Source organism: Aotus nancymaae, unplaced genomic scaffold, assembly GCF_030222135.1.
Source record: "Aotus nancymaae isolate 86718 unplaced genomic scaffold, 86718_ANA_hifiasm-v0.15.2.pri h1tg000040l, whole genome shotgun sequence".
Classification (NCBI taxonomy): Eukaryota; Metazoa; Chordata; class Mammalia; order Primates; family Aotidae; genus Aotus; species Aotus nancymaae.
The window spans coordinates 76030548-76174726 of NW_026988454.1; the positions used below are offsets into that span (position 1 = coordinate 76030548).

The 144179-nt window shown below is 36.7% G+C and overlaps 1 protein-coding gene across 2 annotated transcripts; it reads left to right on the forward strand.

Annotated features, from left to right (window-relative positions):
• The first annotated feature begins 40556 nt into the window (after window positions 1-40556).
• Window positions 40557-113510, forward strand: MAP3K7 (mitogen-activated protein kinase kinase kinase 7). 2 transcript variants are annotated; one of them, XM_012444274.3, is made up of 17 exons: window positions 40557-40694; window positions 55450-55560; window positions 58564-58629; window positions 59129-59174; window positions 60498-60636; window positions 63909-64033; window positions 66538-66666; window positions 67934-68064; window positions 69567-69648; window positions 71933-72063; window positions 72712-72841; window positions 75470-75550; window positions 90688-90752; window positions 105483-105588; window positions 109926-109987; window positions 110689-110804; window positions 112522-113510. In XM_012444274.3, the coding sequence occupies exons 1-17, from the start codon at window positions 40575-40577 to the stop codon at window positions 112700-112702; spliced, it is 1821 nt and encodes a 606-aa protein (XP_012299697.1). In that variant the 5' UTR covers window positions 40557-40574; the 3' UTR covers window positions 112703-113510. The 2 variants fall into 2 exon arrangements, with proteins under 2 accessions (XP_012299697.1, XP_012299698.1); XM_012444275.3 differs by lacking the exon at window positions 75470-75550 and having other exon boundaries at window positions 40558-40694.
• The last annotated feature ends 30669 nt before the right edge of the window (window positions 113511-144179 follow it).

Here is a 144179-nt window from a genome sequence, read left to right on the forward strand (position 1 = left end):
GTATCCTAATGCTATCCCTCCTCTAGCCCCCCAACCCCCAACAGGCCCTGGTGTCTGATGATCCCCTCCCTGTGTCCGTGTGTTCTCATTGTTCAACTCCCACGTATGAATGAGAACATGCGGTGTTTGATTTTCTGTTCTTGTGTTAGTTTGCTGAGATGATGATTTCCAGTTTCATTCATGTCCCTGACAAAGGACATGAACTCATCCTTCTTTACGGCCGCATAGTATTCTACGGTGTATATGTGCCACATTTTCTTTATCCAGTCTATTATTGATGAGATTTGGGTTGGTTCCATTGTGAATGTTTGGAATGTTTTTCCATTTGTTTGTGTCCTCTCTTATTTCTTTGAGCAGTGGCTTGTAGTTCTCCTTGAAGAGGTTCTTCATATCTCTTGTAAGCTGTGTTCCTAGGTATTTTATTCTCTTTATAGCAATTGTGAATTGAAGTTTGCTCATGACTTGGCTCTCTATTATTGGTGTATAGGAATGCTTGTGATTTTTGCTCATTGATTTTGTATCCTGAGATTTTGCTGCAGTTGCTTATCAGCTTAAGGAGATTTGGGGCTGAGAAGGTGGGGTTTTCTAAATATACAATCAAGTCATCTGCAAACAGAGACAATTTGACTTTCTCTTTTCCTATTTAAATATCCTTTATTTCTTTCTCTTGCCTGATTGCCCTGGCCAAAACTTCCAATACTATGTTGAATAGGAGTAGTGAGAGAGAGCATCCTTGTCTTGTGCCAGTTTTCAAAGGGAATGCTTCCATCTTTTGCACATTAAGTGTGATATTGGCTGTGGGTTTGTCATAAATAGCTCTTATTTTTTTGAGATATGTTCCATCAACACCTAGTTTATTGAGAGTTTTTAGCATGAAGGGGTGTTGAATTTTATCAAAGACCTTTTCTGCATCTGTTGAGATAATCATGTTGTTTTTGTCATTGGTTCTGTTCATGTGATGGATTTTGTTTATTGATTTGCATCTGTTGAACCAGCCTTGAATCCCAGGGATGAAGCTGACTTGATGATGGTGGATAAGCTTTTTGATGTGCTGCTGGATTCCATTTCCCAGTATTTTATTGAGGATTTTCACATCACTATTCATCAGGGATATTGTCCTAAAATTTTCTTTTCTTGTTGTGTCTTTGCCAGGTTTTGGTATCAGCATGATGCTGGCCTCATAAAATGAGTTAAGGAGAAATCCCTCTGTTTTTTTGTTTCGAATATTTCAGAAGGAATGATACCAGCTCCTCTTTGTACCTGTGGTAGAATTTGGCTGTGAATTCGTCTAGTCCTGGGCTTTTTTAGGTTAATAGGCTATTAGTTACTGCCTCAATTTCAGAACTTGTTATTGTTCTATTCAGGGATTCAACTTCTTCCTGGTTTAGTCTTGGGAGGGTGTATGTGTCCAGGAATTTATCTATTTCTTCTAGATTTCCTAGTGTTTATTTGTGCAGAGGTGTTTATAGTACCATCAGAGATTATGGTAGTTTGTATCTCTGTGGGATCAGTGGTGATAGCCCTTTTATCATTTTTTATTGTATCTATTTGATTCTTCCCTCTTTTCTTCTTTATTAGTCTGGCTAGTGGTCTATCTATTTTGTTAATCTTTTCAAAATACCAGCTCCTGGGTTCATCGACTTTTTGAAGGGTTTTTTGTTCTCTGTCTCCTTCAGTTCTGCTCTGATCTTAGTTATTTCTTGTCTTCTGCTAGCTTTTCAATTTGTTTGCTTTTGCTTCTCTAGTTCTTTCAATTTTGATGTGAGGATGTCCACTTTCTCCTGTGGGCATTTAGTGCTATAAATTTCCCTCTAGACACTGCTTTAACTATGTTCCTACAGATTCTGGTACATTGTGTTTTTGTTCTCATTTATTTCAAAGAACTTATTTATTTCTGCCTTAATTTTGTTATTTACTCAGTAGTCATTCAGGAGCAGGTTGATCAGTTTCCATATAATTGTGCAGTTTTGAGTGAGTTTCTTGATCCTGAGTTCTAATTCAATTGCATTGTGGTCCAAAAGACTGTTTGTTATGATTTCCATTCTTTTGCATTTGCTGAGGAATGTTTTACTTCCAATTATGTGGTTGGTTTTAGAATAAGTGTAATGTGGTGCTGAGAAGAATGTATATTCCGTTGATTTGGGGTGGAGAGTTCTGCAGATGTCTATTAGGTCAGCTTGGTCCAGATCTGAGTTCAAGTCCTGAATATCTTTGTTAATTTTCAGCTTCATTGATCTGTCCAATATTGACAGTGGGGTGTTAAAGTTTCCCACTATTATTGTGTGGGAGTCTAAGTCTCTTTGCAGGTCTCTAAGAACTTGCTTTATGAATCTGGGTGCTCCTGTGTTGGGTGTATATATATTTAGGATAGTTAGCTCTTCTTGTTACATTGATCCCTTTACAATTATGTAATTTTTTTTTTTTGTCTTTTTTTTAATCTTTGTTGGTTTAAATTCTGTTTCAGAATTTAAAGATTGCAATTCCTGCTTTTTTTTTTTTTTTTTTTTTTTTTTTTGCTTTCCATTTGCTTGGTAAATATTCCTCCATCTTTTTATTTTGAACCTATGTGTGTCTTTGCACATGAGATGGATCTCCTGAATACAGCACACTGATGGGTCTTGACTATTTATCCAATTTGCCAGTCTGTGTCTTTCACTTGGGGCATTTAGCCTCTTTACATTTAAGGTTAATATTGTTATGTGTGAATTTGATCCTGTCATTACGATGCTAGCTGCTTATTTTGCCTGTTAGTTGATGCAGTTTTTTTATAGTGTTGATGGTCTTTACAATTTGGTATGTTTTTGCAGTGTCTGGTACCAGTTTTTCCTTTCCATAGTTAGTGCTTCCTTCAAAAGCTCTCGTAAGACAGGCCTTGTGGTGACAAAATCTCTCAGCATTTGCTTGTCTGTAAAGGATTTTATTTATCCTTTGCTTATGAAGCTTAGTTTGGCTGGATATGAACTTACGGGTTGAAAATTCTTTTCTTAAGAATGTTGAATATTGGTCCCCACTCTCTTCTGGCTTGTAGGGTTTCGGCAGAGAGATCTGTTGTTATTTGATGGGCCTTTTTGAGTGACCTGACCTTTCTCTCTGGTTGCCCTTAACATTTTTTTCCTTCATTTCAACCGTGGTGAATCTGACGATTATGCTTCTTGGCGTTGCTCTTCTCAAGGAGTATCTTTGTGGTGTTCTCTGTGTTTCCTGAATTTGAATGTTGGCCTGTCTTGCAAGGTTGGTGAAGTTCTCCTGGATAATACCCTGAAGAATGTTTTCCAATTTGGTTCCATTCTCTCTGTCACTTCCAGGTACACCTATCAAACATAGGTTTGGTCTTTTCACATAGTCCCATATTTCTTGGAGGCTTTGTTCATTCCATTTCATTCTTCTTTCTCTAATCTTGTCTTCATGCTTTATTTCATTAAGTTGATCTTCAGTCTTTGATACCCATTCTTCCACTTAATCAATTCAGCTATTGATAATTGTGTCTGCTTCACCAAGTTCTCATGCTGTGTTTCTCAGCTCCATCAGGTCATTTTTATTCTTCTCTATGCTGGTTATTCTAGTTAGCAATTCATCTGACCTTTTTTTCAAAGTTCTTAGCTTCCTTGCATTGGGTTAGAACATGCTCCTTTAACCCGGAGGAGTTTGTTATTGCTCACCTCCTGAAGCCTGCTTCTGTCAATTTGTCAAACTCATTCTCCATCCAGTTTTGTTTCCTTGCTGGTGAGGAGCTGTGATCCTTTGGAGGAGAAGAGGCATTCTGGTTTTTGGAATTTTCAATTTTTTTGCACTGGTTTTTCCTCATCTTCATGGATTTATCTACCTTTGGACTTTGACATTGGTGACTTTCGGATGGGGTTTCTATGTGGACGTCCTTCTTGTTGATGTCGATGCTATTCCTTTCTGTTTGTTATTTTTCCTTCTAACAGTCAGCCCCCCACCCCCGCTGCAGGTCTACTGGAGTTTACTGGAGGTCCACTCTAGACCCTGTTTGCCTGTGTATCACCAGCAGAGGCTGCCGAACAGCAAACATTGTTGCCTGTTTCTTCCTCTGGAAACTTTACCCCAGAGGGGCACCCACCAGATGCCAGCCAGAGCACTCCTATATGAGGTGTTGACCCCTGCTGGGCGGGGTCTCCCAGTCAGGAGGCACAGGGCTCAGGGACCCACTTGAGGAGGCAGTCTGTCCCTTAGCAAAGCTTGAGCACTGTGCTGGGAGATCTGCTGCTCTCTTCAGAGCTGGCAGGCAGGAATGTTTAAGTCTGCTGAAACTGCACCCATAGCCACCCCTTCTCCCAAGTGTTCTGTCCCAGGGAGATGGGAATTTTATCTATAAGCCCCTAACTGGGGCTGCTGCCTTTCTTTCAGAGAAGCCCTGCCCAGAGAGGAGGAATCTAGAGAGGTAATCTGGCTACAGCAGCTTTGCTGAGCTGTGGTGCGCTCCGCCCAGTCCAGGTGGCTTTGTTTACACTGTGAGGAGAAAACCAAATACTCAAGCCTCAGTAATGGCAGACACCCTTCCCCACACCAAGCTCAAGGATCCCAGGTCAACTTCAGACTGCTGTGCTAGCAGTGAGAATTTCAAGCCAGTGGATCTTAGCTTGCTGGGCTCCATGGGGGTGGGATCTGCTGAGCTAGACCACTTGGCTCCCTGGCTTCATCCCCCTTTCCAGGGAGTGAACAGCTCTGTCTTACTGGTGTTCCAGGTGCCACTGGAGTATATATAAAAAAACTCCTGGAGCAAAAAAAAAAAACTCCTGCCCAAACATCTGCCCAGTTTCACACTTGAAACCCTGGTGGTGTAGGCACCAAGGGAATCTCCTGGTCTGAGGATTGCAAAGACCATGGGAAAAGCATAGTATCTGGGCCAGAATGCACCATTCTTCATGGCACAGTTCCTCATGACTTCTCTTGACTAGGGGAAGGAGTTTCCTGACCCCTTGAACTTCACAGGTGAGGCAACACCCCACCCTGCATTGGCTCACCCTCCATGGGCTGCACCCACAGTCTAACCAATCTCAATGAGATAAGCCAGGTACCTCAGTTGGAAATGCAGAAATCACCCACCTTTTGTGTTGATCTTGCTGGGAGCTGCACTCCAGAGCTGTTCCTATTCAGCCATCTTACCAGCTCTTAGCTTTTTTAAATAATATTTTTTTCTTTTCAATTTCATCATTGTATTTAATCATTTTGCAAAAAATACATAATAGTCAAACAAATTAGGATAAAATATCTAGTGAAAGTACTTTTCAGCTATTATCACTGAGAATCAATGTAAGTAATTCCCACTATTATTTGCCCTGTTGATCAATCAAAATGATTGATTTTGATTAAATCATTTAGCTTTTGTTTTGTTTTGCTTTCTGGTATATGTTCCTACCTCTATATTTTGGAGACAGGAATTATTTTCTCCATACCAGCTCCCCATGATACCACTATTCAATAAAGGGGTCCTCAATAAGATTGGCCAACATAATCAAGATTGACTATGCCAGTTTAATTAATAGAATACAACTGGGATCAAGTGAGTGAATTATCAGTAAAAGAGGTAAATGAATATCTTCTCATGTTCTTTACGGAGAACTTAGGCACAATATATCAAAGGGTTTAAAATAATGATAAATGATTGGAACTAGAGATGTTTTGGTGATAAAAGAGGAAATACCCAAAAAAATCAACACAACTCACATTATGCAAATTTAGAACTGGCAGTATACCACCCCTAGTTCTTGAATCTCATAATGTCCCACTATGAAGACAGCTGGGAATCAAGGAATAATCAGTCCAGTGGTTCCTTCCTCTGTGATTTCTCAGCACAGTGTCAGCCTGGTGGAGCCTCTGTTGAGGTCACCAGCAGTGTGGAGGTAGCCAGGATTGGCATGTAGGCCAAGGAGCCTTGGAGCATTGACTAAAAAACCTCCCTTTGTCCTTGTTCTCCCCAGCTCTCTTTCATACTTTTATTCTCTGGAGGCAAGAGGAAGTCTTTTCCTTCTATCAAGAAAAACTGAAACCTAGGTTGTGTGTATAGTCCAGGTATAGATAGAATTAATGGCCAGGAACCTGCATTCCCTACATTTACTCCTCACTTCAGTCAAATGCTCCTTTTCTTTGCCTCTGCCTGCTCACCTGGGCTCACCGCATGGTTATTACTTCTGCTTCCTTAACACCATATGTCACACCCACATGTGAGAAAGCACACTGAAGGTCATCCATAACTGTAGCCTGATTCTTTAATTTCTGATCTCAGATACCAGATGTTTTATCCTGGTTTCTAATTATTTACTTCATGACCTCCTACCCTGGCCCCTAGAATTACAAACCTCTGAAGTCTGCTCAGCCCTTCAAACATTACTGCAATTGGAGACCTCCCTCTAGAATCATCAGTGCTAGAGGCATGAGAGGCAGAATAAGGTGGCAGTTATGACATGGACTCTGCGGGCAAAATACTTGGGTTTTAATCCCAAATCTTTTACTCACTAGCTTTGTGACCAGAGGCAATTAACTTAATCTCCCTAGATGTCAGTTTCCTCTTCTATAAAATAGAGACAAGTGTAGCAACCTTATAGAGTTATCATGAGGATTCATCCTGTTTCTAAAATAAAATGTTCAGAATAATGTCTGGCACATAATAAGTGATCAAAAATGTTAGCTGTTATTAGAGTGGCCAATTACACTTTTTCTCTCAGTCATAATGGCAGAACACTAAAAAAGCAATTAAATTAATTTTAATGACTCAACCATCTGGTAATCTTAGTTTCTATTTTTTTAAATCAAGGTGCTCATAAATCCTAGTTTTCCAATTTATACCTGTTGTCCTGGGGTAATTATTAATAGCAACTCCTTTTATACTCAGAAGTGTCCAGATTTGGACAATAACATATGTAATCACCCTAATTATAATATACAGTACTCAGTTGTTCTCCTGTACAATTAGAAGAATGAATTAGATGGCCTCTGAAATCATGTAAAACATGAGAGTTTTGTGAAAACATGTTATATATATGGACAGAAATATTAGGGTGTTTTGTAAATAAATTCTAAAATCTCAAAAAGGGCTATTAGCTTCAGTGAAGATGACAATTTCATGGCTTTTTAAATTTTTAAAATATATAAAACATGAACTTACACGTATGTGGAGAGTTTATTTCACATGTTCAAAATGCATAAGAACATCTCTGGAACTGTTCCCTCACTCTCCTTCAGTTCTTCCTCTCCTCTTCCCTACTTGCTTTCACTCTCTCTTCTCTTCATTAGATCTGAGGTAGAGTAGGGAGTGGGCAAGGAAAGAGAGAGCATTATCCCTCTCCTAAAACTCAACCTATACTCAGTTAATTCAGGGTTCCCAAAAAAGCTTCATTTGGTTCATTGCTAAACATTTCAAAACACTTAAAGCCAGAAACAGCTTTTGGAGGATGACATAATTTTTTAAGGTTAAATTAAATACACCACATGATAATTGTTTTTATTTCTTATCTCTTTTCTATCATACAGATATGTTTTTCCAATTCAAATACTGTACTATTTATGTCCATCTTAAAATTACTTTTAATCACTCTGCTTTAAGTCATTGATAAAACTTGTAAAATTTAAGCCAAATAAATAACACTTATAGAGCATATATTGCAATCAATACTACTTATTTTAAAAGTTGATTGATGTATAAACATAGTTCACAATTATGAAAATAGAGATTTTATATACTTCAGTAGACATGCAAAATTTAATCTTAAATATGAATCACACTATAATTGTGTGATTGTTGCAATGAGCTGAAAGAAAAAAAAAAAAAAACAAGGATCCTGCAGAGAACAAGAAATTGTGAAAGCAATCATAGTGGGAAATAATTGTTACATTTATGATTCTTTCAATTATGGATTATGGAGACGATTGCACGGCAACCTCTTCAGTTTCAAGACAGCATGGTGTTTTATATAATAAGCCTCTGAATAAAGCAACTGTTATCAATAGTGTTTGCAACTTAATTGGCTACCTTTGAAGCTAAGGAAATCTTTTTTGCTTTCCAGCTTTGATTCCCAGCTATATTTTAAAACATTGGCATTCTGTCCAGCTGTTTAACCTCCATTTATGTTCACAGTTGCTCTGGAGGGTAGTGCACATACATTTTACTAGAGCTGAGCAACATTTTCACAAGGGAGAAATAAACCTTACGATAAGCCCAGGATCTGTTAAGCATTCATAAGTTTATGTGTTTATACAACAACATGCCTACACTGCACCTCTGCCCTATTATAATTACATTTAACATAAAAGGAACATCACCTCAAACCACAAGTAGAATTTATTAAGTCCTTAAACAAAGCTGGCCGCTCATGCTTAGCCCATTTACCAGAAATAGTATTAACAAGGAAGGCATTCCTGTTTAAAGGTTTGTCTAGAAGAAGATTTGCCTCCAACAGGCTTTGGTCTCTGGAAGGCCAATGTTCTGAAAGGCATCTGCCCCAACTGAAATGCCAGCCAGTGAAGATAGCAGCTTGAGAAATGACAGTTTCATGGCCCTGGTTTGTTGCAACCAAGAAGAGGGAGGCTTAGTAATACCAGAAAGAGGGGGGAGAAAAGAAAGTACAAATGTACAACTTGTGATTAAAAAAGGGAGATCAGGAAGTCTAATGACCCAAATATCTTGGAAGGTAAAATCTGGGGGAGGTGAACACTCATCTCAAGCTCATTTCAATGATCCATCCCATTTGCTTTTCCTACAGTGAGGTTTCAACTATAATATAACAATATCCTCTTTATGTCATCGAAAAAAAAACGTGTTCATTTGATGTCTGTTGGCATTCAATCAGTAATACCAAAATAGAAAGTATATGAGTAGATTATTAGAGACACCAATATTTTAAAACAATACACTGATTCGGAGTGAAGTTTCACACAGTGATATTATCTCAAATAACTCAGCATTTTGATTGGTTTTACCAAGACTGTTTCTGGTTTTCCTGGATAATCAGTGCTTATCTAAAACTATTTGGAAGGAAGTAAATGCAGTTCTGGGCAGTAAGGTCCCAGTCATGGTTTTCACTCAATCAGCTCCTGCAGAGGAGTCCTTCTGTCCCTCAGACAGTTCCTTCTGTTGCTGCCCCTACACCCTGCTGTCCCTAAACAAAGATATGTAATCACTTCAGAGATGTTGAAAGACTCCCAAAATGCCTCCGCATGAAATTCATTACTGACGATTCCTCACTTTTATGGCTTTTCCTGTACCTCAAATGATTGGTTCCAGAAAGCCCTTATTAAAATACAAATATGTTACTGGAAGTCTTAACACTTTGTCATCCACTGTGATAGCAAAACCAACCTTGCAGTTTCATGGCTGTTTGTTAGAAAAGGCATTGAAAAAAATATGATTTGTTTTCATTCATCCAAACATATATTGTCAACCAACCACAGCTAAACTAATTGCTGGAAATCTCAAAATAAATCTTATAAAATGTCTCTATCCTCAAAGGATTTACTGTCTGTTAAAGAAGATGGAATACTATATACAAATCATTGAATTGCATGTAATAGATGATTCTTAATAAGGAATTATTTGATTAAAAAAAACAATTCATTTTGGCCAGTTAAATAAAGTAAATATTAACATAAAGAGTTAAGAGTATCTAATGAGCAATTGCAGTCTCAAGAGGAACTCAAATAGGAATCAATAAGCCAACAGGAACCAAAATGGTATCCCACTCCTCTCTCTTTCTTAGGCCTCCAAATATCTCTCATAGACACTTTTTCTTGCAATCTGCTTCATTTTCCTACTCTTTTCCACAGATCAGCTTTCTTGGCTTGCACGTGTGACTATGAGACCTTTAAGACCATGAATAAGACATTCATCCAACACTCATAACCAACTAATTCACTCACTCCATATCTCCGTATCAATTCCTTAGAAAGAGAATCTGATATAATGTATACCAGGTCTAAGGACACATTCTCTTAAAAGAAAGTGTGGTGATGAGAAGGAAATACTTGCCCTCTCCAGGACAGCAAGATAATTTCAAGCTGAGCCTTGAAAGAAAGGTAGGCATCTTTCAGAGAAACAAAGGGGAAAAGGCAGTCTAAGCAGGCAGAATGACATGCTCAAAGGTATGGATGGAGAAAACAACCCATAAATAGCCCATAAAGACCCATGTATAAAGGTGCATGGCCAAGAGGCAATTTATGAAGCTGTGAAGATAGCCAGGGATCAGATGAAGAAGTACTTTTTATGCTCTGCTAATGAGTATGATTTTTACCCTACAGTTGATGGAGGCAGGGTGTCAAAATATTTAAGCAGAGGAGAGACAAAAGTAGACCTGTGTTTTAGAAAGAAAACTCTAACAGCTGGGTGAAGGATGGATTAAACACAGCACTTGAAAAGCTATTTCAGTAATTCAGACAAAAGATGGTGCAGACTCAAAATAAGACCATGGTAAAGAGGAAGGTTTCAAAAATATTAAGAAAGTACAATCTAAAATGGAATGGGGTCAGTTCAGAAAACCAAAGAATCATAAGCTTTGATATGGAGAAGAGAAGCAAAGTTTAAACCAAACCCAAGGCAGGTGGTAAGGGGTGTGACAGACATGGGAAAAAAGAACACACTGAAAGAAATGATGAGCATGTAAGACACATTGTACTTTCTTTCCAATCTTTTTGTGGGCTAGTCTATTCCACGGTCTCTGAGTATTTTAACCAAATAAATAAATACAGACCCCAAATTTTCAGGATGTGATCATAAGGGGCTGAAAAATAATTGGTAATTAAGCCTTAATCAAAGGCATACTCCAGTTATCCAGTCATTTTATTAAAATGTCTTTCAATTCAACCTATCACACAAAAGGACAAGAATTCATTTTCAGTGAAGCCTTAACTTGTAAATGCTGGGCCTTGTTTCATTATGTATTTAATTAGAAGTTTTTGTGGTGGTGTTTTCCTTTCAATTCTATAAGGAAAAAGTAAAAAATGAGGAATGTGAACTTCTCAGATGGATCCTATGACTTTGAAGCCACGTATCTAAATATATAATCTCTTGCTTTTGCATTTAGAAGCCCTGGGGAGCTACATTATCTGACTGATTATGAATGTGTTTATTTTCATAAGAATATGCAATCTTAACCAGCTCAGCACAGGACACTGAAGTGACTAAGTATCAAATTAAAGATTATTCTTTTTTGTGTAGAATTCGCTCCACCAAGAAATTGAACAAGGGGATTTAAAATCCAAAAACAGTGGGACCACCTCCCGAGACGTTATTAATTATTAGTGGGTCCCAGTCTTCCAGTTTCTTATCTCCCTGTACACCCAATGCTCCCATTGCTTTAAATTATTATCATTATTTGCTAAACGCCTTTGGTATGCTTGGTACCCTGTCAAGCACAGAAAAAAAGTGCCATACCTGCCCAGGGGCTTTCTACCTAAATTACACAGATATAATTTAAGTTTGAAAATGAGTTGTAGTTGTCAGTTACAGTCTTTTCAATGAGCTTAGAAGCAATATGACAAAACTAAAAGAATATAGATTCGCATACCTCTTTCCCCCCTCCTTGGATCTTCTTTCTATTCCACAGCCCAGTTCACTAACCCAGACAACAGCATCACAGAAATATGCCACAGGTCAGTAGTGAGAGGTCATTGATAGCTCAGCAAAAATCATTTGCACTTAGAAACAACCCTGTGTACGTGTCCCACTTCTTACCTGCCCCGCAGAGATAGGGGAGGCTCTATTCAAAAGCAGTGGCAAGTGAAGAAAGCTGAGTGAAAGGGGAAGTCCTAAAACTGCCTTCCTTTTCCCTAACCCTACACCACCCAGTCCAAGGCTCTATATTGTTGGCAACACTCACATCCCTGTCCAAATCATTCCCATCTTCAGAGGCCTTGTTCACCCTAGACCTTTCCTCCATCTCCTGTGACAACTGTCCAGAGAAATAAGGACTGAAACTTCAGTGCCTCTGATTTCAGTCCTTTACATACCCTGAGAAACACGTCTATCTCATCAATATATATTGTATTTGTGTTTCCATATGAGACCAAGTGTATAAAAGAAAGAGAAAATGGGAGGTGCTCTTTCACCTGCATTTCTTGCCTTCACTCCCATTATTTCCAACAAAAACAATCCTTTTTCAAAATCAAAAATGCTGTGTTTTCCTCAAGGTCAGATGGGTGATAGGGCAAAGGCAGTGAATCTGGGCTGTATTCCACAGGATGGAGAAAACCGTAGACAAAAATCACAGCAACAGATGTGGAAAAGGAAAGCAGGATAACCATCCCTTGAGCCAGTGGAAAAAAGAACAGTAGGGGGCTTGGTGCAAGGGATGGGGTAAAAGAAAATGGCCTGAGACTTCAGAGAATTACTGCAGGTTTACTTATACTAGAAAGTTCTTCCACACCCCCAACCCCACTGTCATCACAGCCACCACTAAACGGACCACACCCCAAACTCCACCCCAGACCCTGACAGTAGTTTGTCTGCCAGTGGTGTCTCCACCACCGATGCTTTGTCGTTAGGGCATTTCTTGTTTCCTCTGCCTAACAGGAAGGAGAAGAGTAATAATCAATCCCTCCAGGTTGCATAAAGGAGAACCATGCAGTACACTCAGGAGTTCAATCACTGAAAGTCATTTCCTAGCACAGCATCATTCCACGGTGACACAAGTTCCGCTGCCTTTGAGGGCTAAGCCAAGAACCTCCACATACACACTTTTCTGTGGGAGGATGTTTGAGTTATCTAAATTTGAAGACATTTCTCCTTTGAAATGTATGTTCCTTGAAGACAAAGCTCATGTCTCACCATGAATACAGCGAACAGTGCATATGAATACTTTTCTAAAAAATAAGTACCTACATACCCATTGCATCACTGCTTGCTGGCTTTATCCTCTACCAATTCACAGAGCCAGCTCCTCAGTCATTTCAATCCAGCCAAGTACCACCAACTACATCCACTTCTACAATGCACAATGCCAACTCTGCCACCTGCTCTGGCCATCTCTTTTGTTTCCTACCTGGATCATTCCACCATGTATTTCCTCTCCAATGCATGCTTAACACACATATTCATTATTGCATTAAGGCTATTCACTGAATGCCTATTATGTACAACACATTGTGCCAAGTACAGGGTATTGTTAAGTTCAGAGTTCTTCAAGTTTTAACATTCCATGCATGTCTGCTCTAACCTAATAATTTTTAAAATGTCAACCAGGTTTTAGTCCACTGATGCAATATGAACCTAACTTTTTATTCCTCATACTCCTGGCATTTGTCTGGAGGGTCTTGAATGTATGCATAGTTCTTTTTTTACTGATCCTTTATAATCTTGTTGTTTGGACCACCAAAACCTTAGTCCATTTTCACACAGATAAATAAAATAGCCTTCAATAGATAGCTCAATGAAACTGTGTTTTGCAAAGACTGTGTAAGTGTAATTTCAAAAGTAGTTATGTTCTTATGGGGCTTGAGATATGCTACCCCAAAACATGGAAACTTGGCATATGTTGAGCTGAAGGAATAATTTAAGCTAAAATAATTTGAGAAAGTGGCAAAAGCAGAAAGGTCTCCCTGACCTGTTCCCACCCTTCTCCCCTGAAGCAGGTCATAAACCTAGGAAGGATTTTCTGACCTGCCCCCAAAAGAAGTCTAAGACCCTCAAGTGAGAAGCGTCCTTCTTATACTCAGAGAAAAGAGCATCTTTATCTATGTAGAAAGAGAGAGAAATCAGAATCAAAAGGCTTTGCTAAACTTCCCTGAGTTTATCACATTTAGCTCATACCCTATTTGTCCTATCATATTTTTCCACAAATGTCCACTCTTCACCAAAAATACCAGAAAAAAGGTTCAGGTTTAACTGTTTCTTGAGGTCTTCATTTCCTCATGAAATGACATTTTCCCAAGTCACATAAAACTTATATTTAATAAATTTGTATGTTTATCTCTTGTTAATCTGTCTTTTATTATAGGAGTGTCAGTCATGAACCTAGGATAGTAGAAGAAAATATATTTTCCCAAAACAATGTACCCTATTCTGTATCAGCTAAAAAAAGAAAGAAGGAAAATTTTTCACCCCTACAGATCAGAGATGATGCTCAGGAGACAAAGAAAGCAAAAGGAAAAATATATATATCCCAAATGTAAAATAAATTGAAATTAGAATTAAAATAGAAAAACCCCTGAGAGTAAGAAGTACTGCTACACCATGTTTGCCTGAAAATAGAGATTTTCAGGAGAAAACAATGAGGCAAAGGTGAGTTTTTGCTTGACAAAAGATTTACAGTATCACTTTGCAATATGAATAAAGCATGGTTCAATCAGTAAAACCAGAATACACATATATATAACTCTTTTCTGGTATGCAAAAATATAGCAAATCTGTATATAGTATTTGTACAGTAATTATTCAATACAAGTTTGTTCAATAATGGATGGTCACATCAATTTTTAGCTCCCATTCTGTCTTCTAAACCTTGCCAAATATCTATAAAAATAAGAATAATCAAGTGGGAAGTATATTTTAAGAACAGGTCAAATGATTTAAGATTGGATCAGTCCTCTCCTTTCTCTTCACTGCCCAGACAAAGGCTAATATATGATTCTCAGATCTGGAATCCATAAATGTCATAAGTACAAAGCTAGATAATCCACATCATTGGAAGGAGGGGTGCAGAGGTAGAAAAGAGGAAAGAAACAGACTGCATTTAAAGAAAACCATTTTATTATCATACTTTCAAAATGTTGGTTAAATAAATATTTTGATATTATTGTAATATATTTTTCCTAGTTTCTGTGCTGCCTAAATTTTTCTGATCCAAATTACTGCCTGGATCTGCCAGTAAATTTCTTTTTTCTCTCTACTTTTTCTATAGATCTTTTAATCTTATCTGTCTCCAGGTTCTTTTATCCCTGCCTCTCCCCCAACCCTTCTTTCATTAGTCTATGTAATCTATTTTCCTCTCAATAATTTTATTTTTATCTTTTTTAATCTTAAATTTGGTTTGCACACAATCAGCTATATAGACAATAGTAGTGACTAATACAGGATGCTAAAAATAAGTATAAGAATAGCAGCATCGTTTTACTTTTAATTTTTTTAATCAGGATTTTTCTTTCCTCAGGGAGGATTCCACCTTACTTACTTTTTATTGTCATAAGCAACTTTACTCCGTTAAAGGCATAAGTGCGAATCAACATTTCCAACAAGAGCTCAAATCCTAAACTAGAAGTCCAAAGAATTCACGGTATGTAAAAACTTGTGGGTGCCCTGACTTTTTAATGGGAATAGATTTGGGTCTGGATGAAGTCACCGATGTTGCTCAGAAGAAACAAATGTCAGCGCGACCTATTAAAGTCAACCCTGAGCTAGGTAGCAACAATGAGCTGGGGATTAGCATTGACAGCTCCCTTAATGTGATTCTTTTGGACAGGGATTAATTTAATGTGTTGCTGTCAAATGAAACAAAAAAAGAGATGGATTTACTAATGACTCTATTCTATACCACACACTTTTCCACTCCTGATCTATGTCAGAATGAATCTGACAGCAAGAGAAAATAATTTTTTAACTGAAAAGGAAGAAGACATTGCCTTCTTCACAAACTTTCAAGAAAGGAGTTTTCACTGGGCTCCCGAGAGGAAGGATGAGCGTGGGGTGCGAGGCCACGTGGAGGGAAGCACTGGGAGCCGCCGCTCCAACGAACCAGCAGAGCACCAGGCCCGCAGCTTTGGCACAAACTGGCAAACAGCCTTAACTTCTGCAGGTCTCAGTTGCCTCCGAGGTGAATGTTAACGGTATTACGAGGCTTCTAAATTTCCCCTAAGCTCTAAATTGCTCACCTCTGGAAGAGGGAGCCCCCAAACCCACCAGGAGCTCTAGCCTTGTTTCAAAGACAACTCGGCTGAGAGGCTGTGACAGAGAGGGGGCGAGCGACAGAGCGAAGGGTTGATCTTTAGCAAAAACGGTGTGCCAAGTCAAACGCTAAAGCCTCCTTAAAATAATTTGGATTCTTCTTTGTTCTCCCTAACAAAGAAACTTTAATTCGCAGTTCTCTGCGAAGAAAGACAATGCAGACAAGCCATTTTCAGGTGAAAGGTGTCGCGTCAATTAATAATCATTGAATAATCACTGAGGACTGGCAGGAGCTATTCATCGAATAGGGTGCTCATAACATGCAGCTGCATCGATTTACAATATAGAATGGGCATGATTGGTCCTTGTGACTGTTTTGATTTGGCCCCTGAGGTACACACGTTGCTAGTCTTGTGTATGTGTGTATATTCCTGTAAGTTGCCGTGAGGTAGTAATAGCCCAGGCCTCCTCGTGTCTGTGAGTCTGGTCTCACCAACAGGGATGCCCCCGGCAGTGTCCGAGCCCGGGCGGCGCCTGAGCCCTGGGACGTGTGGCCCCCACCTGCAGCCCTCCGGGCGCGCCAGTGGGACTGGCGGGGAAAGAGGTGTGGGCCGGGCCGGGGACGCCCCGCGATGGCGAGTCTGGGAGACCCGCGCGTGGCGCGGGAAGAGCCAGAGCGAGAAAGGGAGCGGAGGGAAGGAGCGTGCTTCTTCCCTCGCGGGAGCTCGGACGCCTCGCGGCCCTCTCCCCCGCTTCCCAGACTCCGGCTGGGGTTGGGACGCCGAGAGAGGCTTCCCGGTGGCGCCCCTGAAAAGCGCCGTTGCTTGGGAAGGAAATGGCTCCCCGCCCGGCCGCCTCCTCCGTTCGCGCCTGGGGCCGGCTCCGTACCGGCCCCCAGCCGCTCCCCGCCTGCCCCGCGCGTCCTCTCCCCCCGCGGCCGGCGCGGTCTGGCCGGAGCCCGGATCCGGGGCGAGGAGCGTTGAGAATCCCGGCGCTGGCACTTAGCTCGGTGACCTTGAGCAGTGACCTAACCTCTCAAGGTCGCTGCCTTCCCACCCGTAAAGCCGGACTGAAGCCGCCGTCTCTGCGGGCTCCCGGGAGGATGAAAGCAAGGATGGAGACCCAGCCTGGTGCTCCCAGCGCCCTGCCCCGTCTCGGTCCGCTTCCTCCTCTTCTCTATTTTCTGCCAACTCTTCTCTAGTGTTTGCTGTCGTTTTTGATCTGGGTTTTTCCTCTTGGTTTTGTCTCCCCAGCCTCTCGCAGAATCCTTTTTCTTTCGATTAATTCTTTTTCTCCCGTTCGTTATTGTGACCAAATTCATCAAAGATCAGTTTCCACTCCCGAGACCCTGGCCACCCCAAGAAATCGCCCCCCATCCATCATCTCCAGCGCCCCCTCGCTGGGCTACCCCAAATAAACAGACAGTCAAAAAAGAACTTGGTTTACTACGAAAACCCGGTCTTAAGACACAAGCCCCCTTCGCCCCATTTCCAACCATTAAATTTCTGCTATGTGGGACCTCTGAGACCACCGCTGCCCTGAGGGCAGGAGCCACCGTGGCTTGTTTGTCACCGTGTCCCCGACACCAGGCCCAGAAATCCACGCGAGGGCTGGAGGAACGTCGGCCCATGACCTACAAGCTGAGTGGGGAGCCGAGACTGGAGCCCAGACTTCCAACTACTCCTCTTGGTCCTCGGTACAGGGAAAACCGAGTTCGTATATGATGCTCCATAGTCAAATATGAACATATTATTTAATAGCACAATGTTGACTCGTGATTTTTTAAAAAAACATGTTCCATAACTTTTAGCTATAGAACTGAGGTTTGGATCAAGTTCTTAATTATGAAAGTTTGGTTAAGAGAGAAAATTAAAACACCACTAGGTTGAATTGCCTAAAGACGAGCTGCATTTATACTCATTTATTGAAACATTTTAAAGATGCTTAAAAATACATGTTATTTCTTTACAACTAAAAACTACACTATATACACTATCATAGTATATATAATGCAAAGATTATAAACAAAATGTTGTAAACTATAACCAAAGTATGTGCAAGAACTTTTTTAAAATAAGAGCTAAGAAAAAAACTCTTGTAAAGAAAGCTAAACAGATAATTTTTCGTTGCTTGCAAGTTACTTCAAACCTAAAAGTTACAGATTTCCTTTGAAATTATTTCTCATTTTTATTAGAATCTAATTGAAGATCACCTGTAAAAGGTGGGGGAAGGAAGATAAGTGGAGAAATATGAGTTCTATGCACAGATTTTTGAAAAAGTAAAAGAACCACAGTACCACCTTGTGGGGAAAAGAGATTTTTTTTTTCTCTTTCAATATTATCGTTGTTTTATTTCCCTATACTACAGTCACACACACATACACACACACACACACACACACACACACAAATTAAATGTAAAAACAAAGCCATTTGAGGCACAATGCAAAAATTTAGTTGTAATAATATGCTTTCTATATTATTTTAAACACACTGGCATGTTTATATTAAAACTTTTAAGATTATACTAGCAAGTTAAACATAATAATATGTGGTATTAAGACTTTTTACTCTTAATGCTGCAAATAATCCCATAAATCAAATGTTAGGCATGAAATAATAAATATAAAATTGGATACACATCCTAACAGAATAATAATGCTTTTAAAACTGGCTTCGATTCCACTATTAAATGCAATTTATACATTTTAAAATGTATTTATGTTTTCAATTGCTTGGACTTGGGGAAAAAACATATTTTTAGACAAATAAAAAGCAATTTTTATATGTTAAAATTGTTTGTCCCATTATATCTAAGAAAAGTGGAGCAACCAGACATTTACAGAACTCACAATTGTTACCTTAACAAAACTGTTCTAGCCACTTTCAGGATATAAAGAGGACACAGATCATAAAGCTTAGATTTTAAAAAGTAAAATAGTAAGACTCCAAAACCAAGAAATGCAAAACAAAAACTGTTCCTCATCTATTGTACATCTGGAAATATCTTAAATGATATGAATGTTTCCTGCTCTGAAAGTGTTTTCTGTAAGGCAAGAGGGAATTCAGGGGTTACCTGTAGGCATTCTTTATTCTTTGCACTTTAGAATCACAGGGCTGGTATATCCCTCTGACCTTCAGGAAGGACTAAATCAAAAGCATCCCGGGAAGAGACCAGTGTATTTCAAACTGTGTTCAGCAGAGCCCTAGGGGCTGTCAAAAGATTACGAGCAGAGGGAAACATTGAGAGAGGCCCCTCACTCCCAGCTTCCATGAAGCAAGTCTGCTTTCATCGTTTTCACATATAGGAATTCTGCCTAGGATTCAGTGTAAACAACAGGATCTGTGGCTTTAAAAATATTAGAAAACTACTAATCTAACTTATTTTGTATAAGTCTAATAAATAAATGTTGTAAGAAACGTCCTGATGCTTCCTGCAAGTTTATTAACAAATGCACTTCAAGAGTAGCCCACCATGCTTCCACATACTGCATTCTTTTTTTCTTTAAAAAGACTTATTAATTACAAAAGGTACATAAGTTGGGAAAAATTTTCAATTAAAACAGAATTACATTAAACTAAAAATCTCCTTCTCACAACCCCAACCCATTCACCCCCCAGAAGTAACACAGTTAACATTCTGATTTGTATCTTCCTAGGCACTGATTCTCTCTGTGCACAGGCACATGCCTGTGTGGGTACATACACATGCCCACCCCCAACAGAGAGTGTGTGTGTGTGTGTATTTGTTTGTCTTAAGAAAACAGGATCATATACGTGTGTTTTTTCTTCTCAATAACATAAGAACATCTTTCTGTGTCAGTAGCTACAGAACTACCTCATTCCTTGCAGTGACTCCATGGCATTCAAGGTATGGATGTGTATAATTTATTTGATCTCATCCTTATTGTTGAATATTTGGCTTCTTCCTCTATTTAAAATATATTTCCTATATTTTTCACCTGTCCAACATCCACACATACAAGTTTTGGATTTTTTAAATGTTTCTTCATCAGAGTAACCACAAGACACCATCAACTTATAAGAAGTAACAACTGCAAAATTTTAAAACATAATTTCTCAATACAATATACTTTTTCTGAAAGAGCATTTTAAATACAACAGAATAGGATTTTTGTAAGCATAGTTTCATATTAATTTATTTACTGGGAAAAAAAATAAACCTAAGTGTTTTTAAGATTTTTTTTTCAATACCACATGTATGAGATGTATGCTTTTTTGGAGAGCTATTTGGCTGCATCTATCAATATTTAAAATATTCATGTCTTTTAACCCAACATCAAGGTAGTTTTTCCATAGGAATATTCATACAAGTTCATTAATTCTTTCAACACATTTATTGATCCAAGTGCTAGTCATTTTGCTAATTTCTCATGGAAGAGTGGTTAAAAGAAAAAAATACTCAGGGGTATTAAGTATAGTGAGAGAAATCTATACTGGATAAATAATCATATGGTACATATGCCATTATAAATTGTGAAAAATGGTAATAGGAAAATTAAATTATAATAAATGATTTTAATAGTGGGTTTTCTTCCCAAAGATCTACAAAATGTTACACTATAATCTCTCTTGTACTTCATCTTTTAAACCCAATGTTTTATATATTTCTAAAGCATCCCACATACATTTTTCTTTTTTTTTAATATACCTCAACACACGGAAAAGCCACTTAAGTCTAATGAAGCCTCGAGAATGACAAGTCACTGCTTTCAGCTTATTTTAATCTTTGTCCCAAATTTATTATTAAGATACTTAGGCATTTGTATTTTACCAGCCCTTTCATTGTGAATTCATTTTTCAAATAATGAGAAATAAGGAGAAAATATATTAGAATATTCAAATATATAAATAAATACTGTAGTTAGGATAAAGTCAAGAACATAGGTGAAGCTAATTTTTTGACTGGCAATCAACACCAACCCAGTACAATTACAAAATCATTACAGATAAGATGGTTTAGAAGAGTCCAAATTTAGTACACAGAAGATAGTTTGGGCACGCTAATCTCAAAGTCTGTACAGACTTTCATAGCTGAAAAGATAAGTATGAAAGCTAAAGGCTAACGAAGTTTTTTATTGTAGTGGAGGAATAAGAGCTAGAAAAAAAGGTGTGGCAATGGTTTTGTTTTCAAGGATGTCAGTTGTGGTAGTAGTAGGAGATACCAAGACTAAGCTGAGCTGTGAACCCACAGAAAATTTAGACATGTCTGAGCATATCTAGAGAACAAGTTAGATTTGGCTACCAAAGGTCTATTTGTTAAAGTTTCTCCCAGAAAACAACTCATCTTTAGGCTAACAGAGACTTTCAGAGTACCAGTTTGACTCAACCAAAGGTAATGAGCTAGTCTCATTAGAGGAAAATGGTTTTGGCTGTGCTAGCAAGCTTGGGTGACGTATATGGAGACTTCCTGAAAGCACTGGTAAGAATTTAAGAGGCCAGAGTAATTTTAGGGTAGATGGGGGACAAAAAGGTGATAACCAGAGAAATGCTGTTTCGTTTTTGTTAGTGTGAAACTGTAACCCTATGACCTCATTTTTATCCTATATCTGGTGCAACCCAAGGAAATGTGAGTCTGAAAACCTAACAGTAGGCCCAACTGGAGAAAGTCATTTTATGAAGCTGACACTGGCTTTGTTGTGCTAAGTTCTTAAGCTTTGGCTGAGTTTGAATTTTGGAAGCAGAGTTCTTTCTACCTGAATCATGAGAAGAACAGATCACTATCAAAGAGAGATTATTTGAGAACTCATTAATGACACCAACTGGTATTAAAACAACGTCTTGAAACTATAGTAGAATAAACCCTAACTCTCCTCCCCACCACTCCCGAAAAAAATAAAAACCAGAACAGCCCTAGTCTCTAGCATTTGGGGCAGGGTTTGACTGGGAAGGGGTATAAGGAAACTTTCTGGGATAACAGAAATGTTTTATAATATGATAGGCTTTCATTTATTCATTTGTTGAGACTCAGAGAATGTATACTAAAGATGTGTGCATTTATTATATGTAACATTTTCCCCAGAAGAAAAATATGTTTAAAACATTGAATTCTCGTTAATGTTATCAGTGCTGAAGTACTTAGGGGGAAATGTACCAATGGCTGCAATTTACTTTCACCAGGAAATACATCAAAAATTAAGATGTAGTAATGGATGGATAAAGAGCTAAACAGACGGGCAGAGATGCATAAAACAAGCAGAGAAAATTTTTAATGATAGAATCTAGGTGGCAGACATTTGGGTATTCACAGTAAACTTACTTTAATGTTGACGTATGTTTGAAATTTTTAATAATAGAATATTGGGTTTTATTAGGTTTGAAGTCTAAAAGGGACAAGAGTAGGCTAAGAATCTGTTTACACATCATCTAAAACGACAAAGGATGAGAACAATGGGAACAGGCGTGTTCAGTATGTCAGCTCATCTCATTTTCCCTGCCTCTGACTCCTCCAGATCCCCACAGTTGGTTATACTGGTTTCCCACCTTGAAGTCAGTCTTTTCCTGGTTATCCAGCCATTTTGAGTGTTAGGTAGTCAGTATGTAAGCAGATACAGCTGTTCATTTTTCAACCACCCCTCATTTACAAACACACATCACACTTGAAACAAACAAGCTTAGAAGCAGACACTTGCCCATTTCTCAGTCTCATCACTGGCTTCTATGTTGATGCCTGAGTCTCTTCTGCCCACAATCAGGCTTGGGGTTCAGTGCCCCAGTGATAATAAGTAGAATTCTGGAATTATCCTGCCCCTTTCAATCCCAGCTCTGGGAAGCTTTAGTTGTAAGGGTGGAGTTTCTGGTTTGGTTCCTGTTATCTCAACAGGTCTCTGTGGTCACTCTCCCACTTTGGTGCCTGAGACCCAGCCTGTCACATAAATAGGTGATGACTGCTATACCAGAAATGACCCCTAGGATAAAGAAGAGAACTGGAAAGGGTCCTAGACTTGGAAGCATGAGACTCAAATAAGGGTTGAGAGAGTTGAGGCTACCACTAAAGAGCCTGAGGTCAAGCCACATAATTATTCAACAAATATATTTAAGTTTCTATAGTGTACTAGGCACTATGCCAGGCACTGACCAATTTGGTGGCAAACAAAATAGATATAGCCTCTGACTTCACAGAGCTGACAATGGTGGCATAGTTAGTAAATAAACACCAAAATATATATACATATAAATAGATATATATGAATATATAACAATTTATTATAAATACTATGAAAAAACAGAGTTCTCTGAGATGATATTAAGGTAACTCACTTTAGATGGGTTAAGTAGAGAAAAATCTCTCCAAAGAAATGCCATTTAAGCTGAGACCATGTGAAGTGAAGTACAGGGGAGAGAGGGGAAGATAGTCAAGACTGAAGGAAGAAAATGTGGAAGTTTCTGAGACAAATTAATGTTAGAGGAAAGGGAAGAAATCTGGTGTGACTGGTGTAAACTGGTATAAACCAGGGAAAGTATCAGTCCTCGGATAAGGTTTCAGACAAGTGAGCATGGGCCAGATTTTATCATGCAAGCCTGAAAAGTATGTTAAGGCCTTTGGGTTTTTATTTGAGAACAATGGGAAATAAATTTAAGAATTTTGGGAAGAAAAACAAAGTCTTCCTGAGTGCCACCTGACCCAGAAATAACTCCAGTTCTAGGTACCAAGCCTTCTGAAATAATACAAGAATGTCAGCTTCAAGAAGTCAAGGGATTTTTATTTGTATCACTCATTGCTCTTTCCCTAATGTCTAAAATAGTAGGAGCTCAGTAAACATTTGTTGAATAAACAGTATGTCTTCTTTACAATTATACATTTAGGTCATACTCAGTTTAATGGCTCTACATTTAACTGTGAATTCAATACCACAGGGCACTTCTTTTGGCTCCATAGCAAAAAGAACCCTAAGTCTCCCACACATTGGACAAAAAGCCCAATTTGATATTTTGATCACAAAATTCCTGTGGAGGGAAGAATAACAATGTGTTCATATAGACTTACATAGTAAATATTAGGAAAAAAGTGAGAGAAAAACACAATCTGTGAAAGATGGGAGAGTGTTGGTGGAGCAGTTGGAAATTAATGGTTCAAGTAAGAGTGGAGAGGTGGATCTCCAGGCATTACTGAATCCAGACACTCAGGCTTTGTCAATAGGTTTCCATTTCTTTCCATCTATGCTCCAATTCCTTTTAAAGGCCTTGTTTTCAAAGAAAGCTGTTCCCAAACAGTTACAAAGATAGCTACTGTTAGCACCAGGCATGCAGACTACCAGCCTAGCAACCCTAGAAGAAAGAGAATGCCTGTTTTCCTATAGTTCTAGCCAAAGTTTATTGGTTCTGATTGGTCTGACTTGGTTTACATACCTACTCCTGAACCAATCACCAAAGACATGTTGCAAAAGAGAAATACTACTCTCTTTGGTCATTCATAGATGATGTTTCCCCCACTGAAGAGAAGAGCAATCAACCTCACCTGAAACCCAAGTATTAGGAGAGGTAATTCTCCAAAGGAAAGCCAAGATGTTAACACCAAAACAAATGTCAATGACAGACATAGAAAGCATCATTTCTGTGTGTAAAGAATGTTAATGGCAAAGAATGACTAATAAACCATTGTTTTCTTTAAATAATATGCATATATGAATCCAAAGCTTTAGATAATGTACTGTATTGTATATAATCTTTCTGCTGTGTTTTCTCAAGTCTGGCTAGTTGCAAATTTCAGGTGAACACTATAGTCAATGAATGCACAGGAATACAGTGACCATGAGAAAACCATAGTTCTTAATTTATATATGTTTACACTGACATATGACAGTAAAAAATAACCGTTTTAAGATTTTTATGTATTTCTAAGAAAGTTTAACTTAATATTTTTTAAATAAGCTTTAAAAATTACTGCAATGTCTAAACTAAATATGGCATTTGTTTCAAACTTCTGCATGCTCTAAAGAATTATTTGTGCTTCAGACCACTTAATAAAAAATTGTATTCAGTTTTGAGCATTTTTGTACTTAATAAAAAGCTTAAACATTTTTTAGCTTTTACATTTTTAGCTTTTACAATGTTTTAGCTAAAACATTTTAACACAAAAACTTTGAGAAATGCTCATCTCCGTGAGACATTACTGGAGTAATAAAATAAACCCTGAAACAAATAAAATTTGACAATAATGAAAACTCATTCTCAAAAGAATGACAAGATAAAGAAAAAAAGAGAACTAGTTAGGTTGACGTACGAGATATGCAAAATTAGTAAGCTGCAATCAATATAGAAGAACATAGTAGAGAAAAATGTATTTCCACTGAGTATTGCAATGCAAGTACTAGGGAAAATAATTAGACACATTGAGTAAAACCAATAAACTCTTATTAACAGCTATTAAGAGTTTCAAGAACAGCATGTAAATATAGCTGGAAACAACAAAATAAGCTCAACTTTAAAATTCCATGAAGGCAGAGAGTTAAGACTAAGCAATCATTAGTCTTGGTCATTGTTATATAACTACCTAGTGTAGTACCTAGCACATAACAGATGTTCAGTAAGTTTTGTTCAATCAAAAAATTACTTATAAAATTGCTCCACCCAGTGATTTCTATTATTTAAAGCTAATAATTTGGTAGGTCATTTGGTCATCTCAAAGTGAAACTAGTTAACTCAATGCAGAATTTTTATGTACATGAATTATGTGAATGTGAATTTATATATTCCAGCATTTATGTGACTGTTAATATGTAATCAAATATACCCAGTAAGATTCTTCCAGGTATATGTTAAGGTATATACAATTTCTGACCTGAAAAAGAAATAAAATTCTACCCACTATCTATATTTAGTAGGCCTGCACTGCTACAACCAAGGTTCCACCTGGATTGTTTGGACAATACCAAGTTGTTAGTTGAGTTTCCCCTAGAAGCAAACTCCAAGAAAACAATTATTGAGTGCACGTGGGACAGTGCACTCAGTGGACTTACAGAAAAAGCCCATGGAACAGTGATCCTTACAGAAAAGGGGCAAGGTGATAGAGAAAAGGAAAAGCAGGCAATAAAGGGTACATTATTAAGCCAACTGCCCAAGTAGACACCACAATGAAGCTCTGGAATTATTCCATAAAAACAGGTGAAGAGCCTGGGTTATACCTCTGCACCACAAGTCACTGAGTTAAGGGCCATCACCTGGGGGAAAGTAATTTCCATCCCATTCTAGCCTGCCCACATGTGTGGGCAAAGTGGGTTTTGGCAACTCAAAGGTAGCCATCCAAGAAAGATGTAGTTGCTGGCCGTGGGAAGTCAAGCTCACATGTATGGAAACAGTAAAAAGAATCTGGGGGGATATGGGTGGGACACTCGGAATGTCTGCTACACCTGGCAATTATTGGCAATTCTCATGTAAGCAAAAAAGACCCTAGAGTAAAGGAGAGGATATGAAAACAAAATATAACTGTAACTTCTTTTTAACTCCAAGCTAAACAGGCTTTACAATAGTGACTACTACTGCTTATACTCAGTAAATCACTGTTGCCTGATAAAGGAATCAATAAATGGTTTATAAATTAACCAGAAACAGATATACCAGAATACAGCCATTCAAACCCCACGTGCACTGGGCTCTGAGTTTTAATTCACTTTTTAAACTTTACTTTTAGGTAAGAAGGGAGAGCTTTGATGCAGGACTTTTTCTTCCCTAAAAGGTAGTCACATACTCCATTTTTAGCCATAAAGAACCAAGAATAAAAATAATAGATTTAACTCTAACAATTTCTCCTAATATAAACACAGTTATATAGCCAATTAAAAACCCTAAGTAAAAAAAAAAGCATCTTGATGTAAGAAGCAAATTCATCTTACTTCTTGTTCTCTACATATTCTGAATCTCTCACATTCTTTCTCAGGATCCAATGGCAACTCAAGGCTAAATTTGTAATGCAGATTTTACATCTAATCATAGTCCTGCAGCTAATTTTGTTGCTTTCAGAAATCATTTTTATGCCAGTTCAATATGCTTCAATCAGAGGTGAATTATCAATTCTGATAATGCCTATTTTTTATAAATTAAGCTAGAAACAGGATATAATGTATTCTTTGTTTTCCAAAGGAGATCAATCCCAAGCTTATTAAAGTTGTTAATGAGTGAGGGGCTGGAGACTGGGTAAGCTGAAGAAAAAGGTAAAAATCAATTCTGAGCAGAGGAGTTAAAGTAAGCAATATATGAAATTCAAACCAAAGACAATTCAATTTTTGTTAGTTTAATAAATACCATATGTCAATTAGAATATGCTATTGTTTTTCTTTTAATGAAGATGGCTTATATTGATTAATAAACTTTTGAATTGTCTGAATGTATGAGGAGGTGTAGAACTTACTCTCATTTATATTGATCAAGAATTGCTTAATGTGATCTCACAATGAAATTTCCCTTTAGGCTGTGAATTCATCAAGTTTGGATCAAGATAATGACATACTAACCTTAAACAATTGTCATTTATCAAGGAAACCAGAAGTATTTATTTAAAAAATTTAAGAAATTTAGAGATTTAAAACCCTAACATAAACTGAATAATATTTGCTATTTTTCATCCTCTCAAAATTACCTATTTATACTTAATGCCATGCAGTATAATATTACATTCAATGCACTCATTATAGTACAGATTGCATTCCTAAATGTCCCTGAGGATTCATTTCTAGGGATTAATTGACCTTGCATTCTTTAAAATGTTTTACACTGCATAAATTTCAACTTTAATTTCTTCTCCCTAAAATCAAAGAATCTTTCTACCCTACTCAAGTTTTGTTGGTATCAGATAAGAAAAGCCATAGTGATGCAACCTTAAAATAAAATTATCTCATCAAATAAGCTAATAGGAAAACCTCTTCTTTTCCCAGGAAAGTCTATATTCGAAACACATTCTTCAGACAAGGAAGATTACAATTAATCATTTGTCTTAAGGAACTCCAATATGCCCCAAAGGAATTTGATCATCTGATAGCTTCGGTAGAGGCTTAGAGCTGGAAATCCAGCTCTAAGCTTTCAGGCAAGTGGGCTTTGGTGACTTTACATACAAGGAACCTTTAGAGATCATTAAAATGAAATGTTTTCCTGTGGTTACAAGGCTAGCTGTTTTCTTTTCAACAGTAACCTGACCAAGTTGGTAACACAATTTTCTAGGACATTAAGAAGTTCACCCACAGCTACACCAGTATCTTTTGTCAGTAGACTGCCCTTATCCAAGGGGAAAACATTCCAAGACCCCTGGTGGATGCCTGAAACCATACATAGTACCAAACTCTATATATACTGTTTTTCCAACTTGATAACCAAGGTGGCTACTAAGTGACTAATGGGTAGGTAGTTTCTGCAGCATGTATATCCTAGACAAAGGGACAGGATAGAATGTGACAGCACAAGATTTCATCATGCTACTTAAAACGGTGCACAATTTTAAATGTATGAATTATTTCTGGCATTTTCATTGAATATTTGCAGACTGAATATGGTAACTGAAACTGCAGAAAGTGAAACCATGGATAAGAGAGAGTTACTGTATATACCAGTCTTTTCAAGCCTCCTTTTATTCATGAGCCTATTATAATTGTCTTCAGTTTAACCAGTCTCCAGCCCCTGACTCAGGATTAGTATATTACTTTGTCTCTTTAGTTCATATGGTCACCAGCGGTTCTGGCAAGCAGGAATCAAAAGCCTAATTATCCTTTGAATGAACTGATAAAATTGAGTTATTAAACTTACAGAAACAAAGATTACAGCCACAATCAAGGTATCCTCACCAATGTGTACTTGCCCCATGAAACCTACTGGAAATAGTCTTCAACTTTAGTCAAAATAAAATGTATTACAAATCAAAACATAATCACTACCACCAACTTAATTGATTGATTGAATAATTGATTGAAGCAAGCAGAAGTGCAGTGGCATGATCACATTTCATTGTAGCCTCAACCTCCTGGGCTCAAGCAATCCTCCTGACTCAGTTTTTTTAATTTGGTAATTTTGTAGAGACAAGGTCTTACTATGTTGCCCAGGCTGCAACTTTCTTCATTTAAACAATAGGAAAATGTGCTCAAGATTAAAATACAATCACTAACTTTTAATTCTTCAAAATGAATGATTCAAATTATTTATTATAATAAATGCTGCTGCCTATATGTGACCTCAAGGGCTCTCAACTTTGATTGGCCTGTGACATAGAAACTAATGCTGCCATATCAGAGACTCACTGATCAGAATCTACAAGAGTAATACTATTAATAACTGATCTATAGAATGGCAACTAACTTTTGCTGTTACATCACATTATTTCTGTTCCTCTATATTTCATTCATATTAACATTTTTGAAAAACACATATTTTCCAGGCTCTGTACTATATATTTTTGCATACTGTTTCATACATGTTAATATATTTAGAGATGGATTGACATTTTAATATTTAACAAAACTGATATGATTCAAAATCCTATTAACAACTAAAACAAAATATTTTAATATTGATAGGAATATAATGTAGTTCATGTAGCTCAATACTTACAGTTAGCATTTTTAGGCTTCAAATATTAAAAGTTTATCAGATTATTTCTTCATTTAACAATTCAAGCTAAAGCATGGGTTTAATAATCTGTGCTTAGATTGTCTTCTGCACTTCAGATAAAAAAATTTCATTAAGAAATAGTTGTCAGAATTCCACTTCCTGAATTTCTTCTGATATTTTGAATGTTTCTTCAGATATATGAGCACTAAATATTGATTTCCCAAACTTATCAGGTGTAATACAACAACTGAATATTTTAGATCAAACTAAAACACCATTTGGGGACACTTTTCCCATTAGACTATTTCCCTTAACTTTCTGAATGCTTCTGGGCATAATTAAAAGACTCTGTTACTTTTCCTGTACTGTGTGTTAAAGTTTAAGTGTGTTACATCATTGAATTGATTAACAATTTTTAGAAGATTAATTAGCATCCCAACAGAAATTTAACAGAACTTTTCATTAATACTTTAATCTTGATAGTACCAATTTCCCTCTCAGAGCACTTTGAATTCCCAGAGATGGCTTCTAAATATGGAGCCTCTATTTACTTAATGGAGCTTTGCGCCATTGAGAGTAGCTCTGTGGGGTGCTGGGGAACTCGGAAGAAGATGTGAAATGGGTTGCTAACGAAGAAGAATGCAAAGAAGACCCTCTCAGCCTCACAGTTTTCGAGCACTACAATATCCCTTACTCTGATCACAGCTTCAGCAGAGTGGAGTGTTTTGTTTGTTGAAATAATGAATAGTAGATGGCATCCATTTTAGTGGAAAGTTTTAATTTGTGATTCCCTGAGGCTGTGTGAAATTAAATACCCCTATTTATTCCCGCAAATGAATCCAAATTGCTTCTACAATTTCTTCTGAGAAAGATCATCTAAGAACATCGATATGACATATTAGTCTATGATATAAAACATTTAGTGAATGCACTTTTGTAGTGAAGAGCACTATTTCCATGAAGATTATTATTATTTCTGACTCATATTCTTATCTGATTGAGTTTCTGCTATGAAAAACCGATGCTGAAGTATATCATGATGATTAAGCTTACCTCAGAAACTCAGAAAATAGAAATCTGTCTACTCTCTCAATTTTTACATAAATTTTGGTTAAAATATCAGTTACTTCTGAACGTAATCATTAGTGCCATAATAATACCTTATTAACTTTCAACAAGCAAACTATTCAAATGAATTAAATAGGTGTTTAGAAAGAAGAAATAAAGTTTACCCTTGGAAAATCTAGGGGGAAAAAAGTATCCTAAAACTTAGTAACATTAAGATTGGAGAGATATTTAAACTGACCAGGAGAACGAAGCATTTTCAAAACCCTCAAATACTTGAGAAATCTTCATTACAAATAGTTGGAATGCCAATTATATATCAATTTACCTATTTATCAAATCTTCGCCCAGTTATAGAAAATATTTGGGTACCTCAATCCTTACACCTAAAATAAATAAATTAACAGCATTTACTTAGAAATGTGAATACTCATTTACTTTCTAAAAAGTTATTAAGTGTCTACTAAACACAATTCTCACCCCAGTTCAGCTAACATCCAATGGGCAGGGTCCGGGAAGGGGTAGGAGGATGGAAAACAAATGACAGAAAATAACCAAATAAGATGACATTGATAGGTAGAGGGCTAGAAATAAAACTTAGTAATAGATAGAAGTGAAGGGGCAGGGAGCCAAAGAGAGGACAATATCACTATCTCTGAGGTACTGTTTGAGCTGAGACCTAAGTGATAAGATAGAGACATCTGTGGAAAATTTAGGAAATAGCAAATCCAAGCTGGGAACATCTTACCTGTAAATCACTAGTAGCACACAGGAATAGAAATCTAGCACATACAAAAGCAGACATTCTCCTAACATTTGTGGGACTCAGGGTAAGAGTACAAATGGAGGCTCACATATTATATGCCTAAATATTTAAAGCAGTAAATCGAGGTAAACTGGTAAATAAAATATATTCCATCCTCCTACCTTGACAATTTTCCCTTTCACCAGAATGTAGTGGTGTGAGCAAACCTAGCCTCCAAATCCTGATTTATACCCCTGTCCTCCTACTCTGGGCTCAATCTACACTGTAAGGAGCCTTTACACACACACATGTGGGCTCCCCAACCTGCCTATCTGAGCCCATTCACACACACATGCATATACAGATATTCTTTGACTAGCCCTCCAGAGGACAGATCCAGAGAAGAAAGTTGTACACATAGCTTTGGGGCTGTTTGGAGCTATTTCAGGGTCCTGAGTCCCTACAGCTCCCATCCCATGAGAAACATGCTATAGAAGGGCATTTTAAAGTGTGAGGCTCAGAGCAGAAATCCCTTTGACTAGGGCTAGTGGAGAGCGTACACAAAAAAATCACCAGCACGCTTCTTCCCCGCTCAACAAATCTCCCCAATCCAGCTTCCTTTCTTTCCAAGTTTATACCAGTTAGAAACTAAACTATGATGGGACAATAGTCTCCTAGTATCTGTGATAGAGAACTGTTTTCTCCATTATCACCACACCAAGAAAGAAAAAAGGAAAACTAACAATTATTTCACATTTAATTTCTATGAACCAGTCACTTTTAATCTGCACCAAAACCTTTGATGTAAGTATCAGGTAGAAAACTAAAGTTGAAACTTTAAGTAATTTATTCAAGATATGTGGCAGAATCAAGATAAGAACTCTATCAGAATTCTAAAATACTGTGCTTTGAAGATAAAGCACAGAAATCCTAACTGCAATTAGTTTACCACCACTCTCTAAAGCATAAGCAAATTTGAAGCATTTTAAGATTACCAAAGAAAGAGAATAGCTTTTGCATGAAGATACCCCAAAAAACACTAAATTTAAATACAAGGATGTTCATCTCAGTGATATTTAAAGTGGGCAGAAAGTGTTGAAAACAACCTCAATGTCCAGCAGCAGATGGTTGGATGAATGACCCACAGACATCCTGACGTCTCAGTTCCTGCCCTTCTCAGTTCCAAAAATCTACCCCTCATTTTCTTCCAGTCATATCTCAGATCAGTTGTTGCCCTTACCTGAAACTGCACCACCTTTGAAATCAAAATTCGAATGTCATACTCTCTAACCACAACCCCAGATCCACCAGTTCGGCCAGGAAGCTTTCACCACACCTGTTCTTCAATCACATGGCAAACCTCCACCCTATTGACCCTTCTACCTTCTCCCAAACTATCATACTCTCCCATTATCTCTTTATCCTTTCTTCAGGTTAACGCCCATGGCCCATGATTCATCTATACTCTTGCCAAAGCCCTAAACTCCCTCACCCCAATGTGGTTTTAATTTACACTGTATATTAAATATCACATTAATATTACACATTATATTTTGCCTTCTCTTAACAATCAAATTTCTCGAAAGGTTGTACATATTACTGTCCTCATTTCCCTCACGTCTCACTCAGTCCAACTCATCTAGTTTCTGTTCCCATCTTGGAAACGGCCCTAGACAAGGCTGTGGATGACCTCTGAGTCCCTAGATCCAACAGACCCTTTTGAAGATTTTCTCATGTTTAACTTCTTACAAGTATTCAACACAAACATCCTTTTCATCTTGGTTTCTACAACATCATAGGTTTTTTATTTTCCACAGATTTCTTTGGCAATTCCTCCAACTCCACCCACCCCTTAACCATTTTACTTCTTACGGCTCTTTCTTAAGTCCTAGTATTTCTCACTTTACACATCTTTCAATTTCCATGACTTTAATTATTAATATCATCAGTAGGTCAGCATGTTTCTCTAGCTTTGTCTTTTCCCTTAAGATCAACTGCCTACCTGTTCATAATACTCTCTGGTACCCCCAGCTCAACATGAAACTGATTTCTTCATTCTCCTCCCCCCTAACTTTGTTCCTGTTCTTTTTCTTGCCTCCTGTAAAAGGCACCCTTTCTAAAATGAATTGCACAAATGAAAAATCTAGGAATCCTCCTCTACATTGCCCTTTCCTTTACCTCCTTCCCCACTTCCAGTGTCAGTCACCAACTTCCACCAATCACTAACTCTACCAATTCTATTTCTTCAATGTCTCTCATTTATCCATTTATCTATAATATGAAGGGCCATTATTCATGTTATTCAAACCACTATTATGTCTTGCCTTGAATACTGCAACAGCCTCCTAACTCAGTGCTTCCCAAACTTTTTCATGTCATGGCACACATAGAAGATAATACTGGCTGGGCACAGTGGCTCATGCCCGTAATCCCAGCACCCTGGGAGGCCAAGGTGGGTGGATCATCCGAGGTCAGAAGTTTGAGACCAGTCTGGCCAACATGGTGAAACCCTGTCTCTATTAAAAATACAAAAATTAGCTGGGCATGGTGGTGCATGCCTGTAATCCCAGCTAATCAAAAGGCTGAGGCAGGAGAATCGCTTGAACCAGGAGGTGGAGGTGGAAGTGAGCCGAGATCGCACCACTGCCCTCCAGCCTGGGTGACAGAGTGAGACTCCATCTCAAAAAAAAAAAAAAAAAAAAAAAGAGAAAAAAATGATAATATTATAAGATACTCTAGGATAAGCTAAAAGGGATTGAAGTCATCTATTTGGGGCTTAATTTTAAAAACCATTGCTTTTTTCTACACTATATAATTTTGAAAAATAAAATACAATCTATTAGAGACAAAGTTGAACACTAAATTTGTATAAAACATCAAATATACTCTTTGAAATTTTGTAAAAATGTTTAATAAGTTTTCCTTCATGAATGTAAGTTTTTAACATAAAATGTTATATTTGAAATTACTACCATTAATTCCTGATCCAGACTTAAGGATGATCTCTTGAAACTCTTGATAGTCATAATCAAAGAAAAACTTTCTTCATACAAGTAAATGAAAAAAGCATTTTTATAACCATTCTACAATTTACAACAGTTGAAATTAAACAGCTCTCCTTTAGTTGTCAAATAAAATGTTCAAATTTCTCGTGATAATATGAACAAATTTTGAGACAAGTTGTATTTTCTCATATCAAGTATTTAGAAAATAACGGACATTTTATTTGCAGAACACACAGACATCATCAAAACAGTCATCTGTAACTAGCTTGGATGGGGGTCGGGTTAAAGGAGAGAATGTTACCTGCAAACAGATATGTCAGCTAACTGTAATGTCAGACAATGTCTTAGAGCTGCACTTGCCAGAAGCCTCTACTCCACCTTTGCAATGATCACCTTTAAAAGCTACATTGTGGGTAACTGGAACACAGACCCTTCCTGCAGCTCCATGAGTTGGCTAAATTCCAGTTTAGTTTCTCTTGGGATGCCAAAGACCTGGGATGAAGATACGGAGGGTGGAAAATACATAACAAATGCATATATTAAAGAAATGCATGAGTTTGGGAACTACCCTCTAGCAGTGTCACTAAAATGCTAAGGGACTGGCTATCCACTGCATACTCCGGTTCTGAATACAGTGCAGCAGAATACTATTTCTGAACTTCCTGGAAATAATATTTAATTGGGTTGGGTGTGTTTGGTTCTCAGGCAGTAAAAATAGCACTTTCTAGGTATAGAGCTCGTGTTAGAACTTTCCAAAGAATCAAAACCAATAGGATATACATGAGGAGATTTATTATGTGAATTGGCTCATGTAATTATGGAGGCCATGAAGTTACGCTATCTGCCTTCTGCAAGCTAGAGAACCAGGAAAGGCAGTGATGTAATCCAGTCCAAGACCTGAGAACCAAGGAAGCCAAGAGTATAACTCTCAGTCCAGCTCTAAAGGCCTCAGAGGAAGACCAGTTTAAGTCTTCAAGTCCAAAGGCCCAAGACCCAGAAGCTCTGATGTCTAAGTGCAGGAGGAAATAGACGTCCCAGCTCAAGAAGAGAGTGTGAACTCATCCTTCCTTTACCTTTTTGTCCTATTGGGCTCTCAATAATGGGATCATGACCACCTATGCTGGTGAGGAAAGATCTTCTTTACTCAACCTACTTAATCAAATGCTAATCTTTTCCAAATACACCCTCGCTGACACACCCAGATATAATGTTTTGCCAGGTAACTAGGTATCCCTTAGCCAAATCAAGTTGACACAGAATTAACCATCACAGAGCTCAATCTGAATAAACATATGAATAATGAGTATTTGCTGGTTGCATACCCACCAACCATTCCCTGCTTTGCTGTTCCTAAAAGTATTAAGATTTTCCTTCTGGTTAGCATCTCCTCCTCCTCCTCCTTAAAGCCTATGTTTCCAGGAGCCTCAATCTAAGTTAAACAAGGTACAGTCATGCATTGCTTAACAACAGGGATAAGTTCTGAGAAGTATGTTGATAGGCAATTCCATCATTGTGTGAACATCATAGAGTGTACTTACATAAACATAGTTGATATAGCCTCCTATACACACCTAGGCTATATGGTATACCTGTTGTTCCTAGGCTACAAACCTGTACAAACCATGTTACTATATTGAATACTGCAGGTAAATGGAACACAATTGTATTTGTTTATCTAAACCTAGAAAAAGTACAGTAACAATACAGTATAAAATATCTTTTTAAAAAAGTCATATGCCTATATAGGGCACTCACCATAAATGGAGTTTGCAAGACTGGAAGTTACTCTGGGTGAGCCAGTGAGTGTGAGTGAATGTGAAGGCCTAGAACATTACTGTACACTACCATAGACTGTATAAACACTGTACACTTGGGGTACACTAAATTTATTTTTTAAAAGTTTTCTCCAACAATGAATTAAGCTTAGCTTACTGTAACTCTTTTACTTCATAAACTTCTAAATTTTTTTAAACTTTTTGACTCTTGTAATAACACTTTGCTTAAAACACAAACACACTGAACAGCTGCACAAAAGTATTTTCTTTGTATCCTTATTCTACACACTTTATTCTGTTTATTTTTATTTTTACTTTTTAAACTTTTTGGCTAAAAACTAAGACAAATACACATTGGCCTGGGCCTACACAGGGTCAGGATAATCAACATCACTATCTTCCACCTCCACATCTTGTCCCACCAGAAAGTCTTCAGGGGCAATAACATGCACAGAGCAGTCATCTCTTATGATAAAAATGCCTTCTTCTGGAATACCTTCTGAAGGACCTGCCTGAGACAGTTTTATAGTTTCTTTTATGGAAATAGGAGTACACTCTAAAATAACAATAAAAAGTATAGTATATTACAGTATAGTAAACATATAAACCAGTAACATAGTTATCATGATCAATATTATGTACTGCACATAATTGTATGTATTATACTTTTATATGACCAGCAGCACAATGTTTGTTTATGCCAGCATGACCACAAACGCAAGTAATGCACTATAAGTAATGTGTCATGCTATGACATTACTATGGCTACAATATCACTATCAATACGAATTTTCAGCCTCATTACAATCATTTAGGACCACTGTCACATATGAGGTCCATTGACCAAAAAATCATTATGCAATGCATGACTGTGAATGTATCCTCAAGCATCTTGTCCCCCATCCTTCAAGGGTACACTTACCAAGGGCTTTTGAAAAAGAATGTTTACCTGCTCTTCTGAGATGGCTCCCAAGAGATGCTCTCTGTTGTACTTTGTGATATGTGAAAAATGAAACTGCTAGTACATGCATTCTTAATGTAGGCAATAACACCTCCAAAGGGGGCAAAAACTGAGGAGAGATAAAATCTTATCCTTTTTCATATAAAGCACAAGTATCCATACAATACATAAATAAATATACAGTGTATCTGTGGTATTAAAACTTTTTGAGGAGGAGCATTAAGATGTCTAAAAAGTCTCCTTGAAATAATAATGGAAAAAAAAAAGATTGAGAAACACTATTCTAGAATATAGCAAATACCACTAAAGGCAGAAGAGAATAATGGAAACTCAATTATTGATGTTATCATCAAACCTATGAATTAGATCAAACCCGAAGCCTGTCCTAGCTCTTCACTTTCCACTTAAGCCAATAAACCCCCCTTATTAGGCCATTTTGTGTTTGATTTCTTGTTACTTATAACAAAAGTCACATTAACTGATAAAATATGGAACATTTGTCTGACATATATATGTCCCAGAACATTAAAGTGGAAATACTTTAGTCCCAGTTTCTGCTAAGCCTCCATGAAAATAGGTCCCAGATATCCCTACATCCAAAATGAGCCAAATAGAATCTCATTTAGAACAAGCAAAGAGGTGGTGGGAAATGTATTTTGAAACTCTTGTCCTCTCATCCCCTGGAGAGTATAAAAGGGCCAAATCGAAGGCAGAGTTGAAAGTTAGAGAAGTAGAGTAGTTATTAGTGTGCTGACATGAGGGAGAGTGGTGGAGGATGCTCAAACTCAGAGGGACTTCAAGGAATTTACCTAATTAGTTTTGATATGTATTTGGAAATTTGTAGAGGCACATGGACTGGTGACTGAAGTTGACATGAAATTGTGAAGTCAAGTTTCTATCCTTAATTCATGAAAGTTAAAGGAAATGCAAAGTCAAAATTGAGGTGAACTGAGATAGGTTCAGCTCCCCTCTATTATTCCTCTGGATTTAAACTTCATTACTTAGGAGTATTTGGTTGCAAGTGACAAAAATACAACTTGGACCAGCTTACATAAAATGGCAATTTACTGGCTCACACATAACCCAATCACAGAATGTAAGACATGGATTAGAACTTCGGAATGACTAAACCCAGAGACGTAAACACTGCTGAAATTTTCCATCTATTATCAGAAGCTAGGGAAAAGGCATCAGGCAGACAAAAAAATAATAATCTGCAAGCAAGTTGGACAAAAATTGATTTTAGACTAGCATGAACATCAGAAGTCTAAATCAGTGGATAAAACATAGAAGCAGAAGTATGGGGTACAAGATATTCAAAATGATGTAATCAATTCACTTTGAAATGCATCTAGCAAAATGGTAGATGGATGTAAGTGTGGATGGATGGACAGATGCGCATATGCCTATTACCATAAAGCAAGTATAGTAAATCTTGGTGGTGGGTATATAGGTGTTCATTATAACATTTTTTCAACCTTTCTGTATATTTGACATTTTTGTAACAAAATTTCGGAAAAAAGCAGGAGAACTGCATCATGGCTGTAGTAATTAGCCCTTTATCAAGATTCTAATCCAAAACTGAAAGTACAGGAAACATATCTTACGTTCCAGGGAAAGGACTGACAAAACCTATTCATTTGTACAGAATATATGTGTTTATTGAGTTCCCACTTGGCAGCAACCACTGTACTAAGATTAAGATGTTAAAGGGAAATCAGATATGGACCTGCAGAGTTACAGCAGAAGGTAAGAAGTGACCATCTTGGTTTGGAAATGCAAAAGGAATGACAGGTGAAAATGACTGTCCCACTCATTAAATCTGCTTCTATTGGGTATCAGTGCACCACACATCATTTTACATGCCCCGATTTCTCCTTTGGACAACCAACTGGGTGATGGATTCCTTAACTGATATAGAAAAGCACTCAGGAATATATTTGTGGTGAGTGACAATTTTTGAATTTGCTGTGGTATTTTGAAGTTTAGGTGTTATATCTAAATAGAGGTGTCCAATAGGTCCAGAAATCAGGAAAAATCTTGAGTATTGGGAGATTAGGAGTCATCATTATAAAAATGGTATGAGAAACAAAGACCGTGAGTAAGATCATGCAAAAAGAGTATGTACAGTGAAAAGAAATTATTCTTTCATTTTTTAATCCACTCATCAAACTGTCATTGCGTGTCACTAGAACTATGACAAAAAGTGACAGAATGTTTCCCAGGAGTTGGCAACTTCCTGATGGTCAAATCCAATGACCTATTTGCAATCCCAACTGTGTTTAACACAATTCTTCTTTATACAGCATATACTTGGTTGGCTACTTCTTCACTGGAGAGCTTTCCTCTGGTGACATTCCAATTACTATTTTCCTCACTTCCCTCTTTCAGTCTCTTACTGAAACTTAGAATTTGACTTTAGCATGAATCCATCCTTGGTCTTTAAATCTTCATTTCTAACTCCAATTTTCCACAGTTAGGCTTTATGTCAAACGGACTAAATAAAGTTCAACAGTTACTTTAAAACTAAAACTTGTGCTGATAGTACAACATGGGCAATGCTGCCCGTTTGGGGGACAAGATTGATCTAGTTTCAGAGGACCATGATTGCTTTAAAGTCTGAGCCTATTTTCTCAAGTCCTGAAAATGGCGATGTAAAAATTTGATTTTCAAGACGATTGTTGATGATTCATTTACCAATCTAAAGCAACAGTGCCCCGCACTCCTAATCCATAACTTGAGATGAATACGCCAAATTATAAGTATCTTATCCACCTCCTCCATATAAAGTTTGTAACACCAAAATATTAACTTCTGTTCGTGAGCACTCAACCTCCACAGTTATTCATGTTGCATAAGCTGATTCGCTCTTTTAGAATCTCTCATAGTGTCAGGGAGGAGCTCAAAGTAACAGGAGCAACTGCTTCCTTCCATATCCCACACTGCGGGAAAATACATTTCGTAAGCCGTCTTAAAGAAGCAGGTCAATTTAGTTTAGTGCTGAAACTTAAAGGTAAGCTTCGTCACAAAAACACAGTTCAACACCATCTTGCCTGTTTGCAGGCCGCTAAAAGGAGAGGAAGTGAGGCCAAAACATATTTCACGCAGCAGAGACGAAACCCCAGGTTTTATCTTTCCCGCTGGTCCTTAAAGGACCAACCGTACTAATTCTCCGTCATGTTCCGCGCCACTTCCGCTCGCGCACTTTAATTACGTTGCGCGTCAGCTCTCGCGTTATCATCCGGTTGCTGAGGCCCTGTAATAAAGGTCTCGCGAAATTTGTTCTAGAGGGCCAAGCTTGCTTCTTAGCTTACTCTACCCCACCCCCTCAACGTGTCCCTCCTTTTCTTTACAAGTCACAAAATTTTCCCCTCCCCTCTCCTCCCCCAGAGTTTACGGCCCGCCTCCTGTTTCCGATTTCAGCCCGGAACCGGAAGTGTAGTGGGCGGGGCCCGGCAGCGGAAAACGCAGCGGAGCCAGAGCCGGGACACGGCTGTGGCCGCTGCCCCTACACCCGCCACGGACCGACGGGTGGTAGGAGTGCGCGGCTCCAGGCTGAAGGTCGGTCCGGAGGCGGGTGGGCGCGGGTCTCACCCGGACTGTCCGGGCGGTACCGTTCCCGGGCCCCCCGGGCGCCGCGAGAGATCATGTCTACAGCCTCAGCCGCCTCCTCCTCCTCCTCGTCTTCGGCCGGTGAGATGATCGAAGCCCCTTCTCAGGTCCTCAACTTTGAAGAGATAGACTACAAGGAGATCGAGGTGGAAGAGGTGAGCGAAGCCCGTCATGTATACGCCTGTCCCGGCCCGCCCCTACCCCGCCTCTGCCTGTGCCTTAGAGGTCCTGGCTCTGAAGGTGCCTCCGCCACCCCTCTAATTCGCGGACCCTGCGGGGTCCACCCGGGAGACCCCACATCCCTCAGTGACGCGGGAGTGGGAGTTACTCTCTGAGCTCAACTGTTCGGGAGTAGCTTTTTTTTTTTCTTCACTTGGGCACTCTTGATTTTGGATTTGATATCCCGGTGATAAACAGGAGAATGAACTGGTGAGATATTGTGGTCCACCAGTTCTCGTATCTGTAAGTAGTAGTTTCAGCGAAGATCGTAGCCGTTCTGGAGTTTCAGTTCGCTGGCCGTAATGTTCTTAATGGTCAAAGAGTGTATGATGTTCGACTTCTACCTCAGTGCCTGGCATGTAGGGGATGCTCAATACATGCTTGTTAAATTAATAGATCATCAAGTCTAATAAAGTGTTTCCCTTGGCACCGAATGGTTCTCAATTTCCCCGATTTAAATGCTCAGATTTCAGTTGGGTTAATGTAGATAAATTTCACCATAAGTAGCATAGACTGGTCTACAATCAAAATATGTTTCAAGTAACATACTCTGAAGAGATAACGAATGATTATGGTGACAGTCAGAGTATTGACATTAGAAATCGTTATCAGAAAACCCATATCCTCTCTTTATTCTGCAGTAATTTATTTTAGAACCAGTTATTTCAATGTGACTTTAAAGCGTTGCTTCTTTTCAAATTAACAGAGAGGTAAATTGGGTTCTAATGACTATAAAATTTAGAAAAGTAAAAACGGCGTATATATATTTTAAAGACACTTTAGAATTTGTTAAAAACTTTGGTTTAAAATACCAGCTCTTACCTTTTATTTGCCCTTTTTTTTTTAGTTTTTAAGCACTTTGCGTTTTATATACCATGAAAAACCTAGTGAAATATTATAGATTGTCAACAAGTTGTGTCTACTTTAAAATTGTAAAATTATTTTTAAGTATCAGCAAGTTCAAAGTAGTGAGGTAGCATTCAACAAATAAATTTTTTTTCCTGTGCATGTTTTGGAAGAGTAGTGGATTACTGGATTACATGTATTTTTATCACATAAAGTAACTTTAGAGATCATTGAGAACATCCTTATTTTACAAGACAATATGATGGGAAGAGCAAGGTCTTTCAAGTTAGAGGAAAGTTCAGTGTATCAGATATGCCATTTATTAGCTGTGTGATTTGGGGCAAGTTTCCCAACCCCTTTAAATTTTAGTTTACTGTAAGAAAGAGATAATAAATTGTTTGATTTTATCTGCATAACAGATCGTAGTAGACATTATATGCAAAACACCTACCACAGGGCCTGACACATATTAGGAAATCTAGTTCCAGAGAGGAAATGTGACCTGCTTTAAGGTCAGATGGCTAAAAGAAGACCTGAAAAGAGGGAGAAATGTTTTTAGTGTATTTTTTTTTTACGTTAAGGCTATGATAAATTCCTTTTCCAGAAGTGGATAGTTGATCCAGCTTTCATGGCTAATATTCTTTTTTAAGAATACAAATTCAGTGAGTCAGTATACAAGAATTGCAGTTTTTAAATAAGTGTTTGCGTCTGCTCTGTGGTGAATTACTATGCTTGTAGACTACAAATTGTTATATAATAATAACTTGTGCTTTATGGTCTACTAAATGCTTTCACAAACTTACTTCATTTGGTTCTTAAAACCTTATTTTCTGTTTGCTTCTTTCTAAGGCTTTTTACATTCTTGATTCATGGAAAAACAAGTTACTAAGGAGGTAGTTACCATTTTGATGCTCTTCCCCTACAGCTGTTTCACTTCTTGTTAGGTTTGTGTGTTTCCAAGACCCTTCTCTCAGTTTAGATAATGTTTCAACCTTTGTGTATATGTGGGTGTGTGTGTGTATGTAGGACATTTCTGAGGAGTAGGTTTTTGTTTATAGATGAAAATTTTTTTCTAATGGTAGGCAGTTATTTGGGTTTTTTGTTTTATTCCTTTTCATTTTTAATACTCCGTTCATTTTTGCATATAAGGTTGAATTTGGACCTTTCTGATATTGAAAGCATTACATAATTTCTATCATCTTCATTTGCACACATTAAAACAATGTTATACAATCCAGGGTGAACCATGGACACCTATTAGCTCTTTGTCAACTTAGATTACACTTCCAGTAAAATTGTGAGTAAAATAACAGAGGAAGGTAGCCAGAAACAAAAACTATTTTATGTTGCTTTCAGTATTTTATATTGTATGAGAATATTACCTTCTAAATTAAGAAAATAGTATTTTGTATTTCTCAATATAATTGAATTGTATTATGTCAATATAACTAGAAAGTTAAAAAAAAAAAAAAACTCAACCACAGGCTAAATATGCAGTCCTTTGGTTGATACATTTTTTTTTTTTTTTTTTTTTTTGAGAGGGAGTTTTGCTCTTGTTACCCAGGCTGGAGTGCAATGGCGCGATCTCGGCTCACCGCAACCTCCGCCTCCTGGGTTCAGGCAATTCTCCTGCCTCAGCCTCATGAGTAGCTGGGATTACAGACACACGCCACCATGCCCAGCTAATTTTTTTGTATTTTTAGTAGAGACGGGGTTTCACCATGTTGACCAGGATGGTCTCGATCTCTTGACCTCGTGATCCACCCGCCTCGGCCTCCCAAAGTGCTGGGATTACAGGCGTGAGCCACCGCGCCCGGCCGGTTGATACATATTTCTAAGACATCAGCTGATCTTGGATTTCTAATATTGTAACTCAGTAGTATTAGTTGGCACTTCTTAGATTCAATTCTGCTATCAAATTAGGTAAGGTCTCAGCCTCAGAAATCTGCCTAGGTACTTTTTTAAAGTCATCTAGTTTTTACCATCTAGATCTGGCTATAGAGAGTGTTGGAATAAAAGAATGTGTACATCAGGGATGCAAGAAGTATTATACAGGGTGGTATAATGGAAAGTGTTCTGGACTGAAATATGGATTCTGCCATAATATATTTTTGTAACTTTGATCAAGTCACCACATTTTTCTGGGCCTGTGGTTACCTATGTAAAATGAGGGATTGAACAAGATCATTTAAGGTCTTTTCCAGTTCTAAAATGAAAACACATTCATTGTTTCCAGTATTTAACTGTTTTCTAAAGTAAGCTTAGAAGTTCTTTAAAGACAGTTATGGTCTCCTATAGCATTTAGTTGGTGACCAACTAATCCTGGGTTGACAGGACAAATGATATCCCAGTTTACAGATACTGACAAGGAGTCATCGAGTTTGACTTGCCAGAAGCCACATGCCTAAGTAAATGGTAAAGCTGAGAACTGAATTTGAGATTTCTCACTTGTGAGTCAGTTGCCCTTTCCACTGGATTTACAATGTCACTGCAGTTCTGTCTGAAGTACTCTATAACCAAACCTAATATGGGAAAGGGGAAACAAAATACTGATTTCCTTTTTAGTGTAGTTGGTCTTGAGCATTTAATGAACATTCTCATCTGTACCTAATACTCTGAGGTACTATAAAAGATGAATAGGGCCTGACATGGTGGCTCACACCAGTAATCCCCGCACTTTGGAGGGCCAATGTGGGCAGATCACTTGATGCCAGGAGTTCAAGATCAGCCTGGCCAACACGGAGAAACCCCGTCACTGCTAAAAATGCAAAAATTAGCTGGGTGTGGTGGCACACGCCTGTAATCCCAGCTACTCTGGTGGCTGAGGCATGAGAATCATTTGAACCCAGGAGCTAAAGATTGCAGTGAGCTGAGATCATGCCACTGCACTCTAGCCTAGACAACAGAGTGAGACTGTCTCAAAAAAAAAAAAAAAAAGACAAATCCTAGGATTAATCTCCTTAAAATATCTTAGTATGAGACTGGAGTAACACAGAACAGTTAACTATAGACCACACATTTAAAACTGTGAATATAGTGTAAATTGAACACTTAAGCCATAATTTGAAAATAGAGTTAATCACAGAAGGTTCCATTGAGTAAGGACAAGTTTTAAACTAGGTTTTGAATAAAGTGACCATCATGGGTTGGGAAAGTCACTAAGATGAATTTTGTTTGCAGTTGTTCCTCTGTCTAAAGTGCTGTTTCCCTAGAACATCAGATGACTGACTCCTCACCAATCAAGTCCCACCTCAAATGTTATTAATTAGAGAAGCATTCCCTGAGCAACCTAGATCTTTGTCGTTTCTATTATCTTTCATGGTACTTACCAGTAACTGAAATTGTGTCTCTCCTTCAGCAAAATATAAGGTGCCTTATTCACTTTTGTAACCTTAATGCCTAGAACCTAGAAGGTTCTCTCTATTTGTTCAATGAGTACATGAAATTATCATAGCATAATCATGAGAATTAAATGCCCATTTTGTTCTCTTATATTACATGTGATTAAACAGGAGCTAAGTTATGTGATTTGGCTAAGGCAGCACATTAGAAATGAGATCTGAGTCTTATTTTAATGTTGATTCCATTATAATTAGCAGATACTTTTGTTTAGCAGGGATAAAAGATGCTGTAAAGGGCCAGATGCTGTGAGTAAGCCATGTATGGTAGGTCTTTACTACAGAGTGCTAAAAAGACCCTATTTACAATGGTTGCTTTTGAACAGGGAGACTCATGAGACTGACCTCAACTATAGTATAGGAACAAGGCTACAGTATTGGACACATACAATTACTGCAGCATTTATATATATTCTTCAGCTTTGTTAAGGAAATGCACAAAGATTTTCTTTTAGAAGCTAAAATATACTACAGTAGAACTTCAACAGTTATTTTGTAGGATTAGGTTATAAATATATGGGAAATTGGTATTAGAGAAAAACCTAATTTATAGTGGTCTAAACAAACTGAGTACCTAGATTTGTTAGTCACTATTTAATTATGGATACCCAAAATAATCAATACATTCTTTCATGTGAAACTTAGTGACCACTGATTTCAGTAGAAATCTGGAATTTCTATAGTTAAGAGGTAGCTACAGAGATAATTTTTGTATTATGCGTGTGTAGCTTAAAGGATAACATGAGCATATTATTTGAAATAAAAGCCTAGTAAATGGGTGAGATGTATTGTGGCAGGTATTAAAAGACTGCATGAAAAATTCAGAAAAAAATTTGAATAATCAAAGCTTTACTTTCATGTTATCAAATCCATCTCGTCAGCAGATGGCAGTTCTACTCTGCCACAGTTTATTAATAGATATTGAAGTTCTGACATCGTTGGAGGCTCCAAGTCCTAACTAATAAATGTATGATCTATGCTTGTTCTGTCATCTTCCGCATTTCTAGCCAGACAATGGCTGCATCACCAGGGGTCCATTCAGATAGTTCATAAAACAGGGCCAAACGAAACTGACAGCTATAGTCACTGAACTAAAAATAATGTGAATTGGGAACAATTAAAAGAGTTATTTAATAATAAATTAAAAGCACAAAGGCATCCATCCTTTTTCATTTAGTTAAGTTGGGTGTGTGTTTGGTTGTTTTCTTTAACATGACACGTCTGAAGGAATGGAGTAATCTTACATTATAAAGAAGTTAATTTTTAAAGGAATTACTTTCTTTAAAAATAACACACATGCACACAAAACCTGATTTTGGTTTTTGTGCCTTTCAATAGTAATTGCATGGAAATATTCTATATACCATCTCATATTCTTCTATATTTTTTATTAAGAAATTAAATTTAAATCTGCTTAATTGTGTGAGACTAAAATTGTAGACTCAAAACAAAGAGGATTCAACCATAGGGGGAGAAATGTTTATCATAAAGTAATTAATCAAAAACATTTTGATTTAGAAAACATTCATAAATTTAGAAGGAATTATTTCCAAATTCACCTCCCTTTTAAGACCGAAGTCCTTTTTAGCATTCCTCTGTTTTTTACAGATAAAGGATTATGAAGAATATCTAAAATATTGATTTGGGGGTCACCATCTTAGTTGGATGTGTATAATTGGGGAGTTATTTGTAACTTGATATGTTCTCTTTTTTACTCTTTTGATGAAAGTTCAGCTTTGGGGAAAAAACAGTCAATTAAAACAATGTTGGGCCAGGTGCAGTGGCTCACGCCTGTAATCCCAACACTTTGAGAGGCCAAGATGAGAGATTGTATGAGGCCAGGAGTTTGAGACCAGTCTGGGCAACATAGTGAGACCCTTTCTCTATAAAAAATTTTAAAAAATGAAAAACCTTAATGTTAATTACAGTGTGTCAAATAAACTATATTATTCAGAAAAAAATATAATCCAAAAAGCATGTTTGATTTGTGAGTAGTGTGGACTAGAAATTTGATAGTAGATAAAAAGTGGCTTTCTTTCTTTGTTTTATAACTTGAATATTAAGTTTTTTCATTGTTTACCTCAGTTGCCAGTATGTGTCAAGAGTAGTCATCTATGCCACTTTTTTCTATTGATCTACCATATGTCAAGAAAAACATCAAATTTGCTTTCTGTAGTTTGTAACATTGGCTCACTCCTTATCTAATAATGTACATCATCTCCTTATGTGTTTTTAGGCTTGGTCTTTGAAGTCCAGTCATATTATTACACATCTATCTGATCTTCACTATTTTATGTTCCTGATGAATACAATAAGTAAATTTGTTACCAAGATATTTGTATTTGAAACATCTTCTTAAGTATATATGATAGATTTTTTAAATCTATACATATGTAAGATTTTCCCCAGTCAGTGGAGTGCTGTTTTACATAGTCTGAGAGAGCTAAATTGCAGACAGTAATGAACTTTCTTAAGCAGCGTGTCCTGTTAGAGCTGGTATCCACATTTTTTTGTTTTGTTTTGTCTGTCTCCCACTGGTAAAACAAAACATTCTCTATTTTGTATACTCACAGTTTTCAGTGTGTATGTATAAAATAGATGTTTTTCAATAATGGGAGATGAAAGAGTGATTAGCAAAGCTTAAGTTGTGGTTCCATACAGTCAATTGATAATGGCTCGAGTTGCAGTAAGTACTTTCTAAATAAAACCTTTCTAAAATGTGAGGATTGACTTTAGTAAAATGAGATAATATCTGTAAATCTACTTAACTAAGGTCGGGTAAACTACAGTATGCACAAGTGAGGGACAGATAATGGAGTCAGTATTTGACATATTGAACTTAAGAAGCTTGTAGGACCCTTGATTCTCGAAGGCAGTTTTAAATATATCCTGAGCTTGGGCAAAAGACCTGGATGGGAGAGATTTGAGAATATGGAGCCATAAGATTAGAGAACGGATTCGGAAAGAAAAGGGCCAAGGACAGAACCCTGGAAAGTATCAGCATCTAAGGTTTGGACAGAGGAAGGAACAATCAGTGAAAGAATCTAAAATATAACTCTTTCTTAAGCAGAGACAGGCAGAGAAGGGATTGTTGACAGCCATCTTTGGAGACTACCATACACAAGCCTTCTATCAACCCAACTTCACTCTTTTTTCTTAAAGAAGATTAGGGCTTTTTAAAACCCCCTTCTAAACAGCTAAAAATCTGGTTTGAATATAATCTTTTGAAAAGTTGATTGTTGTTAGTTGTATCATACTTGCTTCCTTTGAGTAGCATTTTTCTCTGTACCAGGCACTGGACCAAGTCCTGTGTGTATCTGGCAGGCCTCTGTTTTGTTGGCACCATGAAACATATCCAAAAGCTGACTCTGATTTACTAATTCCATGATCCTTGAATAGGTAACTTCAGTTCTTGGAGCTTTGGTTTTCTTCTCTCTAAGGTGGGAATTAAAACTCCTATATATTCATGGGTTTATGGTGAAACTCAAACTCCATCATATTTGTAAGAAAGAGCTTTACAAGTTGTAATATATTGTTAAATATAAGGTTGCATTATCGTTATACAGATAATAAAATTGCATTTCTTTAAAACGTTATTTCTTGAAGAAAGGGATGAGAAGTAAGTTGGAATGCCCTGGGAAGCTTTTTTTCAAGCTACATAGCACCTCTGCCACCTCTAATTCCCGTTCAGACTTGCTCCCTTAGAGAGCTGATATCAGAGTGGGGGATGGAGAGCAAAATATAACATGAAACAACTTTACCAGTTGTATATATCATCTAATTATTCTATCTTCTACTCTTATGGATATATGCTTCTGCTCTTTTTTTCGTTTAAAGCTCAAAACTCCTGTCTCTGGCCAGGAGCAGTGGCTCACGCCTGTAATCCCAGTACTTTGGGAGGCCAATGTGGGCAGATCTCTTGAGCTCAGGAGTTCAAGACCAGCCTGGGCAACATGGCAAAATCCTGTCTCTACTAAAAATACAAAAATTAGCTGGGTATGGTGGTGCATGCCTGTAATCCCAGCTACTTTTGCGTGAACTAAGGCAGGAGAATTGCTTGAAACAGAGAGGCGGAGGCTACAGTGAGCCGAGATCACGCCACTGCACTCCAGCGTGGGCGACAGACTGAGACCCTGTCTCAAAAAAAAAAACCTCCTGTCTCTATTTCTTACTTGTTTTTGAAAAGTTCAGAAATGTAACTTATTCTATAACTGCAATTATAAGTCATTCCTCTTTTCAACTCAGTAGAGAAAAGCATTTAATCTTGCCACAAGGATAATTTCAATGTAAAACTTATCTAAATATCTTTTTACTCAGAAAATTCAAGATTAATTCAGTTATTTCAAATTCAGTTATTTCAAAATTCAGTCTTCCCTCATAAGGATTTTCCTTTTTTCTTTCTCCTGCCCAAGATGACATCTGGGTGCTGTAGAAAGCTTCCATAAATAGTATCAACAGCAAGGGAGGGCTCTCTGGTCTGTGTGATGGCTTCCACTGAAATATCTTGCCTTATTATATTGTTAATGGATTGGCCTAATGCAGTGGTTTTCAAACATCGAAACTACCTGCAGGGCTTGGTAAAACATGGATTGTTTGGCCCTACCATCAGACTCAGTAATTCTGGGTTGCAGCCTGAGAATTTATATCTTATAAATTTCCAGGTGATGTTGATGCTTCTGAATCAGAGACCACACTTTTAGAGCCACTGGCATATGCTTTCACTCTCCTTATATCTGCTTTCCTCCTGGAACATTGTTTCCTTTTGGCTTCTCTGACGCTCTCCTACTTTCCTGCTACAATATTGACCGTTACTTCCTATTTCTTGCCCATTCCTTCTCTTTTCTTGTGATCGAAATGTTGAACTACTTCAAAGCTCAGTTCCTAGACCCCAGTATCTCCATATTATTTTTGATTACCTCTTCCAACTGATTGACTAGAAAAACTGACTACATGCTACTGACTCCCAAATTTGTATATCTTTGCCTGATTTGTTCATAGATCCTCTCACTCAAGTTTCTACCTTCTTACCAGATATCTCCTCTTGGATATCCAGTAGGCTTCTTAAACTTCATTTGACTAAAACCAAACTGAGTTATGGAAAAAAAAAAAAATCCGTCATTCTTATCCCTCAGTAAACTGTTGTCCGGTCTAGGTGTTTTTCTTGATTCATTTCTTTTCCTCTCCACCTGTCCTGCCTGCATGCAGACCATCAGCAAACCCTATTGACTCTACCTCTAAAACATGTTCCGGATCTGCCCAGTTTCTGCACTACCATTGACCTTGCCCTTGCAGCTATTATTGCTTCTTTGGGCTGCTGTAGTGGCTTCCTAATGGGTCTCTATTTATATATTCTAGCTTTCCTACAGTTCTTTCTTTAAGAGCTGTAGTGATTTTTTTTAATGTAAATCACATAACATCCTTACTTCCTTGAATCGTTCTAGTTCCTTCATGTTACACATAGACTGAATTTCAAACTCCTTTTCATGGTAGGAGAACAAGGATTTTGATTTGGTTTGTTCACTCCTGTATCTTCAGTGCCTAGAATAGCGCATAGCCCTTAGATGGGGCTCACATATTAGAGTGAATAAGAGAGTGAGATTTTCCTTTTCCCTTAAGCAAAGTTTTATATTAGTTGTTTCTTCTCCCTGATCTTTTGGTTGGTACCTTGTGTCATCCGAATATCAGATTAGTAACCTCTTTATATGGCCTTTTCAAACTGCCCAGCCTGGAGCTGTCGCTAGTCTCTTGGTCTTAGCATCCTATTTTGTTGGTGTTCTATGTGGCTTTTTTTTTTTTTTGACAGAGTCTCGCTCTATCCTCCAGGCTGGAGTGCAGTGGTGCAATCTCGGCTCACTGCAACCTTCACCTCCCAGATTCAAGTGATTCTCTGCATCAGCCTCCCGAGTAGCTAGGACTACACACACCCGCCACCACATGCAGCTAATTTTTGTATTTTTGGTAGAAACGGGATTTCACCATATTGGCCAGGTTGGTCTCAAAACTCCTGACCTTGTGATCCGCCTGCCTCGGCCTCCCAAAAGGCTGGGATTACAGGCATGAGCCACCATGCCCGGTTGACTTTTTTTTAAAGTCTGATTTTTTTCTTACTCATCTTTTGTTTGTATAGCAATTGTCTTTTCTCCTTCTACCCTCCCTCCACATATACTAGAAAGTACATTTGTGCAGATCAGAGCCTTTGTCTTATTTCTTTCTGTATTTCTGATGTCCCAAACGGTAGCTGGACATAGTAGGCGCTAAAGAAATACTGGTTTAAGGAGTAAAGAAATAAAGTTCATCATTCTTTCAGCATCACACCTCACTTGCATCCCTTGAAGGCAGAAGACCTGACCCGTTTCTCCCTGCTTGCTGACTAGACCTTCCCCTTGGCTTTCATTAATCCTCTGAAACCCAGCTGTGTCCTTCATTAAGTGTTTAAGCTAGCTACCATTCCATAACCTCTGATGTAGGTCCCAACACTGCCCTATAGCAGCCTCCTTCCTGCAGTCAGAAGACTCCTTCATTCTCAGTTACCTTGCTTTTTGCTTCACTACAGAGTTTTTCTGTATCCCTTACATGTTCTACTGGGGCTGAGGGAACCCAGGATAGGGCCTTCCTTGGTCTGTCTTCCTTCCCACAATCCTTACTCCTTTGAAGTTTCTGGTGTTTGCAGAGCACATTTTGTGACAATGCCTGCTCTTAGGGATCTACGTGAGGAGTGAGGGGGATGAGTCTTTTTGCTCTTGAATCCCTACCCTAACCCTGTCCTGAAAAGGGGGAGGGAGGAGTTCATTAGCCTTCATCATAGACTCTTACCTTTGGCTCTCTTCAGCTGGTAAATGTTTAAAAGTTTTTACCTACTATTATTTAATCTTAAATTTCTTCTCTACCTCACTTTCATTCCATGGAGGCAGGGGTCCATTCTTTATACTTTTTCTTCTCATCCCCAGTATATTTACCTTTATGCTATTTTTAAAAATGTGAAGTCATTTTTGATACACAGAAACTTAATTCCTTAAGTATTGACTGTGCTTATAAGCTCATTCCTTTGAATTCACAGCAGTTACTATTTCTATCATATATTTCAGTTCAGTACAACCTTGGATACCTTAACCTTCATTATAATTTTAGATCCTGTTCTTGTACTGTGCATGTGAAATATCTTATGGCCCTAATAACAGTGGAGGCTTCTTGAGCCCATGTGCTCATCTTACAGGAATGAGCCTGCTTTATATTTCAGAGTGTTCTAGAAAATTGCTTTCTTGAGCAAACAGGAGAAAGTTTATCATGTCCTCATTTGGTCCCATTTTGTTCCGATGGTTTTAAGTTGAAAGCTCAGAATCATCTCTACTCTCATCACTAGGTGGCACTTGTGAATCACAAATAGTCGAATTTTTATGACAAACATGATTCACAAATATAGATAATGTTTGGAATCCCTGCATGGACTTTCCTCAGAACAGAAAAATGAAACAAGGGGATTCCTAATAAGTATCAGTTGCTGTGATGTATTTATATAATACATGGTTGAAGAATAAATTATTTCATGATTATTTATTATTTAATAGTAATATCAATAGATAGTCTGGTCTCTATGCATATCTTTTTAGACTAATGTTGACACTAAGTTGAAATTTTTTTAGGACCTGCTTGCTATTCATCTTAGTTTATTGTGAGAGAAATAAGTACTACAGGTCAGGTTCAGTGGCTCATGCCTGTAATCCCAGTACTTTGGAAGGCTGAGGCAGGGGGATTACTTGAGTCCAGGGATTCAGGACCAGCCTGGGCAACATAGTGGGGTCCCATCTCTACCCTCCCCCCACAAAAAAAAAGAAAGACTAAGAAATGAGTACTACAGCCCTTTTTACTGATTCATACTCAATTCCAAGCACTTACTGTTCTTTGAAGTATTTGAGGAAATATCTGATTTTAACTTATGAACCCTATAGATATTCAAAACGGAAAATGTCAGCACCTCCATTTTACTATTGAGAAAACAGAAACTCAAACTTGTCTACCATTAAGAGCTAATAGGTAGACAGCCCTACATTCCAACTCAAGTCTATTGGATTTCAGAGCCTGGGTGTGCTCTTTCATTTATTCTAATGGTACCAGGTAGCCAGTATCTTCTATTCACAATAAAGTAACTGAATGGCAAGTACAAAATGTCTGATGAGAGTTGTTAAGGAGAACAAGAAGCTAAATCACAGAACACTGAGTGCCCAGGGCTAGGAGAAGTAAAATGGAAAGTCAACAAAAGAAAGACTAGCTACTAGAGATGTTGGCCTACTTTGTAGTTTTGCCTAAAAGCAGCCCCATTTCATTTAAGTCAGTGATGAACAGAAGCTGAATATAGAGTATGTTCATTATTACACGCTCTAGGCTTCAAATCCTGGCTTCTCTGAATATTTTCTCACCATCTGATCTTGGGCAAGTTAAACCATGTGACGCCATTTGCCTCCCTTTTAAATAGAAGAGAATTAAATGTGTTAATGCATGAAGAGCACATAGAATAGTACCAGGTACATAGTAAACATTCAATAAATGTTAACCATTTGAGTGGCTTTAGATCTTGAACAATATGATAAATGTTCATTGTGCCTTAAGTGATTCATGTAGTGGAATTTAAGCTATGGCTAGAGTGGCCATACACATCCCAGTTTACAACTACTGTCCTAATATTATTATTAATGCCCCCTTTTTACTCTGCAAAGTGCCCGCAGTTAGATAATAAATCATCTGATCAACCTAGCTATAGTCAGCTTTGTTATAGAAGGGTTTTGTGCCAAGAATTTGTTCCTGTAAGTTTAAAGTGAAAGTTTCTCCAAGGGAAGATATTAACTTCTACTTCCCTACATAGGGCTTTATATATGTTACAAATTAGGATTGTTGACATTCTAGTGTTAGACTACCTGGCCTCAGACTGCACTTTTAACACTTGTTAGCTATATAGCCTTGGGCAAGGTAGTTTACTTCTTTAAAGCTAGGCACTTCAACTGTAAAATGAGGATAGCATTAGTACCTGCCTTGAAGGTCTGTGTAAATAAGGTAATGTATGTAAAGCATTAGTTAAGTGCCTGCTTAACACACAGATTTTTCACTAAAGAAAAAGGCCTTGATACAAAGTGCTTAGGTTCATTGGAAGTTGAGAGATTGAAGTAGATGGTACTTAACTAAGGTCCTTTTACAATGATAAAATCTATCACAAATCAAAAAGATTGTAATAGCATGGAGAAAATTTTTTAAATCAGGATTAGATGTGCGTGTAATATAAAAAATCAAATGGTTCTCCAAAAATTCTTATTAAAAAAGACTTTAGTCCTTTATACGTCCTCCAGTCTAATTTTCTGCTTCCCAGAGACAACTTTGAGCTCATTCCTTTGTTTGTTTGGTGCCCCCATTCCAGATGATTTTATTCTAACAAGTTTCAAAAGCTGTTTTTGTATTCTTCAATTTTTTTTGTATTATGGAAAATTTCAAACATTTGTAAAAATAGGACAACATGAGAGAGCAGTGAATCCATGCAGTACTCATAGTTGGCTTCAACAGTAGTATGATACATGGCTGATCTTTATTTTTATGACTTTTGAAAAATAACTTTAATGAGATATATTTTACACATCATAAAATCCACCCATTTGAAGTGTACAATTTAGTGGGTTTTGCAAATTTACCAAGTTTTCAGCCACCACCATAAATTAGGTTTTGGTGTTTTTTGTTTTTTGTTTTTTTGAATCATTTCATCACTTTGTCAGGGTACCTGCTACTCATTTACTGTTAATTCTGATTTTCACCCTTGGACCCAGGTGTCTATCTTTATAGATTTGCCTTTTCTGAACAATTTGTATAATGGAATCGTACAATATGTGGTCTCTGGTCTCTACCTTCTTTCACTTAGCATAATGTTTTTGTAGTTTTTCTTGCTGAATAAAATGCCATGGAATAAATAGTACTATATTTTGTCTGTGCTTCATGTCCAATCTTTTAACATCTGCATTTATACCTTTCTCCTCCATTCCCTATCTCTATTCAATTATTCAGACTATTTTTAATTTCTTAAATATGATAGCTGAAAATATTTATTACATATTCCTGCTTTTTCTTTTTCCAAATCATAAATCATCTCTGTCTTCTCATTCGTCTTGCCTGTTTCAATTTTTATTTCTTCATTTAACAAATCGCTTTACTTTGTTCCTCTGTGTGTCTTTTTTGGTTTTACTTGAGAATAAACGGGTGTCCAGATCATAAATTTTCAAAGATAGAGACAAGTATGCATTTAATTAACTTCTTACTTTAACAAAAATTCTTACTGGTTCAGTGGCAAATCCAGATACTGTTGATTTCCACCTCAACTTTTTTTTTTAATTTAAAGTCTTAAAGATCGGCTTCAGTTTTTTTATATTGTGCTGGATCTATTTGATTCCAATTCTTTTTTGTTTGTTTAACTCAGGTTGTTGGAAGAGGAGCCTTTGGAGTTGTTTGCAAAGCAAAGTGGAGAGCAAAAGATGTTGCTATTAAACAAATAGAAAGTGAATCTGAGAGGAAAGCTTTTATTGTTGAGGTAAGTTGACATGTCATTTCTGTTATGTAGTTCTGCACCTAAGATATTCGGTGAATTTAATATTATGAAACAGATAGGTTTCTCAGGTGTCATTTCTTTGTATACATCAGCAATTTGGTTTAATCAAAGGTTGTGCCATAGGAACATTTTTTCATTCATACTCTTAATTCTGATGAAAAATTAGTGGAAAAGAGACTTAACTACATAAATGAATTCACCCCTGAATTAAAGCAGTTTCATCCATGGAATTCAGATCTATTTCAAGGCATAGTATTTTAATTTTAAAATAGAAAAGAAATGGTACGCTTTCCCATTATCTAAAATTAAGAAATTTTATCACTCATTTATAACAGAATGTTTTTAGAAACTCAGATTATTTTAAAGAAAAATTATTTCAAATTTTATTTTTCTCATTTAGCATGAAAATTTGCAACTGTTCTCTTAGAAATAGATTAAATTGAATGATGAAGAAAAATCCAGTAATCGTGAGATTAGCATATTATCAAATGTGTCCTTTGTTAACTTTGTTATTTTGTATATTAGATCACATTATTTAGTGAAATCAATGTTTTTATCATTGTTAAACCTCATTGGGCAGTGGATAAATGACCTCTACCTTATAATCCTTCTGAATTTATATTTCTTTTTTCATTTAATCATAATTTCAAAATATACTTCATGATATTTTTTAATGTATAACATGGAAAAATGAGGACTTGTGATATGAGGAAGTGATATGTAAGTAGCTGAGTGAGTTGAGAAGTGCTGATAAGTGATTTGATGTCAGCATGAAGAAAGATGATTTCTAGTAGTGTGCTCTGGGAGTCTGGCTTCAGCATTGTTTTATGCAATATTTTTATTACAGTTTAGATAAAGTCATTGAGCATTTCCTGTTACATTAGCAGTTTCACAAAGCTGGGTGAAATAACATATGTATTAAACATTAGGAATTACAAATCAAAAAGATCATAATAGCATGGAGAAAAATTTTTAAATTAGAATTAGATGTGCATGTAATATTAAAAAAAATCAAATGGTTCTGCAAAAATTCTTAGTAAAAACGACTTCAGTCTCCAGTACCTCTTCCAATCTAATTTTCTGCTTCCCAGAGACAACTACTTTGAGTTCATTCCTTCCTTTATGTTTGGTGTCCCCAGTCCAGATGCTGTTTATTACCCCTTCTCTAACGAGTCAACCTCTAGTCTTCTGTGGGAATGATAAGAGATAGTCATTGAGCTGTTTGAAATCAAGGAAGAAATCTTTGGATCTAACTTTTAACCTGTCCCCTGCCCTGTCCTTTGATTAGCTCACTTGCATAGGTACCTAGTTCTGCCGCCACTCCCCAACCTTTTGGAAGCTTCGTGAGCTAAATCTGGTTGCTTCTTTCTCCATTTTTCTCATTGCCAGTTTACTCACCTGTATCAGTTATTGCTGGTCATTTGCTTTCCAGCTTTTACATTCTCTTCATCCTTCTGTGGTTCTGCCTTAACATTTTTTAAATCTTTACCATCTTAGTGGGATTTAGGAAGAGAGGAAGAAAATACGCTTTTATAATCTGCTATCTGAATCTCAGTGCCGAACCTTAGCAAGATGAACTATAGTACATATATTTTCATATAGTAAATAAATATAATAAATAGTGATATTAATTCTTCTGTTAGGACCAAAAATCCACACATGTTGGCTCTAAATAGATAAAGCTTTTTATTAGCATATAGTATAAAGGTTTAGAAACATTAGTGGATTGAATATGAGCCAGCAGCATAATGTATGTAATAGAGAAGAGGAAGAACAGAGGGAAAAGGGCAGAAAAGAGAGAACAAGGGAAAAAAGAATGAGAGCTGAGAGCAAGAAGCAGTTTGCTGTGGAGAGAGATGCATTAATAGAAGTTTGAGGACAGGCATGATGGCTCACACTTGTAATATACCCAGCACTTTGGGAGTGGCGGATGAGTTGCTTGAGCCCAGGAGTTTGAGATCAGCCTGGGCAACATGGTGAACCTGCATCTCTACAAAAAATACCAAAATTAGCTTGGTGTGGTGGCTGTGCGCCTATAGTCCCAGCTACTCCAGAGGCTGAGGTAGGAGGATTGCTTGAGTCCAGGAGGCAGAGCCAAACCTGTTTCAAAAGAAAGAATGAAAGAAGTTTGAGACATAGAACAAGAGGAGTGAGTATAACCAAACCCCTCATTGACCTCAGTATGGATCACTGGATCAGGGAAGATTGAAACCGAAAAAGGGAAATCAGCTAGAAGACTATAGTAATCACTGCAGCAGTTCAGGTTGGGATTACTAAAGCAATAGCAGTGGGAATGGAGAGGAGAGAATTAATTTGAGAAATGGGAAATGGAATGGAGGCAAGTATACAGAGAGAGTACACATTTTAAGTGAGGTAGACTAAAGTTTAAACCCCACTTCTTAGCTATAGAACAGGTCATTTAACCCTCTCTGAGCTTTAAAGTTAAAATCTCATCTTTAAGATGGAAATGATAATACTAACCTTGCAGAGTTGTGATAATTATACAATATCTATAAACTGCACATCAGGGCCCCACACAGAGTAGCTAGACCATTCAGTCATAGCTGTGAAGATGATGGTAACAATGATAACATGACTTCTTCTGGTTTGGATAATGTAGCTCAGTACCATCTCTGAGATCATATCCTAACATTTCTTGTCAGAGTTCATCTCTTCTTATTCTATGTACTCATCGTGCTTTGTTCATAACTCCTGTTATAGCACTTTGCACATTGATTTAATTATTCACTTTCATGTCTATCTCTCCAACTAAACTGTATGAGCTGGAGAACAGGGATTCTGTGCCATTCTGGGCAGGCACTTGGTATTTTCAGTGGCTATGACTACAAAGCCTGTTACATAGTAAATAGTGATTGTTGAATGATTTAAACAAATGTTTTGTACAACAGTAAGATTTTAATGATACTATGAAATCAGTACTTCAAAAGTGACTACTTTTTAAAAGAAACTTGAATTTCTCAACAGCTTCGGCAGTTATCCCGTGTGAACCATCCTAATATTGTAAAGCTTTATGGAGCCTGCTTGAATCCAGTAAGTTTTTACTTTTTCATTGTCACCTGTCTGTAAGAAATGACATGGCAGATGTAAGTCTGTAGTTTATGTAGCTGTTTTGATCAACTATCTTAGATATGTTTCTGAAAGAACACTTATAGTTTGTTCATTTGACTTGTTTCTAGTCTTTTAGCAAAACAGTGTATCAGAAGAGTTGTTTTGTGTGCTCTTGTCCAATAACCTCATCATCTTATGAGGCTTTTGATATCCTGTGGCAGTATCTACTTACTGGTACTAGAAGAGTCCCCAGAATATCTTGTGATTATATTTTACATGCATCTTTACTCTTAGTGGACTCCTAGAAGACAGTCTTAGGTCATAGATATCTTTTCCTTCCATGGTACCATTCACATAGTAGGGGACAAAAGAATGATTTTTAATATGCCTATAAAATCAGGGGAGTGAATTAAATTCTCTCTCAGAGGCCCTAAGATGCTGTAGCTTCTTGGTTCATTCTTCTGGTATATGTTTCCTTTAGGTGTGTCTTGTGATGGAGTATGCTGAAGGGGGCTCTTTATATAATGGTGAGTGTCATTAGACCTGTCTTTATCTAGTAGATTAAAATAATTTGAAAACTTTTACTATAAACTGTAAGTGGTTTAACATTCTTCACAATTTTCTGTCAGAGTCTCAAAAGGAGGTAATTTTTAAAAATCTGCTAAAGAATAAAAATGAAAAGATTCTATAACATTAGTATATGAAATTTAGAGGTCTATCAGTTTTTTAAGTAGATGGTACTTTGCATTTCATTAAAAGCATTTAAGTAAAAATTACTTATTAAATAGATTTTAAAATATCTTCAGACGTTTTTCTTCTTCCCCTCTCCTAACTTTGAGCCTCCTCATTTTAGAACTCTACCCATATTTTCATTTCACTCTGCTCCATTTTTTCTTTTTTTCAATTTTTTTTTTTTTTTTTGAGACCGAGTTTCGCTTTTGTTACCCACGCTGGAGTGCAATGGCACGATCTCGGCTCACCGCAACCTCCGCCTCCTGGGTTCAAGCAATTCTCCTGCCTCAGCCTCCCGAGTAGCTGGGACTACAGGCACGCACCACCATGCCCAGCTAATTTTTGTATTTTTTTTTAGTAGAGATGGGGTTTCACCTTATTGACCAGGATGGTCTTTTTTTCAGTTTTTTAAAAACAAATGTGAAAACTCACTTCACAGAACATTTTATTTGTAGCAATGAAAAGAAAACTTTGTGTAGTTACCTTTGTGGAACAGAGCTCTTTTACCCTAAAAATACCAACCATATGCGGAAATGTATTGTGTCTTATAGTACCAGTTATATGAAACAAGTTGTTACATTTTATTTTTTAATTAACTTTATTTTATGTAAACTTTTACTCATATTTACTGCCCATGTGTTCATCATTGTTGATGAATATCTAATACCCCATTATTTTATTTGGTTGAACTACTTCTGGTTTATAACCATTATAGAAAGTACAGGTGCAAACAAGCTGATATACATTGTTTTATTTCTTTCTGTACTATTCTCTGCCTCTCTCTTGTAGTAGTGTGCCATAAGACTGCTCAGAATTTATATTACTGTGTAAAAGTCTTTATCAGTTTGAAAAAACATGGTAATGTATATTGATTTTACTTGAATGCATGAATAACATTTAATAGGTATACTATTAAGTGTTACATACTATTATGGCAGTTATCCACTCAAAATTATTAGATATTTCCATCTTTTTTATTTAGAAAAAAATTAAAAGCAGGACTGATGGAGCATATGTAGAAAAATACCTGGTCATGTGTTCTGATAGTGCTTGCATTCACACTGTGTCTTTTGTTAAATGCAATAAAGTTCTTTTTAGTTTGTGCCTTTCTTTTGCAGTGCTGCATGGTGCTGAACCATTGCCATATTATACTGCTGCCCACGCAATGAGTTGGTGTTTACAGTGTTCCCAAGGAGTGGCTTATCTTCACAGCATGCAACCCAAAGCACTAATTCACAGGGACCTGAAACCACCAAAGTAAGTTTTGATAATGTGGTAACTCTAAGCACCTTCCTCCTTCTCTTTCCATCTTGTCACCCCCAACCCACTCTCTAATCAAGCTGATTATTTTACAAGAGTTTCTCTTTTCTCTGTTTGGCTTCCTCAATGTTTACTTTTAATTCACCTTCATCATTTAGTCATTTATCTAAGCTTGGATTTTAGATGTTGTCTTTAGTGGGATTTTTATTTTTAGTAACTTCTACCTTAGATTAACATACTTCTAGAATCTCTTAGCCTATAAAAATCTCATTTTGTGCCCTCAGTGTATAATGTTGCTCTTAGACAATTCCTTGAGGGCAGAGACAGGTCTGACTTTTTTTTTTTTTTTTTTTTTTTTTTTTGCTATGTCCCTAACACTTAGCACATAGACATTCTACAAAAATGTGCAGAGTTGTTATTACTTGCTCTTTCCGAGGAAAGTAAAAGGGCATTTCTTGGCATCTGGGTAGAAATTTAAAATATTCTGGAACTCTTTATAATATGAATCCTTGGGACTTTAAAACACTTACAAATTGTTTAGATAAGTATTTTAAAGGACTAAAACTTTGGGGCTTTTTTTGTATAGGTATTTGGTTAAAGAAAACATACACATAAAACATATTGTTTACTTTTCTCTCTTTTTTTCTTTTATGCACCTGTGACGGAGTAAAAATAGTCTCCACATACCTTCTTTACCCTCCCCCAAGCTCCCACCCCAGCACATTAGTCTTTACAGAAGAGGTCTCCCTTAGGAAATCAGTACAGTCTTCAGTTATTTCATTCTCTTGATAACTGGCTTAAAGCATTAAAACATCCCTTCTGGGTATAACTTGTCACTCTCAGGTCTAATCTGATATACTCTACATAGGTTCCAACTCTTAAAATCGCTGTTCTTGCTAGTGTATCTTATCTCTACTCCTAAGCTTAAACTGATTTCTATTTCCCCAGGTCACTGATAAAATAATGTTTAAGCTTTTATTTTTCCTAAGGCTATTATCTTAGTTATGTGCCTTAACTAATGAAGAAATCACTTAGCCCAGTCATCCATTTCCCACTGTATTAACAGAGTTGAATTATTAAAGGAGACTCATGAGAATCACAGCTCTTAACTGGAACAAATTGACAAATAATCCTAAGGATATAGGCAAGCATCAGGTACAGCCAAAGCATTCTTTTCCTAAAAGAGCTTGAACACATCTGATGCAACACCCAAAAGTATCTTTTTTTCTTCTCATTACTAGGTGTTTTGGCTTTGGAATAAATGATTAGTTATTAAACAGTATATGGAGAAATATCTTACGAAAGGAAGTCATTTCCATTTTCTAACATCTTTTACATTGCACTAATTACACAGCTTAACTACTATCCCCAATCTTCTACCCCATAAATTTTATGTTTATTTAATCAACCTAGTTCAACCAGATACATCCTTCTAAAATCATTTATAGATAGAGATTCTCCTTTTGCTAGTAAATACGATTAACATATTTATAGAAGGTCTGGTCTAGGTCATTTATTCCAGGCCTCTCCATTATTAGATTCATCTTGCAAATCGTCTTTGGAGCCCCTGGTATACAAGTTGGACTTTAGAATCAGAACTGATTCCTATTCAGAAAGCACTGAGGAAAAGAAAATTCGTTGGAATGGCTATGCTTTTGCATACAATTGGGTGTACATGAATACCTGCTTATTTTCAGTGGAAAACCTACAGATTCTGTGGTCAGGAAGAGTTCCTCAGAATGGTATCTAAACAAGGTACCTGATGATCTAGGGAGATGTTTTATACACTGTCAAGTTGTGCTTGTGCCCATGTTTTATCTTTTGCAAATTTATTCACATGTACATTAGAAATTAATATGTTTTCAGTCTTAACTGTGTGAAAGTAAGCCTACAAAGATACTTTAAGTTCAGATTTCAGTGAGCCTTGAGTTTCATTTTCAAGGCTGGTGAACTTTTGAAGTCAAATAAAAGAGTACTAACATAAAAGTCATTCAGGGAAATTATCTTGAATTATCAGAAATTATCTTGATTTCTTTTTTTTTCTTTTTTTTTTTTTAGAGACAGGGTTTCACCATGTTGGTCAGGCTGGTCTTGGACTCCTGACTTCAGGTGATCCGCCCACCTCAGCCTCCCAAAGTGCTGGGATTACAGGCGTGAGCCACCGCACCGGGCCTTGATATCTTGAATATACCAGTATAAAACAAGGAAACCAGTTACAGAGTTCTTATCATTTTCTTGGGTAAAAAGTATAAGAGTTTGAACAAAACATTGAGATGAGGGGAAATTTTTTTGTTGAACTACCTACAAAGGTAAACTGGATTTAGCATTGTTTTCACTGGAATGATTATGAGTCTTTTTGGTATTAAGGAACTGTGAATAGTAGTTTATCTGACTTATTTTAGTCACACTGGACTAAAAGAGAAGAAATTTCTAGATAACCTCTCCAGATATAAAACGTTTTTAAAACTTGTAATTAAGATGAATTCCTATGTGCTGCTATTGGATATTACTACAATGTGATTGTGCAAATTATATTTGCACGTTCTGTGTGAATAGAGATGGCCATTGCTATTTCTGTTTGTCATGAAAAGCAAAACCTTGTAAGTAAGAGTATGCTACTTGATGATTGTGGTTGAGTAATAGTGTACCTAGAAAAGTCAGAATCTTAAGTTCAGAAAATTTTCCAGAAATCTTTCATTAGGTCATTTAGTTGTAATAGATTTGTATTCCTCCCACACATACATATTCTAAACACAAAAATGGTTTTGAGATTGAACATTTTTAGAAGTATCTTCAAAATAAAGAGATTTAAATTAAGGACCATTTTTTTCCTTCTATATTGGCCTATTTTATTTAATTAAATTACATAGTGTTACTATTTTTTTAAGTAATACATATTTATGATTAAACTTCCATTTCAGGACACCATAATGTTGATCTATTAGAAGTCTTTTAAACCCCACATTTTATTTTGGCCAGAGAGAAGTATGGTCAGGAAAGATTATGGAGCTAGAGATGAAGACATCAAAATGTGAGTCTGGCAGCCTTCCAAAGAGAGCTAGGTTATGGCCAATTAATTTCTGTTTATATTACTCCAAACTGTTAGGCTTTTATAGTGACCAAATAAGTTGGTCATTTCACAAAAGTTGAATGATAACATTCGTTTTGCTTAATCTTTTCCATTTCCACAAATGTCTCTTCTTTTATTGTAGAATTTTAAAAAATGTTGGCCTTAAAAATTTTTGCTATTTTTTGTTTTTTTAAAACAGCTTACTGCTGGTTGCAGGGGGGACAGTTCTAAAAATTTGTGATTTTGGTACAGCCTGTGACATTCAGACACACATGACCAATAACAAGGGGAGTGCTGCTTGGATGGCACCTGAAGTTTTTGAAGGTAAAATGGCAAAAGTATGGTATGTTTGATAATCTCCCTCACTCCTTGTGAATTCAATATGTGTTTATAGATTTTCCCCATTCCCATGGGTTTATTTCTGCATAATACATCATTTTAAAGTATACAATGAAGTCTAAGGAGGTATTAAATATAGTGTTATGTCCTAAATTTTATAGTAAGATGTAAATCTTCTGTGCAGGTTCAAGCATATGTACAGTTGATCCTCATTATTCACCAATTTCATAATTGCAAAATTGCCTATTTGCTAACCTTTATTTGTAACCCCAGAATTAATACGGTGCTTTCATGGTTATTTGCAGACAGTGCTTTCATTGTTATTTGCAGACAGTGTGCATGCACTGAGCAGTGCAAATTTTGAGTCATCTAACACATGTTCCTAGCTGAGGTTGAACAAGATAATGCTCTTCCGTCTTGTTTCAAGTCTCATGCTGTAAACAGCTGTCCTTTTTGTACTGTTTAGAGCCCTATCTTTTTCATTTTTGTGATTTTTGTTGGTAATTTTGATTTAAAATGGCCCTCAAGCATAGTACTGCCTAAGTATAAGAAGGCTATGATGTATCTTAACAGACACTATACATGTGTTAGATTATCTTCATTCAGGTATGAATGATAGAAATGTTGGCTATGAGTTCAATGTTAATGAATCAGCAGTATATATGAATAAGGTGTCTTTAAGCAGAAATACACATGAAGCAAAGTTATATTGATCAGTTAACAAAAATGTGGTGACCAGAAGCACACAGCAAGCTAACCCTATATTTTCCCTAGGAGCAATGATTTGGTGTTCACTAATTCAGTGTTCTCAGAAACTTTATAAAACATAAATACCAGGAATAATGAGAATTAACTGTGCTTTTTTATTGGTTTCCTAGCAATTAAAAATTGAGAGCCCTAAAGTTTATATGAGAATGCCTTTAAAAAAATACAAGTAATTGGACAGAAATATGATACTAAGAATTACAAATAAAGGACAAGCTTACATATTTACCTTCTTATACCTCCATATATCACTGAAGTTCTAAAAGAGTTGTCTGTAAATTATATACTACGTTTCTGTATAAAAACATCAAATTATATTTTAAATGAGAGACATTGAACTGAAGGTTTGTGATTTGTATGTTGGGAAGTGTGAATGCCCATAAAATTCAGATACATTCAGTTAATCAGACTGATTATAGCTTATTTCTTTTATTTTTGATGACTTTAAAGTTTTTGGGTTTTCTGATTGATTTTAGCCACCCCAGATAAAGAGAAATTGCAATGCAGCTAGTCACCTGAGTGGAGCTCTTTTATCCTAAAATTCAATTTAATAGTGAATGGACAATCAGTGTTATATTACACATTTAATAATGCCTCCTGTTTCAAATACAGAATGTATACATTTGATATTGTTTTAAAATTAATGACTTATTGAATATATCTTTTACTGTATGTGGAGAGCAAAAAGATTTATTTATATGGAAGATGACAACCCTTAATTGTCTAGAGCAACAAAACGCAGACTATTAGGCTGTGTAAGTTTCTTCATTTCCAAAAGATGTCAACCTGTAACCCAATTTAGATTGTAACATGGGTTATAGTGCTATATTACAGTATACTGTTTAGCATGTAAAGCTACAGCTATAATAATTGTTCATTCTTACAGTGGTTGAGTTTCGTTTGTTTGTTTTCAGGAGGTTATGAAGGGTGTTTATTGTGCTGATTCAACCACCTACTTAGTAGTCTGTAAATTTTGCTGTGTATCTTGGGTTATCTGTAATTTTCATTACTTACAACTTATGTTTAAGTTTAAAAATTAAGAATTTTCTCTCACCCTATATTGAGGAAAAAATTGTAACACTGAATTAGAAAGTTCTTCTTTGATAGCATAGTACTGCTGTCCATCAGAGAATGGGAAGAAAATGTAAGATTAAAAAGTAGCAGAAAGGAGGCCAGGCACAGTGGCTCATTCCTGTGATCGCAGCATTTTGGGAGGCCAGAGCAGAAGGATCAGTTGAGCCCAGGAGTTTGAGACCAGCCTGGGCAACCTGGCGAGACCCCATCTCTAAAAATTAACCAGGTGTGCTGGCACACACCTATAATCCCAGCTACTCAGGAGGATCACTTGAGCCCAAGAATTTGAGGCTGCACTGAGCTCCAGCCTGGATGAGAGAGTGAGACCCTGTCTCAGAATAAAATAATGATAAATAACAAAGGAAGGTACAGATGTTTCATACTGTGCCCCGGAGAAAGTATCAGTCTAAATACATAAAAGTCAGGTCCTGTGCCTCTTGATGCAAAGATAGGAAATAACTGAATATCTGAAGTAGATTTTTTTTTAGTGTATTGTTGATACTTAATTCATTTAAAAATGTTGAAAAGACATTTTCAACAACGTGCATATGACAGCCTTTTGTTTTTATCCATGATACCCATTCTTAAAATTTCAGCAATTGTTTGTGGAAAAATAGTCTTTAGGTTATATACTACCTTTTTTTTCCTAGGTAGTAATTACAGTGAAAAATGTGACGTCTTCAGCTGGGGTATTATTCTTTGGGAAGTGATAACGCGTCGGAAACCCTTTGATGAGATTGGTGGCCCAGCTTTCCGAATCATGTGGGCTGTTCATAATGGTTCGTAAAAAGTTTTTCTTAAATGTACTTTTGTGTATTTTCTGCTTGGAAGACTATCCTGTCGCCTTCCCTAAAGAATACCGTTTATCTCTAACATTAAAATGTACAAATCTTTGTTAAGACTCTTCTTCACTATTATCAGACTCCGCCCTGTCCCTTCCCCAGAGTCCAGCAGAGCAGCATTGAGAGTAGTCCTGGTCTACACATGTGGCTGAGGACGTTCACTGGCTGTGCTGATTAGGGAAAGGCCATCAGTACACAGCCAGAGCCAACTGTCTAGGTTGGCTCTCTCTTTGGGAGAAGCATCAGGCTGGAATCTGGAAGAAATAAAATAAATACATACGTAAAATTTCTCACATGGTTAATACAACTGGAGAGTTAATAGCCTTTTTCTCCTGAGGAAGCAAGGGCCTCATCAAGAAGAAAAAACAAAGAAAATAATGCTTCACATATTGTTTCTTTTTATATTCTCACCCACCCTTAAAAGGTGAGTACTATTGCCTCATTTGACGGATTAGAAAACTGAGGCCTAGAGACAAATAACTTGCTCAAGGTCACAAGATTAGTAAGTGGTAGAGCTGGGATTCAATCCAGATGCTTCTGACTTGAATGCTCATATTTTCAGTCATATTGACTTAAAGACTCAATGTCCTTGCATCCCTCCTGTTCCTTTTGTAGCTCTAGTAATGTTTTTAACCACATATGATGTTAGAATGCATCCTCATCATTAGTAAAGTTACTTTACATTTGCTTGGGAAAATTGCTTTTCATGGAGGCAAACTACTTACCTTCTTTAGCATCACTCTCAGTTATTTCATTTCTTGACTTGTTTATAATCATTGTGACTAACAGCCATTTTTTACATTATTCCACAAGTATAAAAACAAATGTCTGCCCAACTGTTTAGGTTATTCATAGATTTATCAAACAGTACCATCATCTGAGTAATCTCAGCTGTTTTTACCAGTTTGCTATACTGCCTTTAATAGTACTGCCATTAGTATCACTGTAGAGACTGTGACAACATTGACCAGGACAGCTTGCTTGCTTTCTGTCAGTTGTCAGTAAATTGAACGTTGGTAAAGCAAGGAATAAAATAACTAACTTGTTAATTAATGAAGTTAAAAGCACTTTTATTACTCCAAATTATAGATCTTAAACTATAAGATCTATAAAATAAATACCACTTTGGAAGTATGTACAAAGAGTTTGCATCATTCTTTGGGTAAATACATTCTTCCCCTCTTCCTCTAATTTTCAACTGTAGGTACTCGACCACCACTGATCAAAAATTTACCTAAGCCCATTGAGAGCCTGATGACTCGTTGTTGGTCTAAAGATCCTTCCCAGCGCCCTTCAATGGAGGAAATTGTGAAAATAATGACTCACTTGATGCGGGTATAATCCTTCTTTTGAGGGGCTTTGGATTTAGGGAATTTAATATGTGCTGAGTTTTGATGGGATTTTAAAGTAAAAGGGATGTTATTAATGTATTCTGTTTTATACATTTCTGTGTTCTCTGAATTAGAATGGGCATATATTACTCATAGAAGAGGAAACATCATTTTGAGAGGAAAAAATCTACTTCTTTATCACTGGAAAGATGACTAGACCGGGTTTCTAGACTTGCATTTTCTTTTTGCTTACATTAGTGGACAAGTATGTTTGTCTATGGGCCTGTTGCCTCATTGTAACGTGAGAGAAACTGAAATAGTCTCTAAAGCCTTCACAGGACTTAGATATACTAATACTATGACTTCAATACATGCTAAACTAAATTTTACATTTTTCTGATACCGATTTTCATCAAGCATTATGCAAGGCAATAGGTTGTATTCTTAGACACATTTATTTCAGTGAGTTTTACTATTTGGTTTTTTTGTTGTTGCCTATTTTGAGTTTTCATATCCCAGTAAAAAGTTAAACTTCCTTCTGTTTAGAAGAATTCTTTTAAATGATTATCAAATTTTCCTAGTCTATGAATCAAGCACCTTTAGAATTATTTGGAATATTTTATACTTCTGGTTTTTGGTACATTAACAAAAAACTGTGAAGTGATATATTGGCTTTAAAAAGTTCACATATATATGGAAGTGCCTAAATTTTGGAACAGTTTGTTCAGTAGAAGAATCTTACAGTCTCCTTAAATATATACTAAGTGATTTCCTAAATGGTAAAAGGTTGTTCAATCTTTTGAAAATTACTTAGGCAAAGCAGCTTGAACTAATCTAAAAGTTAACCATCATATTTGGATACCAGTCATATAGAGAACCCTAAGCCCTAAAGGTGTGTGTATAAGAAAATAACTTAGTCTCTGTAGTCAGATTACTTAAAACTTTGGGATATATAAATTGTTGAAGTTGTACTTGTTCTTCTCTGTGCTTTGTCTAATTTGAGGAGAATACCTTTCCTTTTTTTCTCCAAACTCTAATTTTTTTCCAGCATATACTTTGAATATTATGCCTCTAGTTTGTAGAAAGACATTCATAAACTATCCTGTTAATATTTAAAATGTTCTAACAATTATTCTATGGTATACCAGTCTCAGTCATCAGACTAACCATCACTGCAAAAGTTCAGAAGTTTACATCACTACTGTGAGAACATGAATATGTTTTATATAATTATGAGAAATGATACTATTTTATTTCATATGTTTCTCTAGAGAGATATTTGCTGTTTTCTTCAAGACTATCTAGACTCCAATGTAAGCTAGATTCTTAGGTAGGTGCATGGCATTGATCAAAGTTGAAATTCAAGAGTACATTTTTGTAATCTTTATAAATAAAATACTTAGGCACCTACAAATTTAGTAAATATCTTAGGGAAAATAAAGCATTAACAGGATTTAATTTGTATTAAGGAAATTTTAAGCTGTGGTCTATTTTTTTTATATATAGTACTTTCCAGGAGCAGATGAGCCATTACAGTATCCTTGTCAGTATTCAGATGAAGGACAGAGCAACTCTGCCACCAGTACAGGTAAATTGATAGATTGGAAGAGTATTGACTTGATTTTTCTTTCATCTCTATGCCTATGAAATTATAATCAAGAAGTAATGAATGATGTCTCCATTTGCATTTTAATTCCTTCATTTTGTATGATTGACTGCAATTTGAGTTTACAGGTGTGTCATTCTTCATGAAGGTACCCTGATTAAAGAGTTATTAAAGACCTGCTTCCAAGTTTTGGAATTCCTACATAGTTATGTATAAAAAGACTGCATATTGTATTGCCGCGAATGTTATTCTTAACTTGAAAAATAACTTTTACATGGATACTGCTAGATCAAGTTGTATTAGAAATTATTATAAATGTATTTAACACATTTCTTTATCATGAACACCCCAATTTTTATTTTCTTCTACCGAGACTCTTACTTAAGAAGTTATGTTTACTTAAAAGTTCCTTAGTTTTTCAAAATGTGAGATAGTAGTGGGACATGTAATTTGTGGTCATCAAAAAGATAGTAGAAATAATACTGTAACTTAGAAATAGTGTACATCTCAAAATATAATGGCATTATAAGCATTTCATTATTAATTAAAACTAAAAGATGCATTTGTATATATATGCATATGTGTTTACCCTGCATTTATTGACAAATAGTTTTATTGATCTATTTCTCCCACCTCAAGGATAGTTTTATTTAAGATGGTTTATTGTTTGGTTAGTTATTCTCAAATTCCAGTTTTACTGAAAAGATTTTGAGTTGCTCTGAATTCTAAAATGCACTTCTCTAAAATTCTGTCATTTGCATCTCTCACGTTCTCCAAACCCCCTCTTCATTTCCTTACTGTGACCTTGAGTTTTTTTAGCCTCCCACCTTTTCACTGGTCCTCAGACCTCTTAGGTCCTTTTTTCTTTCTCCCTCCACTTAATTCCAATCAACGATTATAATTCCTTTTGGAATAATTTTCATCTTTCTAGCCTCTCTCTCAAACTTGCTTGGCTAAACCACAAGCTTAATAAAAGCTGACACTTGGCTTACTCCTTGCCTGTACCAGTGCAGCTGAATGTGGCTGGAGATAGCACGTATTTACTCTCCTCACATGCATGTTTAGTGCTGTTGGACAGTTGTACTATATTTTAGTTCATCTCTTTTCCTCCTATATGTCTTAATTCTATACTGTAGCCTCTCCTCAGACTTCAGACACCTCCTCTCCACTCCTCACTCTCAGCTGATCTTCTTTGCTCTTTCTCTGAGAAAATTGAGTTAATCAGAAGACAGCTTCCACAACATCTGTGCCCATCTACTCTGCTTTCTTTTGTTACTCTGGCTGAACTATCCATGCTTCTGGCCAAAGGCGTGCCTTTCCATCTGTGCATTATATCCCATCTGCTCGTCTTAGCAATTCTTCCCTCTCTCTTGCTTCATCAGTTTTAACTTTCTACTGGATCATTCCTAGAGCATATGTAGTCTGTATTTGCATTCTCTAGCTTCTCTTTTCCCATTCTTTCTTGAGCTGACTCCATTCAGACATATTATGCCAGTACTTCAGAATTGTCCTTGTCAAGGTCACTAGTTATCACTACATTACTACATTTAAGGAATCATTTTCATTTCTCATCTTGACTCCCAGTAGCACTTGACCTAATTCATTACTTTCTCCTCCCTACAGCCCTTTCTTCGATTGGCCTCTAAGACACTATACTGCCTAGATTTCATCTTACATCTCTGGCCATTTGTTCTCAGTTTTCTTTGCTGGTTATTCCTTATCTCCCCAACCTAGAGATGTTGGAGTGTCCAGGGCCTGATCATTTGGCTTCTTCACTTATCTGTCTGCACTCATTTCCTTGGTAACCTCATCCGGTATTATGGCCTTATATACCATCTGTTTGTTCATAATTTTCTCCATTTAATACCTGAACTCTAAACTCATGTATCCAACTACTTGCTTTACATCTAATAGAAACTCAACTTAACGTTTTCCAAACTGAGTTCCTGATACTTCAAACTCACTCTTCCTGTAGTCTTTCCCCATCTCAATTAATAGCCCTCAGTTCTTCTACTAGCTCAGGTTAAAAACCTTAAGTTATTCTTGACTGTTAAAAGACTGTAACTAGGCATCTTGGTTCCTTTTTGTGCCATCCTTAAGTTTTATTTAAAATGGATTTGTTTGGATTTCTTCATTAGCTTGAAAAGTTGTAGTTTATTTCTGTTCCTGGCTGGCTAGTTTATAAGAGAACGTAAGTTACATAATACTAAGTGACACATTTGTATTATTCCCGACCAGTAGTCATAAATGTTTCTGCTTTTCCTAGGCTCATTCATGGACATTGCTTCTACAAATACAAGTAATAAAAGTGACACTAATATGGAGCAAGTTCCTGCCACAAATGATACTATTAAGCGCTTAGAATCAAAATTGTTGAAAAATCAGGCAAAACAACAGGTTGGTTATGTTATTACAAGTAAAATTGTTTGGTAATCTTACCAGTAGTCACAATATTATAGTAACTGTAATTATTTACCATCTTCTATTTTATAAATCCTGAATATTCTCTTGAAACATACAGATGAGCTTACAAATAGAGACATGAATGAGATTCTCCTACCATTTATTACCAAATTGTTTTTCATTCTAATGATTGCTACCTTTGCCAATTCTAACTCCCTCTGTGTAATAATCCCTAAGTGTAATGGTTGATGGTTAAAAATGTTAAATGGATATATTTTGGCCGCTCTATGCAGTTAGAGGAGTTTTCCTAAGTCTATCATTTCATGCTGTTCAATATATTTGCCATTGTTAATTTTAAAAATGTTTCAAGGAGTGAGTTTATTCATTTTGCCTGAGGCATTTAGGTTAACAAATAATCGGGGCTTTTAGCTCCCAGTTCTGGTGGCTGCCCTTTCATAAAGGCAGTATGTGCAGCTAGCTTTCCCTTACCCCAGCAGCTCCCTCTCATGCAAACTTCCCTCTCCTTTCAGAGCAGAACAGAATCCATCAGAATCCCACTTGGCATATTCCTCCTTTTAGGTTGCCTAAGATTGCTAAATCTAAAGAACTTCAGTAATTCAGATTGACCTGTAATTTTAACAGAGTGAATCTGGACGTTTAAGCTTGGGAGCCTCCCGTGGGAGCAGCGTGGAGAGCTTGCCTCCAACCTCTGAGGGCAAGAGGATGAGTGCTGACATGTCTGAAATAGAAGCTAGGATTGCTGCAACCACAGGTAAAAAGGAACCACAAGTCTAAGGAGTGAAAATGTATATAAGCCTTTTTGGCATGGTAGTTTCAGTTGTCAGAGGTTTTTGTGCGTGTCTTACATTTTTTTAAAATGCAGGAAGTAGGTTTGCAATATAGTTTCCTAAGTTTCTAGCAGTAATTTACGCATTTATCTCAAATTCCAAATAAGGAAGGTATGACTTGTAAAATTATTTGGATTAGAAAGTATACCTTCCTCATTTACAAATTGTATCAAATGTAATTATTTCTGCTCAAGCATGAGTTGAAAGTCTAAGTGAGAAATTGAAATTCTGCCAAACCAGAATATTTTGGAGATTTTGAGTGATACTACTAGATTTTTGTGCTGAATTCAAATAATAGCAAATATTTTGTTTTCAATTTAGCAGAAAAATGTAGTCTAGATCCATGTATGATTTGACCTTCTGTCTGCTCCTTCACTCCAGTAGCAAAAAAAATAGCTAAGCTGGTTGTGGTTAATTTTTTTAAATTGTAAAATAAGAGATCATAATTTTATTGAATCTTGAAAAAGCTAGCATTTAAATTCCATTTTTCAGTTCTTAAAACTATTAATCATGAAAGAACTGGTCAGCACAAAAACAATTACATGTTTGTTACCTAAGTAAACTGACAAACTTCTTTTCTGACCAGGTTTCACTTTAGTAATGCTGGTTTAATTTGGACTTTGTTGGTTTTTTGCTGATTCTTTACAGGGATGGAGGGAAGCTGATTATAAAAGTAAACACATTTCTGTTTTGGAAAATGTGGAAATGTAAACAAGCCAAAAAAATGTACATAATTACCCCACTCAGAGAAAAACACTTAACATTTTTGTGTATTTACCCCTAATCTCTTAACTATATATGTGTATAAATGTCTATTTCCATGTGTATTTGCATATTTTTTAACTTAGCTCACCAGTTTTTTAGGTCTTCTTTTCACTTATTTGGTTTTTTCCTAAATAGAATATTCTCATTGTGTGTGGAGCTCATTTCAGAAAGAAGTTGTCAAAATGGACCATCATACTATACTTGTCTTTGACTAATCAAAATCATTGATTTTATCAGCTAGAATTAGAATCCATTAGATATAACAGAGTATCCAAAATAATAGTATCTATAACACGTAAGCATTGTTTTTCACACATAAACAAGTCTGGAGGTAGTGGGCTCTGTGATCTTCAGGTAGCTGGTCTACTATTTCTGTGCCATAATCCCTGTTGTGTAGCTTCCATTCTCAAAGTTATCCTGTGGTCCAAAATGACTGTTAAAGTTCCATTTCATCACTTCTACATTCCAGGCAGCAAGAAGGAAGACATGGGGGTAGGGCAAATGGGCATCCAAGTTGTTTGAAGGAACATTCCCAGACATCTCTCCTAACTACGTCCACATGTCATTGGTCAGAGTAACATGGCCGAATGGCTACACGTAGCTCCAAGGGAGGAGATCTGCCATCTTTTCTCTGATAACTTTTCTGTCCCAAATAAGAGTACTATTGCTAAAACAGAAGGGAAGAATAGAGACTGGCAGAAGATAGCTGTGTCTGCCACAGATGGATCTTCAGAAACTATCAAGTTGAGTAGAAGTCACCAGCCACTTACAGGCCCATGAGTCTCCATGAGTCACAGGCATTTCTTTGGAGCAGGGTTGTCTAAAGTGTAGTGTCAGATGGACCCAACTCACAGGGACATACCTTCACGCTTTGAGGAACCCTTTTCACTTCAAGGATGTTATTCACGATAGATCTGCCACATACTAATTGCTGTGTCAAAACTGACACTTGTTATAATAATGGTTTCATGTCTTTGCTCATATCATATTTCTAGTCGAGCACTTGTTTTTTTATTATTATTTACAGAAATGAGGTTTTGCTAGGATAACCACGTACATTCAAATTACCCTATCTGTGTTGCCTAAATGTAGAACAAATGCTATTGAACATCCTTTGAGTTTTACACAATTTAAATTTTTTCATGAATTGTCTTACTTGGAAAGATTCATATTTTCCAGCCTTTCAACAGACTTTATGTTTACTGTGAATGTACCCTAAACTTTGGAAAATATAGTAAATATTTCGTTTAATAGAAATATATATAACTACAAAAGCATATACATTTCACACTTTGATTCAATCAATAATTATTATTTAATAATTGAATTTTACTTTATAGCATACTTCGAGAACCACCTAACTTCAACATATATTCCTATGTTTAATTAAAACAAATATGGCAACTTACTTTTTAACGCCTTTCTTCCTTTCCTCCGTCATCCCCCCACCCCTATCACATGACAGTGATTTCACTTAGGTAGACTGTTTCTATGAATATATTTGAAATTTTGCTTCCTCATTACCCTGCAGCTTTGTTTCCGTTCTTTTTATTTTTTTTTCTGCTAATTAAAACCAGTGTGTAAAACATCTTGTATTTAGTAGTTGTTTGCTCTTTAATCTCGCCTTTTCTGAGCATGGATGAAAGGTTAGGTGGTTCTGCATGCCATTCTGCATGAAATGTTATTAACATAAACTATTTGAAATGAGTCTATTTTTGTAGTTAATCATTTTCTGTGTTACTGTTTGTGGTTGTTTGCATGTATACTGTATATATGTGTTTTTGCAGCCTATTCCAAGCCTAAACGGGGCCACCGTAAAACAGCTTCATTTGGCAACATTCTGGATGTCCCTGAGATCGTCATATCAGGTATCATAGACCACCTGAGTTGGTCTAATAGCTGTGGAACCGGAATAATGATCCCTGGTACTTGTAAAATGCTTCTTGCTCCAATTTTTACAAGACATGAAAATAGATACCTTGCATGCAGTAATTAGAGAGACAGATTGAAAAACTACATTTATTCTGAAGCAGTCTTGAAAAGATACCTCTGATCTGCAATAAATGAGGATAAAATAGAAGCGAAAGTAAACCTATTTGCAGAAGAGAGAACACTAACCCAGAATTCTGCCAACTTCCTCTCTACTTTTAAGTGAGCACATGAGCTAAATCCAGACCTTTTTTGCACCCAACAGAAAGAGAAAACTAATTAAAATTTGTTATTTCCTTGGCTCCTTTCCTTCCTCAGTTACTGCTTTTTGGGTTCCCTCTAGACTTTCTATCCCAGCCTCTTTCTGTTGGTAGCAAGTGAATATGAAGTTGAGAGAAGAAAGTTGCTACATATCATCTTGCCTTTACCTTGAAAACAAAAAGTCAACTAAATAAGATATGCTGTTTTGCAGGGTATCTTGCCAAAGAATCATGTAAAATAAATGGTCAATTCTAATTTTTGTGTATTATTAGGAAAATCTTATAAATTACATGTTTTTATACCTAACTTACACATGGTACTTTAGTGTCTAAAATTGGTAAACTGCATTATTTTTTATGGTGATCATTTCATTGATGAATATGTTACCATTTTTAATAGAAACTTAAATGGCATATTGACCTTCAGTATTGATTAATATGTGTTATCAAAATGGTAATTTATTTATCCCTTTGCTTTAGGTTTTCCTCTACCTCTTTACCCAAAATCTTGATAAGGAAATACATATTTTCCATACACATTCATGAGTGTGAGTTGGATGAATTCTTCAGCATACTCTCTTTTGCTGACCAGGTTTCACTTTAGTAATGCTGGTTTAATTTTTCACTTTAGTAAAGCTAGTTGTGCTTCTAGCAGTGTTAATATTGTAATTGAATACTTACTGGTTATTTTCTCCTCTACTAAACTGAAAACTGTGAGGATAAAAACCATATCTTTGGGCATTATTTTTTTGTTGATGATGGTTATTATTGATTGTATCAGCTTCACATATTAAGCACATTAACATAGTGTTTATAAATATGTTAAATAAATGAACAGACTATTGAGCATCTCTACTGGCAAGGAACTAGCATACAAAAATAAGAATTATACAATTCTAAGGTGCCATTTTGTCTGTACGAAACTAATTTTTCCGTGGTTATCAAAGTGGTTTCTTATTTTACAACATCATCACTATTGCTACTCAAATAATAGAGTTAATTCATTTTTCACATGGTAATTTTTATTTATTGAATCTGGACTGCTTTAGAAATTAACAAAGTACTTGAGATCATTTTACCTCCATGCTGAAAGGTACTGTGTATAAGGAACTAATGCTTTAAAGAAGTGGAAGCATTTAAACTTACATACTGCTGAATTGTAATTCTCTTAAGTGTTTGAAGGAATCAGGAAAATTTAGACAGATGACAGTATAATCTTATGACTAAGCATTAAGAATAGATTATATATGGCAGTATAGCCAATACTATACAAGATAATGGGGGAGGGAGAAATAAGGAAAGAATAATAATTTACAACTGTCAGTCCTGCTGGCATCTAGTGGGCAGAGACCAGAGATGCTGCTAAACATCCTGATGTGTACGAGGCAATCTCCACCAGCAAAGAATGAGCCAGCTCAAAATGTCAACAGTGCTGAGGCTGAAAGCCTCTGATTAGATGTTCCTTTTTTTTAGACGGAGTCTTGCTCTGTCACCAGGCTTGAGTGCAATGGCGCAATCTCGGCTCACTGCAACCTCCACCTCTTTATGGCCTACAAAGTAGCTTAAAGTGCATCTTACTTTACCTTCATGACAACCTTATAACTAGATTATCAGATGGAATCATAGCTGTTTAACAGATGAAGAACTTAGATCTGATGATGTTTGGTCATTTTTCCAGAATCATATAGCCAGGGCCCCAACCCAGATCTTCAGACTCCAAATCACATCCATTCTTTGTTCTTTTGTTTAAGTCAGAGAAGCTAGAGTAATTTCTTCTTGCTTTCTCTTAGTGTTCACATTAAGGAGAGCTCTTCATCCAGGGAGATCCTCTTTTATGACATTGGGCCTTTATGGAATCAGGTAACCTTAATTCTCTTAATTGCCAGAGCAGCAGTGCTATTCAGATGAAAATATTATTCAGTAATATCTTTTATTAAATATTCTTTTTAGACTTTTCCTCCCCAGATATCAAATATTAACTTAATCAGTTGCGCTTTCTTTAATACAAGAATACAAGCTGTGGAATTGACGCTAGTGGACATAAAAGCCAATCATGAATGTGCTCATAGGTAATATTTTTTAATTAAATATAAAAATACAACCTACCCTTTGGGAATCTCAGATTTGCTACATGTCATTTTAACTATAAAGGAGGATGACACTTAATTTCCAAAACTTTTTAATACTTTCTAGAATGTTTTTGTTCTAAGTGGATTTCCCATAAGCTTTATGGTATTAGCAAATACTTCTTGATATCGTCAAAGTGTGTTTCATTAGCATTGAAACCCAATTGTAAGCATTTTTTTTTAAATATAGCTTTTTTAAAATCTTATTTATATGGATAAGTAGTTTCAATAATACTTCCTTTTGGCGAAGTGCAATATACTGAGTCTAACGTAAGAGCATTCCTTCAAGCATCGCAAAAAAGTTTTATATATACATCTTTATAGTCACTAAAATGTCTAACCTGGTCATAGATAAAGAAATGCAAAGACCCTAATCTTGTAATCCTGTTTTTTGCTTGCTCTTCAAAATTTGTATACAATGCCATCAGTCAAATGTGGAAGAAAAAGCAACTTGGCTAACAGCAATATTTATCAATTTAGTAGTCTCTCAGGTCATATAGAAATTCACCTTTAATACCTCAAGACTCCCTGTAGGTCAGACTGTATAATTTTTTATGCCTCTTCTACCTTATTCCTGGCTCTGAAGAAGTATTGGGAAACTTCTGTATGGTAACCCTTTCTTCTTCTTTCCACTGTCCATCTGCCCTTAAGAGAGTGAGCTATACCAGGGAAGAAACACAACTAATAGCAAATTACCAGTAGAATATGTGACATTTTGCTGACTCTTCCTTTGCAGAGAAGGTCCTGCCAAATAGCAGTATGCTTCCTAAGCAAAATAAATGTAAATATGGAGTTTCTTGCCCAGTGTTTAGACCATTTGACCTACAGTTTTCTTTTTTTTTTTTAAATGTATATTTTACTGCATTTTAGGTTTTGGGGTACATGTGAAGAACATGCAATATTGTTGCATAGGTACATACATGGCAATGTGGTTTGCTGCCTTCCTCTCCATCACCTATATCTGGCATTTCTCCCCATGTTATCCCTCCCCAACTCCACACCCCTCCGCTCTTCCTCCCTTAGTTCCCCCTGCTCACAGACCCCAGTGTGTGATGCTCCCCTCCCTGTGTTCATGTGTTCTCATTGTTCAACATCCACCTATGAGTAAGAACATGTGGTGTTTGATTTTCTGTTCTTGTGTCAGTTTGCTCAGAATGACGGTTTTCAGGTTCATCCATGTCCCTACAAAGGACACAAACTCATTGTTTTTTATGGCTGCATAGTATTCCATGGTGTATATGTGCCACTTTTTCCCTGTCCAGTCTATCATCGATGGGCATTTGGGTTGGTTCCAAGTCTTTGCTATTGTAAACAGTGCTGCAATGAACATTCGTGTGCATGTGTCCTTATAATAGAACGATTTATAGTCCTTTGGGTATATGCCCAGTAATGGGATTGCTGGGTCAAATGGAATTTCTATTTCGAGGTAGGTCCTTGAGGAATCCCCACACTGTCGTCCACAATGGTTGAACTAATTTACACTCCTACCAACAGTGTAAAAGTGTTCCTATTTCTCCACATCCTCTCCAGCATCTGTGGTCTCCAGATTTTTTGATGATCACCATTCTAAATGGCGTGAGTTGGCATCTCAGTGTAGTTTTGATTTGCATTTCTCTAATGACCAGTGATGAGCATTTTTTCATATGTTTGTTGGCCTCACATATGTCTTCTTTTGTAAAGTGTCTGTTCATATCCTTCACCCACTTTTGAATGGACTTGTTTTTTTATTGTAAATCTGTTTTAATTCTTTGTAGATTCTGGATATTAGCCCTTTCTCAGATGGGTAGATTGCAAAAAATTTTTTCCCATTCTGTTGGTTGCCGGTTCACTCTAATGATTGTTTCTTTTGCTGTGCAGAAGCTCTGGAGTTTCCTTAGGTCCCATATGTCTATTTTGGCTTTTGCTGCCAATGCTTTTGGTGTTTTAATCATGAAGTCCTTGCCTATGCCTATGTCCTGAATGGTTTTGCCTAGATTTTCTTCTAGGGTTTTTATGGTGTTAGGTCTTATGTTTAAGTCTTTAGTCCATCTGGAGTTAATTTTAGTGTAAGGTGTCAGGAAGGGGTCCAGTTTCTGCTTTCTGCACATGGCTAGCCAGTTTTCCCAACACCATTTATTAAACAGGGAATCCTTTCCCCATTGCTTGTTTTTGTCAGGTTTGTCAAAGATCAGATGGTTGTAGATGTGTGGCATTGCCTCTGAGGCCTCTGTTCTGTTCCATTGGTCTGTGTCTCTATTTTGGTACCAGTACCATGCTGTTTTGATTACTGTAGCCTTGTAGTATAGTTTGAAGTCAGGTAGTGTCATGCCACCAGCATTGTTCTTTTCACTTACAATTGACTTGGCTATGCGGGCTCTCTTTTGGTTCCATATGAAGTTTAAAGTGGTTTTTTCCAGTTCTGTGAAGAAGGTCATTGGTAGCTTGATAGGGACAGTGTTGAATCTGTAAATTATTTTGGGCATTATGGCCATTTTCACGATATTGATTCTTTCTAACCATGAGCATGGAATGTTTCTCCATCTGTTTGTTTCCTCTTTTATTTCGTTGAGCAGTGGTTTGTAGTTCTCCTTGAAGATGTCCTTTACATTCTTTATTAGTTGTATTCCTCAGTATTTTATCCTCTTTGTAGCAATTGTGAATGGCAGTTCTTTCTTGATTTGGCTCTCTTTAAGTCTGTTATTGGTATATAGGAGTGCTTGTGATTTCTGCACATTGATTTTGTATCCTGAGACCGCTGAAGTTGCTTATCATTTTCAGGAGATTTTGGGCTGAGACGATGGGGTCTTCTAAATATACAATCATGTCATCTGCAAATAGAGACAATTTGACTTCCTCCTTTCCTATTTGAATACCCTTTATTTCTTTTTCTTGTCTGATTGCTCTGGCTAGAACTTCCATACTGTATTGAATAGGAGTGGTGAGAGAGGGCATCCTTGTCTAGTGCCAGATTTCAGAGGGAATGTTTCCAGTTTTTGCCCATTCAGTATGATATTGGCTGTGGGTTTGTCATAAATAGCTTTTATTGTTTTGAGATACATTCCATCAATACCTAGTTTATTGAGGGTTTTTAGCATAAAGGACTGTTAAATTTTGTTCAAAGGCCTTCTCTGCATCTATTGAGATAATCATGTGTTTTTTGTCTTTGGTTCTGTTTATGTGGTGAATTACGTTTATAGACTTGCGTATGTTGAATCAGCCTTGCATCCTCGGGATGAAGCCTACTTAATCGTGATGGATAAGCTTTTTGATGTGCTGTTGAGTCGGTTTCCCAGTATTTTATTGAAGATTTTAGCATCTATGTTCATCATGGATATTGGCCTGAAGTTTTCTCTTTTTGTTGAGTCTCTGCCATGTTTGGGTATCAGGATGATGTTGGTCTCATAAAATGATTTGGGAAGGATTCCCTCTTTTTGGATTGTTTGGAATAGTTTCAGAAGGAGTGGTACCAGCTCTGCTTTGTATGTTTGGTAGAATTCGGCTGTGAACCATGTGAACCTGGGGTTTTTTTGGTGGGTAGGCTATTAATTTCTGCCTCAACTTCAGCCCTTGTAATTGGTCTATGCAGGGTTTAGGCTTGCGAGGATGCAAGTGTGCAGGAATTTATCCATTTCTTCCAGGTTTACTGATTTATGTGCATAGAGTTGTTTGTAGTAATCACTGATGGTGGTTTGTATTTCTGTGGAATCTGTGGTGATATTCCCTTTATCATTTTTTATTGCATCTATTTGATTCTTCTCTCTTTTCTTTTTTATTAATCTGGGTAGTGGTCTATTTTGTTGATCTTTTCAAAAAACCAGCTCCTGGATTTATTGATTTTTTGAAGGGCTTTTTGTGTCTCTATCTCTTTCAGGTCTTCTCTCATCTTAGTTATTTCTTGTCTTCTGCTAGGTTTTGAGTTTTTTGGATCTTGCTCCTCTAGCTCTTTCAATTTTGACGATAGGGTGTCAATTTTAGATCTTTCCTTGCTTCTCATGTGAGCATTTATTGCTATATATGTCCCTCTAGACACTGCTTTAAATGTATCCCAGAGATTCTGGTATGTTGTGTCTTCATTCTTGTTGGTTTCGAAGAGTATCTTTATTTCTTCCTTCATTTCATTGTTTATCCAGTCAGCGTTCAAGAGCCAGTTGTTCAGTTTCCATGAAGCTGTGCGGTTCTGAGTTAGTTTCTGAATTCTGAGTTCTAACTTGATTGCACTGTGGTCTGAGAGACTGTTATGATTTCTGTTCTTTTGCATTTGCTGAGGAGCGATTTACTTCCAATTATCTGGTCAGTTTTAGAGTAGGTGTGATATGGTGCTGAGAAGAATGTATATTCTGTGCATTTGGGGTGGAGAGTTCTGTAAATATCTATTAGGTTTGCTTGATCCAGGTCTGAGTTCAAGTCCTGGATATCCTTGTTAATTTTCTATCTCGTTGATCTATCTAATATTGACAGTGGAGTGTTAAAGTCTCCCACTATTACTGTGTGGGAGGCTAAGTGTCTTTGTAGGTCGTTACAAACTTGCTTTATGTATCTGGGTGCTCCTGTATTGGGTGTGTATATATTTAGGATCATTAGCTCTTCTTGTTGCATTGATCCTTTTACCATCGTGTAACGTCCTTCTTTGTCTCTTTTGATCTTTGTTGGTTTAAAGTCTATTTTATCAGAGACTAAGATTGAAACTCCTGCTTTTTTTGCTCTCCATTTGCTTGGTAAATCTTCCTCCATCCCTTTATTTTGAGCCTATGTGTAGCCTTGCATGTGAGATGGGTTTCCTGGATACAGCACACAGATGGGTTTTGGCTTTTTATCCAATTTGCCAGTCTGTGTCTTTTGATTGGAGCATTTAGTCCATTTACATTTAGGGTTAATATTGTTATGTGTGAATTTGATGCTACTGTTTTGATGCTAACTGGTTGTTTTTCCTGTTAGTTCATGCAGTTTCTTTATTGTGTCGATGCTCTTTACCATTTGGTACATTTTTGGAGTGGCTGTACTGGTTGTTCCTTTCTATGTTTAGTGCTTCTTTCAGGAGCTCTTGTAAAGCAGGCCTGGTGGTGATGAAATCTCTGAGTAATTGCTTGTTCGTAAAGGATTTTATTTCTCCTTCGCTTATGAAACTTAGTTTGGCTGGATATGAAATCCTAGGTTGAAAGTTCTTTTCTTTAAGGATGTTGAATATTGGCCCCCACTCTGTTCTGGCTTGTAGGGTTTCTGCTGAGACATCCACTCTGAATCTGATGGACTTCCCTTTGTGGGTGACCTGACCTTTCTCTCTGGCTGCCCTTAGCATTTTCTCCTTCATTTCAACTCTGGTGAATCTGACGATTATGTGCCTTGGGGTTGCTCTTCTTGAGGAATATCTTTGTGGTGTTTTCTGTATTTCCTGGAGTTGAATACTGGCCTGCCTTGCTAGGTTGGGTAAGTTTTCCTGGATAACATCCTGAAGACTGTTTTCCAGCTTGGATTCATTCTCTATGTCACATTCAGGTACACCTATCAAATGTAGATTAGGTCTTTTCACATAATCCCATATTTCTTGGAGGCTTTGTTTGTTTCTTTTTTCTCTAATCTTGCCTTCTAGTTTTATTTCATTGAGTTGATCTTCGACCTCTGATATCCTTTCTTCTACTTGGTCAATTCGGCTATTGAAACTTTTGTATGCTTCACAAATTTCTCATGCTGCATTTTTCAGCTCCATCAAGTGGTTTATATTCTTCTCTAAGCTGTTTATTCTCGTTAGCATTTTGTCAAACCTTTTTTCAAGGTTCTTAGTTTCTTTGCATTGGGTTAGAACATGTTCTTTTAGCTCAGAGAAGTTTCTTATTACCCACCTTCTGAAGCCTGTTTCTGTCAATTCATCAGACTCATTCTCCATCCAGCCTTGTTCCCTTGCTGGTGAGGAGTTGTGATCCCTTGGAGGAGGAGAGGTGTTCTGGTTTTGGGTGTTTTCATCCTTTTTGCGCTGGTTTCTTCCCATCTTTGTGGATTTATTTACCTGTGGTCTTTGTAGTTGGTAACTTTCAGATGGGGTCTCTGAGTGGACATCCTGTTTGTTGATGATGAAGTTACTTCTTTCTCTTTCTTAGTTTTCCTTCTAACAGTCAGGCCCCTCTGCTGTAGGACTGCTGGAGGTCCACTCCAGACCCTGTTTGCCTGGGGCTCACCTGCAGCGGCTGCAGAACAGTAAGGGTTGCTGCCAGTTTCTTCTGCTGCTATCTTTGTCCCAGAAGGGTACCTGCCAGATGTCAGTCTGAGCTAGGTGACTCTTTGTATATACGGGGGTCAGGGAGCTGCTTGAAGAGACAGTCTGTCCTTTATAGGAGCTCTAGTGCTAACCTGTGAGATCTTTTGTTCTATTCAGAGCTGCCGGGCAGGTATGTTTAAGTCTGCTGCAGCAGAACTTATAACAGCCTTTTTTTCCCCAGGTGCTCTGTCCCAGGAAGGTAGGGCTTTATTTCTAAGTTTCTATCGTGCTGCTGCCTTTTTTCAGGGGTGCCCTGCCCAGCAAGGAGGCCGCCTAGTCACAGTCTGCCAGCAGAGGCATTGCTGAGCCGCTGTGGGCTCCGCCCAGCTGCCGTGTGATCTTCCCTGCAGTCCTGTTTATAGGGGTATAGTTAGAACTGCCTCGGCAATGGCGGCCCGCCACTGTAATGGCCGACTGCCTCGGCAATGGTGGGCCACCTCAGCAATGGCGGGCCGCCTCAGTAGTGGCAGACTGCCTCAACAATGGTGGACTACCTCGGTATTGGTGGACTGCCTCAGTAATGGCAGACACCCCTCCCCCACAGAGCTGGACCATCCCGGCTTCAGCTGTGCTTGCTGTGAAACTCTCTATCCAGAGCATTTCAGATTGCTGGTCTTTGTGTGGGTGGGACCGGCCATGCCTGATCACCTGGCTCCCTGCCTCAGACCCCTTCTTTTTCAGGTAAACAGGCGACTCTGTCTCCCAGGTGTTCCAGTCACCAGTTGAAACGGTGCCCAGATTTGTGTGAGTTCCTGTGCAGGGACCCGCTGCACCGGCTGAAACAGCCGTGCTGGGGGCTCCTGGCATTTTTTTGCCCTGGAAAAAATGCCTGGCATTTTTCAGTCCCCTTTTTTTCCAGTTGAATGGGCAGTCTGTCTCCCAGGTATTCCAGTTGCCAGTTGAAAAGTCACCCGGATTTGTGTGAGATTTTGTGTGGCAACCCGCTGGGCTGGCTGAAACAGCCGTGCTGGAGACTCATGGCACTTTTTCACCCAGATATCTCCTGGCCTGGCTCCCTATTTCAATCCCCTTTTTATCAGTTGAACGGGCAACTCTGTCTCCCAGGTGCTCCAGTTGCCAGCTGAAACGGTGCCTGGACCCGTGTTTTTTGTGCAGAGATCCACTGCACCGGCCAAAATGGCCGCACTGGCCGAAACAGCTGCGCTGGAGACCGTGGGGCTCCTCCACCTGGGAATCTCCTGATCTGTGGGCAATAAAAATCCATCTGGAAATGCAGCAGCCACTCACCCTCTGCGCTCTCGCTGGGAGCTGCAATCCAGAGCTGCTCCTACTCGGCCATCTTCTGCCCTGGGATCAGAGTCAGTTAGATTTTTCTTAGAGAATTTCAACACAACTTCAAAAACCATCAGTGGCTACCAGGATAGGTGAAAGAAGACCAGACCTACAGTTTTCTAATACATTTGCATGCTGATAAGTTGGACAGGACTTTGAGAAAAGAAATAGATTTTCTTAAATGTTTTTTATTAAAACTAGTTTAAATAAGCATGTAAATAAGCATATCCTTTCTCCTTTCAGCTAGTACATCTAAAGTACACTTACATTTGAAGAATAAGGAAAAGGTGGCAGATTATTGGATGCTTGAAGTTTTTCTAGATTTTTTTCATTATAGGATTTAGTAAGGGCAGTAAGAACACAGATCTTTGTTTTGCTTGAATTTTCTTTACTTTCTCCCATATTTTGTTTTTGTCACTATCCAAGCTTCCAAGAATCTATTTTTCACCCACCTTCATCTCAAATACACAAATGAAATAGATTATTGTGATTGTGAAACTATATAATACATTCTAATGCAGTTCATCTGATGTTAGAATAATACCTAAAATTTACATTTCTTTTAAAAATCCAAATGTCAATCCCAGCTACTCGGGAGACTGAGGCAGGAGAATTGCTTGAACCCGGGAGGCGGAGGTTGCAATGAGCCAAGATCGTGCCACTGCACTCCAGCCTAGTGGCTGGCAACAAAACAAGACTCTGTTTCAAAAAAAAAAAAATCCAAATGTCAAAGAGGAACAGGTAGAATGTCTAAATATTACAAAAAAAGAGGAACAAGATTTTCCAGTTTTACCTGTAGAGTAAGATAATAATAAAGTGAATTATTTTCATGCTTGTAGCATCAATAATGGAAGATGGACAGTTCTGCTCTGCAGTCTTTGTGTGAGTAGTTATAGCATTTAAAGAAATCAACAGTAATTATAATGCATTCTGAAATCTAGGAAAAAAATACTGTCATACACATATATACTTACCTCCTATAAAAGATATAAACATTAGTCTTCTGCACTTTGACATAAAATTTGTTGTACATAGTTTATACCTACTTGATTTATTTTATAAAGTGAAATGAGTTTTCCAAATGTGATATGCAAAATAAAGTTTTTAATGCTATTATATCATCATAGATAATTCTGAATTGTTTCTTAGTTCAGATTAGATTATAATGCTTGATATCATTTTAAGTACTTGAAAATCATCCATTCTGTAGATGAGCATTGCCTTGAAGTGCTTCAATTTGACAACCTTGAACATGTTGCTTTAGTATACCTTTTGTTATTTCTAAGCCTAAAATAATATGGCATAACATTCGAGAGCAGTAAAATGCCTTGACTAAAGAGGATTCACATACTGTTCTGAAGGATATGAAAAAGAAGATTGAATATACAAATGTTTTTGAGTCAGATCTTACTGAAATATATAAGATTTTTGCCTTGTTTCCTGAAGAGTCTGAACTTAATTGATATTTATTGTTTGTAATATCTTTCTTAAAGCTAAAAAAAAACCTAGGTGTCCTCATGATTTCAGCCATATTTAGATCTCTTAACTGAAAAAAAACCTAATGCATATTCACTTTTAATTTCAGTCAAGGACGTTTAGCTCTATTGTGTATTGGTTTTTTACTAAGAGTATGATAAGTAGTAAATTGGAATAAGGAGAATGTAGAAAGGCCCAAACTTTTTAACAGAAAAATAGATGGGTAGTTAGGCATCTAATACGTGTATGTTGTTGCCCTCCTTCAGAAGTTTCAAATGTCAAGTATTGGCAAATAGATTACCTAGGCGGGGAGGGCTTTACAGAATACTTAAACAACTGGAGACAGAGATACTTTTCAAGGACACCTGAGCATTATTTTGCTTTCTCCATCAGGATGAAAATATCACTTTTTTAATACTGTTTTTGGTTCAGGAGCTGGTTGATAACTAATGTTTGTAAACCTTTCTTTAACTGGAAGCATGTAAATTATTAAATATTTCCCCCAAACTACTGCCGCTCCAATATGAAGAGGCAATGAGTTAAAGAATTGAGTTTTTCTAGATCTGGCAAGTTCTTACCTAGCACAGATAGTGTCATTAGCAGTTGTAAGCCTTTGATAGGGATCCTGGGGCTAAGGGGTTGTTCTGTATTAAGATGTACTGTACTAGTTTCTGTGTATAGCCACCTCACTTTCAATAAAATTCTGTATTTCTGGCAAATTAAATAGAAAGTATTTAGTTCTGGCAAACTAAATATTCATTATCACTTCATAATGAATATTTAGGTGGCCTTCTGCCATATTGTATAGTCTACCAAGATCACTTTTTGTAATCTAAAAAATTCAACTCTAATCTAATAAAGCTGATTTATTTTAAAGAAAATAAACCACCTGATGGGCCTTTCCAGTGAAAGAACCAGAATTTGTTGAAATTAGTAAAGGAATATGAAACTTTGGTAGCCTAAATGAGAACATGTATTTTAAAATTACATGTTCAGTTTACCATGAAGCAGTAATATAATACTACTGTATCATGCTATGCAATTTTTTTTTAATCTTGGGTATTTTACATGTGAAGAGAACAGTGTCCCATAATTTATAGTATTCAAAACTTGCAAATCTCAAAATTTCTAACATTTAGGTTAAGAGAGGTCTCCAGGAAAATGTGTTGATTTTTACATGAAGATAGTCTTCAGAAAGTTTAAAAGTAGAAAAATAATAGTGTAAGTAAGTCAAGAAAAACTGTGAACTTATTTAACTGATAAGAAAAATTATAGGAGTAGCTGTCTGGGACCTAAGCCAGCCGTCTCTGGGATAACTCCAGGATGACTTTTAAATACCAGCTTAGGAAATCAGTTGTGCTTAAAAGAGCAGCGTTTTTGAAGAGGTGGGTTCTGTCTTTATGATATTACTGTAAAAAGAACAGAACTGCCCTCTAAGTTGCTTTCTCTTTGCGGGAGGCAGGAGTGCAGATTTAGTATGCACTGGCAGTGTGATGTATTCTTAGAAGTCATTCTAAAAAGTGTAATTTGTTCTCTATTATAAGACATGAACGTTCCAGAATTCATTACAGAATGAAATACTCAGGATAGCATATGCAGGTTTCAGATTTGATCAGGCATCTGTTTACATCATGTTGTCCTCATTGCTACTACTTTTTTTCATTTACACTACCATGTATAATATAGGTATGTACATATCAAAGGACCAAAAAATGTAAAATAAGTGGATGTCTAAATTAGTATTCAGTTGCAAAAAAATTCAGAATCATTTCAAATTTACTGAGAACACACCCAGTAATTTTCATTTGAAGTAATAGGAGGTTGATTTTTCTTACATTCATATTTCTAAATTATGACTTAAAATTTAATATTGGAGCAACAAGTATTTGTTGATTGCAATCCTGTTTTGCTTTGTCTGAACTATTTGCCAGATGGTTTCTGCCATGGTTGTGCTAATTAAGATGCATTGCCTAATATTGCTTGCTTTGACTCATGCGGTAGCTTAAAGATTTCTCATTTTACGGCATTTGTTAACTGTCAGTTCTTCTTTACCTTACTTCCTTAAAAGTTTTTACTTCCCTTTTCTCCTGTCCTTACACCCAAATTTGAGTTCAGTTTTTGTTGTTACTGCAATGGTGATGTAGTAGTTTATGGACACAAGTGTTGGGCGGTTCCTCAGATTCACAAATGTTGCTGTGTTGCTAATCTGAAGAGAGAATTCCAGACACTTTTCCAAGCCTGTCTCATCACCGCTAATTTTAGAATGAGTGTGTTGAATAAAATGTGCCTAAAATTGCTTATTAGTCATGGTTGTGGGGATCCTTTTTGTCCTCGGGAAACAGGGGTAGTTGAAAGTATTCATAAAAGTAATCTAGTGGGTCTAATTCAATAAATGCACAGTTTATTGTTTTAATTTGTAATGAAAAGTTGAAACTTTTGGAATAAAATGAAATTTGAAGTAAATTTGCATTCAAATTATGCAAAGAATTCTAAAACGTAGCTTAAAATAGAAAAAAGTGATGATGTCTTACATTTATTTGCAAGAGGAGTTACAAATTTGAGTATATTCCCCACATATATTACTGCATTAAACATTCTTATTCCATTGTTAGGTCCTCTTAGTTTATCTGCAGCATAATAATGGGGCCATGTGGGTTAAGGCACTAAATTATATTGCTGATTGGTTTTAAAAAGATGTTTATATGACAGATTCTGGAAATCTAAAATTTTAAGAATGAATTCTGTTTACTAATCAGAAAACTACTATTAGAGTGAGTACATGTTCTAAGTGTTGCCAACCAGTTGAGAAATTAGATAATACAGCTTTCAGAGTCAAAAGAATTTTGAGTATTTTATCAGCTGTTAGTATTTTCTTGTTTCCTTTTAGACAGCTGATCTCTCATGTTAGAAGATACTGCCTAAACAGCCTTATTCCCAAATGAAAGTGCTGAGTGAAGCTATTGCTCAATTCTTTGTTTTGCTGAGGACTCATGTAGAATTCTTTCATAAATTGATTTTTTAATTAATTATTAGCATAGAAGTTTCTAAAGCAGAATTAACAAAATAGCCTATTTCAACAAGCTGTATATTTGAGAACAGAGTGACAGTTATCAACATCCAACAGGAAATTAAGAGTTGTTATTCACAAATAATAAATTACTAGATTCTGACACAAACTAATGGGGATTAAGTAAGCGTGACTCAATATAACAAATTTAAGCCTAAGCATCTTTTAGATTCTGAAATGAACAAAGTATTGCTGACAGTTAAAGTCAGTTGTGTCTTACAACCTGCTAGCTCTCTTGCTGTAAAAACTGTAACGTAAGGCCCTTGAAATAGTTGCCGTCATCAGCCCCAGCCCCCAAGCATTCATCTATTTAAACACATGACAGAAGATGGTGGAAGAGAATTCAGCAGCTATTCATGTGGTAGGAGTGGTTATTGTATTAGGACATACTCTGTGGTAGGCCAGCAACTTTTGAGTTAAAATACTGCAGCTGTTTCTCTTCCTTTCTTTACATCTTTCTCCTCTTATTTTTTTTTATCTTAGCAATAAACTCACTTTTTTTCCCCCACAAACATTTTGTATAGATCCAAGGAGCAACAAATTCCAACTTTCTGCTGTAGCAATTATACCCTTATTGTCTGTTTAAATAGATTTTAGTAGTTTACTTTTTTTCTTCTTTTTAAAGGCAACGGACAGCCAAGACGTAGATCCATCCAAGACTTGACTGTAACTGGAACAGAACCTGGTCAGGTAAGACAACACTCAACTGTTCTATCTTTGAAGAATACTAGGCAGAAATCAAGAATTAACTGTAATCTACTCTGCAAAATTGGTTTCATGAGTTGACCTAAAGTTGTGATAGAGAAGTTCATTGCGCCTGAACTTAAACACTTAGTGGGAAAAAAACATAGGAGCCATTGTTAATTTAACTTGTAATATAATTTATGAAAGTAGGTTTATTAAACGCCATGGAAAAGTAAATTGTTCATTAGCACCGTGTATATATGTTGTATGGTTTTTATATATGTTTTAATAAGCAAGTATTCAATTTTACAATTTAACAGTTTATCATTAAAGTATCCTTTAAAATGAATCATTAGCGTGTCTCCTTTTTGCTAATGAGGCTAATAAACATTTCCCCAATAAGATGCTACTCCTCAGGGGTCACATAGGGCATTGGCATACCTGGAGAATTCTAACATCTTTTAACTTGGCATATCCACTGGATTATTATTTTTGTCAAATATCCTTAAGATAACATTTACTAAGCAAATGTGTAAACTCTCAAAAGGCTTCTATTCCAGTTGTTGAGATTTCATTGTTTATATTTCTGGATCCTCCTCTAAACTCCCATTGTCTCTTTATCACTGCTTCTTTGCAGATGATGCAAACAATGTTATAATTTAAGCTATTACTGACTAGTGCAGAGTTTTAACCAGGTATATAAAAGTAGCTCAGTCATTGTTTTTTCTGTATTATTCAGATTAATATGCTTGACATATATAATTTATTATATATTCTGCAAACTGAATGAGGATTATGAGGTGTTTGTTTTCAGCTGTACAAAAATAAATTTTATGAGAGCAGCATGGAAGTAATGAAATTATTAAGTATTAACAAGTATTAAGTATTAAATTATTAAGTATTAAGGAATGAAATTATATCATGATCCATATTGTAAGATTTTAGCATTTATATATTATAAACAATTTGATGTAATTTATGGTAATATGTATTAGTACTTGTCATCCTAAAAAGATGTTTTATTATATCATTTTTATAATGTACTTTAAATTTTGGAGATTCTTTGTAGTCATTAATAAGAAAACCTTTTATATCCATCAACTTAACCAACTTAACAAAACCCACTTCAAATATTTATGTGGTGAATAGCTTTGATCTTCATTTACATCTGGAAATATGTTTATTTCACAAACAATGTCTATAAACACATATATACATAAAATATACATACAGACACATTAATTTATGTCTTGTGATACTAGTGACTCTAAATCTCAATTTCATTATTTAATGATAGCTTTTTTCAGTATATCTGTTTTTGTAAGACCCCAGAACTTTTGGCTGAAGTTTCCCATTTTCTCCCTCTCAAATACTTTAAAGTTTTAGTCAGCCCATTCAGTAACAGATAGTTTGACATCTGCTCTTTGCTTTGATTCTTTGGAGGCTTGATGAGCTCAGCCTTTTAAACTCTGTTTACTATTGCCATTGATATTCCAGTTATGAGAACTTCTAGCCAAGTGTTTGACTAGGAATGAGAAGCTTGCCCTAAGACATGTCAGGAGCAGCTCCTAGTTCGAAAGCTTTTCTGTAGAACCTAGAATAAAGGTGTTGCCGTAATTCAGGACTGATCTTCCCACACCAAGTCTTACTTATTTCTTCACAAGTTCCACATTATTTGAGATTTTGTCATTACCCTTTTAATTCACAATACCTTCAGGTAGTAAAGCACGGGAACTGAGGCCGACTATGGTTGTGGGACAGTCCTTTGTGTGAATTGTCATAGACCACTCTGAAAGATTTGGGATGAGGGAGAGTTTGATATGGCAGTAAAACTTGTTCTGACACTGCCATATGTGTACCTATGCGACAGTCTTGAATGTTCTTCACATGTACCCCAAAACCTAAAATGCAATTTAAAAAAAAAAAAACTTGTTCTGAAACAGGTGATATATAACCATTGTGTAGCCACATTTTAAAACTGATCCACTCTTTCAAAATTAAGTGTTATAACCTTAAAATGCCTAATGTTCAGCTTGGCATGAGAGTGGCAAATAGTAATCCTAATGTACTATGAAAACATTTCTCCCCAAAAAGTATGTGGTAAGTGACCATTAAATCTTTTTAATTACTCACAAAGATAATATTTATTTGAGGAAGAAAAGTATTCACAGTATGTGTTTTCAAAATTTGAAGGTGTCATCCTTTTTGAAGTCTGGCTAAGCATGGTTAGGCAGATGTTCAGACTTAATTTTTTTTTCTGGTCATGGAAATGCATGAAGAAAAGAATCTGGCCCACTGAGTACAATCATCAGAGAAGAGAGAGAACTTCCTAATAAAATTTAATAACATTACATCTTGTAGAGGAGAGTAAAGTGATTGTACTGTGGCTCTTAACTCAAAACATAATTTTAGAAAAATCACTTAGAATTTCCATCTGTAAACTAAAATTAAATTTGTTGTTTTTCTGCTGCCATCCATTTGAGAGTAGTAGTAAATGAAGCAAGCTTCTTAATTAAAAGTAATGATATAAGTATAGGTGTAAAAGATTGCATTCTTACAACATACAACTCACTTTTAAACATGGTTTTTCACTAATTCAGGAAGCTTTTTAAACACTCAATAGATGTGACTTCCTAGAAGCTTTGAAAAGATACTGAGAAAGAAAAAAGCAGTCCCTGACATCCAGGAACTGGTTTGACACTGTGGCCTCACTGTTGTTAGAAGCTGGCCCTACTCTCACAGCTGGCGAACACAGCTAGACCATGTTATTGTCTTATTGGGCATAATCTCTCAGAACACCAACATTGAACAAGATAATGCTGAGACCATGATAAAAGGAGACAAAACAAGACTACTTTGGAATGTTTTCTAAGCACAGATGAAAACAAGGTCACTGTGCCACCCACAAAATACCTAACATTGTCCTCTCCCAGCTATTAAGAGTGACTGCTGCTTCTTTACCAAGTACAGCTTGGTCCTCACTCTGGACTGCCCTCCCTGTGGAATTGCCCTTGCTTTCTGACAGCAGCCAATCTGGAGTGAACCCCTCTTTCCTTAAAGTTTCCCCAAAGTCACTCAACCAAAGACTAAATCCTATAATACATTCATTTTCTAAAACCCTCTTATTGAGACACCCGTGGTGCCCCATGATAAGCATTCTCCTTCACTGCAGTAAATATTAGACCCAATTCTTTCCACAATTGATGTGTTCCTGGCAGTCTTTGGCTAGAGGGCTTTGACAATACCAATAAAGCCTAGTCCCCAGGGACCTCATTTGGAGAGATCAGACTTAGGCCCAAATCAAGTAGAGAGCTACAGTAATAACAGCTTCCATTTTATTGTGCACTGACTTTGTGCCAAATAGGCCCTTAGTATACATTATCAAAATCTTAATCCTGTTATCAAAATCTTAATCCTGTGAAGTTGGTACTTTCACCTCATTTGCAGCCAGGTAAACTGAGGATGAGAGAAACTGCCCTAAGTCTCTTACTTCCTTATATTGCCGGTAATTGCTATAACCAAGTTTTGAATCCAGATCTGATTGCAAAGCACACAAGCTCTATACTCTAATCATTCTATCTTGCATTTGAAACTAGATGTAAGGCGTGCTGTTGTAACCCTAGATCCCTTACATTTAAGTATTTTGGCTTCTGATAGTCTTCATTGTTATTAATTATGTAAATAGTTGTGAAGTGATGATGAATTGTAGTTGTATTATATCACTGAGCAAGGTTAACCTATCTTGATGATAAATTTCTACTGATGACTACACAAATTTATGTTTTATACACCTGGGTGAGCCATTCTGTGTTTTACTAAAACCATATACATTCTTATAAATGCCTGAATACTTCTGGAATTGTATTCAGTATAGATCTGTATTCAAGAATTCTCTTAGGGCTACAGTCAATGAAAATTATGACTGCAAGATGATACAATTATGATTAGAGTAGTGGACATATTACATTTCCATATGGACTTTATAATCTACTTTTACACATCAAATATGTGACTTTGGGCAAATTCCTTAATTTCCCTGAGCTTCAGCAACCTTATCTGCAAATAGGGACCAAAACACCCACCTCTCAGAGTTCTTAACAAATGTGAAAGTACCAAGTAGATACTGAACCCTATTGTATGCCAGCCTCTCCATAGGATGCCTTACAAGGCTCTCTATGCCACTTTCTTGCTCTCATGATAGTGTCTTACCATCCAGAAATAAAAGGAAAATAGCACTTGGAAAGAAGTAAAATCTGCCAGCATTCTTTATGCATTGTAAGGAAATCTTGTGTGTCAAGGATTGTGGAAAGTATTTACTTTAAAGGTCTCTTATCACATATTGAGTAGTGTTAATACACATTGTTATTATTTAAGGGATGTGATTTATTATACTACTTTTGTCCATCTTCATCCTGCACATCCTTCAGTGTAAATAAACACTCTGTTAAACTCTGAATCAGAAACTTATATAATAATTTTGAAGAATAATTCCTTTTTCATTGTATACTTTTTTTTTTTTTTTCTCAAGACAGGGTCTCGCTCTGTCAACCAGGCTGGAGTGCAGTAGTGTAATCTCGGCTCATTGCAACCTTTGCCTCCTGGGTTGAAGTGATCCTTCCACATCAGCCTCCCAAGTAGCTGGAATTACAGGCGTGTGCCACCACACCCGACTTAATTTTTTTTGTACGTTTAGTAGAGACAGGGTTTCACCATGTCGCCCAGGCTGGTCATGAACTCCTGGCCTCAAGTGATCCACCTGCCTCAGCCTCCCAAAGTGCTAGGATTACAGTCATGAGCCACCACGCCTGGCCTCTACTGGAGAATAGATACCTTTCTATTGTAGAAGACCGTGTAAGAATAATAAAATTCTATAATTTCCATATGAAAAACTGTAGTGAAGCCAAAATTAGATCAAGCTTACAGACCTTTAGATGAGAAAGAATGTTTTCAATAAAACCTTCATGTGTAAATTTGATTATCTGTGACTACCATAATAAAGTACCCATGTAAATCCACATTACCAACTTATACCCATTTTAAAAATATTTATATTATCGTGATGTTACTTTATCAAGAATATCATATAAGTCAGCATTTAATCTCTGTGTTTTGTGCTTGTATAATTTTAGCTACTAAGATTTCTGAGGGTATTAAATAGCTTTTAAATGTCAGTCTAAATAATAACGCTGGGCATAAATTCTTGACTCATGAAAGTATTTTCCCAGTCTTTCAGGTAAGACATTAAAAGCTGAGCTTTATTTTTGTCTGTAAAATAACTTCCAATTCCTTTTTATAAATATAGGGATAAAGTTATGATCAAAAGCCAGTTCTGGTTCATGTCTACTGGTGGTAATCTCTGCCCCTGTGGTTTAAATTTGGCTTAGTATTTATTTCCTGCTTTAAATTGCTGTGTCACATTTCTGTATTATTGTAACCACTTTCATATCCAATCCTTTTGGTAAGTCAAGTTTGCCTATATCTCTTAAACTGTGCAGTTAATGCAGGAATAGAATAAGTAATTATAAATATCTTAAAGGAGGGACCAACTTAAAAGAGTTTTAATGGTTTGAGAGCATTTGTGGCTCTCAGAACTTTACCAGTGATTTAAAAAAATAGCTACTATAAAAACTTCTTCAGTAATTGGTTACCAGCAGTAACATAAATTTAGCCACAAGACTAGGGTGAGGTTTTTTTTTGGTTAATTGTCAAACATTACCTGTTCCTCTTATTTGCCTTGTATTATTCCATATTCAGAAAATACAGTTATGCTTTGTTTTTAAATATTTCCTTAGTTTTTTTATACAAACATATTAGCATATTGTTATTTATTGAGATACACATTTCTAAAAATATAAAGATTTATTTATTAGTTTATGGATTTAAATCTAACTCTATGCTAGTCTAAAGACAGTTTTGAAACCTGAACTAAAAATGTGAACCTTGTATTTCTTAGTTTCATAGCTGTTGGAAATTATAAGTGGGACAAACAAGCATATACAGGAGGCACTGAGAGTTTCTTGGAAAGTAGAAGGTGAAAAGAAACGTAGCAAAGAATCATTTTGCGAAAAATTTAAACTTAAGGAGTACTATAAAATTCGTATTAGGTTCACCTTATTTAATATTGTAAATGTTCAGTGACCTCTTTCTTTAATATGCTAAATCCATTCTTATATTTTGAAAACCTAATTATTACTTCTACCATATCTTGTTTATTTCTCACAACTGATCTTGATTCTCACCTGTCACAAACATATCTGTTTTTCTTTTTAAAATGTGGTTAGCATTACACTGACTCTGAAACCCTGGTCTGCTACCACTTTTAAGAAAAAATGCTTTTGATTTACAATAACAGTTATACCTATGGACAAATCATGTACTTGCTTTCAGTCAAAACTTAAGAAGACTCAGAAATAATTTCATAATATCTATACTTGCTTTATCAAGGGTAAAAGTATCCTAAAAGTAAGAGTTAAACATTTCGTCACTGGTTTTCTTTGGTATGTGTTGTTGTTATTCTTATATACTAAAGGTAGATAAGCTTAAGCACCAATCTTGTATCTGAGTGCCAGTAGCTTGTGTTGTCATTTTATTCAGTGAGTATCTATTATGTGGTTATCATATATTCAGCAATTTCCCAGATACTGGAAAGTGCAATATAAAAGTACACATGGTCTCTGCTCTTAAGAGGTTATAATACTTTTGAAGAGAAATCAAAACTTTGAGAGTCATATAAAAGAATTTCAGACACAAGTTGAAGTAGTAACTGACTATACAACCAAAATTCAAAGAAGAAAAAACTCGTGTCAAGACATTTCATGTACGTCATTTCACTTAATTTTTATAATCTGATGAGATAGGCAATACTGTTTTTATTTTCCTATTGAGTCTTAGAGGTTAAATAAGTTACCTAAAGCTGCACTAGTTAGAAATGGCAGAGCACAATCAAACTCTGGGCTGACTTGTCTCCAATACCCAACTTCTTACTATTACTACTTTTTCTCATTCACACTTTATTCATGAGAAACCTAAGTCTCAGAGAGGCAGAGTTACTTACACAAGTTCACACAGCTATAAGTGGCAGAATGGAGACATAACCCCAGGTCTTCCAAGTATTAGACTGAAACATGTGAAGTTGCTGAGTTTTGAACTACAAAAGCAGTAATTTTAGCTGGTTCAGTTTTATACGTGCCCTGTGCACCACACCATATTATCTTTGGGTAAATATAAGGTCAGGATTAAAAAACTGCAAGGGAAACAGGGGCATGAGGAATTGTAGGAGGAGAGAAAATCTGGATGAGCATGGTAAACCTGCCAATGAAGAGTCATGAATGCCAGAGTGAGAATTTCAGAATTGATTCAGTAACAATCAGTAAATGAACATTTGGCCTGCAGTACACTCAGGCACTCCTTGTCCGCAAACACAGGGTCTGGCCTTGTGCACAAACAACCAGAGAAGTGGCAAGAATGACCCCATAATGTAGAAGGAAACCTGAGCTAGGCCTTACAGGGTGGGGAAAGATTAACAAGGAGAAGAACAGAACAGAATGAGTAATCTTATGTGGAGTTAAAAATTGGTTATGGTGTAGAAAAGCTTTTTGGAATTTCTGAAGCAATTTCAGTGGGTACCCAAGATGAAAGTCGTATTTCGTCAGTTTTCCTTCAAAGTTATTTTATGATTTTTTTCCTCTGAAATTGTTATGAAAGTACGTTTCACTAAAAGTATAATTAAATTGTTTGTAACACAAAGGATACATGCTTGAGGGGATGGATATCCCATTTTCCATGATATGATTATTATGCATTGCATGCCTATGTCAAAACATCTCATGTGCCCAAAAATATATACCTACTACGTAACCATAAAAGTTAAAATTTTTTTTTTTTAAATAAAACCGAAATGGGAGGAAAACAAAGTACCTCTCACTATTTATTATCCTGTGTCTATTGTGGGTTTTCAAGGCCTAAAATCATAGAATTTTAGCACTGTATGGAACACTTCTCATCACATTCTTAACCCAGCCCCAACCCCTCTCCAGATAAAGAGAGGTTGAAGTGATCTAAAGCAGACATTACAGCATAATTAAAACTCACATACGATAAATTCTACTCAAGGGTACTTTTGTATTGCATTTCATTTTACATGCAGTCTTGAATTTGAGTGTTTGTATGTATGTTAAAGCTAGACATAAGATTCTTCATGAATTATTTTTTCATGTTTTATTTTCTATAACTCCATGTCCTTTTTTTAGTCTCCTTTTTGGTACTCAGTAACACATCAAGAAAAAAGAAAAGGGTGCTTTTTAAAAAGTCTTTATGGAATTCATTTTAGTTTCTGTATCCTTTGAAAATTTTTAATATATGAAATGTTAATATGTAGACAAGAATACATAATGTGTAAGTTATAAAAATAATAAAATGAACACACATGAATCCACCACCCAGCTTAAGGAATGGAACATTAGCAATCCCAGTGAGGGTTGGTCCTGTGTGTTCCTTACCTGTGGCCTTCCCTGTCATTCTCCCACCAGCCCTCAGGGCCGTGTTCTCTCATATATCATGTTTCTAGACATCATAAATAACTTTTATCTGATTAAGAAATTCTCTTCTCACCGGGCACAGTGGCTCACACCTGTAATCCCAGCACTTTGGGAGGCTGAGGCAGGAGGATCGCTTGAGCCCAGGAGTTCAAGATCAGCCTGTGCAACATGAGCGAGACCCCGTCTCTACACAAATATTTTTTAAAATTAGCCATGCATGGTGCCATGAGCCTGTGGTTCCAGCTACTCAGCCTGAGGCTGAGGTGGGAGGATTACTTGAGCCCAGGAGGTCAAGGCTGCAGTGAGCTGCATTTGTGCCATTGCACACGAGCCTGGGCAACAGAACAAGACCCTGTGTCAAATAAGTAAATAAATAAATAAATAATTCTCTTTTCATACATGGAATTTAAGTTTGTTAAATGTACTTTTTATAACTAGATGTTAAATTTTGTCAAATGCTTTTTCTGCCTGTTGAGGTTTTCTCCTTTAATCCATCGATGTGATGAATTGTATTAATGGAATATCCTAATGTCAAATAAGTGACCTGTGCAGTCATTTGCAAAGTTGGATAAACTTTTTAAATGACTTTTATTGCTTCTGCACTTCCACGTTATATTTGCTAATATAATTTTTAAGAATTTTGACTTTTGTGTCTATTTTTATAAGTGAGGTTCAGTTTCTTTGTTTCTCACACTGTCCTTATATTTTGGTCAAGTTTTACTGCCTTCACAGAATGAGTCAGAAAGTTTCTTCTTTCTTTTTTAGGATAATTTAAGATTGGAAAAATCCTTTTCTTGAATATTTGATAGAATTTATCTATAAAACCCTCTGTGCTTGGTGTTTTCTATAATGTATAGGAATTTTGGAAATTTTTTTTTAAGAATTTGTTCATTTTTATAGTATTGTCTCTGATTTTAAAATACTATCTTTTACTATTTTTCATTTTGAGAGGCAAATTCTTTTTTTTTAACTAAGTTAGATCCCTTGCTTATAAACTGTCAGTGCTTCTGGTTCTTTCATATATATATTTAGAATTAAATATTTTCCTTTATGTGCTCTTTTAGTTACATCACCAGGTGTTAGCATGATTCATGTTAAAATTCGGTTCAAGTATTTTCTAATGTTCCTTTTCTCTTTTTTCTTTGACCAATGAGTTATTTAGAAGTGTTTTTCAAGACAAAAGATTTTTAAAGGTTTTGAAATCAGTACAAAAAAATAATAAAATTATAGTTTATATAATATTGAATTTTTTTAACTTTTTTGAGATTTGCTTACAGCTTAGTACATAATCAGTTTTCATCAGTGTCCCATGAATGCTTAAAAAGAATGTGTATTCTTCATTCACTAGGCATGAAGTCACTTATGTTTAGATCACACTTGTGTTTTACGGAGTTCAAGTTTTACCGTGTATGTGTTTTGTTTTTTGGAATTCGTTTATATAATTTACAGAGGAATATTAAAATATCTTAGTGTAGGGCTGGGTACAAGTGCTCACACCTGTAATCCCAGCACTTTGGGAGGCCAAGGGGAAGATTGCTTGAAATCAGTAGGTCACAACCAGCCTGAACAACGTAGTGAGATCCCATCTCTAAAAAAAATTTAGAAATTAGCCAAGTGCAATGGCATCCAACTGTAGTTCCAGCTACTCAGGAGGCTAAGGCAGGAGGATCACTTGAGCCCAGGAGTTTGAGGATACATCCTTGAGTTTTTTTACTTTATTTTTCTTTTCTTTTTTTTTTTTTTATTGTGGGCAGGGTGTTGGGGAGACCTGCTCTGGTTTGGGGTGTTGCTGGAACTGGGGAGCTAAATGTGAGGTTTAGTGAGCAGACCCAATGTGGCTCACATTTCAGCTACACACTTTAATGTTAAGCTTCCTTTCTTTTTTTTTTTTTAAAGGAAGAAAGAGAGAAAAAAATGAAGGAGAGGAAGAAAAAGGAAGAGAAAGAGGGAGAGAGAACGGGAGTATTGCTTTATTGCCCAGGCTAGAATGCAGTCTAGAAATGGGTATTAAAAACCTCTTTTATGCCAATAATTGTGCTTAACAATGGAGACAGGAAGGAATAAGGGAAGAAAATAAACAAGCAGCCAACCAATATTTCACTTAAACCTATGAAATGCTGTGCAATTACTGAGGAGTGATGTACTTCCAATTATGTAGTCACTTTTGGAATAGGTGTGATGTAGTACTGATAAGAATGTATGTTTTGTGTATTTGAAGTGGAGAGTTCTATAAATGTTTATTAAGTTTACTTGTTCCGGATCTGAGTTCAAGTCCTGGATATCCTTGTTAATTTTCTGTCTTGTTGATCTAATATTGACAATGTGATGTTACAGTCTCTCATTATTATTGTGTGGGAGTCTAAGTCTCTTTATAAGTCATTAAGAACTTGTCTTATGTATCTGGGTGCTCCTGTATTGGGTGCGTATATATTTAGGATCGTTAGCTCTTCTTGCTGCATTGATCCTTTTACCATTATGTAATGTCCTTCTTTGCCTCTTTTGATCTTTATTGCTTCAAAGTCTATTTTATCAGAGGCGAGAATTGCAACTCCTGCTTTTTATTTATTTATTTATTTTTGCTCTCCATTTGGTTGGTAAATCTTCCTCCATCCCTTTGAGTCTTTGTGTATCATTATATGTGACATGGGTTTGGATGCAGCATACCGATGGATTTTGGCTTTTTATCCAGTTTGAATAATAATATATATGAGTTTAATACTGCCATTTGATGCTAGCTGGCTGTTTTGCCCATTAGTTGATATAAATTCTTCATTATGTTGATGCTCTTTACTTTTTGATATATTTTTGGAAAGGCTGATACTGGTTGTTCCTTTATATGTGTAGTGCTTCTTTCAGAAGCTCTTGTAAAGCAGGCCTGGTGGTGATGAAATCTCTGAGTACTTGCTTGTTCACAAAAGATTTTATTTTTCCTTTGCTTGTAAAGCTTAGTTTGGCTGGATATGAAATTCTGGGTTGGAAGTTCTTTAAGGATGTTGAATATTGGCCCCCAATCTTTTCTGGCTTGTAGGGTTTCTGCTGAGAGATCTGCTGTAAGTCTGATAGGCTTCCCTTTGTGGGTAACCTGACCTTTCTCTCTGGCTGCCCTTAGTGTTTTCTCCTTCATTTCAACCCTAATGAATCTGATGATTATGTGCCTTGGGGTTGGTCTTCTTGAGGAATATCTTTGTGGTGGTCTCTGTATTACCTGGAGTTGAATATTGTCCTGCCTTACTAGGTTGGGAAAGTTTTCCTGAATAATATCCTGAAGAGTATTTTCCAACTTGGATTCATTCTCTTCATCACATTCAGGTACACCAATCAAACGTAGATTAGGTCTTTTCACATAGTCCCATATTTCTTGGAGACTTTGCTCATTCCTTTTTATCCTTTTTTCTCTAATCTCGTCTTCTCATTTTATTTCATTAAGTTGGTCTTTGACCTCTGATATCCTTTCTTCTGCTTGATCAATTCGACTGTTAAAACTTGTGCATACTTCACAAAGTTCTCATATTGTTTTTCAGCTCCATTAATTCACTTATATTCCTCTCTAAATTGTCTATTCTTGTTAGCATTTCATCAAACCTTTTTTCAAAGTTCTTAGTTTCTTTGCATTGGGTTAAAACAAGTTCTTTTAATTCACAGAAGTTTCTTATCATCCACCTTTTTAAGCCTACTTCTGTTAATGGAATGCACTTGTTCTCCATCAGGCCTTGTTCCATTGCTGATGAGGAACTGTGATCCCCTGTAGAGGGAGAGGCATTCTGATTTTGAGTATTCTCTACCTTTTTAGGCTGGTTTCTTCCCTTCATTATAAATTTATCCATCTGTCATCTTTGTAATTACCGACTTTCTAATTAGGTCTCTGAGTGGACGTCCAACTTGTTGATTCCCAGCACCGAAATCTGAGCAATCCACTGTGCCGGCCAAAACAGCAGTGTTAAGATTGATGGTGCTTTTCTGCCCAGGAATCTCTGGTCTGGCTCCTTTCTTGAGTCTGTCCTTCAATCAGCTGAATAGGCAATTCTGCCTTCCCGGAGCTCCAAACGTTGGCCAAAAGGGGACCCAGTCCTGCTTACTCTGCACCAAGAACCACCACGCTGAGGTGCCGGCAAAACTGCCACGCCAGCCACAAGAGTCGCGCTGGCGACCCGTGGGGCTCCTCCGCTGGGAATCTCCTGGTCCGTGAGCAACAAAAATTCGTCTCAAAAAATCTTACTTTATCTGTTTATATGTACAGCATATAAATTTTGAATTGTTGACCAGGCACAGTAGCTTATGCCTCCAATCCCAGTGCTTTGGAAAGCTGAGGAGGGAGATCGCTTGAGGCCAGGAGGTTGAGACCAGCCTCGGAACATGGCAAGACCATGGCACTACAAAAAAATTTCAAAATTAGCTGGGCACGGTGTATGCCTCTAGTCCCAGATGCTGGGAGGCTGAGATGGGAGGATCGCTTGAGCCCAGGAGTTTGATTTATCTATTTGTATGTACAGCATATAAATTTTGAATCATTGGCCAGGCACAGTGGCTTATGCTTGTAATCCCAGCATTTTGAGAGACTGAGGCAAGAGGGTTACTTGGGGCTAGGAGGTTGAGAGAAACCTGGTCAACATAGTAAGGCCCATGTCTACAAAAAAAAAAAAATTTTTTTAAAAATAAATTTTGAATTGTTGTATTCTGAATTGAACCACTTATATTATCCTTTTCTCTAGTAATTTTTTAGACTCTAAAACATATTCCCTCTAATATTAATATAGATACTTCATATTGGGTAGTTTTTGCCTGGTTATCTTTTTTTATCCTTTAGTTTTCTGTTTTCTCTATCTCTGTGAATTAGATATGTCTCTTATAAATTGCATTTAATTCAGCCTGACAATCTGATTTTTAATTAATAACTAGAGAGTTTAGTCCTTTTACATTTATTGTAGTTACTGATAAGTTTGCTCTCATGCTTTCTTTTCCCTTTCCTTTCCAGCTTTCTTTTGAATTGGATGAATTTCTCATTCTATTGTTTTACTTCTGGTTTGGGAGTTATATATTACTACTCTAATAAATACCTTTGAAATTTTAACATTCATGCCCAACTTAGTAAAGATCTACCCTCATCCTGAACAATACAAGGATTTTAAAATCAGTGCTCTTCATGCTTATGCTATTGTTATTTATAATTTTGGTACCATCTTGTTTATTTGTTTGGTAATTCTATAAATTCACTGTTTCCATCACTGCATATTTTCAGTGTGTAGATTTATTTCCCTATTTATCACTATTTATTCCATCTTGATCCTTCCATCAGGTGAAATGTTTCTTCTTCCAAAAATATATACTGGAAAAATTTCTGTGGTAAGAATGTATGGAAAGGAAACTCAGTTTTTGCCCATCTAAGAATGTTATTTTGGCCTCATTCTTCAAATTTTGTTGGCTAGACAATTCTAGACTGGTAGTTATTTTCTTTCAGTACCGTGAAGACATTGTTCTGCTTTCTTCTGGCTGCTTTTTCTGTCTCCTGTTGTTTCCTAGAATTTGAATGTATACATTCTATGTTGAACTCAGTTTGTGAGCTTCCTCCTATTTCTTAATGCTTGGTATTTGTTGTGGTTGGAATTTGTTGTAACCTGCATCCAATCTGGAAATTTTTTATGGATCCACAGTTAATACATTTCTCCCTTCCACCCAGAGCCACTAACCCAAGAGAGACAAATTTATTTGCTGTCTGCTTTTGTAGAACAGATTTTTTTTTTTCCTAGTTGTGTGACCTTTTTTCCGAGAGTGAAGCCTTTGCTGAGTTTTAGCTTTAAGCAGAGATTTCTTCAGTCTTACTTCCATCCTACAAAGGCCCAAGGCTTTATGGTCCATTCCTCTGAGTGCAGCAGGCTGTGAAAACAGTAGGTCTAGGCCATTGGTGTTTCAGTTGAAATTCACGGGTCTGTCAGCTTAAGCACTTGCTGGTTTCCTGATCTTGTTTTGTTTCTAATCTCAGAGTATTTCTTAGTTTCTTGCAAATTCATCAGTTTTTAAGAGGTACTATGTGTGAGTGCATATAAATTTTTACATATATATAAGAGAGGATTTATTTTGTTGTTTACAAGAGTTTTTTGGGGGATCTCTAAGTATGTTCTTTGCCTTTTAATGGAAAAGTTCTCTTGTCATCTTTTTTAACCAGAAAATCACATTTTGTTTCTTCTGTTACTTCTTCCTGTAGGTGAGCAGTAGGTCATCCAGTCCCAGTGTCAGAATGATCACTACCTCAGGACCAACCTCAGAAAAGCCTACTAGAAATCATCCATGGACCCCTGATGATTCCACAGGTGACCAGTCTGTTTCCTCATTATATTTATGAAATGGAATCAATTATGTTCATTTGGCCATGTCATTACTCTAATTTTTACAGAGGCACGCATTATACTGTTTAGATTTTCATATTAGCAAACTATTTAACAATACATGTCAAAATATTGTTTTGAATACAGAGACAGAGACTGCCTTGCCTTCTGTATTTTTTTTTAATCCAGATACTACATACGTATTTTAAATATCGTCTGTTTGGGGGTTTTTCCCAGTTGGGAAGCGTATTGAATTCTTGATACTTCAGCCTGTGATTTTCCTACTAGATTCATCCTACTAGATGAAGGTAGTAAAGTCATTATTTTATCAATAACCAAAATTGGAGAATGGTAAAAATCATCCTCATCCTCATCATCTTCATCTCAATTTTTTGTTTTAAGGACACAAGATGTCATGTACCTTAAGGAGAAAAAAATTCTGATCATTGACCTTTTGAATTGTTTTTAACTGATAAGAGACACCATTTTTGGTTATACAAATATTCTATTAGACCTTTAGAAGCTATTATTATTAAAGAGTTATTAAAGCTCCCCAACATGGATAACTAACTGGTCACAATATTAGTATTAATGTCCACCTGCCTAAAGGTAGTGATGGAATTATTTCATTATGGACAAACAAACAAGAAATGATGTGCCATTGTAGAAGAAATTTTTCCCTAACATTAGGAGAATATCTTGATAAATGCTTTTAAGTGTACTTATGAAATTTTTTATTTATATTTTATTAAGTCCTAAAGGGAAAGATGATCTCTTAGCCCTTGGAAAATTAAAGCATTTGGTATTTTATATAAGATCGACTATGTTACTAATAGTAACAATTAGACTGAAGTTAAAATGCCAGCTTTCTGTCTTTACAAACTGAAATACAACTCAAGTATTTATAGTATCTGATATGGTTTGGTCAAGTTTATAATTTAATTTAAAAAATCAACTGGGTGGTTTTTCTCTGTGTTATATAAGATAGAACTATGTTTAGCAAGGGTGTACTCTCTGGTTTTAGTAAGTTTAAATTTAGTGGTGGCAAAAACTTCTGTTTCACCCCAGCACAGCCCAACCTAAGACTGTCCAGAGCATTCACCACTACTCAGCACAAGTATGGAGTTCATTATAGACATTCTCCTCCCTGGTGGTAGACAGGGAAATGCTCTTGCCGGATTTTATCATTAACATTCAGGTGATAACAGCTCTTTTTGATTCCTGAAGCCCCTGGCAAGGGAGTACTCTCCCTGACATTATGACATTTGTCCAGGTATGGTACTCAACTTTGCAGAGCCTCCTGTCTTCAGTCTACACCAATCTATATGTGTCGTTCAACAGTGTGGCAGATTGTGACTTCATGGGGGTAAAATAAAAGATGTTTAAGCCTCTCTTACATAACTGCTACATTTCTACTTCAAGTGTTGCTTCTACTCCTGTCCCATTGTTTTCTTTTCTATACCTAAAAATACCATAAAATACCAATTGCTAGAAATAGTTTGCAATATCAGCTGAATTTTGTCTTTGCGTTGAAATATATTGCAATTGTGTGGCTATAATTTTGAATACATTTTAAAAATGGAGGCTCTGGTTTAAGTTTGTAATTAATTCAGCTTTGCAGTATTTCTAAGAAAAATATTGATAAGCAAGCTAATAGAGTAAATTAGGGAGCAGATAGATAGTCTTTTTCCTTGAAGGGCCACTGATCAAGGAAAAAATTAAGAGTGTAAATATAAGTTAAAGCAACCTAATTATTTTTTTTTTAATTTGAGAAGTTTTTGTATATTTTCAGAGAAAGCTGAGGTTTTTGTATATTTTCAGAGAAAGCTAAAGCGCATAGCAATTTAATAATCATAGCAGATAATGAGTGCTCTTCAGTTTCTATTTATAATATTACGGGGTATTTAAAAAGACCCACAAACTGAGAGGATCTAGTGAGAGAGATATCTAGACCCAGTAGAGGGAGCCACAGAGTGGGGAAACACAGTAAAGAGTTTTCACCTGTGCTTAGTACTTTGCAAAGATGTATTAATGTAAAGTATAAAGCATGGCTCATTCCTTGCAGTCTGGTTAGGGTCATAATATTGACACATTAAAAATAAACTTATACTATATAATAAATTAAGTTTACAGTACAAGCTGAGTGTTTTGATAGTTATAAGAGAAATCAATTAAACAAGACCTGGCATAGTCTCTGACCTTTTCATAAAATGATGACACGTGTTCTTTAGTCATAAGCAAAAGAAGGCAACATTTTCCTGAAGGGAATGCATACTCAAAGAATATGAGATAGTAACAAGTGTGTTTAGGGGCCAGAAAAGAGAGTTTGCCTAATTTAACCAAACCGAAATGAGTCTTGACATTCAGGAGAAGCAGTTAAGATTTGATTAGCAATTGAAACACACACACAAAAAAAAAACTTTCATTAAATAATCTTCCAATTTTGTGACCAATTATTGCTAGTAGAGACTGGAAGTTCAATTTCAATTTAGTTTAAAAGTGAGAAAGTGAAATCCCACTTCTTTGTTTTAGAGAGGAGATGAAATTCAATGAAGGACCTTAAGTCCCTCACCATAGAAGGGCTTTAATTATTTGAATAACACAGTCCTTAGACTTTTTTTTCACTCCCAGAATACCATGCAACATTGATGTATTATACTTAATTCTAAAGTACATATCACCTACAGGGTGCTGATATAATGAGATATATAAGATATCAGTGATTTAAGAAAGAATAATAGGAATGGAAACCTTCAATCAAGGAAACTTTTTCAAAACACTTAAATTTTTCTAGCAAATCAGGAGGAAATCAATCATTTTTAATCAATCTTAGTTTTGTAGAAAGCAGTATTTATGTGGGAGCATTAGTTTGAAACTACTGTTGGGGTGGGAGGAGAGTTGGTCAGAGAAATAACAAATTAAGTATATTTCTTGCTTAGCCACTTCAGAAAAAACACACATTTATGTTAGTACTCTGTATGAGCCTTAAGGGTAAGTACATTAAGTCTCTACTGGTTTTCTGTATTCCATTCCAATATTTAATAAACATTACTTTTTCAATATTAAATGCATACTGTACTCTTTTAAATTGTCCTTTTTAATTCTCCATTTAGTATGAATAATAACGATAACTACCATCATTCATTGAGTGCTTAATATACGCCAACATTGCATGGTGTTCCTCACATGCATTGTCTCATTTGGTCTGATTTCGCTAATTAGCTTTTGGAGTTTCTTGCAAGCACATTCTCAATGGCTTAAAAAAAAATGAAATAACAGTTAACAATAAATTAGAAGATTACTGAGCCAGCGAACAGTCTTGAGTTTTTTGGGATTGCATGCAGTGCATCTGCTGTCATCCTTACTTGCCTTTATCCACACTATTCCTTCAAGGAGTTATTTGTCAGAAAAAGACTGAAGAGCTCACTCATTTAGCTCATTTCTTTCTCTACTAACAATGGGAAAGCAACTATTTCTGAAGTAGAAAAGTCAATATTACTTCAGAGTTATTCTGCTTACTTCTGGAACTGTTTTACATAAACATTAATGTTAGGAAGAGACTATCCCATGCATCTCAGTCAAGTTGTACAGTAATTTTACCTCTTTTGAAATATAAACAAAAGTATTCTATTCAAATAATTTTATAAAATTGACTGGTTATTTGAGTTAATCAACTTTGCCATTTTTGACATGACATTGAGCCATAGGTCTCAGCCTCTTTTTTGGTTCCTTACTGTTCATATTTGTAATACAGTCTCATCAGCAACATCTCGTTTTCTGCGTGATTCTTACTGGGAAGTGCAGGATGGGTGGTGGGGGTCACATTAGAATCTATGTAAATTGCAAATGATCCACTGAAAGAGAATTTGTCTCCACTTTCTCCCTTTCCCTGTTAAGGAACACTGATGTTAACAGAGTTGACATAGCCTTATATAAAAAAATTTAGCATGATAAAAGAGATGTGGGATTTGATTTGATAGGGTCAATTATGACTAAATTTAAAATATAAAAGTCTCATATCACTATTTTTGTTTTTAATTAACCAAGAGCTTAGAAGTTTTAATATATTGTGTTCTATTCAGTTTATAGCCAACTTAAATTATAGGTACGAGAATATGATTACCTTCTAATGTCTGATAACTGAATGTCTTTTTTTTTAACCTTTAGAATTCAGAAATAGACTCTTCCATTACCAGTAGCCATAACTTTTAATTTACATATTATTTACTTTAGGGGAAAAAAAGCATTGCATTCATGCTTTCTTGCTGTTCATTTTAATTATTTGTGACAGAAAATGAATAAAATACATGCTTTAATTCTAGATACCAATGGATCAGATAACTCCATCCCAATGGCTTATCTCACACTGGATCACCAACTACAGGTAAAGGAGTACTTTCTCATTGACAGTTGACTTTTTTCTTCTTAGAGTTTGTCTTTGAAGCTGACAGTTGTGTTGCTACCCATCATGGTATAGTCCTTTATTTATCCTTTTAGTTGGCCTCCTTAAACTTTTTAGAATCAAATCAGAATAAACAATTCTTTTGGTTAAGTTAATCAAACTTTCAATTGGCAGAATCGTATTGTTATCTTGACAGTCATCAAGAAAAATACTCCAGTATCTTTATTCAGTACTGCTAAGCATTACATTTTCACTCTTTAATTTTAGTGCATCAAAACAAAACTCATAAGCTTTTTTCTATTTAATACATTTTGTGATACATTCTCATGTTCATAGTGACTGAACATGTAAATAATATACTTCAGTGCCTCCCCATAACTATGAGGGCCACAGACATCTTTTAGTTTGATCCTGTTTGCAACTAGAAATGTCATACCAGAGACTACAACTTCAACAATCGTAGTTCTCTGTAACAATGAAAGTGTTAAAACAGCAAGAGTAAATTTAAATGCTGACTTAACTCTGACAAAAGGACACTGAAATTTTCTAGGGCATGGTTTAACACTTATTTTTAAAGATCATTGCTTTAGTCCTGTAAAAATACATCACAGTCTCTGTCTTAACTCTCAGCTGGATATTGAAATTTGATTTAATTATGTTTTAACATTCCTGATTATTTTCAGCCTCTAGCACCGTGCCCAAACTCCAAAGAATCTATGGCAGTATTTGAACAGCATTGTAAAATGGCACAAGAATATATGAAAGTTCAAACAGAAATTGCATTGTTATTACAGAGAAAGTAAGTTATTTTTATGAATAAAAATAAAAATACATTACTATTTGGAGTTTAAAATATGATAAGGTACAATATTGTTTGAAGCCATGAAAACATTATAGTCTTTAGAATTAGTCATTAAGTATACTTTCAACTTGTTTAAGCTTTAGGCACCCTTTTACTAAAAATTTTTTATGGAAAACTCAGTTCTTTTGACTATATCATATTAGTGCTGTTGTTCTCAGAACTGTTTAGATTTATTGCTATAAAGATACATAGATAAAATAATTTGATTTACTAACGTTCAGTTGTGCCTTGTCTTAGAAACATTTTTGTACATTTTTTCCAGGTGTATGTTTAGGAGTAGGATTACTTATTAAAAGACTGTATTTCATAACTGAGTGTTTTTCTGAGGAGTTATAGAAACTGCCTTCCTCCCTTTTTAAAGAAATCCAGTCTAATTTCCTTACTACTATATTCACAGTTCTTAAATTTGTATGAATCTTCAGTTTTCCTAAGCATGACCTTCATGAAATTTTACACTTAGGAAACTGATTTATTGGTGGTAACTAAAATGAAGTGTTACAGGAAAAAATTATAGTAACTTTACATATGTATGATAATAGGATTCCCTTCATTAATTTTAATCTAAATAAATGAAAGCTGTTTTTTTTCTGAAGTAATTTGTGAAAAATTTTCTGTATGGACTTCGAAGCCAAAAGAGAAAAAATTGTTTTATCACAATTTATTGATATAGCGATTTAAATGAAACCAACCTGGTATTTGAAAGGTAAGCCTAAATAGGAAATTGTAGAAGTAATTATGGAACTGCTGGCACCTTATGTTGAAAAAGCTTGATTTCTTATTTCACATATTTAACCTATACTTTGGCCATACTTTTAATTATTTGAAAGAAGAATTCTATGCTGGAAAAAACAAATGGTGGATTAGGGTGTTGGCTGTGAAAACTATGACAGTTTTAACCAATTTTAAATACTTTAAGAAATAGTATTAGGTAGTTATTTTGCTTGAGGACTTTTTATTAATTATTCATTTATATCCAGTAACCTCACTTTAGGAGATGCCTAAAGATGCATCTTTTTAGGGAATACTTAATAGTTCCCAAATAAAAGGGACTTAAATAAGTTTATCAGACTGTAAAAGACTGAGGGTCTTTCCTGAAAATGCTTGCAAATGTACGTGGTTTAAAATAAGTGGTACTTTTTATTTTTTCTCACTGCTTTACAATGGGAAAAAGCTTTAAATTGGATAGCATTTATTTTAATTAGCTTGCAAATGTTCTATTAACTTACCACTCTCTACTAGAGTTAAATAGGATTGTGACTTCAGAATGTGAATGAGTATAAAAGTAGAATGTGAATGATAAAAACTTCATGTTATTTTCCCATAGTCAGATAGAACCTTTCCCAGTCTTTTTTCTTCCTTCCTACACAAAAAAGAGAATAGAAAATGAAATTTTCTGAAACTTTTACTTTACCATTTAATCTACTTCACTAATTATCCAAGTACAGTTACTTAATAGAAGGATTATGATATTTGTATGGTTACACTAGAAGTACATGAGAGTTCCACTCCAGCCCATAATTATGTTTGAGTAGTGTAGCTAAGATGCAAAATGATAGACCCAGAATAAAAATTCTCATTAATTGAGCTTCCATCATCAGCTAGTAAGGTATGAATTTTTCCATCATGTGTAATATTATGTGGTATTTGTTTGTAGGCAAGAACTAGTTGCAGAACTGGACCAGGATGAAAAGGACCAGCAAAATACATCTCGCCTGGTACAGGAACATAAAAAGCTTTTAGATGAAAACAAAAGCCTTTCTACTTACTACCAGCAATGCAAAAAACAACTAGAGGTCATCAGAAGTCAGCAGCAGAAACGACAAGGCACTTCATGATTCTCTGGGACCGTTAACTTTTGAAATACGCAAAGACTGACTTTTTTTAAGGAAAGGAAAACCCTTATAATGACAGTTCATGAGTGTTAGCTTTTTGGCGTGTTTTGAATGCCAACTGCCTATATTTGCTGCATTTGTTTCATTGTTTATTTTCCTTTTCTTATGGTGGACATACAATTTTACTGTCTCATTGCATAACATGGTAGCATCTGTGACTTGAATGAGCAGCACTTCTTCAAATTCAAAACAGATGCACTGAACTGTGGCTGTATATGCATGCTCATTGTGTGAAGGCTAGCCTAACAGAACAGGAGGTATCAAAGTAGCTGCTATGTGCAAACATCGTCCATTTTTTCATATTAGATGTGGAACCTCAAGAATGACTTTATTCTTGTATCTCATCTCAAAATATTAATAACTAACTTTTTCCCAAAAGATGGTATATACCAAGTTAAAGACAGGGTATTATAAATTTAGGGTGATTGGTGGTATATTACAGAAATACGGAACCTTTGGGGATAGTTCAGTGTAAGGGCTGTGATGCCAGCATCCTTGGATCAGTACTGAACTTAGTTCCATCCGTAAAATATGTAAAGGTAAGTGGCAGCTGCTCTATTTAATGAAAGCAGTTTTACCAGATTTTGTTAGACTAAAATTTGATTGTGATACATTGAACAAAATGGAAGTCTTTTTTTTAAGGAGTAAAGATTTTTAATTCTGTGACTGTGTGTATGTGTGTTGAAACTGTAAAGCTTTTATGACTCTAATACTAACCTCTTAAATGAAATTAAAAGGCAAAAGAACATGATTGAGCTTAAATGATCATTTCTTCCTGCAGTGATTCTTGGATTGTTTTCTCATGTATTTGAAAAAAAAAAATGAAGAAAAATAATGGAAAATGAAAATAATTGCTCTAGCTTAAAAAGGCTTGGGCTTAGATTTCTTTTATCATACCACATGAGGAATAAACCAGGCAAATAAGAAGGACGTTAAAGAAGTAAATGTAAATTCAACAAGTATCTTAATTCTCCTTGATATTAGAATATTTGATTTTCCTTACAATCCCATTCTAGAATGCCTGCAGCCTTTCAACACTTTTGAAAGAATTTCAACACCTATAAAGAGAGTATTTATATCATTAATAGTAACTTTGCTACCAAAACCATCAGAATAACTTAAAAGTAATAATAAAATGACTATACAAATTGTTTTTTTCAGTTGGTGTTAAAATAAGTCACATTTTGATACCAGTACATGGTGTCTTTTAAATAAGGATGTTATCAATCTGATTTTTATAGCATTAATGTTTTCTGAAGAAAAAGTTCAAAATGAAAGCATTAATTGCCGTGATTATTAGAATTCTATCATGACTGTATTGTAGTTTTTGCTCTATTTCAGATAAGCAAGTTGATCAAAGAAGTTATCAAAACTAAAAATGCTAAAGCAAGTAACTTTTTCTTCCATTATTTTTTCCTCCCACCACTGAATTTTATAATGAATTCCTTGTGTATACAAGCAATACAGGTGAAGACAGTTTGTACTAAACTGTTATTTTTAGCTTCTTCAAAATCTATTTTAGAAAGCTTCCTGGAAATAAATATCTTCCATCATTTAATTTAAATAAAAGGAGTAATATTGTTTCCAGATAATTTGATTACCTAGCTGAAACTCATACTGGGTTCAGCATAATAACTGTAGACTAAGATAAAGCATGACTCATCCATAGCATTGCTGCTTGTATATACATCTGTCACTCCACTGAAAGGGACCTAGTCACTTGAAAGAGGCCTTTTACCTTGGAACATGAGATATCCAAGCGTGAATGCTAAGGCTTGATGTTTCCATTAGGATTTAGCCTTCAAGATTTCAGATTTTATTTCTAGTCATTGATGATGTGTTTTACTGTATCATAACACACTTAAAGGGAAATTTTATTATGGTTTTTACATGTAGTCATTTCATAAAAATATCCAAATAGGTAAATGGAAGAAAATAGTAGATTTTAGTCGTGGTACCAAATGCAAGAGGCTGTTGAACAGTTGCTTGTTTGTTTACATTAAGTTCTTTGGGATTTTCAGTACTGTAGTTGCCCTGGTCATTGAGTACAGTTTAGCCTTACTCTGTTTTTAAGTAGTTGTGTTGTCAATTTCATACTTTTAAGTCCCAAAATCCACAGCCAGTTTCATCAGTGTCCTCAACCATCAAACATACAAATAAAAATGTTAACAAGGAGCCATACTTATGAGTTCTGGTTTTACAGTTTATTCTGACCTTCATTTTTTGGGGTGGAAATTGCAAACAGGCAAGCAAGTGGCTAGAATGCCCCAGTCTAAGAAATTCAAAAACTGTCATTGAGTAAGCCCTAATTACATTTTACTCTTGCCTCCAGGGAAAGAAAGCAAGCTTTTATCTAATGTAGAGGGAAGTATTCATGAGCAATAAAAATCACTTTTTGGAGTTAAATAAAAATCAGTTAAGAATATTTACCATATAGCAACACAGCATATAAAGATTTGTTAAAAGTTGTTTACAAATGTTTGACTATTTTTGCTGAAGTATTTTAGAGTATTGAATGTCTTCTCTCCAAGTTTCTTTCATGTTCCTAATTTCAGCTTCTGTAGCCAGAGCACAGGTCTTCCCTGTGAAATTTTTGTGAAATTTTTGTTTCTTTTTCTGTAAATGTGTGTGGTTTTCAGCGCTCAACTCCTGTCTTCAAATGGTAGTAAGTTCTAGTTCTACTTATGTCATTGAGAACATTTTATGTCAAATGATGTAATGCAGAAATTCTTGTGCGTACTTGTAATTGAAGGAAGCTTTTTAGATTTATTTTTGTTTTTAATAAAATTCAGATTATTATTCTAAACTAGTATGTAAAAGTGGTGAATGACTTTGTATCAGCAAATGAGCTGTGAGGTGTTCTGCTTTGGCACCATGTTTACCTTACACAGAAACTCGTAAAAACTGAAATGTCACTTTTGTACCATAATCATGACTTTTAAGAGGCTGGGTAATTGGCCAGTTAACATATCATCTCTTGCATTTCAAAATTTTGCGCTAAATGGAGCTCTTCACAATTTCATGAGTTAATTTGTGTGAATCACAGCACATCATATATCGCTAAGTGATTCTTCTCATCAGAAAACTGATTTCTTAGAGTGTTTTTAAGTTCAATTAGGTATTTCATTCCTTTATCAACCGGCTGGCTTCCCAACCTAAACATATGCATACATTCTTATAAACTCTACCTTCATTTTAGTAAATCCATCCATTCATTTGCTCATTCGTTTCGTAAATATTTATCATATATTATAAATTGTACTGCTGTTACCAAGTTTCATGTCCATTTCAGTCACACAGTAGTTAGATGATATTCCCATCTTACTGATGGGAAAATAGGCTCCTAAAAGTTAAGACTTGTGCCTGAGTCTGCTTTTCCATCATCATCTGTTTCAGGCAGAATCTCATGCATGGGGACTCTGTGGCCACTATTTGCCCATGCGACGCAAAGAAGAGCATAGGAAAAACCTTAGATTGAATGGCAAACAATGAAGAGAACCAGATAACTTATAACTAGAAGACACAGGGACTTTGTGACCACTCTGTAGATAGCAACAAAGCCAACATCGAGACCCTCCCCTATGTCTTTTAAAACCCAAGTCTATAATATAAACAACTTTGCCATACTGTAATTTTAAATGCTCTCCAAATTCTAAGGTGACTTGGCTTTCACATTGACTTATTTAGCAGGCAAGAGATCTGCATAGTTTTAAACTGGGGTATAATTCATATATGATAAACTGCATCTAATTTTTAAAAATGCAAATATCCTACCGGTCACATAAGTCAGTGTGAAAGCTAAATCACCTCACAATTTAAGTAAAAGTGTGCTGCTTACAGAGTTCAACATACGTATTCACTTGTGAAACCACCCCAGCAGTCCACATCCTGAATGTCTACCACCCCAAAAAGTACCCTCATGCCCCTTGCAGTCGAGCCCTACCCTCACCCCAGGCTCCAGACAACCACTGATCTGTTTTCTATCAATCTAGATTAGTTTGTATTTTCTAGAATTTTATGTAAATGAAATCCTACAATATGTACACTTTACTTCTTAAGCCTTTTTCCCCCACCTGAATAGTTACTGTAATTTCTTTGAGAGGAATTGTAAGTTTTCTGTTGTGTTTCTTTTTTTTTTTAAGTTAAAGCTGTTTTCTGCTTGCTCAAAATCCTAAGAAAGACTAGGTTGGTTGTTACTCCACAGAACAATTTGCAAAACAATATTTTCAGTAGCAGTGAAACAGTCTTTGTAAAAATGTTTGACATAGTATCTCATACAGATGTTGTCAGTGGTCCTTCCTGATGTGGTGGTCCACATAGAAATAATATTTGTATTGGCAGATCATGTAACGCTTAACACCAGGCCCTGTGCTGCTTTTCCATCCATGACTAGACACTGCTCTTGGAGGGTCCAACACCCCCTGCCATGCAGTGCCACCCAAATGGAACTTCAGTTTAAATGGCTTGCCCTTCATATCAGTTACTTTAGGCACCCTTTAAATCAGTAGCTTCTGTGTTATGCATAACTTGAGACTTCCAAAATACATAAGGCCAATTTTCAATGAAGCTTTTCTGAGAAATGAATGGCTATTTAACTCTATTTGAGTGTCATGGTACTTTCAAATTTCCAAGTCATGAAAGGCATTCCTTTTCCTTTAATTTAATGGCTAATGATGTCTTATCAATGCCATGAAGCAGCAGGATCATTGCTTTGAAAGCACCAGAAATTACTTAGTAACTGCCAGATATTTATCTTCTGAAAAGCAAAAGTAACTTACAAAATGTTCAGACTTACTGTGTGTTTCTATTTGTGGATTCCCCCTCTTTAGTTATTACTGGAACGATTACATTAATCACTGATTGGCTCATTTTGCTAAATTCAAATTAGAGACTGAAGAAACCGAAAATGAGTGTAACTGTAGAATTAATGGTGGTATTCCCTTATCACACGCTCTAGAACCCTTTTGGCTTTTAATCAGTTTCCTACAAAGGTCCTTAACTAAATATCCATCTAAAATGTGATAGACATCTTACTTAGAAAAATTGGTACCACTTGTGTTCCTTTTGCATGTACCATGAGAATATTATCTTAGCTGCATATGAAATCAATGAATTACATGCTTACAAAGCAGATCTTCTGTACCTTGGGACCATTATACTATTAGTACATTCTTAGTAAAACTGAAATCCGACTGCATAATTCTGTACTCCCATTAATAGTTCCATGTTTTATGTTTAGGAGGATTGAGGAAGTAGCATAGATTTCCTTGGCCTACACCGAACATTTCTTCCCATTATACTTTCTTTTTTATCCATGCCAGAAAATGTCTTAACCTCAGTGCCCTAGATCATGTCCACTATCTCCCTATATTCACTAGGATGTAAGTTTGGCTGCCCAAAATAATGGCTGAAACAGGTTAGCAGTTCTTTTTTTCTCATATAAAAAGCTAAAGTTGTATAATTCTACACATCTGCATTGTAGCCAAAGGGAAGAGGAAAAGGGCAAGGGCTGTAAAGGTGGACATCATTTATATTCGTATGTTTTTAACAGAATGTAGTCACATGGCCACTCCTAGCTGCAGAGAGGCTGGGAAACATCTCCATAATGGATAGCCACATGCTTCGCTTAGATCAGATAAGAGTTCAGTTACAGATGGAGGACTGAAAGGATATAGGGGACAAGAATAGCCTCTGTCACACTCCCTTGGGAAAGAAAGGAGGCCACTGCCTCGACCACTTCCTCCTTCCCCACTCTCCACAATAAAAGGGGAACAAGAAAACCTGACCTCACTAAAATGCACAAGTAACTTGCATCTTCATTAATGTAAAACTCTGATCAATATGGTATATATGCATGTGTACATTTTCATGTATTTATAATTGATAGAGCTTGGAAAAATAATATAAAACTTCAAAATGTGTTTTAAGTTGGAACACCTTAACTGGAAACTAGACTTGAAATAATTTAAATATTCAGTAACAGACAGTGTCCCTTAGAAAAGAAACTTTGGTAGGAAGTCCATTATGAAAAGAAAAAACTTAGAAGGAAAAAAACCGGTTAACAAACAGATGTCATTACAAAGAGAAAGAAAGGAACATTTATTAAGTGTATATTATGTTTCGGGCATTTCTTAAATGTTACCTTTGCTGGAAAGGTAAGCTGAAGCACAGAGGAGTTGGAAAGTTTGCCCAGGTAGTAAGTTATGGACTCCAATTCAAATACAGATCTTCTAAGCCTTAAGGCCTACAAAACTCTCATTTTTAATTAGTGTAGAACTTGGAGTGTATTTTCTTCTTAACTTGATAAAAGGGAAGAGAGCTAGATTCCTAGGTTCATTCATAAAAGTATAATTTGGTCTTTATAAATGAAATAATATATATAAATAATATATATATATAAGTATAAATGGAATAATTACAAAAGACTATGAAAGAAAATTAAAAAATGAAGTGGTTAATGTCTTCAGATATTGGCATTGTGGTGATTTTCCCCTTTTAAAAATTATTTCCCTTCTTATTTTCTGTGCAATAAAAATAAAAACCAAGTGGTGGGGAAGTCTTAGACAACACTCTGACCAAGCTTTATTGGCATAGGGAACTCCACAGGACAGCTTAGTGGGCCAGGTACCCAGGTCCTTTGTCATGGGCACAATTAAAGCCTTTGCATTCATCCTGCAAGAGCTGGAACTTCCCCTCTCACTATTGGCCACAACCTAGATTCCTCCAGATAAGGGTGGATCTGAAAGAAGGGGATTCTAAAGGTATTTCCATGGATATGATGGGAGAAATTCTGCTCCCAGAATTTGATGGGAGGAAGTACACATTCCTCAGAATGTGTACTTTCACAATGACAGTGTAGGACCAGGGATATAACTTCAGTTTCCCAAGTGATTTCTGTTGCACAAATTTGAGAACCACCAAGACTTCTGTTTCTAAAATGTCAGCGCAGAAGCGAGCTTGCTTTACTCCCCACTCTCCCCAGCCCTCCCCTCCACACACAAAAAAGACAATCATATAGTGCCGAGATTATCACCAGCAATATTCTAGAATTCAAGTATAAAGAAGAGATAGTCCCCAGAACCATAGAGAAGTGAAAAGACTCCAAGTAATGAGAGAATTGGACCTCCGTGTCCACAATGGCATTTCGGTCCCCAGCTCACAGTTCCTACACTGGAAAAAGAGATCAAGATTAACAACCAGCTTCTCTACCATCTTGAGTTCCCTGTCAGGAGACCTGTTCCTGCCTCAACCCATGGGAAGCATCAAGAGTGCCTGGAGGGAAAAATACCCGAGGTCATCAGAGACAAAGGCGAGAGGTAAGACTACCATCCCCAGCCATGGCAGCTCTGTAGCTCAGCCAAAGGAAACACCAAATCAGAGTGGCTTTTCAGCAGTATCAGACTATATGAGGTTCATTCCACAGATGCTGGGCGTGAACACGTGGCTAGTCTCCCACACTACCCAGATACTGCTTTGGGTACCTCTCTGCCCCCATTTGGGTGGGTGGCAAACCTGGGCTTAAGGCATCATCTAGTGCCAGAAAAGAGGCAGCAACTTAGTAGGGGAAAAACCAGTAGGTCAATGGCAAAAAAAAAAAAAATCTCTAAGCAAACATATCCAATAAAAAAACCCATATAGAACGGACCAAATACAGGAGCACTCAAATATATTAAACAAGTTCTTAATGACTTACAAAGAGACTTAGACTCCCACACAATAATAGTGGGAGACTAACACTCCAATGTCAATATTAGACAGATCAACAAGACAGAAAATTAACAAGAATATCCAGGAATTGAATTCAGACCTGGACCAAGCAAACCTAATAGACATTTATAGAACTCTCCACACCAAATGCACAGAATATACATTCTTCTCAGCACCACATCACACCTACTCTAAAACTGACCACATAATTGGAAGTAAATCGCTCCTCGGCAAATGCAAAAGAACAGAAATCATAACAAACAGTCTCTCAGACCACAGTGCAATCAAGTTAGAACTCAGAATTCAGAAACTAACTCAGAACCGCACAGCTTCATGGAAACTGAACAACTGGCTCTTGAACGTTGACTGGATAAACAACGAAATGAAGGCAGAAATAAAGATGTTCTTCGAAACCAACGAGAATGAAGACACAACATACCAGAATCTCTGGGACACATTTAAAGCAGTGTCTAGAGGAAAATATATAGCAATAAATGCTCACATGAGAAGCAAGGAAAGATCTAAAATTGACACCCTATCATCAAAATTGAAAGAGCTAGAGGAGCAAGATCCAAAAAACTCAAAACCTAGCAGAAGACAAGAAATAACTAAGATCAGAGAAGAACTGAAGGAGATAGAGACACAAAAAAAAACCCTTCAAAAAATCAATAAATCCAGGAGCTGGTTTTTTGAAAAGATCAACAAAATAGACCACTAGTGAGATTAATAAAAAAGAAAAGAGAAGAATCAAATAGATGCAATAAAAAATGATAAAGGGGATATCACCACAGATTCCACAGAAATACAAACCATCATCAGAGATTATTACAAACAACTCTATGCATATAAACTAGTAAACCTGGAAGAAATGGATAAATTCCTGCACACTTGCCTCCTCCCAAGCCTAAACCAGGGAGAAGTCGAAACCCTGAATAGACCAATAACAAGGGCTGAAGTTGAGGCAGCAATTAATAGCCTAACAACGAAAAAAAGCCCAGGTCCATATGGGTTCACAGGCAAATTCTACCAGACATAAAAAGAGAAGCTGGTACCATTCCTTCTGAAACTATTCCAAACAATCCAAAAAGAAGGAATCCTTCCCAAATCATTTTATGAGACCATCATCCTGATACCAAAACCCAGCAGAGACTCAACAAGAAAAGAAAACTTCAGGCCAATAGCCATGATGAACATAGATGCAAAAATTTTTGATAAAATACTGGGAAACCGATTGCAACAGCACATCAAAAAGCTTATCCACCATGATCAAGTAGGCTTCAATCTCAGGGATGCAAATCTGGTTCAACATACACAAGTCTATAAAAGTAATTCACCACATAAACAGAACCAAAGACAAAAAAACACATGATTATCTCAATAGATGTAGAAAAGGCCTTTGACAAAATTTAACAGTCCTTTATGCTAAAAACCCTCAATAAACTAGGTATTGATGGAATGTATCTCAAAACAATAAAAGCTATTTATGACAAACCCACAGCCAATATCATACTGAATGGGCAAAAACTGAAAGCATTGCCTCTGAAATCTGGCACTAGACAAGGATGCCCTCTCTCACCACTCCTATTCAATACAGTATGGAAGTTCTAGCCAGAGCAATCAGACAAGAAAAAGAAATAAAGGGTATTCAAATAGGAAAGGAGGAAGTCAAATTGTCTCTATTTGCAGATGACATGATTGTATATTTAGAAGACCCCATTGTCTCAGCCCAAAATCTCCTGAAAATGATAAGCAACTTCAGCAGAGTCTCGGGATACAAAATCAATGTGCAAAAATCACAAGCATTCCTATACACCAATAACAGACTTAAAGAGAGCCAAATCAAGAAAGAACTGCCATTCACAGTTGCTACAAAGAGAATAAAATACCGAGGAATACAACTAACAAAGAATGTAAAGGACATCTTCAAGGAGAACTACAAACCACTGCTCAATGAAATAAGAGAGGACACAAACAGATGGAGAAACATTCCATGCTCATGGTTAGAAAGAATCAATATTGTGAAAATGGCCATACTGCCCAAAGTAATTTACAGATTCAACACTATCCTCATCAAGCTACCAATGACCTTCTTTACAGAACTGGAAAAAAACACTTTAAACTTCATATGGAACCAAACGAGAGCCCGCATAGCCAAGTCAATTCTAAGCAAAAAGAGCAAAGCTGGAGACATCACACTATTTGACTTCAAACTATACTACAAGGCTACAATAATCAAAACAGTATGGTACTGGTACCAAAACAGTGATATAGACCAATGGAACAGAACAGAGGCCTTGGAGGCAACGCCACACATCTACAACCATCCGATCTTTGACAAACCTGACAAAAACAAGCAATGAGGAAAGGATTCCCTGTTTAATAAATGGTGTTGGGAAAACTGGCTAGCCATGTGCAGAAAGCAGAAACTGGACACCTTCCTGACACCTTACACTAATATTAACTCCAGATGGATCAAAGACTTAAACATAAGACCCTAACACCATAAAAACCCTAGAAGAAAACCTAGGCAAAACCATTCAGGACGTAGGCATAGGCAAGGACTTCATGACCAAAACACCAAAAACATTGGCAACAAAAGCCAAAATAGATAAATGGAACCTAATCAAACTCCACGGCTTCTGCACAGCAAAAGAAACAGTCATTAGAGTGAATCGGCAGCCAACAGAATTGGAAAAAATTTTTGCAATCTACCCATCTAACAAAGGGCTAATATCCAGAATCTACAAAGAACTAAAACAGATTTACAAGAAAAAAAAACAAGCCCATTCAAAAGTGGGTGAAGGATATGAACAGACACTTTACAAAAGAAGACATACATGAGGCCAACAAACATATGAAAAAATGCTCATCACTGGTCATTAGAGAAATGCAAATCAAAACTACATTGAGATACCATCTCACACCAGTTAGAATGGCCATCATTAAAAAATCTGGAGACAACAGATGCTGGAGAGGATGTGGAGAAATAGGAACACTTTTACACTGTTGGTGGAAGTGTAAATTAGTTCAACCAATGTGGAAGACAGTGTGGTGATTCCTCAAGGACCTAGAAATAGAAAGTGCATTGGACCTATCAATCTCATTACTGGGTGTATACCCAAAGGATTATAAATTGTTCAATCATAAAGTCACAGGCACACATATGTTCATTGTGCCACTGTTTACAATAGCAAAGACCCGGAACCAACCCAAATGCCCACTGATGATAGACTGGACAGGGAAAATGTGGCACATATACACCATATGGCACATGGAATACTATGCAGCCATAAAAAATGATGAGTTCGTGTCCTTTGTAGGGACATGGATGAACCTGGAAACCATCATTCTGAGCAAACTGACACAAGAACAGAAAATCAAACACCACGTTCTCACTCATAGGCGGGCATTGAACAATGAGAACACATGAACACAGGGAGGGAAGCATCACACACTGGGGTCTGTCGGGGGAAATAGGGGAGGGACAGTGGGGGTGGGGAGTTGGGGAGGTATAACATGTGGAGAAATGCCAGATATAGGTGATGGAGAGGAAGGCAGCAAACCACACTGCCATGTGTGTACCTATGCAACAATCTTACATGTTCTTCACATGTACTCCAAAACCTAAAATGCAAAAAAAACAAACAAAAAAAGCCCATATAGAGAAGACAAGAGTAAATAACAAATGCTTTAATGTAAAGACATAAATGTACATCCACAGGAAACATAAGCAAACAGCGAACTATGACCTCCCCAAACAGACAAAATAAGGAACCAGTGACTGACCCTAACAAGACTGTGATATGGGAACTCTAAACAAGAATGCAAAATAGCAGTTATAAGGAAACTCAGTGATCTTCAAGATGACACAGAAAATCAATTCAGAAATTTAACAGATTAACAGAGATTGAAATAAAAAACATCTTGGAATTGAGAAATATTTGCTGAATTGAAAAATTCACTAGAAGCCCTCAACAGCAGAATAGATTAAGCGATCAAGCTGAAAAAGGAATCAGTGAGCACAAAGATAGTCTGTTTGAAAATAGAGGAGAGGCCGGGCGCGGTGGCTCACGCCTGTAATCCCAGCACTTTGGGAGGCCGAGGCGGGTGGATCACGAGGTCAAGAGATCGAGACCATCCTGGTCAACATGGTGAAACCCCGTCTCTACTAAAAGTACAAAAAATTAGCTGGGCACGGTGGTGCGTGCCTGTAATCCCAGCTACTCAGGAGGCTGAGGCAGGAGAATTGCCTGAACCCAGGAGGCGGAGGTTGCGGTGAGCCGAGATCGCGCCATTGCACTCCAGCCTGGGTAACAAGAGCAAAACTCCGTCTCAAAAAAAAAAAGAAAATAGAGAAGAAAAAATAATGTAAAAGAATGAAGAAGGTAACCTACCAGATACAGAAAATTACCTCAAAAAAACAAATTTAAGAATTATTGGTGTTCCAGAGAGAGATGAGCAAGAGCAAGGGGTAGAAAGCTTATTCAAAGAATAATAACAGAAAGCTTTCTAAAACTTTAAGAGATAAATAGCCAGGTATGGGAAGGTCAGAGAATACCAAACAGATTTAACCCAAATAAGACTACCCCAAGGTATATAACAATCAAACTTTCAAAAGTCAAGAACAAAGGCCAGGTGTGGTGGCTCATGCCTATAATCCCAGCACTGTGGGAGGCTGAGGCAGGTGGATGGCTTGACCCCAGGAGTTCAAGACCAGCCTGGGCAACATGGCAAAAACCCATCTCTGCCTAAAATACCAAAAATTTTTTAAATACACAAAAAATTAGCTGGGTATGGTGGCATGCACCTATAGTCCCAGCTACTTGGGAGGCTTTGATAGGAAGATCGCTTGAGCACAGGAGATGGAAGTTGCAGTGAGTCAAGATCACACCACTGCCCTCCATGCTGGGTAATAGATTGAGACCCTGTCTCAAAAAAAAAAAAAAAAAGTCAAGAGTCAAGTACAACAAGAGAACTCCAAAAGCACAAAAAAAAGAAAAAAAGAAAAGAAGCAAATAACATACCAAGGAGCTCCAATTCATCCGGCAGCAGACTTAATGGAAACCAAGCAGGCCAGGAGGGAGTGGGGTGACAGTTTCAAAGTGTTCAAAGAAAATAACTGCCATCACAGGGGCCATAACCATCAAAGCTATCAAATAAGAGAGATGATCTTTGTAGACAAGCAAAAGCTGAGAGAATTCATCTCCACCAGACCCATCTTACAAGATAAGCTGAAAGGAGTTCTTTAATCTGAATGAAAAACACTAACGTGCAAAACAAAAAAGGAAAACTACAGGCCAGCATCACTGAGGAACATAGATACAAAACTCCTCAACGAAATGCTAGCAAACTGAATTTAACACATTAAAAAGATAATTCACTATGATCAAGTGGGACTCATCCCAGAGACGAAAGGATGATTCAAAATATGCAAGTCAAGAAATGTAATACATCACATTAACAGAACTAAGAACAAAAATCATATGGTCATTTCATTAGATGCTAAAAAATATTCAATAAAATTATATCCCTTTATTATAGAAAGTCTAAACTGGTTATAAAAATAATATGCCTCAAAATAATAAAGGCCGTATATGGCAAACCCACAACTGAACAGGGAAAAATAAGACTTTTCTCCAAAATCAGGAACAAGAAAAGATGCTCACATTCACCACTTTTATTCAACATAATATTGGAAGTTGTGGCCAGAGAAATTAGACAAGAGAAAGAAAGGCCACCCAGATCGGAAATGAAGAAGTTAAGTTAGCCTTGTTCACAGGTGACATGATATTGATACTTAGAAAAACCTAAGACTTCAACAGAACCTGTTAGAACTGATAAATTTAGTAAAGGTACAAGATACAAAATCAGCATACAAAAATTAGTAGCATTTACAGTATCTTATTTACAATAGCCACGAATAATATAAAATACCTAGGAATCAATTTAACCAAAGAAGTGAAAGATCTATAAAAGGAAAACTAAAAATCACTAATAAAAAAAATTGAAGAGGGCACAAAAAGAATTGAAAGACAGTCCATACTCATCAATCAGAAGAAGTAAACTGTTAAAATGATGATACTACCCAAAACCATTTGTTGATTCAATGTAATTCCTATCAAAATACCAATAAAATTCTTCACAGAAATAGAAAAAATCCTAAAATGTATATGGAACCAAAAGAGACCCCAAGTAGCCAAAGCAATCCCAAGCAAAAAACAAAGCTGGAGGTATCATGCTACCTGACTTCAAAATATTCTAAAAAGCTATGTTAACCAAATCAGCACAGTGTTAATACTAGCATAAAAATACCTAGAGGCCAGTGTAATAAAACAGAGAACCCTGAAGGAAATCCATGTGTTTACAGCCCCTCATTTTTGACAAAGGCTCCAAGAACATAAAATGGAGAAAGGAGAGTCTCCTCAATAAATCATGCTGGGAAAACTGGATATCCATATGCAGAAGAATGAAACTAGACCCCTATCTTTGACCACATTCAAAAATCAAATCAAAATGAATTTAAGACTTGGCCAAGACGGGAAACTATGAAACTAATAAAAGAAAAGAAGGTCTCCAGGATATTGGTCTGACCAAAGATTTTTTTGTGTAAGACCTCAAAAGCACAGGTAACCAAAGCAAAAATTAGTGGGATTACATCAAGCTAAAAAGCTTCTGCACAACGAAGGAAATGATAAAGATACAACCTGCAGAATGGGAGAAAACGTTTGCAAACGATTCCCCTAATAAGAGATTAGTAACCATACACAAGGAGCTCAAACAACTCAATAGGAAAAAATCCAATTTTTAAATGGGCAAAAGATCTGAATATACATTTCTCAAACAAAGACACACAGATGATTAATGGGTATATGCAACAATGCTCAACCTCACTAATCATCAAAGAAATGCAAATCAAAGCCACAAGGTAATATCATCTCACCCCAGGAAAAATGGCTTTTATCAAAAAGGAAAAAATTTGGTGAGGATATGGTAAAAGGGGAACCCACGTACACTTTTGGTAGAAATGCAAATTAGTACAGCCACTATGGAAAACTGTATGGACATTCCTTAAAAGACAAAAAATAGAACTACTATTGACCTAGCAATTCCACTTTTGGGTATATACACAGAAGAAAAGAAATCAATACGTTGAAGAGATATCTACACTCAGATGTTTTTTGCAGCACTATTCAAATAGCCAAAATATGCAATCAACCTAAGTGCTTATCAACAAATAAATAGATAAAGAAAATGTGGCATAAAGAGTAAAGGTAAAACTATAAATTATTAGGTTAATGCCAAAGTAATGTGGTTTCTGTCATTGCTTTTAATAGCAAAAATTGCTATTACTTTGGCACCAACCTAATTTTAGAGATATACTACTCTACAATTAGGTTTATCACAGCATTGAATAAAAAGAGAAAAAGACAACCTAAATAGTCATTAATCAGGGTTATATAAGTTATAGTAGAGCTACACCAGGTAAAACTATGTATCCATTAAAAGGCATGATATAGTTCAATTGGTGAAATCTGTCCATATTGAATCCCTTAAAATATTAAAAGAGTGATGCAGTAAGAAGTAGAGTTTATAATACAAATGCAACATTTTTATTATATATTCATTATGTAACATGTTAATGATGTAAACAATTATGTAAGCAATGTAGTGAATTATGTAATATATTAATTAAATAAAGGAGAGAAACTACACAGTTGTATCAATAGATGTCCAAATGACATTTGATAATATTTACAAATAAAACAGGATTGAAATTGAATTTCCCAAACTTGATAAAGAACACTCACCAAAACCAACAGCATATTAAATAGTGAAAATGACTACTATCATTTTAATTAAATCTGAAATAACCAAGGTCTGAAACAAAGCAGAGATTCACTTTCTAACATTATCTAACATTTTTTAAAAGTTTCAGCTCAAGCACTCAAAATGAGAATAATTAGTAGTGCAAATGCTGGAAATTAAGATTTCTTTTGTTTACAGGATATAAAATTGCATAGAAATTCATGACACTCTACTTAAATATTGTTAGAATAAGAGAATTTGATAAAGTGACTGTATCTGATATATATCAAAATCAGTAGTTTTTAAAATAATAATCAGAAGTAAAAATGGTATTTTTTAAAGCTTAATGGCTTCTATCGGGATTTTGATTGGGAATGCCTTAAATTTGTAGACCCAAGTTGGGGAGAATTTACATCTTAACAATATTGAATTTTCCAATCTATGAACATAGGAATTTTCTCTATTTAGTTAGATCTTTTCTAATTTCCCTCAGCAATGCTTTGTAGTTTTTAGTGTAGAGATCTTGGATCTTTCTAAGTATTGAACATAACAAGTCTTTTTAATAAACAAGTATCTATTAAAAGGAAATATAACAAGCATTTAAAGGAAATATAACAAGTCTCTTTAATAAACAAGTCTATTAAAAGGAAAATTGTACCCTTGGACACAACATTCCCACTTTGAAAAATCTATAGGATTAAGAACATCTGTATGTAAAGACATAGATACCAAGAAGTTATTTGAAACACTGTATATAATGGCCCCCAAATTGTTTATTAAAAAATAACCTCAACAACAAAAATGTCTATCAATAGGAGAAAGATTGAATCAATTATGGTAAATTATGTCGTTTTTTAAAGGAATACATTCAATACATATATATAGATCTAGATGGACGTCTGTAACCTATTGCTACATGAAAATAGGACAGTGAAGAGCAAATATACTATTTTGGTCAAAAAAAATGTTAAGCAAGACAAAAAAAATCATAATATGACATGCATATGAATACAGGAAACAAGAGGGAAGGATACTCTTAACAGTGTTTATCGCAGGAAGGGTGGATGGTGATGGAGAGGTTATTACTGTTTTTCTTAAACATTTCTTAATCACTTGGTATAAAAATACATGGTGTAGGCATTCTAGCATATATTATACAACTGTCCTGATGTCAGCCTGCTATGGTTACCACAGTCTGTAAACAGTGTGGCAAAGAATCTAACATTCTGAGGAGGGGTGAAGGAGGAAGGAGAGAAGACACAAGAGTTCAGCATAATGAATTGGTCTATAACCATTGAGAAAGAACAAATTGTGACTAGCAGTTTTCCAGATTATTCTACAGTAATAACCAGCCATATGTGAATCGTAAATCTTTCTGCAGCCCAATAAAGCTTTCAATCTGAAGCACACAAGGAAAGCTACAGGAAGTGGTATTGTCTCTTTTAAGGGAAAGAAATGGAGGCACATTCATTAATCTCTGAGAAACAAATCTCAATCTCTGACTGCCCTGGAGACAGTTAATTTACGGGGTTGTCAACAGATTCATCACCCGAAAACACACATGAAATTTGCATAGACAAGAGCACCTTTATGCCTAAGTGATCAGACATTGAAGCTGGGAACCAAAAGAGCATGTCATCTTCATGCTCACATATCTTTAAGAGCAACAAAATGGCCTTTAAACTTTGCTCATTCATTCAAATGGATAAAGGGAAAGTTTCCTGCTGTGCTCCTGTTCAGGCCTTACCAACAGATGACACTTGCCAGCCACTTGGGGACATCACAGCAGACCAGAAAAAATACCCCAGAGAGATACCTTAGTTTTAAATGTGGTTTAGCATATTTGCACATTTAGGAGGTGTCAGGTTAATCTATTTTTTCCCATATTAGCCCATGCCAACTATTGCAGTTAAAACTGCATACTCCTAACTTCAGTGACTTTATGTTAAAATCAACAGAAATCACACACTCTGTCACTGGGTCTATAAATCAAAAATGTAGGAAATTTGCATTTTTTTTCTTGCCTAAACAAGCTTGTAGCTGAGCTAGTTTTGCTGCCTGAAATGTTTAAGAATTGTCACTATAATTGTTCCTTAGAGTTTCATTCCTTAGTGCTTCATTTAGGATTTGAACAACCTGCCATTCCCCGTAAATAACAACCTGTCATGATGACAATTGTGGAGGTGGTTGGTCGGAAATGCAAAGTATTCAAGCAGGCTGTTGTAGCAGACTGTTCCGTGGATAAGCAAGAGGCAGGTTCATCAAAATGAAACAGTCAAGATTGCCCCCCCACTCAGAGACAATGCTTTGATTATTTGAGAGAAAAATGTTTTATTTTGTACTTTTTTTGTTTTTGTTTGGGTTTTTTTGTTTTGATTTTGTTTTGTTTTGCTTTTTTGTTTTTTGAGACAAGGTCCCCCTCTCACCTAGACTGGAGTACAGTGGTGTAATCATGGTTGGCTGTAGCCTTGGCCTCCTGACTCAAGTGATCCTTCCACCTTAGCCTCCCACATAGCTGGGACTCTAGGTGTGTACCATCACACCCAGCTAATTTTTCAATTTTTTGTAAAAGCGGAGTCTCCCTATGTTGCCCAGGCTGGTCTCAAGTAATCCTGGGTGCAAGTAATCCTCCCACCTTGGCCACCCAAAGGGCTAGGATTACAGGTGTGAGCCACCATGCCTGGCCATTATTTCATACTTTCAGAAAGCCAAATGGGACCACCAATTCAATATTCACTACTTAAAAGGTTTTCTTTACCACCTTTGTTCCAAATTCTCTTATACTGCTGGCAGTTAGGAATGGGGCATTCTATTGGCCACTAAAATGTGACCTTTCATCTCACAAGACTGTCCCTCTTCAAGCTGATTTTAAGAACATATAGATGTGCTTTTTTTAATGAATAACCCTTTTTAGTGATCTTTATACGTGTGTGTATATATATACACACACAAACACATATATATGTGTAAATATGTATGTATACATATATAAATCACATACACATGTATATGTGTATATATACATACACACACATATATGTAAATGTGATTTATATACGTATACGCAGAGGGATGGCCCAGATCCAATTCCAAACGCCTGTAATCTTTTAGTATTGTTAATGTTACCATCCCCATTCTCCACTAGGGATAATTCATTCCTCTGTTACACATACGTCGGTGTTAATGATAAAATTATATCAAAATATTGGGAGAAAAATAGGATTAATATGAATTTGTTTATTTTCTGTTTAGAAAAGATTCTGAATTCTCTCAGAGTTATAACAATATTATCATAAATTCTTCACAGTCATCTTGAAAACATTACCTTGATTTAAGAATCAGTAAATATCCTGGGAACAAGATAAAGGTCAGGCTCCCAGTGGAAGATCTCTAGGACATCTTCCTAGATGAGTCCTTGTGCCAAGTTACTGCTTGTGAGTAGGAAGAGTCCTTGTGCCAAGTTACTGCTGCTCTGTACAAAGGATGCGTTTGCAATACCAGCTCACTAGCAAGTCTCTCGGATAAAATGGCAGGGTAGCATTCCCAGATACAACATATGACCCATTGTAAGTCTTGCTGTATAAACCTGAGGGACACTGAGGAAAACAGCTGCTTCCAAACATAAGTGGAAATTGAACTTAATACTTTAATCACCATAAATTGTAGTGATTATCTGTGTAAAACCATAAATGTACACTATGACTAAATGAGTCATTTACAGAATATCCCTTCAGTTATTAACGTGGCATAAATACTAATCCCTGAAGATGAAGTTGAACACTAATCACTTTGAACATTCAAGGACCTTTTGTAATCCCGAGTTTTGTATTTACATATGGTAATTTCCCCTGTGACAGCAGAGTAGGGCTGATCATTGCCATGTAAGCAACAACGCATGGCAAGGCATGCTGTAACAAGGAATGGGGTTTCCATCTTTTCTCCCAATCCCCCCACCCAACTTGATTCCCAACGTGAGCTTAATTAAAACTCCTCAGAACTTGGCTCTGTTTAACATGAGGGCAAAACAAGCCCAGAAATGCTGACAAGCTCCTCCACCTCTGCCTGCTGGGTCAGCTCATTAAGGGTCATGATTTTATGGCACATGGACGGTGGCCTGGCCACAGGTTTGGAGATGCCTCAAACTAAGAAGCAGAATACACCTTAGTAAATTACCAATTTGCCTTACTTTTTAAATGTCTTTTAATGATGAATTTTAATTTTTAAGATAATTCATGCATTTAGTTTCTAAATCAACTTTTTACAAAATGAGCAGCTGCTGCCCAACCCCTTGCTCTCAAACCATTTCTTCTATTTACCCATGTTTGTAAATAACATGCTTATACTGCTCTTTCCTGATTTATCCATCTTGCATACCAAATTTTTGACTAACATGCTAGTAATGGAGGGTTTAGTTAGTTTACGCACACCTCTGCCATTTCCTCTACACTTTTTTATCCCTACAGAGTCGGATCACAGTGTTAGAGTCGATCACAGTAAATATTGCATTATTACTTTGTAATCCCAAGTTTATGACTATATAAATTATGTTTACTGCTGATTCAAGTAATGTATTACTATGATTGCAATGGTCTGAATGTTTTTGTCCCCCCAAAATTTATATATTGAAATCTCAATCTCCAAGGTGATGCGATTTGAAGACAGGACCTTTGGGAGGTGATTAGTTCATGAAAATGGAGCCCTAGTGAATGGGATTAGTTCCTTTATAAAGAAGTGACCCTGGAGAACTCCCTCACCCTTCAACCAAGTGAGGACACAGTGAGAAGATGGCATCTATGTACCAGGGAGCATGTCCTCACCAGAAGCCAAATCTTTCAGGACTGTGAGAAATAAGTTTCTGTTATTTATAAGCCACCTGATCTATGGTATTTTGTTATAACAGCCTGAATGGACTAAGAAAATAATCATATTGCCTTCTCTGAACGTTATTTCTTTTCTCCTACTGCCTTTTTCATTTGCCTATAGATTTATCACCTTTTTAATTAGAGCTTCAACACATGTATCAAACACCAGACCTCTCAGATCCATTTCTCCTTCAAAGACATCTTTCTGCAGCTGCCCCATACAGTTCCTCCAGCTCCAGTACAAACTCGCCATTCTCTCTAGGCCAGTGCTAAGCTGTCATCCTGTGACTTCCCTTTGCTGTTTTCCTGGGATGGATCCCTATTTCCTGGATTTCGGGTCTTTCTTTTTCATGGCTTACTCTTTCATTCACTTATTTTTCCCAATGGCTTTATCAGATAGGGCACAGGTGAGGTAAATTTTTGAATTAATTATATGTCTGAAAGTATCTTTATTCTACACCAGCTGCCCAATGGCCCCTTTATTTCTTTCTCCCAAGATGCACCCAAGTTCTATAGTCCCTGCTTTCTTTCTCAACTGTTTTTGGTACCATTTTAGGCTTGGGGGAACTGGTCTTTTCAGCATTTAAGGGTCTACCTTATTACCAATTAAGGAAATTCTTGCCCTATGGTTACATACTTGCCTCTTTTTTTTTTTTTTTTTTTTTTTTTAACATCCTTTGGCTTTTTCTGTACAAGGACATGGATTGGGATGAGAGGAGGGAGAAGGTACAAGTGAAGAACTCAGTGGCCTAAAATTGTTTCTCTTTGGACTATGAGGACTTGGCCATTTTCCACAACAGAGAATCTAGAGGAATCCTGTCTCATGCTGCCACTTATCCAGCACCTGCTGCCCTATTTCATTGTGGGCCACAAGCTGTAGGGCAGGTCTCATATGCTCCAACATCTGGCCCTGAAGAATCATGGTTGGTCAACCTCAGAGGAAATAATGAACTCTAAGCCTATAAGAAAATCAACACCACTTTTTCCCTAAAGTATCCAAAGCAATTTTATGTACTTCTGACAAGGAAGCAGGAAGGGGAATCTAGAGTGCTGCTCAAATTAAGGGGAAAAGGAGAAAAAGGATTGTTGACTACCACCATCTCCCTCACCCTTCCCCCTTGCCTACCTCACTCTGTAGAGGCTAGAAACACAGGATTTGCATTTCCAGCTTCTGTTGCAAATCGGAGTAGCTGAGTGACCCACTTCTGGCCAATGAGTACTTACTTGGCCGGCAGGCTGCTGGGAGGCTTCTGATGGAGCCTTCTTTTTCCACACGATCAGGCAGAGGTTTGGGAGGAAGCAAGCTCTAGCTCCCACCTGTCCTTCCTGTTGAGGATGTGCTGTAAGAGAACCTAATGTCTGCAACTATCATGTATGAATGTGACAAAGAGCCCAAATGCAGCTAAAGGAGCAGAGAATGGGAATGACCTTAACGAGCTGCACCAGCAATCCTTTGACCATACTTCTAACTTCTTAAGGAAGCAATAAATGTTCCTTTGCAGTAAGCCATAGGAACTCAGGTTTTCAGCCACTTGTAGCTGAAAGCATGCCTAACTAATGCCAGGAGTCAAGGAGAGGCTTATTCTATATCACCAAGTCCCTGCCGTGATTGTTCATGTGCTTGGCTCAGTCCTTTCCACAGATGGGGGATGTGAGCCACACAGGGATTTGCCATTGGCTTCTCCTTGCTGCTGATCTGACTCACAGGATGACTGCTGCCCTTTAAGGTTGGAGTCCTGCCTTGATCTTGCCCTTGTTGGCCCTAAACCCACCAATGCCCATCATTGAATCTGGAATCTTATACATCCCATTGTACTGGTAGGGACCCTCTTAGCAGCTCACTCACCCTTCTTGGGCTGGGAAATTCCATGCTTGTCTCAGCAAATATGGTCTATTCCCAGATGTCCCATCCAGCAGCTCATGAGAACCTGCCACCTTCTGGTGGACCTTTTCAAGGTTGGCTGCTTGCCTGAATGATCACACCATTACCTTCTGCTAGGCACCTTGCTTTCTGGACACCAGATCCTCCTACCTGGATAAACTTCTTTCTTGAACTTCAGCTCAGTTTGCTGACATATTCTTCCCCAACCCTTGTCCAGCTCCAGAGAGGTGCCTGGCCCCATGTCCTGCCCCTTGAGTAACATCATACACACCCAGCAGATGGCATCTAGGCCGAATGACTTCATCCCTTCCATGGCTTCTAGTCTGATTAAATCCCTCATTCCATTACCCATTATAGTGAACTACTTCTTTTTCAGGTGATCAGAGTATAATTGCTTAATAAACTGAAGGTTAATCAGAAAGTGGATAGAATAAAAAAATGTCTCTATCATGTAGGTTTTGCTTAAAGGAAAAAATCATTCCCCAAAAAAATACTTTCCATTCCTAATTATTCCTAATATTGTCACAGATTTTTTTATACCAATGAAAGGCTTAATTGATATGAAAATTAAGTTTAAGTTATAATGCCAGGGAATGTTCGTTTTTCCTTCCTTTTGATAGGTGGTGATTTTTTTCAAACAGACCAGGGATTCAAGAGAATATTTTTATCCATTCAATCAACATCATGACCATGACAACCAGACCAAGGTTCCCAAGGCTACTGCGGCTCCAGAAGGATGCGTTTTGCTCCCGTGTGTCACTGGAGTGTGCTCCCCAGGCTGGGTCTGATGTCGGCCGGCCTGTCTCCACTCAGCAGATAAAGGAGTAGGTGGGTTGTGCGGACAGGAGGTCCTGGCAGCCACAGCTGCGCAGCTCCTGTTGTTTCCCCTTCCTCAGATGGGATTTGTTGCTGCTGCAATTGCCAGCCACCGTTCCGAGTGTATTACAGGTCTGAACTTACTCCATGATCACAAGATCTTTCTGAGTTAGGTGCCATTATCATCCCCAGTTTTCAAATGAGGACACTGACGGAGCTCAGAACACGCTATCCCAAAATACGTCATCTTGGCATACTATGTATTTTAGGCTTGAAGGAAATTGAGAAAACCACAAAAGCAGGAAGATCACTCTCTGATCTGCCTCACCCCCTTTTCCCTGAAATGGGCCATTAGATCTCACTGACCTTCCCCTGAAAATTGGTCATAAAACTCTTGCTTCAGAAGGCCCTCCCCATACTCAGAAGAAAGGAAAGAAGACTGAACAAACAGGCCTTGCTAAATTCCACCCCCCGTCCCCCCAGTTTATTACCATTAGACCATAGCCTTTTGTCCTCCAGCCATACTTCCATTCAACTGTCCATAAGAATACAGTAGCCCTCTCTTATTCATGGAGATATGTTCCAACATCCCCAGTGGATGCCTGAAACCATGGGTAATACCAAACTCTATATATGCTGGGGTTTTTTCTGTACATACATACGTATGACATGTTTAATGTATAAATTAGGCACAGTGAGAGATTAACAGCAATAACTAGTAAAACAGAATAAAAATATAGCTGTAATGAAAGTTATGTGGATGTAGTACCACATCACGTGAGGTACATGAGTACCTCATCACAAGAAGTTAAGTATGCTATATTAAAATACAAAGGGATGTTTCACATCCTAGGTGAAACACTCAGAAGACTGCACAGTTTAAAACATGAATTACTTATTTCTGGAACTTTCCACTTAATATTTTCAGGCCATGGTTGACCTCGAGTGACTGAAACAATGGATTAGAGAAAACTACACTTATTTCTCTGTTCTTGAAGTCTTCATTTCTGAAAGCTCCTGTGCCACATAAAGCTTACATTAAATGCTTTTCTATTGTTTTTGTTTTTAGACTGGGTCTCCCTCTGTTATCCAGGCTGGAGTGCAGTGGCGCAATCTCAGCTCACTGCAGCCTTGACCTCCTGGGCTCAAGTGATCCTTCTACCTCAGCCTCTCTAGCAGCCAGGGCCACAGGCATGTGCCACCGTACCTGGCTTTTTGTGTTTTTTTTGTAGGGATGGGGTTTCACCACATTGCCCAGGCCGGTCTGCAACTCTTGAGCTCAAGCAATCTGACCATCTCAGTCTCCCAAAGTGCTGGAATTACAGGCGTGAGCCACTGTGCCTAGCCTTTTGTCTTGTTAATCTATCTTTCGTTATAGGAGTCTCAGCCATACACCTGATGGGTGAACAAAATGTATTATTTTTGCTCCCTACCACACAAAGGCATGGGGAGGTGAAATAGTTTGCCTAATGTTACTTAGCTAGTGAGTGGCAGAGGTGGGATCAATGCAGGCAGTTTAGCTCTGGACTCAACATTCTGCCAAAGTCTGAACACCACTCCAGGGGAGATAAGAGGTGAATGTTTTGAGAAAATGTAAAGGTCCTGAAAAACATTAAAATGAATATTTTTTAATATATCAAATCTTTTCTCCAAAAGAGTAAAAACATTGGCCAGCACTTATAATCTGAGCATGAGATGTTCATTAGAATTATAATATCTTGATTAAGAAATCAGTTATAAACTGGCAGTTTTCAGAGTAAAGAACTAGAAGTGTGATCACAAAAAAAGAGGGAAATTTTTCTATTAAAAAGCATTTCAACGTTTTCCAATGTGTTCTCTTTACAAAGGAAAGTAATGGTGAGAGGCTTGTTCACCATTGAGAAGTTTGGAGAACTAAAACATAATTCACGTTTTATAAGGATGGAGATATTCTGAAAAGTGGGAGGAGGCAAGCATTTCAATAAGGGGCAGTATCTGTGGGAGATGGAAACAAACATCCTCAGGAAAAAACAGGTAAGGGGTTAAACAAAAACTCAAGGGAAAACTGAGGAGCACCATGTGAGCTCCGATTCATTTCTCTTAAAAGAATTCATTAATCTACTCAGGCGCATGTACTAGTGACACCAGGACAAATGAGTTTCTGCCGTAAGGATTTCATTAGTTAATGGGAAAAATCCAGTGGGGATAAAGCAGGCCGTGGCCACCAGCTGTGACATGCACCATGATAAGAATTAGGCTCAAAGTGCTGGAAGATGCTTCAAAGTCAGGCCTTATCAGAGCCTGGAGCCAGGACATCTGGCAGAGGTGATGCCTTTGCAGAATGCTGAAGATTGGAGAGAAGTTGGCCAGGCAAATATGGGGAAACATTCCCAAGGAGGAGCCAACTGTTCCAAGGCCTGAAGAAAAACATCTCACCTCTTGAACTTCCTATGGCTAGAGCAGAGTGTGAGGTGGGCAGAGGGATCCATGAGCCAGGGGACTTGGAGAGGGAGTAAGTTGTGGAGACTTGTGTGTCCCCTGTAGGGATATGGACTAAATTAACAGCCCCAGGGAGCCTTGATCACCATTGTCCCTCCCTGTAGCTGCTGTGATTGTGTCCCTGTGGGCCATTTCCACAGAGCAGCACTTGAGAACAAGTAAATTGTTCTGTCATAGTCCCTGGCTGAAAGCGTTTCAGTAGATTTCCCATGGCGTTTGAGGTAAGATCAGGGACATGTTGCGTGGCCTACAAAGTCATACTGCATCTAGCCCATCTCCCCTTCAATTCCACCCCATACCCTCTTCCTCTTGCCAGGGACATGTTCTTCTTACATCCTTCTCCCAGCTAACTCTTGCTCAGTCTTTAGGTCTCAGCTCAAACCATCCTTGATCCCCAATCTAATTTAAGCCCCTTGTTATGCATTTTTTTAATGGAGATAAAATTCACATAACAGAAAATTAACCATTTTAAAGTGTATAATTCAGGGTGGCATTTAGTACACTCACAATGTTGTGCAACTACCATTTCTATCTAGTTCAAGAATGTTTTCATCACTCTAAAATAAAACCATATACCCATTAAGCAGTCGTTCCATATTTCCTCCTGCCCCAACCCCTGGAAACCACCAATCTGCTGTCTCTGTGCCTTTTTCTGTTCTAGATATTTTATTTAAAAGAAATCCTGTTATATGTAACCTTCTGTGTCTAGCTTCTTTCACTTAGCATCATATTTTTGAGATTCATCTGTGTTTAGCATGTATCAGTACTTCCTTCCTTTCTATGACTCAGTAACATTCATTGTAAGAATAGACCACATTTTGCTTATGCATCCATTGTTGGTGGACATCTGGATTCTTTCTTCCTTTTGACTATTGTGACTAGTGCTGCTATGAACCTCCGTGTGTTGTAGATATATTTGTTTGAATACCTGTTTCCAGTTCCTCTGAGTATATGCCTAAGAGTGGAATTGCTGGTTATTTAGTAACACTATGCTTAACTTTTTGAGAAACCTCCAAACTGTCTTCCACAGTAGCTATATGCCTTCCAACTTTTTTTAATAAATGATTCTATGCATCTCCCTGTTTCTGTTTCTTACCTGCCTTGCAAGCTCTGTGAAGGTCCCAGCTAAGCCTGGCTTACTTACCACTGTAACTCCAAGGGCTAACAAAGTAGATACTCAAAAATATTTGTTGGCTGAATGAAAAATGAGTGAATGTGACAGACAGTCTAGACAGATCTTGACTGTGAGTCTAGACAGGTCACTCAAGATACAGGGTGATGGATGGATTGGAGGGGTAAGGTGCAACAGAGACTGATAGGGGCGACTGTGCTAATCGGAGCCTGACTGGACTCTTCCACCAGGTGAGAGACTGGCCTGCTAGCTGTCATCACCACAGAGCACAGCTCCCTCACACAGCACAGCACACTGCAGTATACCGGTTTGCTTGACTTCCCCCATTGGGCTGTGAGTTTCTAAGGATGGCTATCAAGTTTTCTTGACATTGCCAAAGTATATAGTAGATTTTCAAGTGATGTTTGTTGAATGAATGAATGAATGTTGAATTAATGTGAATGGAGAAACAGGTACTAGCTATATGATCTTGGGCAAGGTACCTACCCTTTTAAGTCTTAATTTCTTCAGTGGTGAAATTGAGACAGTGATGTTCCCTGCCTCATAGGATTCCAGTGAGGGGTAAAAGAAATGAAGCCAATAGGGCTCTTGGCACAGGGCTGCCCAAGGCAGGCGGTCTCTAAATATGCACTGCACTCTTTATGACTCTGAAGTCATAACTGAAATGAATGGGCCTAAGGTAAGTGGACAAAGTTTGAATAAAAATAAAAAAATAGAAGAACATTCTAATGTAAGCTTTATGAGAGTTGGACCACATCCATCTTGCTCCCTTTGGTATTCCCAGTACCCCCTACATGCAATGTCAAGACAGACTGCTCACTGGATGTTTAGTAAATGAGCCTGATCAAAGTGTAATGGGCAGCCTGTGAGTAGAGAGTTCCTCATCACCAGACAGAATGTGGGCCCCTCACCCTCAGACTTACCCAGCCTCCAGAACTGTAAAAAACAAATCTCTGTTCTTTATAAACTGTCCAGCCTCAGGTGTTCTGTCACGAAAGCACAAAATGGACTAAGACATCTGCCTTGGTAAGATGATGGACAAGTTTGCCACATAGATCCCTATGATTCTGAGATGATTCTGGTTTTTTGACTCCTCTTATGAGACAGTGAACTTCTCCAAGGCAATGATGGGGAACAAAAGTATACAAAAATGTCTCTGGAGATAAGGGCTATGAAATATACTATTTTTATGCTCTCTCATGGGAAAAGGGAAGCATGCAATCAAATTGCTTCAGAACTGAAGAGGTCGAAGGAAACCAAAATTTGGAATTTTCTTAGGAGTCTAAGTTTAAGGAGGAAGGAAAGCTACATAAAAAGCTAAGAGCCTAAGACTCTCGTTTAATTGTGTTTCAGTTAACATGCTTTTCCACAGCAATTGCAGATACTTTCATATTTGCCAGTTGTAAAATTCTAAATATTATTTATATTGTGGTAAAATATACATAACATAAAATATACATAACATAAAAAATGGTTATTTTTCAACCATTTCAACTGTACAGTTCAGTGACATTATGTACATTCACATTGTGGTACAATGATCACCACCATCCATCTCCAGAACTTTTTCATCATTCAATCTAAATATTATTTTTAAATATAATATTTTACCTAGGAAATTTGTTCAAAAGTTGGAAGTATGCTATTGATCAGCAATTAGCTTTTTTAAAAAAAGGAAAACCAGGCCAGGTTCAGCAGCTTATACCTGCAATCCCAACACTTTGGGAGGCCAAGGCAGGAGGATTGCTTGAGCCAAGGAGTTCAAGGCTGCAATAAACCATGATCATGCCACTGCACTCCAGCCTGGGCAACAGAGTGAGACCCTGTGTCTAAATAAATGAATAAATCAATAAAAGGAAACCCAAATATAATGTTATTTTTGTCAATATAATCAGATGAAGTTGTTATCAATAGGAATAAAGTAGCTGAATTTCCTGAATAGAAAAGGTGCTTTAAAGAGATTTCCTATGTTTATTAAATGTTGTTTAAAAGTCCTTTATGGATCTGGAGAAACAAAAAATGATATTGATTTTATGCACAGAAACCATGCTGGTTAATAAAAATCTTCCAAACCTTCTATGTCAATAGCCAATAAATGCAGCTTTACAATCATTAGCTGCTCCTAGAAAAATTAAAATTATCAGCCTCAGGTAATCAGGTTATTTGCTTTGTTTGCAGCTATTTGAACTACAGTTGGTTTCACAGCCAGCAGCATTAGCATCTCCACGTGCCCAAATCAGAATCCTACAGATAAAACTTAAACTCTATTAACAATCAAAGTCATTTTTGACAATGAGTTGGTTCCTATTTCTTCTCCAGATGACTTCATGGGGCATCTTCAAGCAGGCCAGCTCTGCATGCAGGGCTCCACAGGGCCTGGGCTGCACAGTTCAGCCACCTGGGAGGCCACACCATGACTGGCCCCACCACAGGACCTAACAAGAGTGCACAGCTGGCCCAACAACACCGAATGTAATCGGCTTCATATTGTTTTATTTTACTCCCTTCATTCGATAGGAACAAAATCGCCAAATTCAAAAGATTACTGAGCAGCAAAGGTGAATGAAGCAGACAGCTAATATCAGATACCATTTCAAAAGCAACTGCCCAGATAAGCCTCTAATGGAATTTCCCAGTTTACAGCTCTGAAGATGAAGAAGGCAAGTTACCATGGAAACAAATAGTCTCTTTAAAGAGAGAGAGGCTCTTCTCTTAGTCTGAGCTCTTTCCAGAAGGGAGGAGTGGGGAGGTGGAAAAAGCAGGCCAAGGATCTGTGACTAGAACAATGAAGGGGAAGTTTTGTTCTCATTAGTAAAATTTTACCAGTGAAATCTGTGTGGAAGTTTGGCTCAAAATTATTTCATTTTCTTGGCTGTATCATTAAAAAACTTCAAGTTAGATATTTTGAGATACTTAAGCAAAGTGACTTTTAATTGATAATTTCTTTAAATTTTTTTCTTTATTCAGTTAGTGACACATGCTGGTAATATGTGGAGCCCCCTAGTACAATTATATAAAAGGCAGAAAGGAATCACGTTTGCTCTCTTCTACCTCAACACACACCCTCTGAGATAACAGCCTGTTTTTTCTGTACCTCTGCCTTGTCTATATATGCATTTAAAAGAATATTTGCAAACAAAAACCAAACAACTTAATTTAAAAACAGGCAAAGGACTTGAATAAGCATTTATCTGAAGAAGATACACAAATGGCCAATAAACACATGAGAACATGCTCAACGTCACAAGTCATGAGGAAAAGGTGAATCAAAATGAGATCTCACAGCAAGATACCACTTCACATACTTTAGGATGCCTTTTATAAAAAGAATAATAACAAGTATTGGTGATGATGAGAAGAAATTGGAACCCTTGTGCACTGCTGGTGGAAATATAAAATGGGCGGCTACAATAGGAAACAGTATGATAGTTCTTCAAAAAATTAAGAAGATAATTAACATATAATCCAGCAATTCTACTTCTGGATATATAACAAAAGAACTAGAAACAGAGACTTAAACCCCCATTTGTATACCTATATTTATAGCAGCATTATTCACAGTAGCCAAAAGGTGGAAGCAACCCAAGTGTCCATTGACGGGTGAATGGATAAAGAAAGCCAGGTGCATGGGCTCACACATTTAAGCCCTGCATGTTGGGAGGCTGAGGGGGAGGATCACTTGAGATCAGGGTTTGTATATATATATATATATATATATATATACACACACACACACACACACAGTGGAATATTATTCAGCTTTAAAAATAAAGGAAGTTCTGATACTTGCTACAACCGGGATGAACCTATCTTAAGCTAAGTGAAATAAGCCAGTCACAAGAGGACAAACACCATATGACTCCACTTATAAGAGGTTCCTAGAGTAGTCAAATTCATAGAAACAGAAAGTTAAGTGGTGCTGACCAAGGGTTCTGGGGAGGGGATTGGAGAGTTACTTTTCATGGGGATAAAGTTGCACTTTGGGAAGCTGGAAAAAATTCTGGAGACAGACGGTGGTAATGGCTGCACAACAGTGTAAACATACTTCATGCTATAAATCTGTGTACTTAGAAGGGGTTAAAAGTTAAACCTTGTGTATATTTTAACATACATTTTTTATGTTAAAAAATATATATGCAGACATTCAGGAGTGTTTTGTCTTTGATTTGCTTGCTTGCTCTTACTAAACAAGAGTTATAATATACATATACTTCTGTGAAACAAACCCCAATCCTTAATGGTACAAAACACCCATTTAATAATGCTTAGAATGAGGACTTCCATGCAGCAGGAACTTGACTTGGGCACAGAAGGGACAGCTTTGTCTGTTCCATGGTGTCTGAGGCCCCCTCTGAAAAGACTCAAAGACTCAACAGCTGGGAGCTGGAATCATCTGGAGGTTTCTTCACTTATGTGTCCAGCACTTGATTCTGGGTTCTCACCTGGGCTGTCAATCAGAACACCTATCTGTGGGCCCTCCACATGGACAGCTGCTTTGCACTTCCTCACAATATGGCAGCCACATCAAAGGGCCACATCTCAAGGGGCAAAGAAGTATATGGAATTTTTACAATCTAACAATAGAAGACAAACTTTACCCAAAACAAATTTTACAGAGTATACTTGAGCAAAGAATGATTTGAGAATTGAGTAATCTCAGAACAAGAAAAGATTCTAAGAACTCCACTCTGCGAGATGGACAGTGAATATTTACAGATAGAAAAAGGCCGGAGAAGG

What these genes read in the sequence shown, in the direction of transcription:
- MAP3K7 (XM_012444274.3), top strand. Translation starts at nt 40,575, where the DNA reads ATGTCTACAGCCTCAGCCGCCTCCTCCTCCTCCTCGTCTTCGGCCGGT. An exon ending in AGGAGATCGAGGTGGAAGAG is followed by an intron (nt 40,695 to 55,449) that starts GTGAGCGAAGCC and finishes TGTTTAACTCAG; the next exon opens with GTTGTTGGAAGAGGAGCCTT. An exon ending in CACTGGATCACCAACTACAG is followed by an intron (nt 109,988 to 110,688) that starts GTAAAGGAGTAC and finishes GATTATTTTCAG; the next exon opens with CCTCTAGCACCGTGCCCAAA.